We start from the raw sequence: 134,287 nt of genomic DNA on the forward strand, positions 1-134,287 counted from the left end.
AATCTGTAAAAAATATGTGGAATCTCACAAATGAAATAAATAAATTTTTCTTGGTAATTAAAAATATTGTTTTTTTTGAAAAATTTTATTTATTTTGAATTTTTCCCCTAATCTTGCTTCCCTCCCCCCACCCCCCACAGAAGAAAGTCTGTTAGTCTTTATATTGTTTCCATGGTATGCAGTGATCTAAGTTGAATGTGATGAGAGAGAAATCATATCCTTAAGGAAGAAACATAAAATATGAGAGATAGTAGAATTATATAAGATAAAAAACCCAATATTGTTATGTAAAATTGAAAGCTTTATATTATCATAATATTCCATGTCTTTGAGGTTCTTGTTCTCAGTTAGCATTGAGTGTATGTGGGAAGGGAGCTGGCTATTAATACCTATGTGTTCTTGGGTAAACCATCTAAATTTATGTCACTCTGCAAAATGGAACTGTTAACTGACTACTGATCTCTAAACCAATGACAGTAGTATAGATCTCTGAGATCTATGATTACTATGACCTTAGACATCACAGAGATCTGTGATTGCTACTGGAAATTTGTAGGTTGTGACATGGTTGACTCCCTCCTTCCTCCTACCTAGACCCTCTGTTCTTGTTAGGTTTTTCCTGATAACTCCTTCCTAGTTCTCCTCCTTCTTGAATGGACACCCTCATCAGTGTCCTTTGTTGGATCATCCTCCATGTTCCCTAGGCTTTCCTGCCCCGATACTATTCGGTGACTTACTATTGCCTCTAGCATAAAATATAAACTCTTCAGTTTGGTTCATAAAGACCATCATGATTTGCAATTGGGTGACATAGTGGATAGAGAGCTGAGTATGGAGTTAGGAAAACCTGAGCTCAGATCTCATCTCAGACACTTATTATCTGTATGATCAAAACAATAGTAATAATTATCTGTACGATCCTGAACAGCTCATTTAACTTATGTCTGCTTCAGTTCCTCATCTGTAAATGGAGGTAATAATAACAGTCAGGGTTATTGTTAGGACCAAATAAGTTAATATTAGTGAAACTTTTAACATAGGATCTAGGATGTAGTAAATGTTCAGGAATTACTTATTTCCTTCCTTCCTCCCCTTTCCATACTCAGTGATTTAGAACACTAGGTTCCTCACACATGACATTCTATTTCCATCTTTATGCCTTTGCAATGTCCAGCCCCCACACATGGAATGCACTTCTTTCTCAATTGTGCCTCAGAGGATCCCCAATTTCCTTCAAAATATAGATTAAACACAGCTTCCTGGGTGAAGACTTTCCTGGCTCCCCAACTGCTGCTTGCATCTTACCCTGTCTTCCTCATATGTATTTAGCTGAGCTGGAAAAGAAATGGTCATCCATTCTAGTACCGGTCAAGAGAACACCAAATTGGGATGACAGGAAGGGCCAGGCATGACTGGAATGACTGAAGAAAACCAACAAATCTTACATTTATTTTGTTTATCTTCATATGTGGGCTCAGAATCTTCCTAATTGAATATGCACGTTCCAGAGGTTGAATTTGAACCTATGCTCTCCTGATTCCAAGGCCAACACCCCTTACCTCTGTGGTCTGTTTTGTATTTCTTTAAATATGCACAATATACTAATGAATGAAAGCATGTTCAGTTCTCCTCTGAGGAAATTTTTATTATTATTAATGATTTTTATTTCTCTTCTTCCATGTCTACTGGATCCAAAGACTAAACTTGAGAATGTTTTACTGTATCCCATATGGGCAGCTGGGTGGTTCATTGGGTAGAGTGCTAGCCCTAAAGTCAGGAGGATCGGAGCTCAAATCTGTCCTCATATTCTAACTAGTTGTTTGATCTTGGACAAGTCACTTAACCCTGATTGCCTCGCATCCAAGGCTATTTCCAGGCATTTTGATTCATATCTGGTCACTGGATCCACATCCTTCTGGAGGAGAAAGTAAGGCTGGGACTTAGCACAGCCCCTCCCCCCACTCAAATGCAATCCATGTGCTTGTCAAGGCATCACCTCCCCTGATGGCATGGTCTTCTTTCTCTTTTTTTTAAATTAATTTTTATTAAAGATATTATTTGAGTTTTACAATTTTCCCCCCATCTTACTCCCCCCCCCCCCCACGGAAAGCATTCTGTCAGTCTTTACTTTGTTTCCATGTTGTACCTTGATCCAAATGGGTGTGATGAGAGAGAAATCATATCCTTAAGGAACAGACAAGAAGTCTAAGAGATAACAAGATCAGACAGTAAGATATCTGTTTTTTCCTAAATTAAAGGGAATAGTCCTTGAACTTTGTTCAAACTCCACAGCTCCTTATCTGGATACAGTATTCTCCATTGCAGACAGCCCAAAATTGCTCCAGATTGCTGCACTGATGGAATGAGCGAGTCCTTCAAGGTTGATCATCACTCCCATGTTGCTGTTAGGGTGTACAGTGTTTTTCTGGTTCTGCTCATCTCACTCAGCATCAGTTCATGGCATGGTCTTCTTTGAGAATGAAGGAAAAACAACATTATTATTACCCCATGTTGAACAAGCATATCTTTTGTTTATATTTCTCCTTATTTCTTAGGAAAATTCACTCTATTATATTCTGCATTGATCACTTCAGCTGTTTTCTCTCTCTCTCTCTCTCTCTCTCTCTCTCTCTCTGTGTCTGTCTCTTTCTCCTCTAAAATCACAGTGTACTTTGTTCTTTGTACTCAAATTCATATGTACTTTGTATTTTGCATTTATTATATTCTGTATTGATCTCAGCTGTCATTTCTCTCTGTGTCTCTGTCTCTCTCTGTCTCTCTCTATGTCTCTGTGTTTGTGTCTGTTTCTTTCTCCTCTCTCTAAAATTACTTCACATTTACTTTATGTATTTCACATTTATTTTGATCTCTCCAGTATTCAGTTGGATCTCTTTTTTAAAAATCTTTGTATTCACAGTATCCAACACAGTCCATTGCCCATAGGAGGACTGAACAAATCCTTGTTGAATGAAAGAATGCATAAATGAATATTCTAGAGTCTGGAGCTTACTTTTTGCCCAAAACCTGATATTCTCCATAGTAGCTAATCCCAAAGTAAAAACATGCTTTTCTCATTTTTCCATTGCACATTCAAATTGCCAGAGAAGTAGACGAAGGATTGGTTTTTAAATTGGGAATAAATTTTATTTTCATCAACATTAAGACATGGTTGAATTAATTCTATGGCTTAAAGTTGAGGTCATCATTTCAAAAGCATTCAAGATAGTTAAAATGAGTTCATGAGTGTAAGAAATGAGAATAATGCATCTAAGAATAAGATTTTCTTGAGTCTTCAGAGTCTTTGAAATTAATAGAGATGATTCAGGACATATTCACTGAGAAACTTGATGGCCAACAGTGTCTCTTCACAGGTTGGTCTAATTTGAGATTCAGGGAGTACGAAGCCATATCTTCCTTTGTCCCGGAGTTCAAAGGTGAAAGAGTATTTGATACCCTGGTCATAGGCCCAGTCATCAGAACCTCCAGCTGCAGGATCTGAAACATGAGAAGAAATAGACCCAGGTTGATTAAATGAATCAATTAATAAGTATTTATTAAGCTTATTATGTGTGAAGGACCATGCTAGGGGCTGGGTAAACAAATTCAAGGAAGGAAGCACTCCCTTCTTAAAAGAAGCTTATATTCTAGGGAAGGTGAAAATTAGTCCATATGTAAATTTAGACAAAAAATATAAAGTGAATCAATGCAAATATTCATGAGGCAATTAAATATGAGGTAGTATGGGAGGAAGGGAAGTAGTAGCTGGTGACCCAGGATTAGGAAAAACTTGCTGCAGAGGCAGGTTTATTTTAGGCTGAATCTTAAGAGAAGAAAGGAACTCCATGGATTGTAGGTGAGGGGCAGGTGTTTTTCAGCCAGAGTAAGGTCACACGAGTCAGTAGTAAGTGTCTGTGTAAGGCCAAATTTAAACTCAGATTTTTGAACTCCTAGCTCTGAAGCTGATACTGAATCCACTGTTTCACCTCGTTGACCAAACTAGATAAAATTCTAAGATTATAATGAGTTGATTATTATGTCTGAGTTCTCTACAATGGTGAAATCATAGGTTAAAACATACAAACAAAAAATAAAATGTTAAATTCAGCAGGATTTGTCTTGTTAATTATAAATGATTGAATGAACAAATAATATAAGACAGGGATGCTGGTTTTTCTATTTCACTCTAATAGGTGTTGATGACAATAAAAATGTGGGGGTATGCAAGGGACATTTTGAGGGTTTATTGCAGGGTCAGGGATCCTTCAGTCCTTGGATGTTTGGTTTGGTGCCGCTAAGGTAACCACCAGTGGGACTTGAAATTCAGTAAAGCCAGGAATTTTTTAGGGGTGGATTAATTAAATGTATAACCAAATAAAACCCAAGAATGATGCTATAAATAATCAAATGGCCCTTATCAGAAAAGTTTCCCCACCTCTGGTTTGGAGTTGGAATGAACTCTTAAGGTTATCTATTTCAACCCTCTCCTTTCACACAGTCCCAAGGAGTTGAGTGACTTACCCAAGGTCATATAAGTATTATATGTATAATTAAATATAAATAAATATATAAATATAATAAATAATAAATATAATAAAAATAATAAATATAATAAATAATAAATAATTAAATATAAATAAATAATATAAAGCATTTTCAGTCTATATATACAGATATAGAGACTACATTTAAAGTCTCTCTCTCTCTCTCTCTCTCTCTCTCTATATATATATATATATATATATGTAATACATGTATACATTCTGTATATTTTATATATTGCTGGGAAATATCCAGGATTTTCTTTCCCAGAAAGCATAGAATTTTCAATGATAATAGTAGTGTATAAACTGTTACCGTATTTTAGAGAAACTCAGAGGAGCAATTGCTTCTATGGTAAAAGTTAGTTTTTCTAGGGATTCTCTGGATGGGATGATTAAATTTGACTCTTAGTAGTTAAAGTTAAGTGTATAAAACTTAAATCCATTAAAAAGAATCAGAATTCACATTATCTCCCTTGGATGTTTGATATAAAGAAATCTAAAGTATTTCAGGCATCAAGTAATTCAGAATATAAATGAAAACTGAAAATATGATGAGCAGATCATGTCTGTGTTCACCCTCAGAAGATATCTAATCATTTTTATCTAAGGAAAGAGTAAGTAAAATATCTAGGCTTGGCACATGGTTCTGTGGTTTGAAAGGGTCTGCCTTGCCCTACCCACATCCTTCTTGAAACAGAAATCTGATTATAATTTCCATATTTTAGAGAAAAAAACACATTCACAGTTGAGCTAAAGTCACATGCTAAACATTTTGGAAGAGAGGGCTGCATTGCCAGCTGGAAAGGGACCTGGGTATCCTTTATTTACTCTGATTAGTATTTGCTTGTGGGTATAGGGTAAACTGAATACTCACAGATGGTTGAGGCTCCTGGACCGTAGGTATATTCAGTACCATGCAATGTTGCCAGTTCTTTGACTGTCGCCTTGGCCAAGGTGTTCTGTGTGGAGAATCATAATGAAAGAAAATTCAGATACTGAAATGATACCATTCATATTCCAGTCTTACTTCTTATTTCTCTTGTTCCTTTCTTCCAAGTTTTTCAGATCGTCTTCAAGTACCCCAGGGACCTGATCTGATTACACCCTAGATGGAAATAATAACATTACTTTCATCTTAAAGATGGTGAAACTGAGGCTAAGAATTTTGGTGACTGGTTTAAATTTGTTGTAAATTGATTTGGGTGCTTGGTGAGGATTTATATTTTAGTATTCATTAGAATGCTCAAAGTTTGCTCATATTAGCCCTGGAATTATTTATATATTTAAAAAATTTCTTATTAGGCTTGAAAACATGAAACTCTATTAATCAATACTCCTCAAATATTTTGCTTATTGATGATGAAAGGTTAATATATTTAGAAATTATGTTTGCTTTTAGGTTTAATTTGGTACCCATTACTGATGTGTAGAATTGGTAAAGGAAGGCCAGAGCTAGGGAGTTCTCTGTGATTTTGAGGAGTTTTCCACATTCAAGGTCCTCCATCCATTAGCTCTATATACTTTCTCTGACTGTCCTCTATCCTTAGAAGACTCCCTCTTCTCAATTTCACTCACTTGCTTCTTTAGTCCCAACTAAAAGTCTGTCTTTTGTAGAAATCTTTTCCTACTGCCTCTGAATTCGAATTCTAATTCCGTCCCTATGTTATTTCCTATTTAAACTGTGTATAGCTTGCTTTGTTGGAATGTTGTCTTTCTCATTAGATGGTAAGCTCTTTCAGGGTAGGGATTGTCTTTTGCTTTTTGTATCACCAGTGCTTAGCACAGAGTAGTTGATTGCTTAATTTTTATTGGTAGATTGAATTAACTTCAGAAAAAATAACAACTGGGTAGAATTTTTAATGCAATGTAGCCTAACCTACCTTAGAACCTTATGACACATTATTCCCCTTTCCACACTCTGCAATCCAGTCAAACCAGTCATTTTTACTAGCATCATGCATGGTATTCCATTTCCCTTGGAGCTGGCTGTCCTTGCTTGGAATGCCCTCATTCCTCACCTCTACCTCTCAGAATTCCTTATTTCCTTCAAAACTCAGTTTCAGCCCCATCTTCGAAATGAAGTCCTTCCTGATCTCTTTCTATTCCCTTCCAGTCACCAGAATACTCCCAAACAAAATGATTTTGTATTTATTTTGTATATTCCTACATATGTATATGCTAATCTGTCCCCTTTCCCTCCTTAGAATTTAAGCTCCTTGAGGGCCACGGCTATTCCCCTTGGATCTTTAATCTTTGTATTATCAGCTCCTAATATTATGTCTAACATGTAGTTAGGGTTTAATGAATTGATTGATTGAATGGGAGAGAAAACAGTTGAGTTGAATGACAGGAGGTATTTGAAATTTAGTGAGGAGGTGTGGAAACTTTAAGTAGGAAAGAATTGGTAGCCAAAGTGTTCTTCAGGACCAATCTAGAAATACCTAATTAGAGTTGGAGGAATTCTTACATTAGAGTGAGTCAATTCCTTTACTTTACAGATGAGGAAACTGAGAACCCCAGAGAGGGTTGTTATCCTGCTCCAGGTCACACATAGCAGAGCTAAAATGGCATCCAGGTCTTTGGCTCCCAGGCCAATGCTCTTTTCGCCAGATCATGTAGCACATTATTGTATAAGTACTGTAGATTATAGCTCAAAAATTTCAAATCTGGCAATTTTGAGCTTGATTATGCATTATATTTCCAAATGTAGGTCATTTGAAGTTAGTTATAAAATGTTATTAAGAATTTAACTGTATTCTGCTGTTTTAGAAGCAGTATTATACTTTAATAAGACCCAGAACTCTTTGACTTTCTAGTTCCAATTCCAAAGATGATTTCCCCAAGAGAAGCAATACATTAAAATGTTCTCTTACTTCCACTGACATACTGCATATCTGAATGAATCATTTAAACAGTAGAGCCTTAATGGGTCTTCTGGGAAATACAGATTGGAAAAACTGATTGTTTATTGTCAGAGAATTAACTACAATTCATTCTGCTTATAAAACCAGCAACATTTCCTAGAACTGTAACACCATTGTTCCTTATATATATGCTTTGGATAGGCAGGGGGAGTTGGAAATAGTGAAAAAAAAACCCAGAATGATATTAGGAAAAAATAGTAACTGATTTCCTTCCTTGTTCTGAACCCAGAACCAACTGAATGAGATGAAAGGGTTGTGTGAAGCCAGTCAAGGGCTTTGGCAGCTCTGGTATGGAAAGATTTAATATTTCACCTAATGAGTTATTCATTAGAAGGCTTGAAAAGAACTGTGAAATCAGACACATGACTTGTAGGTAAAACCCTTGAAATGACATATTCAAAATTCTAGAGTGAACTCACTGACTGCTTAAATTTTTCATGTTTTGATTTCTCTAATTCGTGGCTGGAGAATTTATAGGGTTAATGGAATCAATTGTGATTATTTTTTTCCAAAATGAACTGTGATTCTTTTTTCCAAAATAGGGTTCATAAGACAGGAGAAGGAAGTAAGCATTTATATAGAGTTTAATATTCCCACATACAGTACTAAGTTCTTTGACTTTATCTCGTTTGATCTCCACAACAGCTATAGGATATAGGTTCTATTATATCTATATATAGGTGAAAAAATTGAGGCAGAGTTAAGCAAATTGTCCATGTTATTGGGGTTCAGTCATGTCCTTTTCATGACCCCATTTGGGGTTCTCTTTTGCAAAGATGCTGGAGAGGTTTGCCATTTCTTTCTCCAGTTCATTTTATAGATAAGGAAACTGAGGCAAACAAGGTTTAGTAACTTACTCATAGTTTTTAAGTGTCTGGGGCTGCATTTGAACTTGAGACTTCTTGATTTCAGATTCAGTGCTTTATATACTGTAATACTATCTGCCTGATTGAATGTTAACTATATAAGTAATGTTTAGTATTATTAATTAGTACATATAGGAGGAGGAAGGAAAAGAGGAAGAGGAGAAGGAATAGTAGTAGCATTAAGACTGACAGATTATATGATGTAGTAGAAAGAAACTATGACTTGAAATGTGGAGCATCTGTATTTGAGTCCCAGCTCTGAAACCTCTTGGTTTTGTGACCGTGGACAAATGTTTTCATCTCTTCTTCCATACCCCAGGTAATTTTCAGAATTATATATTTCAGGGTAATTGCTAGTTTGCATGGGTAAAAAAGTGTCCCCCACTAGGAGTTAGCCCCTCCAAATTATAAATCCAAGTAAAACATTAGACTTTTGATTTTCTCATCACTCATTATTTCATATTCCAGACACACTGAAATTAGGATAGTGTATAAATACTAACTAATTCTCAAAATACTTTAAAAATAATTTCTTAGATGGAGGGGCAGTGTGATATAATGTGAAGAATACTGGAATTGGAGGGCAGAGGTCCTGGATTTAAAACCTAACTCTGGTACGTGAGAGGCAGCTAGATGGCATAGTGGGTAAAACATTAGGACCAGAGTCAGGAAGACCTGAGTTCAAATCCATCTCTGATATTTACTAGCTGTGTTAACTTGGACAAGTCACTTAGTCATTGCTTGCCTCATTTTTCCCAACTATAAAATGGGGATAACAACAGAATCTATTTTGTAAGTTTGTGAAAATTAAAGGAGATAGTATTTGTAAAAGCTCTTAGCCAGTGCCTGGCTCACTAAGTATGTGATTGGTTCTTAGTTTTCTCTTCTGTAAATTAAAAGAGGTAGGATTATATGACATCTGAGGTGTCTTCCACCTCTAATTCTATAACCCTACGTATGAAACCTTAGTGAGGCAATAAGGATTTTTTTTTGTAATTGATGACCTGATTCCCATTAGTCTACAATTTTCTTCTACTTGGCCATCATCAAAATAAGGTTCAGTTATTTTCCTGTGAAGTTAAGCCTCTGATCCTACAGATGAATCTTTAGCCATTTCTAGCCACTTTCCTAAGGCTTTTCTTCTATTCTTTTCTTTCCTTTAAGCTCCTGAATCTTGAATTATATTTTTTATTCATTCCTAGGAATGATATTTTTCTGAGAAACTTCTAAAACTCCTAAAAAAACTCCTTAAATCCAAGATCTATGTCCACTGGACTCTTCTCTTAGCCATACAAAATGAAGGCTTAGTTGTGTATGTATTAGTTTTCAATTTGAACTCATCTATAGCTATTTCATTTTCAGATATATTCTCTCCAAGAGTCACTCGTGATCTTTTATCTCCCTGTTATCTCACTGTTAATCATAATTACAGCTATAGTTTAAAAATATCAGTCATTTTCAGTTTGCCAGTCCTTAAACTGCATCTGAGGTTGCAAAATGGTAACTATTTTCTGATCATTTCTAGGTATCCTTTTGAAGTAGTCAGCTTATTCTTTTGATGAAATATAAACTAAGATGGACATTAATTGGATTGTCCCTCATGTATTATTGGCAGTACCATGTTGTGGGGGTTAGCATTAAGGCATTGGACTTATTAAGGAGACTTCAAGACTTTGAGCAAATCATTAAAAAAAATTCAGCTCATCACCATGCAATTCCCCAGGCTTAGAAGAAAGTTGTTCAAATAGTGCAAGTTCAAGCATCAAAGTATATGGGAAGAGCCAAATTGGAGAAGAAAATGATAAACAACTCCAGTATCTTTGCCAATAAAACCCCAAATAGGGTCACAAAGAGTAGGGTAGGACGTGACTGAAAATGGATAAACAGCAAAAAAGGCCAAAGGGGGTTTGAAAAGATTTCAAAATGCTCTGTTATCTGAATAGAAATGGGTACCATCTTGAATTAAGTATAGTAGATAAAGTTGTGCAGAAATGGTTCATGACTTTAGTTGGTGGTGGGAGATTAGAGTTTTGGGGTCTTTGGTGGATGGTTTGCATGGTGACTGGGATACCACATTCTGACCCAGGATCATAGGGAAGAGTGCTAAGAATGGAGTCCAAGGACCTGCGTCTGAATCCTACCTTTGCTTCTAACTCCCTATGTGATATTCAAATCTTTTTACCTCTCAGTCTAAATATTTTAATCTGTAGACTGGTAGTATTAGATTAGATGATCATGAATCACAGCTATAAATCAAATAAGATATACATATATTATATTATGGTATATAAACATGTGATTTCAATATAAATATGTAATATATTGTATAAAATTATATAATCATTTAAAACACACCTATAAATCTATGTTCCCAAGACCTTGGATTAAGAGTTGGAACTGGTCCCTGAGATTGTCTAGTCCATCTGACACCCTCACTTTACAGATGAGGAAACTGAGTCCTACATATCTAAGGCAAGGCACACATGTAGTAGCAAGAGCAGGATCTGAAACCAAACCCTTTGATTACCTATTCAATGCCCTTTCTATATCATTAGTTCTTTCCATGTTGGCTTCTGTTCTGTGCTTTTCTATTTGCCAATTCCTTAGTAACAATTAGCCAAATAATACTTCAAATGTTCTTCAACTGATACATCTGGATTTGTCCTTTAGAGAAGATAAACGTTCTTCATGAATATTAGCTTCTTTGTAGACCCAACATATCCAAAGTTCTCTGTTTCAGAGACAGTGTGTGAGAGGGACACTCACTAGAGGGCATAACTTTCTACCAATTCCAATGGTGATGCCTTGTGAGGGGTCTTCAAACTGGAGTCTGAGTATTGCTTCCTTGGAATGTTATCTGTAAACTTTCTGGCACTCATTGGAAACTTGGTGTTGATTCATTGACTGAGTCCCTTAGGGCAGCTATTTGCTGACCTAGTTCCATGATCATGGCAAATGGAGATGACAACGGCTAATGGAGTTGAGGCTATGAAGCTAGAGACACTGGAAGGCTCTACCTGCCCCAGAGTATTTCATCAACTGCTATGGTGCCTAAAATTCCACTATTAGAACAAAAGGATTTCCAAGTTAGAGCCAGTTAGAAATAATCATTGCCAGTAGTTTTAGAACCACATGATCATCGATTTAGAATTTGAAAGGACTTCAGAGACTATCTAGCTTAATCTCATTTATAGATCAGGAAACTCGACCCTAGGATTGGTGTTCTTAATTTTATTTTGTGATATGAAGTTCTTTGTGAACTTTTCCTGTAATGATATTTTTAAATGCAAAAAGTAAAATATAAAGGAGTACAAAGTAAACAAACTAAAAAAAAATGAAAGAATTCAACTCAGCCTTCAGAATGGAATACTAAGTGGGTAGCCATCTCATTATGCGTGGTTTACATATGATAAAGCAAAAAAAAATTATCATTAACTGTAGCTTCCTTCTCTCTCTCCAGGAAGCTTCTTCATGTGATAAAAAATGACTAATTTAAAGAGAAAGTAGAGAAAATTTGACTTTTGCACTTCTGGTTGGAAGAGAGAAGCCCTTAAGACCTTACAAACACAAGCCAAGGTCCAAGCAAGAGAGACTTGAGAAAACAAACATGTTTCTGAGAAAAAAAGGGCAGTCAAGGGCTAAGTCTTTTACTGGGAGGCCAGAGAGTAAATGAGGGAAAAGAATGAGGGGAGAGTTTGGCTCATGAGAGGAGGAACTGTCAGTCTTTAAAGGCCTTGTGGGATGTGTGAGAATACTTCCCTTGATTTAAAACAACTTTTTCTTCTTGGCTGATGGATGTACATTTTTTTGCAGCTATGTAACAACTAGGGGGAGGGGGCAAAGAGGGAGAAGGGTGAGTCAGCTGTAGCTACATGGTCCCACTGCATTCATTTACTCTGGTGAACAGCCAGGTTTCTTCCAAATAAACATTTAAAAATACTGTGTAATCGAGATGAGTTAGCTCTCCTGTATTTGAGGCTTATAGTCTGTCTCTAGCCATTTATTAATAAAAGACTAGGATTCTGTGAGAGCCCAAACACCTTTCTCCAAGAATGTTTTGGAGTAGTCTTATCCCTATTTCAAGGAAAACAGAGATAAGAAGCACAAGCATAAACTGTAGTCCATTTCAAGAAAAATCAAAAGAACGTGAATGGAAGAATACATTGGATTTCATACTTCAGATAGATAATGTAGAATCCTTCCTATCTCTGCCCAATTAATCTTCTGAAACACTGCTTTCCTTGTGTGTCACTCCCTTGCTTAAGATTTTGTAATAGCCTCAAAGCATGCATTGCATTGTCTGACTCACCCTTCCAATAAGACCTTATCTCTTATTCCTCCCCAACAGGAACTTTTGAGTCTGGCTGGCATCTTTTGTTCCCCTATGATCTTTTCTTATTCTTCTTTTCCTTTTAACCTGGCTTGGCCCAACATATATTCCTCTTCTCTTCCATTCTAAGACTACTTTCCATGATGTATTCTGCATTTCCACACACACACACACACACACACACACACACACACACACACACGGATATATGTCTCTTCCATTGTAGTATGGTTCTTTAATGGCAGCAGCATTTTTCCCTCTTTCCTTTTTTATCTCTATTTTAAGGGTTTGTCATATAAAAAGTTCTAAATAAATGCTTGTTCATGAATGGATTCTTACCTCTGTATTATTATTCCTACTGTTCTCCTCGTCTGAAGTGCCTTTTTTGTTTGTGCAAATCTTAACCATCCTTTAGGTCCATTTCCTCTATGACTTCTTCAATTGCTTTAGCCCATAATGTCTATCCCTTTTCTAAGCTATTAATTCATAGTCTAGATCTGCTTTCATATTGTTTTCCTTTAGCAGAATAGAATCTTGTAGAACAGGGCAGGAACTATTGGTTATTTCATCATCCTATCTATAGTCTCTTATAACTACTTGACACTTAATGAATACTTGTTGGACTGGATTGATTTATGATGGTCTCATGCAACTACTTCTCTCTCCCTCATATTCCAAAGTCAATTAATTGCCAAGTCTTATCTCTAATACCTCCACACAATCTCTGGCATCCAGATTCTGAGCCTCCCTTAGGCTTCTAGGATAAAATACAAACTCATCCTTTTGGCATTTCACAAATAAGTCTGTAGACTTATTTCACATTAATCTCCCTGATGCACCAGTCAAACTGACTGTTCTCAAGTATAACAGTCCATCTCTGACCTCTGTACCTTTGAACAGATTCTCCTATGGCTGAAAGACTTTTTTTCACTTCCACTTTTTGGAAATCCTGCCTCCTTTTGATGCTCAGCCTAAGTACCAGATCTCCTATAAGAAAGCTCACTTATTTTGCTCTCTTATTAATTCCTGCTTTCCAAAATAAATTTATATTTACTTTGTTTATATTTTATATATCTTACTTAGTTTACTTTGTGTCCACTTATCTATTCTTAATTGTATATTTCTCCCTAGTAAACTCCTTAAGGTAGGACCTTTCATTCATTCATTCATTCATTCATTCATTCATTCATTCATTCATCAATCCATCCATCCATCTATCCATTCATCTAGCTTTATTCTTGTGCCTGTCTGTCTGTCTATCTTTCTATCTATCTCTCTATCTATCTTGGTTTGTCTCCAAGATCTAGTATCATTCTTGACATGTAATCATAAATGCTTAACTGAATTGTAATTTTTTGGAAAATACTTGAAGATAGAATCAAGCTGGCATAATACATGCAGCAATTCTCAATATTCTTCTTTTTAAAATAACTTTAAAATAACTCCTAAAGTAATATTTTGTAGCAGCAGAGTCAATGAAAGGTCAGAGGGAGACTTTTTTCCAGTCTAATAAAACTTATGAGATCAGTAGGTGAGGTCTGTGACTCTGACATGGGAGTCAGAACAAATTCAGGAGAGCAGAGATGACTGCACTGGATCAGGAGCAGGGACCCGAGCACAGACCAGAAGAGTGCTCTGGTCTTCTTGTGTCAGAAGACCTTGGAAGCATGAAGAATTTGCAGAACTCCAGAGCCAGCTCTGAAAACAGTAGCATGAAAAACCCTGAAGAGCTTGGATTGTGCCTCTCCAATCCCAGTTAAGCAGAATATATATATATATATATATATATATATATATATATATATATATATATATGTATATAATGTAAAGTTCAAATTCAATAAATAGGATAGGAAAATGAGGAAATAGTAACAAGAAGAAAAATGACCAAAAAATATTCTTGTGGCAGAATTGACTCAGTCATAAATTTAGAAGCTGACAAGATAGTAAAAACCACTAGAAACAAAATCCCAAAGAAAAATGTTAATTGGATTTAAATTTACTAAGAATTCCTGGAAAAGTGAACAGAAAAGATAATTGTGGTAGAGGAAAAATTGGGAAAAGAAATGAGAATGATGAAAGAAAATTATGAAAAAGAATATTAGCATTTTGGTAAGAAATACAAAAATTCCAAAGAAAATAAGGTCTTAAAAAACAGAATTGATTTACTAATAAAAGAATTGGTTTACTGACAAAATTCAATGGAAAAAAATACTCCTTCAAAAGCAGAATAAACTAAATGGAAAGGAAAATCCAAAAATTCATTGAAGAAAAAAATACCTTTTTAAAAAGCCTAATTGGCTAAATGGTAAAAAGAGGTACAAAAGCTCACTGAAGAAAAAATTCCTTAAAAATTAAAGTTGGAAAGTGGAATCTAATGATTTTATGAGACATCAATAAGCAATAAAACAAAATAAAAAGAATGAAAAATATAAGGCAATTGAAATATCTCATATCAAAAACAACTGACCTGGAAAATAGATAAAAAAGAGATACTTTAAGAATGATTGGACTACCTGAATTTTACTATTGTTGTTGTGGTTGCATATAGAATGACAGATCTGGAGTCAGGAACAGTTATTTTCTTGAGTTCAAATCTGAACTCAGACTCTTATTAGATGTATAACCTTGGACAAGTCATTTAACCCTATCTGTAAAACAAACTGGAGAAAGAAATGGCAAAATAGTCTAGTATATTTCTGAAGAAAAGACTCACAATGAGTCACAAAACTGGCTGAATGAAAATAGATGTCATATTTCAAGAAATTACATAGGAAAATTGCCCTAATACTTTAGATCCAGAAGGTAAAATAGAAATGGAAAGAATCCACTAATCATCTCCTGAGATTTCAAAATGAAAGCTCCAAGGGATATTATAGCCAAAAGAGAAAATATTGCAAACACACATTAAAAATCAGACATAGTGAAGCCATGCTCAGTATGACACAAAATTTACTAGCTTCAACATAAAAGAAGCAGAGGACTTGGCATATGATATTCTGGAAGGCTAAAGAAAAAAACCAAGAATAACCCACCCAACAAAACTGAGTATAATCCATCAGGGATTATTTAAATGGACAGTGAAAGAAATAGAGAAATTTAAACAATTCCTGTGTAAAGAGTGGAGTTGAATAGAAAATTTGACATTTGAACACAGATTCAAGTGAGCATAAAAAGGTAAATATGAAAGAATAATTATAAGAAATCTAAACTGCTTACATTACTATGTAGGAAGATGATACATATAACTCAAAAACTTTATCATAGTTAGGTCAGTTGGAAAGAGTCTATATAGACAGAAGGCATAAGTGTGAGTAGATGGGATGATTTCCCTCCTTGCTGCAACCCTTAAAGAAAGGGGTAAGAATGAGGGATGTAGTGGGAAAAGGGGAAGGGAGAGATAGAATGAGGAAAATATTTTCTCACATAAAAGAGATTTGTAAGAAAGAATTTTAGGCAATGCTTGAATTTTTCTCACATTTGAATGGATTCAAAGAGGGAAGAATATATTTAGGCATTCCATTGAGTAGCAACTTATCTTATTATCTATTCAACAGGGAAATAAGAGGGGAGATAATAAGAGATACGAGGATGGTGATTATAAAAGGTAAGGAGGATTAAAGTCTATGCAATACACTTCAGAAGCAAAACAGACTTTTGAGGAGAAAGAGGGAGAAAAATAAAAGAAAATAGAATAGAAAGAAATACAAAATTAATACTCATAACTGTGAATGTGAATGGGATGAGTTCACCTACAAAATAGAAGAGCAGAATGATTTAGAAATCAGATTCCAAAAATTGTTTACAAGAGACAAACTTGAAACAGGAAGACACACTAAGTTAAAATAAAGGCCTCAAGCAGAATGGAATGTGCTTCTCCCTTGGCAGAATCAGACTCTAATTCTGTGAACTTAAGGGTCAGTTCTTTTGTCTTAAAATAGAGGGCAGTCTGATTTACAAAAAGAGGTAGAAATAGTTCTAGGACAACAAAAATGACTAAGTACACAGATAATGTTTAGTCATTGTTTTGGGATTAGTGTTTGGTTGATTAGTTTTTCATTTAACGGTAAGTTGACTTCTATCTTTTGCTTATCACTGTCATAGCTAGCTGTACCTAGAAGAAGAATATCTTTGACTAATTCGTGCAGAGGTAAACATGGTAATAGAAATCTGACTTCACATTCTGTAAAAGCGATGTGTCCAGCACTGGAATTGGGGCCAGAAACCACATGACCAAGTTTTCTTCTGGGCTAGATTCTCCTAGTTTGGCTTCCCTTATACTATCTGAATTGTTCAGAACAACAATGTACAACAGCTGCAGGAACCCTAACTCTTGGGAGAAAGAAAGAAAGAAAGAAAGAGAAAGAAAGAAAGAAAGAAAGAAAGAAAGAAAGAAAGAAAGAAAGAAAGAAAGAAAGAAAGAAAGAAAGAAAAAGAAAGAAAGAAAGAAAGAAAGAAAGAAAGAAAGAAAATATATTTACTTATCATCACTCAAGTCTTTGCCTGAAACTTCTACATTGGAAAGAAATGTTTCCCATTATTTTACTTCAGCCACTTGTATTAAAGAGGTTTTAAAATATCCCCACTATTCTTCTTCATTCTTTCATCCTCTCTCAGTATTTTGCAAAATTAGATGCTCCATCTTTATCTGACTTATCTTTGAGAGAAGTGATTCTTTCATCTGGCCAAGGGTTGCTGCTTCCTTCCTTCCTTGCTTTTTTGCTTCCTCTCTCCCTTTCCTCCTTCCCTCCTCTTTTTCATTCCTCCCTCCCTTCCTTGATGGAGGCCCTGAATTTGGGCAGAGGTAGAGGGAAAGAGGATGAACATCCTTTGTTATAATTTCAAAACTGACTGCCTTGAAATAATTAATTCAGGAAAGGAAATAAATTTTTTTTTGACAGAGAGCTGATATAAGAACATAGGACTGAGAATCGAAAGGGTTCTTAGTTCTTGTCTAGCTCCTTTATTTAAAAGACAAGGAAATTGAACTTTAATGCCAAACTGTTACAGTTAAGACTGGAATCCAGAGCTTTTGGCTATGTTAAGTGCTCTTTCCATTTCTGTCAATTAGCCCTGTTCTTTGAAGTTTGATATTATGGCTACAAATTCATATTTATAAAATCTGTCATATCATGAACTGCAACTTACAGAAACAAATGAAATGAATTAGGAATTTTGCAAAGGAAGCTATTTTTAAGTTTCATGATTTTACAAAGGAATATCTGTGAGTGTATTCACCTTGAGGGCTATGATGTTAATATTTTGGAAACTTAAATGCTTCCTGTATTGGGATGGGATTTAGCTCAAATTTAGATACTTAAATCAAATTTAGGAAGAGCTCAATCATGCCAACTTTCAGGTTTTGCTTTCACATCCATCTAAGTATCATTTAACAAGAAAAATCAGAAATAGAATCAATCACTTAGAAAGAACTAAATAAAAATTAAGGTAACTTCTGACCTTAATGAATGGAATTGAGGAGTTAATCACTAGAAGGAGGAGTGAAGTTTTCGAGCCACCTGATATAACTCTGGGAAGGAGATAAAAGTGTCTAGCACTTCATTTCTCCCTAGATTTATGAGCTGTGTCTGGGTAAAAATAAATTGTAGGGATAAGATAACAGTCTTGTAGCTTGTGTTTTTTTGGCCTTTAGAGGAAAGGGAGAGGTTGATGGGCATTTTACTTGAGGTTTAATCTAATACCATTATTATAATCAGAAATAGTATTTAGTGCAGTATTATTAATATGGGTATTTAGGAGCCCTGTCTTATTCTGTATTAGCCTGATTATCTTGATTTTTTAAGGGTTTTTTTTGGAAGGAAAATGAGGTTAAGTGGCTTGCCCAAGGCCATACAGCTAGATAATTAATAAGTGTCTGAGGACAGATTTGAACTCAGGTACTCCTGACTCCAGGGCTGGTGCTCTATCCACTGCACCACCTAGCTGCCCCATCTTGATTTTTAAATGAAAAATTCCATCTCTACAAGAAAATCTTTATGTCCCATTTGGTCCTATCATTTATTCATGTTACTTTAGGTACAAAAGGATTGTTTGGCTAAAACCATTTGACCACAAAATTTTAGGTCTTCTCTTGGACCAAATTCTTGCAAGAAATAGTGAATGCATGTGATTCCCAAGTAAGATTTTATTTACTAGATTATTTTTTATTGAAACTTTAGAGGGGTCCAGAATACTAGGTGGCCAGTGGACAGAGCCATTTGGCTGACAATATAACCTCAATCTTAAAAGGTTTTAAGTGTATACTGCCAGAAGTGATTAAACCTATCTGAATCTTCAGTTGGCAGGAAGGGATAGAAGAAATCTCAGAGGAATGTTTTGAGATAAGACTTCCTTCATTAGTATTAATATTAGTTTGTGTACATAGTAAGCTGTCTTTGAGGGGGAAAAACAACTAGATGTGTTGATTCATTTTGAAAAGTAATCATTTTAAGTTTTTCATTTTGCTATCCCACTCATTAACACCTTTAGGTACATAATTGATTTAACTTTATATTTTTCTTTAATATTTTAAAATAAAGTAGCTCATGCTCTCAGCTTTTTAAAAAGTAGCCAACTCATCCGTCTTTTTCCTTGTTCACATATAGTAAGCAGTCCAATCTAATCCATTTCAATCCAAACTCAAAAACCAAATCAAATAAAGCCAAAACAAGCCAAATCAAACCAACAGACTTGTATAAATGACTACAATATGCAAGGAACTGGGGAAATGAAAACAAAACAAAGCAAAAAAATTATTCCTGCTATCAAGGAGTTTACATTCTTCTAGAGAGTGGATACAAGATGTAAATAGGTAGTGAAAGTAGACTTCCTGGATAGAAAGCTGAATGAATACAAGCTGAATCTGAAACTATTCACTTGGTAACACCAAAGTTCTGAGATAATTAGCAAGTTGATATGTTAATGGATTCCTAAGAACATTCCACTGAGAATCAGGACTGGTAGGTTATACCCTAGTCTAGACTAGTTTAGATATATTCCTGACTTTGATGTGATCTTGGAAAAATGAGTTGTGGGCCCCTCTTGGAAAAAATGAGTTGGCCTCTCCTCAGATCTTTTTTGGTCACTTTTGTAATGGGAAGATCAGTCACTGAGGTCTCTTTCAGCCCTAGTATTTATGGTATGCATTCAGAAGATCCAAGGATTTAGATGAGAAAAGGACCTCAGAGATTATTTAGCCCATCATTCTAATTCTGAAGTTGAGGGAGGTGAGGTGAGACCCAGAGAATTTGAATGATTGCCCCACAACACTATAAATGCTAAATTGCAGAGCCAGAATTTTGAAGCAGGATCATTCACTCGAAATTCTGGGTTCTTTTTATACTACTTACTGCATGACTTCTCTTCCATGAGTAGCTTTGAAATGCATCAGAAGAATGTCTTTACCAATTTTGGTTTCCATTTAAAACAACAATTAGAGTGATTCAAAGAGTAATTAGGTTTTTTTTTTCTTTTTGGTACCAAAGAGCAGAACTAGGGGCAATGAGTAGAAGTAGAAAGAGGGGTTGGATAAGAAAGAAAACTCACAAACAATTAAAGCTAGTTAAAGATGGTCTGGTCAGCATTGGGTACTACTGGTTTCCCCAACAGTGGGGTCCTTTAGGTAGAAGCTAGATAACAATTGATATTGGGAATACTGTAGAAAGGATGCTTGGTCAGGTATGGCCAGCCTAGCAAGTCTACTCAATCTGAAATTCTATGATCCTCTATCATCTAGCTACCCTTATTCTTGAAGAATCACATTATCTGTTACTTTTCTTTTTTAAAAAATTTGCTGTTACACAATTTATTTAGTAAAACATAAAACAAATGGCTCCAATGTAAAAGAAAAATTTCCATCTTTTATAGTTGCTAGGTTTATGTATTGACTGTTCCTCAGTATTAGCCAAATGAGTAAACCAAAATATATGTCATTCTTTAAATGATGTAACATTTTGGCTTGGATAAATGAATAAAATCTCACACTGTTTCTCTGTGGAATGAGAGTTTCTACTCCTACAAGCCAAATGTTTCCTTAATTTCTAATTTTTCAGTTTTATTCTTCCTGAATTGGAACTAGACATTTTATCTTAATCTGTTATTTATGTACCACCTTGGGATATTTCTTATATTATTGCATTACATTGTTATTTATCTCTTGTAGAAATTTCATTAGTATAAGAGCACTCCCAAGTGAGGAAATTCCCTCTACTAATATGAGTTGGCACTCTTTTCTCTGTAACATGTGGTCTTAGAGAATTGCCGAGAACATTGAGAAGTTAAGTCACTTGCACTGGTCATACAGACAGTATAATACCCAACGTCAAACAGCTAATCTAATTGCTGGTATTTATGTAATGTTTAAATTTTCTGAGTTCAGATTTGAACTTAGTTCAGTCTTCCTAACTTTAGGCTCATCATTCTTTTCTGTGCCATCTTAACTGCCCAATTGTGGCTCCAAAACCTGGTCTAACTGTGCATTTTGAGTCAGGTCTAACTCTCCATGAACCCATTTGAGGTTTTTTTTTTGGTTAAGATACTGGAGTGGTTTGCTATTTCCTTCTTCTTAGTATTATAGGGTAAACAAATGGAAAGCTTTTTCCAAAAAAACTTGCCCAAGGTGACACATCTAGTAAATGTCTGAGTTGGATTTTAACTCATGCAGATGAATCTTTCTGATTCTAGGTTTGCTGCATTATGCACCATCTAACTGCCAAATTTGAGGATAACTACTGAATTCTACCTTTGTCTACCCTAGTTCTTTTGAAAGGTCAAGTTCCTTAATATACTAGATTCACAAAAGAATTATGATCAATGTGTGTGTGTGTGTGTGTGTGTGTGTGTGTGTGTGTGTGTGTGTGTGATGAAGTAGCCTTGTTGATTGTTTCTTAAACCTCTGCAATTAATCTTGTGAGTTAATTCTTCATTGAAGGAAAAAGTAGTATTGCCATTTTGAAATTTAACTAGTAAACCACTTGTGACATTCTGATCAGTCCAACAAATTCACATCTCTCTTTGCCAGTCTTAGGTCACTCAAGATTACTTGAAAATATGCAACAACTTTTGTTGCATTGTACAAAGAACCAATAATGAAATAATAGATTTGATGGACATGTCATATTTCTTCTCTCTGGAATTTAAAAATGAGAAACCATTGCCTACTTACCAACTCAACATGGTTCTTTGTGAGGGCATAACTCTTGGAGTAAGGGAACAGCATCATCTGGGAATAGGAGTGAACTGTTATATAAGCCTTGATAGAACTCAGGTTTTCCTGGATGAATTTCACCAGAGCTTGAGTTTCTTTTTCAGATTCTACAGAAGGTCCGCAATAGGTTTCAGAACAAGGGTTGTTAGAGGCTCCAATTTCTGTAAGGGAATGTATTATGATTAATGGCAGATAGCTCATGATTGAGGTACCCAGTGGAGCATATTAAGTCTTCAAGCTATAAAATCAAAAGCTAGAGTTAAAAGGGAGTATTAAAAATTATTCTCAAGCATGTGTAATATGGCAGCCTTGGAATCATGAAGATTGGATGCAAGCCTTGTGCTTTGCTCACATGGACTGCACAACCCTGGGAGAATCATGTAATCACTCACCCAGTGCCACAGGTAACTCCCTAAAACTATAAAGTTCAGAATGAGGGTCAATCTGTAATGTTAGAGGAAGTTTCTGCACTTGGATTTTTCCCACTAATACAATCACAGGCCTTGATCCCTGAACCCCAAACAAAAATAATGTGTAAGGCAGTGATGTTAAACTCAAACAGTAAACTGTACATGGAGATCCTTTTGGGTTAGCTATTGACTTAGAAAATCACATGGTAACATGAACTTATTTTGTTAAATGTTTCTTAATTAAATTTTAATCTGGTTCAGAAGCAATTAAGAGCATTGTGGGCTGCATGTGATACAATGACTGAATGTTTGACACCTCTGGTGTAAGGGATATATTTCTAGAAGTCTATATAGGTGCTCTCTGAGATCGAAGGATGATTAATATGAAAATGCCTAAAATTATAATTCTTCATTCTTCTCTCCTCCCTCTCAGAATATGTAAAGCCTGCATAAAACCCTTCGAGGGATTTTTTTTTACTATGATATATAAGGTAAAATATTTTTCAGTTAATATGAAAATGTATAAACCATTCATCTAAAGCTCGTTTCTCCTCAACATTCTTCAGTGGAAAATCTTCATCTGATAATCAAAATTTTGGTAATAAGCTAACTTAGCTAACTGGTTCTTGGATGAAAAAGAAACAAAGAAATAAAACAAAATCCAAACTGCAATTTATGGTCGTAGGGGATAACAGTTGCAATGTGTAGGGTACTGCAGCCATGAACGATGGCAGCAACCTCCCATGTCTCTGCCTGCTATTTGACTCATTTTCTTATTATTTTCCAATATCCTAATGCAATTGAGGAGTATGTTGTGGTTTTTTATTATAAATTACTAAAATTATGTCAATTAGCTCTGAGCCCCCACCTAGTTTGTTAAATATATTTTTATGAAGTAAATCAGGAGAAAACTCTTATCTCAAGACTTCTACTTATCTCTCACTCTATCATGACATTTAAAACAGAATCTATAATGACAGTGAAACTGCCAGTTGTTTCATAGTCTTCACAGATGACAGTTAAACTCTAACTCTGCAAAATTCATTTCTTTTTAAAGATATAATGACAGTATTCATAGTCTCAATGGGAGAGGCAATTAAAATTGGTGCCATACATACTTGAAGCCTTTTGACCTCAGTAGGATCTGTTAGAATATAACTGTGTAGTAAAATAGGAAAGTTGGACTTGGAAGAGGGGTAATATAAGAAAATTTATACTCATGAAACAAGTGAATAGCCATCAAGAGTTCCTATTAACCTCACAATATTTATTGCCTTCTTTTGGAGAAATAAAGAATATTTGTCATCATTAGTAGTCCATAAAAATTAAAAAGTTGAAAGCTAAGTATTTGTAAGCTTTCAAAGCATGTAAACTATATTTTTCTTTAGCGATTTATGCATTTTGAATGTTATGCTTTTGGGTAGAAAATTATCGTATTGTCAGAAAAACACTTACCACACCATCCAGCATCAAAATTTCTGTTGGGATCAGTACCAATGCAAGTGGAACCTGCAATAGTGGATCGAGTCTTTCTCCACATTCGGTTCTGAAGGAAGGTACACAGTAATGCCGTTTTAAAAAAAGAATTCTTATTTTCAGTTTCATCAAATGAAACTCTAGGCAAAAAGAGAGTGTGTATACCTTGGTCCATGTGTAGACATAGCCATCAATGTTGAAAACAGGTAGGATATAAAAGTCCATTTTATCAAGAATATCAGTCATTCGGATCTCAGTTCCATAAGTACGAACAGCCTAAAAGAGTAATTGTAGTATATCACTGAGATGGAAATCATTGTGTATAAAACAGATACAATGTGGGTTTTTTTGAGGTTTTTTGCAAGGCAAATAAGGCTAAGTGGCTTGCCCAAGGCCACCCAGCTAGGTTATTATTAAGTGTCTGAGGCTGGATTTGAATTCAGGTACCCCTGAATACCATATGTTTTAAATGAATAGAATATCTTTGCCTTTGATAAACCCAAAGGTATTGCAGCACTAATCTCTAAGAGATTAAAAAATTATGTAATCATCATTACAAATGACAATTACTATGTCACCTGGGCTTCAAAGTTATTCCCACTTATCTCATAGAAACTTCATAATTTTTTTATTTTAGTCTTTATTTTCCCCCTTAGAGGAGGGGATTAGAGTTACTCTACTTGGACCCCAGAGGGCAGAATTTGGAGCAGTAGTTTGAAGTCGAAAAGAAATAGGGTTTGACTTGACCTAAGGGAAAACTTCCAAGTAATTTAAGCTCTCTCAAAGTGGAATTTGGCAGACTTGGGAAGTAGAAGAATTCTTTTAATTAGAGGTCTTTAGTGTTGGATGACTGATTAGGTTTGTTCTAGAGAGAATTCCTATTTTGCTATGGACCAGATAATATGATGTCTGATGACCTTTCTATTCTGAAATTTTGTATTTCCATTTTAAATCTACCAAAATATGAGGGATTTTTTTTAAAAAAAGGTATATCATTACTCTCACCACATAAATCATTTTCTCCCAATGCTAGAATATGATCTGATCAAAGAAAATACTGATAAAGTGGTGAATGTCATATTTGAGGGGTGGTAATTGTTCTTTATTATATATTTCATATCATTTAGTTTCTGTGGAAAATAGCACTACAGGGTTCATATTCCTATAGACTATGTCTGCAGAATGGATATACAGAGGTGCACTAGGGATTATTTCCCACCATGCCACTATTTGTTTTCTCTGATTGGCCATGCAGAGGGAAATATGGTACTATGGGAAAAAATCTAGCCTCAGATGATCTGAGTTTTAACATCATCTCAATCATTTAATTTAAAAAAGAGCAACTAGTTAGAGTTACAACCCTGAAGAATCTTACTTTCTCATGGGGGAGAGAATATACATAACTCAGTATTATATAAGTAGATATGAGGTAACTTTAGAAGGGGATGAACTAATAGGTAGAAGGAGCGAGAAAGGTGTCCTATAGTAGGTGGTGCTTGAACTGAAACTTGAGGGAAGCCAGGGATTCTAAGAGACAGAAGTATAAAAAAAAAAGTAAAAAAAGTGAAAAGTAAAAAAGGAGACAGTCCAAAGAGTTCGAGACAGAATTCAGGTGGAAGAGGAAAGAGATTTTCTAGTCAAAGGGAGTAATGTGTGCAAGATTTAGAAAGATCAGAAGCTGTCCAGAAGTGAGAAGATTTAAATGCCAATAGAGGTTTTTATATTTGATCATGGAGATTTATAGAGATGAAAGAAAACCACTGGAGTTTACTGAGTAAGGGGAGGGAAGTGATCTGGCCAAACCTTCACTTTAGAACAAACACTTTCATAACTGTTTATAGAATGTTTTGGAGTACAAAAAGATTTAAGGTAGGGAGACAAATTATGAGTCTCTAATAACAGTTCAGAGGAGTTTTAGAATATTAGGAAATTAGGATAATAACCTTATTAAAGGACATATCCTAGAGATGTATGGAGAAAGGAGTTGCAATTTGATCTTTATTAAGTAGAGTGAAGGAGAAAAGAGGTCTCAAGTGTGACCTTGAGGTTATGAAATTGGGTGAATGAAAGGAACAAGGAAGTTTAGAAAAGGAGTTGGTTTAAGGGGAAAGATAAGTCCTTTTATGGACATGTTGAATTTGAGATAACTATAGGACATCAAATTGTAAAGGGTCAATAGGTATTTGTAGTGTGAAACTGATGATGATGTTTGTCCTTCGTTCTTGAGGTGGCCCATGACAGCAGGGAAGTGATGCCATGACATGCACATGAATTGACTTTGAGTGAGATGGGGGTATACCAGCTTCACTTTCTCTTTTGGAGCCATCTGAGTCCAGTGACCAGATATGAATCAGGATGACTGGAGATGGTCCTGGATGTGAGGCAATCAGGATTAAATGACTTGCCCAAGGTCTCACAGCTATTAAGTGTTTGAGGCTGGATTAGAGCTCCTGTTCCCCTGACTTCAAGACCAATGCTCTATCCACTCCACCATCTGGATGCCCTTGGTATTGGACTAGAGCTCAGAGGAAAGACAAGAGGTGGAGAGAGAGATCTAGGAGTGATCTCTGTTCTATGGGAGCCGAAGAAATCCAACTCACAAGTCATCCAACCTATAAGAACTAATGAAATACCAAATGAGTAGAGTAAGGGGGAAAATGTTTAAGGATAGACTTTGGGAACCCTAATTAGTGGGTGTGACACAGATGAAAATTCTTCTAAGGAGACTGAGAAGGAATGATCAGAGAAGTAGGAGAACTAAGAGAGAACAGTGACATGAAAACCAAGAAGAGAGGACTGTGTGACCTTGGAGTAACATTTCTGCCTTTCAGAGCCTGTTTCCTCATCCATGAAATCAAAAGATTGTTCCAGATAACCTCTAATATCTCTTCAAGTTCTAGATCTACGATCCAGTGATCCTAGGAGAATTCATGAATGGTATGAAGATTTTCTTAGTTTCAGACACCATCAGAGTGAAGACCTCTTTGTTTACTCTCTTTCTTCTAATATTAAAAATTAACCAAATACCCTGAGATCCTATTAAGGGATTTATTTGGCAACAAGTGTTCTTCTCTCATAAGGTGGTCATGTAGTCATATCTAAAGAGAATCATGATTTTTTTTGACACATTCCATTCTCCAAAGCACCATGTATTCTGTGATAACACTAAATCATTGAATGACTAGAATTCTTGGCATTCCTAGGCTTCTTTGTGTGAATATTAATGTAGTTGATAATAAATTTCTTTGTGTTTTTTGTCATCAATTTTCTAGCATATGAAAGTCTGCTGTGCCAAATTGGTGAGACTATCTATCTATCTATCTATCTATCTATCTTTTCATCATGAGCTATAACAATACATATTGCTTTCTGTTTCTTTGGAACTATCCAGTCAAATTCCATTATTGTCTCCATGTTTAAAACAAAAGGATGAAAAAAACATGCTTTCTTATTATATAAAGAATTATTTACTTTTTCACTGGTGCAGTTAATTTTCCTAAGTGGTTCAGCATTATCATGAGTGCTACCTGTATGCCATTGGGCAAATTACCTAACATTTCTTAGCCTCAGTTTCTACATCTATAAAAATGCAGTGATCGGACCAGATGGCCTTCAAGGTCTCTTTCAACTCTATGAGCCTAAGTAGAAGTCATTCTAACCATAAACTAACCCTAGAATAGAACTAAATTGAGATTCCTAAGATAATATTTCTTAGGGGTCTCAATTTACATCTATTGAAGTTCAATTTATTATGGGTCACTGCTTCATTTATGTCATTATGGTATAGAGATGACTTAGATTCTTGAAGGTTCTAATCTCTAAGTTGTCCTATCAGCAGGTTGGAAAGGTTTCAAATACAGTCTTTGTAGCAGATAGCACATTTGTTGTCTAAGGACCATGCTAAGATTAAAGAGACTCATTCCTTTGTTGGCAAGGGAGTGATGGATTTTTAGCCATTTAAGCTATAGGCAGGTATAAAACATAATCCCTAGAAGTAGACAAAAAGGTAAAGTGAGATAATTGAGTATTAAGATCAATCATATAATAATTCCTTCTATTTTCATGTGTTTGTAGTTTTCAAAGTGGTTTTACATATACTATCTCATGATTAAAACTGACTATTAGAGTCATTTGAAAATCATTATGAAACTTGGTCTATTCCAAAAGCCAGGGGCTGTTAAGCACTTACAATTCTCATGTTCCTTTTCCCATTTGTTCACCTTCCATCAGAGTTTGGGGAAGAAAGTCAGAATAAAGAGTGAAGAAATCAATACTGTTCAGCATTTGCTGCAGAAGTGGGCAGCTAGGTGGCACAGTGGATAGTGCACCAGCCCTGGAGTCAGGAGGACCTGAGTTCAAATCCAGCCTCAGACATTTAATAATTGCCTAGCTGTGTGACATATGGCAATTCACTTAGCCCCATTGCCTTAAATAAATAAAATTAAAAAAGTATTTACTGAAGGAACTTAACTTGTGAAAGGTCTAATAGGGGCAAGTTTAAATCACTTACTAGCAAGAGATGTTGGGATTGTTAAAATGATCATTCTTTCTCATTACAGAATTGAACTGACCTTATAAGAATTTAAAAAAAACCTATAGTATTTCCTATGAGAGACTGACCTCTCTCACAAACCATTGGCAAAATGCAGGTGAAATCCATTCTCTAGCATGGAAACCGCAGTCCATAAAGATGGCGGGCTTATTTGCTCCGTGTTTCCCAACCTATTGCAAACAGAAGAAAAAGGAAACAATAACTCATCTGCCATACAGTGGCAAGCATTCCATCACCAGACTGGGCTTGAGAACTCAACAGGTGAAACTTGACAGCAGCTAGAGATATATTCCATGATTAAATTAAAACATGATATGAGCACAGAATGTTCTTGCCTCTAGACAATCACAATGCTGGAAGTAAAGGCTTACATGGCTGTTTATTATTTTTATTAAGGTTGACAAGCTCATATTTTCAGAGGACACTTGATTACCCTTGCTTCATTCACTTGAATATTTTCAGATATTATTAAATGATTTGACTGAGAGAACTATAAAAATCCTTGTGATTGCTGTGACCTTTGCCATTTTCCTGCTGCTTATTTCCCTTGATTCTAGTAATTTTATTTGTTTGTCAGATTTAAATGATAAGAATGACATTTGAAGAAGACACAAACAAATTGTTGGTACATTTTGTAATGTTGTCTGATAGACTGAAGTTTATGGATCTCTTTAGCAAATGGGGTTTGCAAACAACAGATGGGAGCGAACAATTTCATCAAGGTAGATGATCATTTACATTGCTTACAGGAATGTGGTTAAATTTATAGGTCAGAATTTCTCCTGTTTATTGCATTTTTCCTTTTGAGTAAATCAAAATAATGATTTAAAAAAATCCACATATGATAAAAGTAGCCAAGGAATCTGTTTGATTCCCCAGGGGGTAGTAAAGAAGGATGGTGTAGAAGGTGGGAACAGGAAGAATTATGGCATAATTCTTGGGATAAGCAAGACAATGAACCAGATGTTAATAGATTAGAATTCAATGTTTTCTAACACTTCAGGAAGCCTGGGTCATTGTTAAAAATTATTACCTTGAGAAGATACATAGGACGCCCTTCAAATGTGGTTCCAATCACACTTCGAGTGACAAGGGCTGGATTCTCTTCTGCAATTTGTTTAGTCCAAGCCTCGATCTGAAAAGCAAGACCATGGGAGGACAATGACATGGTTGATCCGACTTCCAGAATAACTCAAAAATTTGACATGGGCAGTTGTTACAATTCATACCTTCTCCCAGCTGTTGTACTTTTCATAACTGTGTCCACTAGCACGAACGAGGCTATCAAACTGAGCTGAAATCATTTTGTTCAGGTCATCAATTAAAACCCTGCAACAAAGAGGTAGGAAACCCCACATGAAAAGGGAATATTCTTTCCTCAATAAAGAACTGTGGCTTGCCACTAAGATAAAGGCTATTGCTACCTCATTGTAAGACTCTACTGGGTCCAAGTCCTTGGGCCACTATCATTTGGTCATTTAGTTTTTTTTGAATTTTTCCTTTTTTGGCATAGGCAAAGAGTAAGTTCTGGCCATAAACAAAACTTGCAATAGGAGCACATCTAAGACTCAGACCCCTTTGTTCCGGAACTCCTAATTCTAATTATGTAATCTTGTAATTCTGACTATTGAAAACAGTCAGTATCTATAAATAGTTCAAGAATTTTTTTTTTTAGAGTGGGATTTTCATTTTTTTCCCCAAATGGGCTTGTTCCTATAACCTATAGCCATAGACTACAAGAATACCGTCAGCTATCATTGTTGACACTTAAAACCTGACAGTTAAACATGCATTTATCCTCCAAGTCGGATGACTTAAAGGTAAAAAAATGAATATTTTCATATTAAATTCTAGTTTTGTGATTTTTTTAAATAAACGAAATCTAAAGTCTCTATTTCATAGCTTATGTTTTAAAGGGACATGACAAACAACACAGTAGTTTCAAATCTGCTCAGCTCATGCAGAAATTTCTGAATTTTCTCCATTCTCTTCTATATGTTAAAATAAAATCACAGATGGTCTTTTCTTTTTTCCTCTTTTTGTCATTATCACTTATTTCTTCTCCTTAAACCAGTTCTATAGACCAAAAAAAACCTCTTTTTTATTAAAAAAGTAGACAAGCAAAAAAAATCCATCTATTGGCCATACTTGAACTGTAATTCCTTAATTTTAGACAAACTTCCATGCTAAGGAAACTCCTTTACCAAACTATGTAGATGGGCAGCTGTTTTGTCCATTTCTAGCTACCTTAAGGTATTGATAGATAGATAGATGCTTTTTTACAATGAACTGGCCTCATACTAGGAAGGTTCTTCCTCTTCATTTCTTCCTCGTGGTTTCCTTAAGTCTCACCTGCAAGGGAGTTTTTCTCAATAACCCTCTCCCTTTCCCTCAAGTGTTTCCTTTCTGAGACTTCCTTCCATTTACACTGTGTTTATCTTGTATGTCAATGGTTATTGCTGGAGGCGGCTAGGTGGCGTAGTGGATAAAGCACCGGCCATGGAGTCAGTAGTTCCTGGGTTCAAATCCAGTCTCAGACACCTAATAATTACCTAGCTGTGTGGCCTTGGGCAAGCCATTTAACCCTGCTTGCCTTACAAAAAATGGTTATTGCTGTTTGTCCTTCATTCTCGAAGAAGACCATGACATCAGGGAGGTGATGCCATGAACTGGATTTAAGTGGACAGATGCTGTGTTAAGTCACTAGTCTCATTTTCTTCTTCAGAGTCATCTGGGTCAAGTGGCCAGATATGAATCAGGATGCCTGGAGATGGCCCTGGAGATGACATCACCAGTGTTAAGTGACTTGCCCAAGGTCACACAGCTAGAAAGTGTCTAAGACTAGATTTGTCTTTCTGACTCCAGAGCTGGTGCTCTAGGCTCAGTACCACCAAGCTACACCTAGGTGAATGGTTATTTTAACATTGCCTATACCATTAGAATGTGAACTTCTTGAGGGCAAAACTATTTTTGCCTTGTTAGTATTTTTGGAATATAGCTCAGTATGCAGCTCATAGTAAGCCCATTAGTATTGACTGATTGATGAACTGTTATATTTGGTGACTATTTAATAAATGTGCATTCTTCCCCTCTGCCCTCCATTCCTTTACTTTTATTTTTAATCCCTAGAACTTATTACAGGATCTGGTACTTTACAAGCATTTAATCAGTGTTTTGGTGAATGAGTCCTGAGAATAATAGCAAAAGTCTCAGGGTCATTGACTGAAAAGGGACCTAGCCATGACTGCTTCCCTTTGGATTCATTTTATGCTAAAGAATCTTTCAGGTGAGTTTTTTCATATCATAGACACCTTACTGGAAAAGTAACTGTTTCCTCTCATTACTTGTATGGGAAAATATTTCCCAAAGGGACGGGTCCATGTGAGGACTTTGTCCTTGATGAGCACTACAGAGAGAAGCCAGTTTGAGGGGTATTGCCAAGAAACATCCTTAACCCTGGAAATGGTTTCATGTGACAAAAGTAGAGAATTGTGGCTGCACATCAAAGGCCAGTAACTGGCCTGGATGTCCCAAGGACATGTCAATGAAGTATGCCAGGGACATCCTCTGAGCCTCGAGGCCCCCCTTTCCGTCTGTGAACTTTTTGCTCCGGAGGTTGGAACACAGCTAATAGTAGAATTGCTCAGAGAAGTAGCTCTGCATAGAATATTAGGACTATAAACAACTCCTCATTTCAAACACCATTCAAATTGGAAAGGTTGGACGTTGAGTCAGAGAAGAGAAAGAAGAAGGGGAAAGAATAAAGAGCAGGGAATAAAGAAATGGAAACCCTTTATCTCATTGTTCTAGGATTTTGGACAATATTGCTTTCTCTAGGCTTCAGTTTCCTCACTTATAAAAGTTAATGAGAGCTAAAGGCCCATCCAGCTTTAACATTCCACAATTCTATTCACAGATGTAATTCCTCCAATGGACCTGAATAAATAGACCCCAGGTGGCAAAATAATTGATCAGATCAAGGCAGCTGTAAGATTTATAAATTTTGGAAAGCTGGGGTTAGGAAGAAGTCTGGTCTATGTGGTGGAATGTCTTGGAGACCATTTACCATCCATGGTGAGCTTGTTGTTTGGAAGTAAAATTCTATTAAAAGTGTCACCTCAAAATGAATATGCAAACCATATTAGGCAATGCAAGTGGGAGACAGAGGAGAGAGACAGACAGAGAGAGACAGAGAGACAGAGAACGACAGACAGAAGCAGAGATACACACACACACACACACACACACACACACACACACACACACACACAAACACACCCCTAGACAGAGAGACAGATTAAGAGTAAGATGAGGGACAGAGACAGACAGTGTGTGTGTGTGTGTGTGTGTGTGTGTGTGTGTGTGTGTGTGTGAGAGAGAGAGAGAGAGAGAGAGAGAGACAGAGACAGAGAAACAGAAGACAGACTGAGAGAAAGAGAAAGAAAGAGTGAGAGATGGACAGACAGACAGAGACAGACAGACTGAGGGAGAATAAAGGCAGAAAGACAGAGACAGAGATAGATTGATAGAGATAGAGACAGACAGGCAGAGAGAAAGGCAGAGAAATAGAGAGAGAGACAGACAGAATTAGAGTGAGAAAAAGCCAGAAAACCAGTCAGAGAGAAATAGAGACAGAGACAGATAGGCAGAAAGACAGAGAAACAGAGAAAGTGAGAGACAGTAAAGCAAAAGATAGAAAGAGAGAGAGAGAGAAACACACTCACACACACACAGAGTGATTTGCTTAGACTTTCATAGCTAATAAACGAATGAGACTGAATCTGAACTTGGGTCTTCCAGGTCCAGCCTTCTATCTACTGGCCCACCTAATTGCTTCTGCAGAAGGAAGTTGATACCAGTGCCAACTTCCTAGGAAATTGTGGGGCTCAAATAAAATACTGCTTATAAAGCCTTAGCATCTGGCCTGCAATGGTCAGTTATTATTTGCAGAGTTGGCTCCTAGTCTGGCACACAGACACAAATTCTTATGGACAAAAACTCGTCGAGGCACTAATTTAGTATTGCCGTTTGGGGCTATCATGGAATGCACCGGGGTGCCTTATAATACTTGCAGACATATTGCAGGCCTGCTTCTTGGGGATTTTCAAGGGACTTAATTATTATTTAATACTTCCAATGCCATATACAGAAAATCCACTAAGCATGAGCACATGGAAATTGAACTTAACAAGGTCTTCCCTCTTGGGGGATCTCATTGAGGTTGAGCAGAGATAACGTAACGACAGCCTCCCAGGAAAGGTTGCCACTAAAAGATGGTGATGTGCCCAGCTCATAAAGGGAGATTGATGGGAGAATCCAGACACTTGGTCCTCTTACTAGTTGAGTAATAAAAATAGAACTAGGCCATGAGCCAGGCTGCTGAAATGATTCTGTGGTCATTAATTTTCTTCTGCTTTCCTTAAACAATTATCATAATTCACCAACAGGACTGTTGGATTTTTAATAATGGCATCGAGGCCCAGAAGTTTAGCTTCATGGTCCACAGTGTAGATCAGGGGGTTCTTGACCTGGACTCAGGGAATCCAGGGAAGAACATTAGGGAGTCTGAACTTGGAAAGAAAAAAAGGATCACTACTTTATTTTCCTGAACCTCTAACTGAATTTTAGCATTTCCTTCAATTATTTAAAAGCCCTATTCCGAGAAGGGACCCATGGGCTTCCCCAGATGTCCAGAGGGTGATTGAGGTCAAGGCTAAGGTTAAGGTTAAGATGCCTTAATGCAGATGGTCAACATCAGATTATACAACATTTTCAACACAGTCATATTTTTTGGCTTAAAAAAACAAGACTTAAAATGTCCTTTTAAATACTTCCCTCAGGCAGATGCAGAAATTTAAGCTATGTGGAACATAGTACTAGAGATAAACGATTTATAGTCTCAATTGTACCCCATAAAACATGTATTTGGAGTAATTATGCTATAATATAGCTACAGAATATTTTATAATATAGTTAAAATATCATTAAACAGATGTGATAAGGAGGCAATTCTAATATTTCACACTAGTAGAAATACTATTAGACTTAATTTTCTTTGCTCATGTCTGGGGTGGGTGTTGTTAAATGTTTAACAACTGACTTTCCACACAAAAAAATATGTGTGCATACTTTTGAGTTTATTTTGCCTTCAACATTTTCTTCACTTAAGTCTACACAATTAAGAAAACAATGAATTATAGTACTTACTGGTTTCCAGGGTATAATTTGTTCACTCTGAAAATTTAACTTTTGGCTCTTGTGAGCTGGGATGAACTGCCCCCAGCACAGCCAAAGAAACAACCCTTCTGGAGAAAGAACCTGCAAGGGTTTCTCTGCAGGTCTGTGTCCATTTCTCCCTCTGTTGCCCCCCCCACTATTAAATTTCTTTTAAAAGTTGCTACCGCTAATATCCTTGGCACTCTCAGATAGTGGATATGGTTTGACTTATTGAAATAACCCTTACATAGACACATCACCATCTGATTTGATGCTGTACCTGAAGGACTCAGTGGTCCTTAAAGTATTTGCAGTTGAAATTTTCTATGTTTTGCTTTACCCCATTAGATTGTGAGAGCTATGTGAGATGGGCCTGTCTGATTTTTTATTTGTATCCAAAATACTTAGCACAATGATTGAAGCATAGTAAATGCTTACTTTTCAATTGAGTAAAGACTACAGTGAATTAGGGAGAAAATAAAATCTCTAAGTTATGTCTGACTTTATTATTCCCTCATTCAATAATCTTCCATGGCTCCTTGCTCCTTTATAATGAAATGCCAATCCTCAAGCTGGTTTTTAAACCTCTTTGAGTTATATCTCAACCTATCTTTCTTAGCCATATTTCACATTTCTCTCTGTGTATTCTACATTCTTGTAGACTGAACAAGCAAACTTTCTCAGATCTTACCCTTTGTCACCTCCTCCCCAACCTCCATATAGTTGTGAATTTGTTGATGTCAAGAGACTAGGTCATTTTTCAACTTACATTCCCAGTCCCTTGATGAATTATAAAAGTTTGTCAAAGTGAAATGGAATTCTTTCATATGATATTGCTGTATGATAGTTTTCTCAAAGCATTATAAAGTCAGGCATCAACAGGAACTTTGTTGCAGTATGTTATCATTGAAAACAGCTATTCTCAACCTATGGGAGATGGACTTCTGAGTCTATTAATCCCTAAAGAAGCAAATACAAATTTTATAGACAATCAATAATGTCTCACACACACATGTGAAGCCCCTCCTAGTCTCCAACTGCTAATGCCTTCTTTCTCAAAGTGGGTTAAATTTATTTGTCTGTATTTGAATATGCCTAAATACAGTAGCATAGTGAATCAACCACTGAATTTGGAGACATAATGATCAGAATTAAAATCTTGCCTTAGAGATCAGTTATATAATACTGGCAAATCATTTAACCTAAGACTTTGTTTCCTTATCTGTAAAGTGGGGTTAATAAAGGCGCCTATATTCACAGGGCTGCTATAAGGAATAGCTGAGATTTTATATATTTTGTATATATATATATGCACATATATGAATGTTACTTTCAAAAACTTAACAATTTAATACATTATTTGTTATTATTATTATTATTATTATCTGATAGAAGGTAAGATCCTTGAGATTGGGTTCCATTTCACTTTGGATTTTGTGTCTCAGGGGTATTAAGCACAATATATAATATAGGACTATTTTAAATAAATGCTTATTAATGACTTTTTCAAATATAATAATCAAATATAAAAAATATCAAATAGAAACCTGGTGATTCAAAGACAAAATGGCCCAAATTAACCCTGCCACAGAGAACCTGGTTTCAATTTCCATTTCTGATTTTAATTAGTTGTATTGTCTGCCTAGTAATTGCTCTGGAAAGGCAGACAACAGTATGAATTTGGGCAAGTCAGCTAAAATCCTTGAGCCTCAGTTTCTTGATTTGCAGAATGAGGAAGGTTGGAAGGGGTGAGGAGAGGCTTCCTAAAGAAGGTAATTCTTAAGCAGATATAAAGGCAAATAAGACACAATCCTTGCCCTTAGGAAGTTGATAGTTTATTATTGATGAGACCATGTCTGTGAATCAATTTTTATAAATTTTAAAATGTAATCAAAAATTTATTCATTTTGAAAAATGAACTCACTCATAAGGTAGTCCGCTCTCCTCCAGGAAACGTTCAACTTCCACAACTTGGTCAGCGGTAACACGGAAGTCGGTTGTGGTTTCTGGTCTGATTTGTGAGACTGAATCCGGTTTCCAGAAATCAACCTGCAAAAAAGAGTTAAAATATAGAAAATGTATTGAAAATGTCTAATTTGTGGCTAGAGCTGCTATAATTGGTGAAGATCAGTCCTACGATTGGGGATACAACAGATATCAGTGAATAGTTTGCCAGGGCTACCAGAAAAAGTTAATGTAATTGAAATCCCATTTCTAAAAAGAGGGAGCTAGTAGTCCTCTCATTTTCAGTATTGATTAGACACTGTTGATTTGTGAGTAATTTAGGAATTTCTGTCTGATTTGCAGCTGGAATCTTCTATATGTGTCATCTCCTTCATTCAAATGTGATGTCTTCAAGAACATAGACTGCATTACTTTTATTTTGATATTGTGCTTAGCACAGAAAAGGTGAAGGAAAGATTTGGGAATCATGCCATGAGGAATTATTTAAAGAGTCTTCAACTTGAATTGGATGTCCTAAAGACATCTTAAACTCAATACTGTTAAGGGTACCCCCATCTTTATAGTCCCTAAGGCTGGTAAACCTAAATGTCATCTTTGATTCCTCTCTATTGCTCACCCCACAATATGTTGCTGAGGATCATCTATTTTGCCAATGCCCTCCCTCCTTTGGTACTGTCACCACTCTGGTTAGATCTCCCTTCACGAAGGGATCTAAAGTATTAGAAGGTTGGAAAGGTGGAGGGTGAAGACAGCTAGGTTATGAAGGGCTTTGGATACCAAACAGGATGGGGCTAAGGGTACATTTGATCCTGAAATTAATAAGAAAGCCACTTGTATTTTTGAATGGGAAATAATTATTGGAAGCAGGGGGTGGTGGCATAGACAGATCTGAGTTTTAGGATAAATAAACAGAGAGAGGATGGACTGGAGCAGGGAGAGACTTGTGACAGGGAGATCCAATCAGCAGGTTATTACAATAGTTCAGATATGAAGAAATAAGGTCCTGTACCAGAGAGATGACAGTACCAAAAGCTAGGAAAGTCAAGAAAAGAATGAAGAAGCACATTTCAAGGAAAAGAGAATAGTTGGTGAAAATGATTGGAGCATCTAATTCAATGACTAGACACTTGAGACATTTTCACTGACTATTCCCTTTACCTTGGAATGTGCTTCTTTTTCATCCCTTCCTTAGCTTTTTTTTTCAGTCTCAGCTACAATCTCACCTACTACAGGAACTTTTCTCAATCCCTCTTAAATCTAATACTGTTCTTTTAATAATTACTTTTTGTTTGTGTTATATGTTTGCTTTTATGTAGGCATTAACTTGTCATTTCCCCCATTAGACTGTGACTTTCTTGAGAGAAGACTGAGGGAAAGATGAACATAAGATCATAGATTTGGTGCTAGAATGAGACTCAAAGATACTTTCATCCAGTCCCCTCATTTTACAGATGAGGAAACAGACCAAAGAGGTTAAACAATATCCTTAGAATGAGACCTGGTTTCAAATATTTGGAAGAGCTAACACATGGAAGGAATATTCAATTTATTTTATGTAGTTGGACAGAGAATAACTAGGACTAATGGCTAGAAAGAAAAGGAAGCAAATGTAAGTTCTTTGTAAGGAAGGATTGTTCTAAGATTAGAAATATTTAAAAATATATTTGATTCTGTGGAAGAGTGAGCTTCCGTTTCTGGAAGTATATAAGGAGAGGCTGGATGGTCATTGGTCAGGAATCTTGCAGAAAAGATCCAAGTTTTAGAAGAGAGGTGAGAATTAATGAGATCTAAGGTCCCTTCCAAAGCTGTTTCAATCACTTTAAAGTTCCCATAACTTTGCTCTAACCCATATTGAGTTGGTGAATAACCAATGGATCAATTGCAAAACATTTATGAGACACATTATATGACATTACTGTGGGCATCATCAATACAAATATAAAAGAAACAGTTCTTGCCTCAGAGAAGTTTGTATTTCATAATGTAATAATAATATAAAGTAATGATGATGACTGTGTCAGTGAGTAGACAAAGCCCTAGAATTGGTGGCAGGAAAACTCAAATTCAAACCTTTCTTCAGGTGACCCTGGGAAAGTGATTTAACCTCAGTTCCCTGATCTGTAAGATGGAGACAATAATAGAACCTACCTCTCAAGATTAGTGTGGGGAATTAAATGAAGTAATGGATGTAAATTCATTTTTAAATCAAATAACACTATATGAGTTTTAGCTATTAGTATCATAATCCTATATCAAACCCCCATGACTCAGGCATGATATGTGCATATCATGCACAAAGTTTTAGTAGCAAATTATTTTAGAGGCTGAAAAGATGCAATTTTGCTCTTAAGCCACATTGAAGAATTGTTGGAATATTTTGATTTGGGTATTCATCATAAAGGGGCACAGTGACAGCTCTTTGGGGGCTTGGACTGTACCACCTTATGTTCTCATATAACCCCATGATACCATCAATATAATTAAAAATGTCAGTTCACATTCCATGGAAGAGGCTTTTTTTTTTAAAAAGCTAGTCCAGGAATTTGGGCAACAGCAAAACCAAAGGGGAGTATTACAAACACCCTCCCTCTGTCATTGCTGCTTTGTCTCCTTTTGTGTCTTTCAGAGTGGGTCCAAATCAAGGCCACAAAATTTCATATAGTTTGCTTTGCAATGAAAGAAACTCAGAGACAAGTGATGACATGGCAGATGAAGCTCATGTTTAAGCTGGCCAAAAGCCCAGGTTGTTTTCCAGGTTACTTCTAAGCAGATCATTTTACTCCTTTGAGGGAGAAGGATGGTTATTTTGCATTAAAAATCTCTCATGGTTGTCACCAATTCTGAAGCAGGTAGACAGCCTCTGTCAACTGTTTTAAAGATTACTAAAAATCTGTTTTATGATGGCAAGTAATGAGAGGCCACATGGATCAGTAAAGACATGGCTGACTCTTGGATTCAAAAAAACCAGAGTGCCTCTGCTTCCTGACCATAGGCAAGTCAAGCAACCTTCCCATATCCCAGGCTTCTCTCTAAGACTCTAAGTTAAAGAGAGTTCTTGGTCTGCATCAGATGAAGGAAATCTCCATTTAAAAGATGAAATCAAAGATCAAAACCAAACCCCTTCCTAATATAATAATGAAATTAGATAAAGCATAATGACTGTGTCATTGAAACACATCACAAGGAAAGTCAGACAAGATTTGTGAACAATAACAGTTTGAAAACAGACTGTTTTCAGTGTTTTCATTGCCTGTTCCAATATGTGATCATTTGTGTTTCATTTTTATTTTTTCTTGGAAGGACGCATAGGGAAGATTTAAAATTTGAAAGAAAGATCCACAAAACCCCATCAGTGGTCACCCTTTGTCCATTTACCTGAACTTTGTTGGCCAAAAGATGCATCAGATCAACCTGCTTTTCATCTTGGATGTTTACTCGGAACACCTTCTCCCTGGGAGGTGAGGTAAAGAAGGAAATATAGAGGAGCAAAAAAGAGAAAATTTCAAATGGGAAACTTCCCTAAATTGGACAGAACAAAGAAGAAGGACCTCTTTATAGTAGATATTCAGGCTTACCCCTCAAAGTGCTCCCCAGAAGGGTGAGCAGAGGCCAGGCCCACACTAATGAGAATCAATAAGGCCAACATGGTGCTTCAACCAACACTAATGAATGGGTCTCTGTTGCTTTTATATCCAGTCTATTGCTTCCCTTCTTGCCTTGGCAGGAGATTGGAACACTGGAATCATGATTAATGGACTTACTGGCCTTGCTGCAGCAGTAAACTGTGTAATCCAGTTGGATATCTCTCTTAACACCTGTGGTCACAGAACAAATAGTCTCAGGTTCAACCCAGATATTCTATTAGGGATCCAGGACTTAAATGTTTTAGAGTTAGAAATCAATGAATTTTGAGGTAGGAGGATTCTTTCCAAATAGCAACATTTTTCATTTTTAAAAACAAGTTTCAGTTCTGCCAATACAATTAGACATTATTTAAATTAAAAATAAATTGGAGTCCCAATGTCCAACAGAAAGCTTTCCAAATTCTGCCATTTTATGCTTGTTTTTGTGAGGATGGTGCTATCCCCTATGGAGCTAAATGAATTGTAATGGAATGAGATGTATTTTTCAGAAATGAACTGATAAAGTGAAATAGGTTTTTCTCTTTTAATTTTCATGGATAAAATCTAAAGTTAAGTGATTGTTTTCAGTTTTATTATTTTAATCTATATATTTTGATTCTTTTTGTTATGAATTTTCCACCACATTTCTCATTAATTGTTTCACCATGGCAAGAAGAGGGACCAAATTTTCTATGGCTCTGCCAGTGTGATGAACTTCTGGAGTAAAACCTATAGAACTGATAGGACTGCTATGATGGACTAGATGGCTTTAGACTGAGGTCCATGCTGGCTAAAACTGGAGAAACTCATCAGGTGTTGACTGCAGGAAAAAATTATTTTTTCATCTGAAAGACCAACTACGAGGTTTCAGATGATAGAGATTTGCAGCACCGGGGGGGGGGGGACTACTGAGGAAATCAGAGATCCGTGAAGTACTTAAATGAATTATCCTTAAGCATGGCAATTTATAGGATAGCACTTGAAATGGAGAGATAGAAAGGTCTTGAGTTGCTAGGGAGAGTACTTTATGAAAATGTTTTTCTGAAATTTGTATTCCATCAAGTAGAAAGACAAGAGACAAACTCTCCCCTTTATGTCTGGGAGGACAATAGCAATACATTTTTTATATGGGAATCTGCCTAACTCTTCCCTTGTCATCCCCAAACCATCACTTTAAGTCTTTCCTGGCGAAGAATGCCTTTCTATAGCAGTGCTCTCTTTTCCTCCTCCAAGTTCACTTCCAATACTTAGTTGCCTACTTAGGGACTGCCTTCTGTCAAGTTTAAATTGAATAAAAAACACTCAAGATATTGGTGGTCAAAGAGTTGTCTATCATGCTCTCTCACTTCGTAGCCACTCTGAGATTTAATATAGTTTTACCTTGATTCCTACTGAGATAGAGGGTTTGGGGGCTACAAAAGCCAGCATAAAATTAGGCAGATTTGCTCTCTTTATCTCTTTAAGACTATTAAGACATTCAGAGAGTAGAGGTTTATAAGAATACTATGTTCCAGAATTGTGATATATAATAGATTTCAATATTCTTTGATTTGTAGATATTAAAAAATCACTGGACACTTGATTTACTATGTTAGATGTAGTAGAATTGGTAGTTGGTAGAATTGGTGCTAAGTACTGACTAGATTTTTTTGATGATAAATGTTCAACAAATCTATCTTTTATATTTGCTTTCCAGTTCATGGAAATAGGAATCAATGAACTATTTGTCAAGAAATATTATTTCACTTTGTTAATGAGGCCAATGGTAAGGATTTAATCTCACTCTAGGACAGTTGGTCCATGACCAAACTTCAGCAGCCATTTTACAAGTTTTTGATGATTCAAAGGAGAACCAGTGATAATAGTGAACATTTACAAAGTATTTCAAGGTTACAAAGTATTTTACCTGTCATCTCTATTTTTACTTTTCACAGCAACCTTATGAGGTAGAAGGTATTATTATCCCCATTTTAATGATGAGGAAACTGAGGCAACAGAGGTTAAATGCCTTGCTGAAGGTCCCACAATTAGTTTTTGAGATATGATTTATATGTAATTAGGCAAATATTATATGGGCAGTTAAGTGGTGCAGTGGAGAGAACACTGGATCTGAAGTCAGAAAGATCTTAGTTTGAATTTATCCTTGGACAATTATTAGCCATGGACAAAGTCTTTAATCCTGTTTGCCTCAGTTTCTTATCTGTAAAATGACATGGGGGAAAGAAATGGCAAACCATTCTGATATCTTTCCTAAGAAATTCCCAAATGTAGTCACAAAGAGTTGGGGAAGAATAAAATGACTGTATAGCAACAACAACACCAAATATATTTCTAAAAGAATAGAAATGATCTCTCTTGGACTTTTGTTATCCTTTTCTGCTTTGTTCTGAGAGTGAATCTATTATCAAAATAGACTGCTGGCCATAGTAGGGTGATTTTTTTTTCAAACTGAGTGTTCTGTATCTAGACCAGATCTCATTCTATCTAGATGTTCCTCTTGGCCATTTTGCCATATGCTCTACTATTCCATTTGTGTATTCTTTCCTTCTTTCTACTCTTTGACTTGGACACTGTAATTAAATCAATAGTACTATTGTTTCTATATCAATTGCATGCCCTATTAATCAATTCATTATCCATTTTTCTCCTAACATCAGATCCCTCTTGACTGACCATTCTTCCTATGTATGTGTCACCTTGTATTATTAGAGTACGTTGCTTCAGGACTGACTGATTTTTGTATTTGGAAACCTAGCTGCCAGTCTGATGTATAAAGTAAGTGTTTAAGAAATGTTTTTTCATTCATTCATTCATTCATTCACTCATTCATTCGTTCATTGTCACTCTTTAGGTACATAACTAATAATATGATTACTATCTCTGAGTGTGAATGATTCAGTGACTTTTCTTGCATAATGAAATTGTTTTTCGTAATGGCTGAATCATTTCACAATTCCATCAATTCCACTATAGTCTACCTAATAGAAACTATTCCAGCATTTTTACCATTTTTTTGTGTAAGAGGTGAACTATCAGATTTTAATTTGCATTCTTTATTATTGGTGAGTTCTAGCATTTTTCATTTAGTTGTTGATAGTTTTAATTTCTTCCCTTAAAAAAACTATTTGTTCATATCTTGCATGCTTATTTATTGGGAAATGACTTAGTTATATTTTTGTGTCAGTTTCCCATAGATCTTGGATATCAGTTGTTTAGCTTGCCTTTTCAGGGAAAATGTCCTATTCAGATCAGTTGAAGAGACAAATTTTTAAGTGGTGAATCATTTCTGAGAGAAATTTGACTTTGGCCATGTATATACCATGACAGCTAAAATGAGCATGGTTAATTTAGATCATTGGTGTAGAGCTTAGCAGGAATCTAGCTGAACCCCCCCCCATCCCACCCCCACCCCCATTTTATTTCACTTTATTGAATCACTCAGTCTCCTGCCTGAGCCAGCATCAATGAGATCCCTTTGAATGACTGCCCAGTCCTCTGACATTCCTCTCCAGCAAAACAAGTCTGGTAAATGTCATCATAATGTACCTATATAGTGTTATGGTGAACATGTCTAACAGCCTTGGATGTTCTTTCCTTCTTTTTATGGGCACAAGAAGGAGGCTGGAAACAGATCCTTGGTTCTTTTCACATTTAAGGGTTTCAGCATGTTTTTTAAAATCTTCATCATCATTAGTGGTGATGGCCCACATATCTCTGGGAATGGTAGGAATTCTGTTCATTACTGGACTGAGACATTATTTCTGAAAGCCAAGAGATAAACATGACTACTCTTTCTCATAAATCTCAACTTCTGACTCAGCAATTTGAGGTTCCTTATTGAAACCAGGAAAGTATCTTTAATCACGAAAATATCTGGAAATTGTGAGTGTATATCTTTTTGGAGCTTGCAAGATAATTAAAACAGACAAGCTGTGATTGATGAACTTGAGAAGAATGGGTGAACTTAATGGCAATTGGTTCTTTTTCTGTCCTTATAACAACAGTCTCCCAACAAACATGAAGGAAATGGTAACAGTGGTCTTATAAGACAGGACAAAAAAGAGTGAAGGCAGTGTTGGAATCATGTCAAGTGAATATATAAGCACATCCACATTTGTATCAGGTATTTTTCGTAGGTTTTTCATCCATTGCCTTATGTCTTCCTCACTCTCTCCCCACCATTCCTCCCTTCCTCTCTTCCCTTCCTTCCTTCCTTCCTTCCTTCCTTCCTTCCTTCCTTCCTTCCTTCCTTCCTTCCTTCCTTCCTTCCTTCCTTCCTTCCTTTCTGCAGCTAGATGGCACAGTGGACAGAGCACTAACCTTGGAGTCAGGAGGATGGGAGTTTGAATCCAGCCTCAGACAGTTGATACTCACTAGCTATGTGACCTTGGACAAGTCACTTAATCCTGATTGCCTCACATCCAGGGCCATCGTTAGTCTTCCTGATTCAAAGCTGGCCACTGGATCCAGATGACTCTGGAGGAGAAAGTGAGGCTGGTGACAGCACAGGATATCCTCACTCAGATCTGAATTCATGGGCTTGTCATGGCATCACCTCCCTGATGTTATGATCGTCTTTGAGAATGAAGGACAAAAACAAAACAAAACTAAACATCATTCTTCTTTCTTCATTGCCTTTTCTTCCTTCTTTCTTTCCTTCCTCTATCTTCCTTTTCTCTTTCCTTTCCTTCCTGCCCTCTTTATTTTTCTCTCCCCCTCCTTTCCTTTCCTCTCTCTTCTTTATTGTCCTTTTTCCTTCTTTCCTTCCCTTAGCTTCCTTCCTTTTATCCCAGTCTCCTTTCTTTCTTTCCCTTCATCCCTTTCCCCTTCCCTATTTCCTCCTTTCTTTTTCTTTCTTTCTTCCTTCCTTCCTTTCTTTCTTTCTTTCTTTCTTTCTTTCTTTCTTTCTTTCTTTCTTTCTTTCTTTCTTTCTTTCTTTCTTTCTTTCCTTCCTTCCTTCTTTTCTTTCTTTCTCTCTTTCCTTCTTCCTTCCTTTCTTCCTTTTCCATTTTTGATATCTTTTATTTTTATACTACCTAAATTTCTTACTGTCTCTTTCAAACCCCAGCTACCACATATAACAGATGATATTTTTAAAAGAAAAAGAGAAGCAAAAATAAGAAAAGCTGATCAATAAGTCAAAAAATCTGAAAACATGCTCCATATTCCACATTCATGGACTTTTCACCTCTGCAGAAGGATCTGGGAGAAGTGGCCTCTCATATCTCTTCTCAGGATTTATGTTTGTTCTTTGTATTGTGTTTTTCTAATCTTTTGTTGAAAAGTCATGTTTTTCCAATTGTGTCCATCTCTTTCGGGGATTTCTTATCAGAAATACTGGTGTTGCTTACTATTTCCTCCTACAGCTCATTTGACATATGAGGAAACTGAGGCAACCAGGGTGAATTGCCCAGTTGGTAAGTGTCTGAGGCCAACTTTGAACTTTTAATGGTGAATCTTCCTGACCTTAGACCCTGAGATCTAAGCATTGAACCATTGTTTCAATAAATATTTTTTTAATTCCTTTTGAAATGAAGCACAGTAGGAGTAATGGACTCTGAGTCATGAAGACCAGGGTCCAGTTATCTACTCTTGCCATTTACTTGCAGTGAAACTTAGGGAAAATTTCTACACCTTATGGTACCTCAAACAACAGCTTGGAACTTAAGCACTAAGTCATAGATGCGTCACTCTATTCATAGAAAGTTTCCATACTGGGAAATCCTTCTGTGTATTTTGAAATGTTAAATAAACAAATAAGCAATATACTGTCCACATATTAATTACTATATTCATAGTAAATATTGAGATATCAAAGAGAAATTAAAATCTCAGCTAGAAGTTTGCTGATGTTTGGAATGGGGTGTGGGTAGCAGCAGTCCTGCTATTTCACATTATTTGGATTGTCTCAGCCCTGGTCAGAAGGGAGGTGGTGGCTGAGGTGGACATCATCTGGCAGCTTTGCTGCTTTTACTTGAGGCTGAGAGTCCAATTAGGGACCTACTGCCTCTTCAAATAATAGCCTAGGTGAGAAAGTATGAGCACTTGAACCAGGGTGATCACTATGAGTTGTTAGGGAAGGGTGGATGTGAGAGAAGTGGTAGTAGAAGTCAAATTTGATAGCTGATTAGATATTAAAGCGATAGAAGGATGAGCGATTCAGGATAATGCTGAGGTTATAAGCAAAGAATAATATTGGGGACCTCAGAAATCACTTCACCTTTTTTATTATACCTGACAAGTAGGTAGCCAGCCTTTGCTTGAAAACTTCTAGGAAAGGAGAATCCATTATCTTCTGAGGCAGCTCATCCAACTTCCAGATTGGTGCCATTTTCAGGAAACTTTCCCTTCTACGTAATCTCAATTTACCATCTGTCAGGTTCTACTAATTTCTCTCCTTTTCTTCTCTGGAGTCAAGCAGAACCAATGTATTCACTATTATACACGTACAATCCTTTAGATTCTTGAAGAGAGCTGCCATATTTCCCTTAAGTCTTTGCTTCTCCACACTAAATGTCTCCATCTCTTTTAATAAATTTTTATATAGACTGGATGCTTTCATTGGCCTGGTTGCCCTCCTCTTGATACTTTACAGTATATCAATGAACCTGAACCCAGACCCAAACTCAATACTTAAGGTTACAATGAGATTATCATTTTCTTATCATTTCCTTCTTCCAGGATGCTCCTATTAGCCTTATGGGCTTTTTTGGTCTCCTTCAGAACTTGTTGCCTACTAAAGCCTCCAGATGAACTTCTATCTTCTCTCATTTCTTCCATTTCGAGTTATTAATCTGGATTTTGAAACCCAAGATTTTCTATTTACCTCTTGAATTCCATGTTTTATCTGGATCCCAATTCTGTCTTTCATTGTGATAGCTATCCTTCTTAACATTGAATCCTCTGGAAAATTTGATAGGTATGGTATACTCTTACCTTGGTCTAATCATTCCAGCCAATTACTAATTATGTGGCACCTTAGAAGCCACTTATTATAAGTACCATACTTCTTGTAATCATTAGCTCATTGTGGGATGATGCCTCTGGGTTGATGTTTAACTACATAGAAAAGGATGAAATCCAACATGGTAAGAGGAAAAGAGAATTGAATTTGGAGTCAGACAAACTGGGTTTGAACCTCAGCTTGGTTATTGATATGACCTGTGGGAAATGATTTCACTTTCTTGGGCCTCAATTTCCCCATCTGTAAAATAAAACTACTGAATTAGATAATCTCCAAGGTCCCTTCCACTCTAAATCCCAGAATCTTCAACCACAATGAGTCAGATTCCAAAACTCACAAAAAAAACACCTCAGTGTTTTGTTTTCCCCCAGTGCAAGGAGGTTCAAACTTCTCTTGCAATTAATGACCTAATTTAGCAGCGCTGCATGTTGCTACCCCACACTAATCTGGCTTGGAGGCAAGTCGGCTATGGAGGATGACAGCAGGAATTATTCCGACAGCTGCCAGGAAAGTGAACACAGGACTTCAGAAGTTCCATGTTCCAAGTATGAGATCTACATGACTGGCCTCAGCAAAGATATTAGCATGGGACGATGATGCTCTGGCTCCACAATGAATAAATCATCACAAGAAATAATTAAACAAAAGACAGATGTCATCTTTTTCCCCATGAAACACTGGAAAGCAAGTCAGGAATAGAGAATGCAAGTTTTGAACCTTGAGAGTTCTTTAATTTCTTGTGCTTTCTATTACCATAAATTTTATTGCTATCTCAAAACTGACCCTCACAGACCTGAGGCTATTAGATCCTTAGTCCCCCACCTTCATGAACTATCAGCACCAGAGCATGATGGGCCTGGCCATTGATGGCACAGATTCAATGGAACCAAGCATCCGCCATAATCTAGGGATGGGCTTCCTTTTGCCTGGCAGAATTGATGGCCAGGTGTCAAATGTGCTGATGAAGTGCTCCAAGCCTGGTTTTGTGTTTTCAAACAGCAGTACACAAAACATTCAATATCTACATTACAAAGTGGCAACACAAGGATAAATCAAATAGCAAATTAAATTTAGGTGGGCCATCTGCTGCTTTGATTTTATGAATAGCAGCCCAGAGGACATCAACTGGGCTTGAATGTGTAAACCATTGCCTTTTATTGTGGGTATCTACTACCGTAGCTGGACAAATGATTCATCCATGCTGTCTGTCTTCTTGGAAAGGGTAGCTTTTAGTGAAGGAGAATTTGTTGTTGCTGTTTGTTAGTTTTTTTTAAAAAAAATAAAAATAAAATGCAACAGAAGAAAAACCAGCATGTACTTATTTCTCCAACTGCAACAACTCAGCATGGTTTAGTTGCTCATCAACAAGGGGTAAATTGTTTAATGCATAATTGTAAGTCGAACTGTAAAAAGCCATATAGACCTCCCCAATTTTATTCTCTTCTTCTGGCAAAAGATCATTACCTCTCCCAGGGCCCCTAATGGTGAAGCCTGTTACAGCTTTACCATTTGCAAGAAAATGCTTGTCTTCATTTGGCAGTGTGACTCCTAGACAGAATTTTGTCTCAGAGCCTTTAAGGTATCATGCTTCACCACAATTTCAGATCTCCTTTGGCCTTTAAGACACAAAACAAACCTCTTGGGGGATGTTTTCTTTCAATAAATTGAGATGTCTTATGAGCTCACTGAAATTTCCTTATGTTTTGGTGCTACCATTTGGAGGCGCCTTCTCCTCCTCCTCTTCCCCTATAGCTGCAGAGCAAACCTCTTTATTGAGTAGATTTTGCTCAACATCAGTGGTTGCCAAGGTCAGTGAGAGCTGCTTTTTTATTGACTGGAGCTTTTTAGCTAACACCATAAAACAAGTTCCCCATTTCTGAGGATAATAAAAGCCTGAATGTTATATGCAGTCAACAGATGGGACATAGGACCATTTTGGCAGTGGACAGTTGAAATCTGCCCTTCAGTTGTTTGCAGAAGGTACCCACAAAAGTCAACAAAAAGTCATTTTCACACACAATTTAGTTCAGAGAGAAATGTGAAGAGAATGATTGGTCTAAATCCAATGTGTGTAAGGTTTAGCAGTTGGGAAGTTCTGTTGGACAGTAAGTTGTGAGAGAGTGTTAGATTGATAAAAAGTATGAGATTTGAGGACAATTCAGTTAGAAAGAATGACTTGGTCTCTGAGGCAAGTGGATAGCTAAGGCAGGGACTATAATGAATTTTGGGAAAAGGCCTGTTTTTTTTTTAAGGAAAAAAATGTTAGTGTGGCCAGAATTCTCTTGGAAACAACTCAATAATTCAACTTTCTAGCTAGATTTGCTTAGATAGACCACACATTCAGCCTCATTGTTAGACTTGTGCTGTTGAACCATCATGATGGGGATTTGTTATTCGAGCCCTAAAGTACTCCTGATTTGGTGTGAGACTAATATTGTTTGCAGTGCCTAGAGATTTTGATTTTCAGTGTTTGTTGAAAAATGCAAACCATATGAACTGGATTTGCAATTAGTATTATTACCATTTAACACTTGTGTAGTGACCAGGGCTAAGTCATTTTTCTTCTTTGGGACTTGGATTCCTCATGTGTGAAATGTGGCACTTGGCCTTGATGATCATTGAAATTCCTTCCAATCATGGTCCCATGTGGGCAGTTGTAGTGGACAACATATCCACCCTTTGCTTACAGCAGGGTGGGGCAAGGAAGCAGTTATCTCTTTTCTGTATCTCCCTCAGTAATTACGAACTCCTTGAGCTCAAGTTGGGCTTCTTTCTTCAGTGTTGAGCATAGAAACAACTCAGACCATACTGTGCTTAATAAGTGTTTGTGGAATCACACTTTGGATTACATAACAGCAGTGGCTTATATTTATATAGCAATTAAAGCCTTGCAAGGCATTTTAGCTACATGACCAATTCTTATTACAACAGTCCAGTTAGCTAGAGCGTTGTTTTTGTTGTTGCTGCTTTTGGTGGTGGTGGTAGCTGGATGGTGTGGTGGATAGAACACTTGGCCTGGAATCAGGAAGACCTAAATTCAAATCTGAACTCAGACTCTTACTAATTGTGTGACCCTGGAAAAGTCACTTGACCTGTGTTTGCGGCAATTTCCCCATCTATGGCGTAATGGATAACAATAGCACCTACGTCCCAGGATTGTTGTGAGGATCAAATGAGACAATATCTACTAAAACTCTTAGGACACTGCTTGGCAGGCAGTAGATATTATATACATTCTTCCTTTCTCCCTTCCCTTCCTTTTGTTGTTTGCTTGGGTCCATTATTTCTTTGGGGTAATGACCTCATAAGGAAAGAATTTCCTTTTTCAAATGCAAACCAATGATCTCTCTGCTATGGTCCTCCATAGTGTTCGAAAGTTGCCTGGGATACGGGAAGATTACTGACTTTTTCAGGATCCCACAGTTAATGTGTGGCAAAGGTGGGGGATCTTGCCAATTCTGAGATCAACTCTCCATCCACCATGTTGCACTGTAATGAGAGATAGCATCTCTCTTGTGGAAAGAGTCCTGAATCTATTTTGTCCTCCCTCAGATAATAACTGTTTCATCTTGGGCAAATAATTTAATCTCTACAGGCAACAGATTTCTTATACCTAAACAAGGGTGGATTTAGTGAGTTATTGTGAACCTTAAATTAAGTGATGTATAGAAAAATAATGGGTCCACTATACTAACATTCTATGAAAAAATCTAAAATATTACATTGAATATTTTGAAACATCAGGAGAAAGACATATGCAAGTAGTGTAAAAAACATTTGAAAAGTGGCTTTTTATACATGTGGTGAGAGGTGGCATGGATAGATCATAGAGGGCCAACTCTGAAGTCAGGTTGACTCAGGTTAGAATCTTGTCCCTGGAACATTCTGTGTGACCCTGTGTGGGCCAATCAACATCTCGATGCCTGAGGAAAATTGCTGATTCTATAAATTTCCAGTTTTCATTTTTGGAAGAACTCTTTGTACTAGAAACTATCTGCTCTATTGAAATGACAGGTCAAGATTAAAAACAAACAAACAAACAATATACTTGTATAATGAATTATCACAAAGCACAATTCATTGCATCAATATTTGTCACTAACATTTTTCCTTGTGTGTATCTTGCTTCTTTTTAGATGAAGTCCGAGAGGGCAGATGCTATAACTTTCTGTATATTCTGGATGTATGATGAGCACAAAATTATATTGCATTAACAGAGCTTTTCTATTTTGGGGAAAATTACATTCTACATACAAGAATAGGTAAGAAGCTTCTTAATTGAGCAGGCCTTTGATTGAACAATAAATATGATGTGTGTTTAGACTGTGGTGAAAGTGTCTGGGACTTGGAAGCAGGAAAATTTGAGTTCTGACTTGCCTTCAGATACTCCCTAGTTGCATTACTCTGGTCAAGTCACTTAACCTTGGTCTCAGTTTTGTCATCTGTAAAATGGGGATACTTCCCAGGATTGTTGGGAGCAACAGTGAAATGTAGTGAAATGTAATATATGTTTGAAGAACATTTAGAAATTCTACATTCTATTAAGGGAGTCATGTTGAAAACAGTTACATAAATACAAGATAATTTGAAGAAGGAGAGAACACTAGAAGCTAGCAAGAACAGGGCAAATATCCCAGAGGTGGTATAATACCTGAGCTGAACCTTGAAGGTAGGGTCATATTTACTTCTCTCTTTGTTCCAGAACATTCTGGTGTAGTTTAGTGGCTTGTTATTTTTAGATGAGCTCCAACGTTGTCTCTCTATATGACCTCTGCCTTTGCTGCACATAAACCTTCAAACTGGCCCTACTTCTACATTGACTTTTTTTCATACCTCCCAAAGCCCAACTTATTTCTTTGTTATACTTTTATCCTTGCCCTAATTCTCTCCTAGATCAACTAGACACATCTTCAGGGTTCCATATTTCAACACAATCAGCTGGATCTTCAAGGGTGAAATTGAGAGTTCAGTATAGGATACCAGCCATGATGACACCTGCCTCAACTCTTAAACCCAGTGGTCCAAGCTCTGGACAAAAAGCTAAGTGAGGATGTCTAAAGGTGCTACTAGTTAGAAGGTATCTTGATCTAAAGTTCAAGACACACAATATAGGAAGAAACTGTTTTAAGGGACTGTACATATCCTTTCTAGGTGTTTATGTAGAATTTATTTGGACTGAGGATGTCATGATATGACCACCATATTGATTCTTTTGTCTTTTCCTTTTTCCATTTCATACATTTTTTCATCATTCTCACATGAGTTTCCTCTTCTTGTATAATATGGTATCAATCCAGTTAATGATTCATACATAAACCTGTATTTTCCTGAGGGAAGTTGGAGGGAAATCTGAATCTTTCTAGAAATAAAAGTAAATAGGGTTTGTGGGAGAACCACATGAAACTTGAATCAACATACGTTGTAGAGATAGAATTGTAGAATCTCAGAAGTTGGAAGCTGAAAATCCATCTAGTCCAACATTACTTACCCAAAAAGCATCCTGTTTCACAAGCTTGACATATGACCTACCAGATTTTGCTCAAGGACCTCTGGTAAGGTAGAAACCCTCTGCCTACTGAATCTAGAAACAGAAAGAACTGAATTTAGAAGCAAATTAATAAGAGTTAGTAAATTAGTAAAACAGAAAAGGTCCTCCCTGGCAAGACCTGGACCTAAAGCTCTTCTCCTTCCCTCCCAATAACTTCTCCTGTGCTGGTCTCATGCTGATCCAGGGCAATAATGTTAAACTCATAGAGTTTTTATCCTTTTTGTTGCTCAACATTTTTCGGTTGTGTTCAACTCTTCATGACCCCTTTTGAGGGTTTTATTGGTAACAAAACTACAATGATTTGCTATTTTCTTCTCCAGTTCATTTTACAGATCAGGAAACTGAAGCAAACAATGTTAAGTGACTTGCTAGTATGCATTTGAGGCTGAATTTGAACTCAGGTTTTTCCTGACTCCAGAACTGATGTTCTTTCCAGTACCATTTAGCTTCCCTGCAGGCTTTGTATTGACATGGAAACTATCTATTTATATTAAGTATATTTATTGTATTTCATTTATTTTTTTTAACATTTTCTGATCACATTTTGATTTGGTTTGGGCCACACTTGGGAGCTTTGTTGATGCCCTGTGAACAGTTTATTTGACATTTCTGCTTTAAACAGTTCTTTAAGAATAACTATAAATCGCAGAGAAGAAGCAAACATATATTGTTAGATGAAGTTTCTTTACTTGCAAGTTTCCAATCCCAGGCTAATCACAGGTTCAGTTCCTAATCTCAATCTCTAATAGTGTTAAATACAGAATAAATGTAAATGAATGGAAAAGATGGGGATTGAGGAGTATAATTTCCCATATTGGTCAAATCACAGATCAATCTTACATCTATCCTTAAATAACAATAGTAAAATTGAAGAGAATAAGCATTTCTATAGCATTTGCTATTTGATAGACAGTCTGCTAAGTATTTTACAATTATCCTTTCATTTGATCCTCATAACAAACCTGCCAGGTAGGAGTCATTATTATCTCTATTTGATAGTTGATGAAACTGAGGCAAATAGAGTTCAAATGACTTACCTAGAGTCTCACAGCTAGTACATGTCCAAGGCAGGATTGAATTCAGGTCTTCCAACTTCTAAGTTTAGTGGTCTATCCACTATGCCATAGCTGCTCCATAAAGTACAGAATTAATGTGAATGCAAAGAAAAGAAAGGCGGGTGAGGGGAGAGAGGAACTATTGGTTATCTTTAAATATTTGAGTCTTGTTGAAAAGGAATTTAGATTTTGCTTAATTCAGAAAGAAAAACAAAGACAAATAGATGGATGTTGTATAGGAAGAGTTTTGGTTTGACATTAGGAAAGTCACCCTAATAACAATCTATATGAAAGTGGATGATCTACGTTAGGGGGTGATGAGATCTCCTTTCCAGCAAGTTTTCAAGCACAAGCTTTGAGATATTCTAAGAAAGAATCATGACCAGGTGCCTTTCAATATGGAGATTCTTTTATTCTAAACTATACAGGGATGTATAAATACAAATTGTTAACATCAAGAAAGTTGATACACAAAGTCAGGATGCCAAGAGATAAACCTATAAACAAAACTTCTTAAAGTTATAACATGAAAACAAAGGATAGTCTTTGAGATGCATAGAATCATGGAATTTTGGAATTGGAATAGATAATCAAGTTCAGGCATCCTTTTATTATAGATGAAAACTATAGATGTGGGTATGCCATTTTAATTGGCTTACTCAAGTAGATAGTGCTTAGAAATAGAAATACTGAACAAGACAAGACCAAGGATTGATTAACTTGAGGATGCGTTAGGTTAATGGCAACTGGTTCTTTTTCTGTCTTTAATTTCAGTCCCCCAAACATGAAGAAAATGGCATCAGTGGTCATATAAGACAGGACAAAAAAGAGTGAAAGCAATGTTGGAATCACACAAGTGAATCTATAAGCACATCCAGATATTTTTTATAGGCTGGTTTATTTTTTCATTCATGCCTTATGTCTTCCTCCTTCCCTTCCCACCATTCCTTCCTCTCTTTCTCCTTTCCTCCCTCCCTCCCTCCCTTCCTTCCTTCCTTCCTTCCTTCCTTCCTTCCTTCCTTCCTTCCTTCCTTCCTTCATATCAGAGAGAATCAGTGTTCAATTTACTGGCCTAAGTTTTTTCCAGAATCTATCGCCTCTACTTTAGAAAATCAATCATTGTTTCCATATCTATATCTTCATTATTTCTTCAGCTAAACTTTTCTTTTTCCTAGATCATAGGGCTTAGCAAATTAATGTGCAAGTTTCTAATGTTTCTTCCTTCTCAATCTAGATTTTATAACCCTACAAAGTGTTAAAAAATGTTTCCTGATCAAATTAGAGGGCAGCTAACTACTGGCTGGCAAAATTTTGTTGATACATCCTGTGGCCCTTTAAAAGATCAAAAGATCTTCTCTACTCAGTAGTCAAGGCTGTTAGTAATAGAAACAAAGAGAACCATTTAGAGAGGAAGAAATTAGCCCTTGAAAGAGGATTTTTTTTGCTTTTTTCTTTGTCTCTGCCCAAGGATTGTGTACCTGTGTGCGCCTGTGTGTATATGCCTGTGTGGCGTGCGCATGTGTGTATGTGTGTTTTGTCCAGTAGGAGATGCTTCACTCATCAGAGAGTTGATCATATAGTGGAAGGCTGTCAGAAGAAAGTCTTGGGTAGTTCATCCTTGTGAGTTGGGAAGAAAGTCAACCTTAACCATCAGAAGTTGAGCCAGGAATATGGCAGGAAGGTCAGCTAGGTGATTTGTTCAGCAGGAAGACACCATAAGGGAAGGACATTGTGTCCTACAGTAGTAGGGATGTGACTTGAGGTCCCGTGTATTTGTTTCCCAAATGTTTGCTTGTCTACTAGTATACTCTGAAGTGTGTGCTCATTCCTTCCCACCAATGCTGTTTGTAGTTGTTGGAGACCAAGGCTGATGAGCAGAATGCTTTGCTAATATTATTCTTACAGTGACGTCTTAATGTAGGATTTGTTTTGATCTCATTGTGTCTTCTGTCTATAAGCACTTTAGAAAGGTCCTGGTGACCCTTCAGGAATGGTGACCCACAGAGTTCCTTGTACTTTGGATGGTCACCCATCACCCACCTATAATCTGCAAGTTTAAGTTGGGGTACTTACCATAGGGATGCTTCCAACGTCTAATCATTTCTTCTAGCTTTAGCTTCAAGACCAAAGAGAGCAAGCCTTCTTCCCTAGGAAATTCTTCAAATACCCCCAAATAGCTAACATATCTCTTTCCTCAAATTTTTTCTTTTCCACATTAAACACTCCCAGTTCCTTCAATCAATTCTCATTTGACATGAACTCAAGACCTTTTATCATTCTGGTTGCCCTCCTTTTATTGACCTGGATTAAAAAAGTCAATTTCCTTGTTGACATGTGGTGTGGAGGAATGAGCACACTATTTCCTATGAGATCTAAACAGTGCAGATTATCACAGCACAATCTCATTCCTCATTTTGAACACCATGTATTTCTTAATACACACAGTTTAAGAGCACATTAACTTTGACCCATGTCAAGTTTGCAGTTAACAAAATCCCCTAGGCATTTCTTTTCCCCCCCGACAACATGCTGCCGAGCTACACACCTTCCCATTCTGCAGTTGTTAAATTCTGAAGTTTTGATTTATGTGTATTAAATGTAGAACTGAGCAAATGTTAGAGCATCTTTTATATCTAGTTTTTTTATCTGAAGAATACTTTCCTTGACTGAAAAAATTGAAACAAAAGAGCTAACTTCTCCATGGTGTGAAAAAAAGGCATATAGTAAATAGAGTACCAGTAAGATGTAGGTTTATATTTTATTTCTGAATCACATCTGAATCATGACTCTTGTTGTCACCTGATTTCTGGCAAATTCTGCAACTAAATTGTACAAAAACTGCCATTCTATCAACATTAGTAGCGGGCTTTTCCTCTCCCAGAATTCTCTAGAACAATACAACTAATGTAAAATAATATTATTTCCCTTGGACATTTGTAGTAAAGAGACCAAAGGTCCCTTGTTCTTATTATTCTGACTACATCTTTAAAAATCCCTCTGCTATGGGCTTGATGCTCTCTGAATCAAACCAGCACCTGCAAGTTCCCTTAAATACCTTTATTTATGGCATTTTTTTGCTGTCACCATTATTTTCCTAGTCTTGGGTGATGCACAGCATATTCTCTTCTATAAGGACAAACCAATTTCCAATTACTCCTTCATATCCATCTCCTGGATTCTTTGACTTCAAGACTCACCTGTTTTCTGACTTTGCCCTGGTCACTACCTTTTGAGATCACATTCCATCTACTGTATACATCTTATATGTGGGTAGTTGTATACATGTTTTCTCTAGATTCCTGAGTGAAGGGAATGTAAATTTTTTGTCCTCTGCCTCTCAGAAGTTAATAAAATAGCTGGCAGATAATAAAAAACTTAATAATGATACCAACTAGTTGTGAGACCCTGGACAAATCACTTAATCTCTGCCTCAGTTTCTTCAACTGTAAAATGGGGACAATAATAGTACCTCTCTCTCGGGGCTGCTGGGAGGATAAAATGTTCCGAAAGTCCTCAACACATTGCCGAGTATATGGTCGGTTGGTTGGTTGGTTCTTGTTCTTCATTGAAGAAAACCAAAATGACACCACTGCCTTAGAAATAAGTTGCAGTGGTCTGATTGTGTCTGATCAGACCAATTGGAACCTGGGCACAAATAGTCTATGTGAACACTCAGAGTAGTTTCTCTGAACTTGAGCATCTCATGTTTCCTTGGAGTTGCTTCTAACCTAGTCATACAGCACAGCATCATCTCTGATGAGGGCACACTATATTGGGTGGTCCTGTGCCAGTGTCTCCCATGCTTTACAATTATTTTCACATTTCTTCAGAGAGACTTTGAGAGTATTTCTGTGGTAGGCATTCATTCTTTAAATACTTAGTTCCTTCTTCCTCCATTTACTGAATGCCTTAAATAATTTAAATTAAATATAAAAGTTAAGATATTTTTATTGCCAAATTACATGTAAACTTTTACTAATTTTTAGTTCCAAATTCTCTCCCTCTTTCATGCCCTCCCCTACCCATTGAGAAGGCAAGTAATATATTTCCTAAACTGGTGAAGTCTTGTAAAATATATTTCTATATTAGCCATGTTGCAAAAGAAAACATATGACAAAAGCAAGAAAAATAGAGTAAGAACTATGTTTCAATCAACACTCAGAATTGATCAGTTCTTTATGGAGGTGGATAGTATTTTTTTCATTATGGGTCCTTTAGAATTAGCATGAATCATGTACTGAGCAGAGTAGCTAAATCTTTCACAGTTGGTTACCATTATAATATTGCTGTTACTCTGTACAATGTTCTCCTAGTTCAGCTCACTTTACTTTTGCATGAGATCACAAATCTTCTCAGTTTTTTTCTGATACAACTCATCATTTCTTATGGCACAATAGTTCATCACACTTAAATACTACAAGCTTACTCAGCCATCCCCCAATTGATGGCATTCCCTCAATTTCTAATTCTGCTAAAATATTTTTTCATCTTTTCTTTGATCTCTTTGGGATACAGATTTAGCAGTAATATTGCTGGGTCAAAGGGTATGCACAGTTTTGGGATTAGTTCCAGTTCGTTCTCTGGAATGGCTGGACCAGTTTACAACTGCACCAACAGTGTATTAGTGTCCAATTTTCCAACAGTGTATTGGTGTCCCATTTTTTTCCTCATTCCTTCCTGCACTTGTTTTCCTTTTCTGCCATATCAGTCAAACTGAAAGGTGTGAGGCAGTATTTCAGAGCTGCTTTTAATTTCCATTTCTTTAATTCATAGTGATTTAGAGCATTTTTATGTGACTATTGACAGATTTGATTTCTCCATCTTCTGAAAATTACCCATTCACACCCATTGACTATTTAATAATTGGAGAATGGATTTTATTTTTATGAATTTGACTCAGTTCCTTATATAATTGAGAAATGAAGTCTTCATCAGAAAAATTTGCTGTGAACTCCCCTCCCCCAGTTTCTTATTTTTTTCTAAATTTTCTCTATTAGTTTTGTATGTGCAAAATCTTTTTAATTTCATAATTCAAAATGATCGATTTTGCTTCCCATGATCTTTTCCTTGTTTTTTTGTTATAAACTCATCCCTATTGATTAGACAGATATATTTTCCCATGCTTCCCTAATTTACTTATATCACTTTTTATGTCTAAATCTTTATCCAGTTTGACTGTAATATGCTATGAGAGGTTGGATGCCTAGTTTCTGTCAAGATGTTTTATATATTTTTTTAATTTTTACAAGGCAATGGGACTGAGTGACTTGCCCAAGGTCACTTGGCTAAGTAAGTATTAAGTGTCTGAGACTGAATTTGAACTCAGGTCCTCCTGCTCTATCCACTCTGCCACCTAATCACATCATTGCTTTCTAATTTTTCTAGCAAATTTTTGTCAGTTGGTGAGTTCTTAATCCCCCCCCAAGTTTGTATCTTTGGGTTAATCAAATATTAGGTTATTATAGTAACTTACTATTGATAGTCTTGTCTTTTGTCCTTCTGGATGAATTTTGCTATAATTTTTCAAGTTCCATAAAATAATTATTTGGTAGTTTGTTTGGCATGGTACTGAATAACTAAATTAGTTTAGATGGTATTGTCATTTTAATTATGTTGGTTCAGAATATTCACAATATTTCTCCAATTGATTAAATGTCTTCCTGTGTGTGAGAAAAAAATGCTTGTGTTCAATATGTTCCTTGAATTAATTTTTGTCACAAGGATGCCCAAGTATTTAATATAGTCTGTAGTTATTTTCAGTGGAATTTCTCTATCTCTTTCTGCTAAAAAGTTTTTTGTTGGTAGAACATTGATAGAAATGCTGATGATTTAAGTGGGTTTAAATTAATTACACAAGGAAATAAATAGTAAAACTATACCAGTGGGGGACCTCAGCTTCTCCCTTTCAAAACTAGATAAATTTAGCCATAAAAGATAAGAGAGAAATTAAGAAGCCTTATAGAAATTTTAGAAAAAGTTAGATATGCTAGACCACTATTGAAGGAAATAGAAAAGAGTTTATATTTTTCTCAGCTTTACATGGTACCTGCAAAAAATATGACCGGGTATTAGGGCATAAAACCTCACAAACAAATGCAGAAAAGTAGAAATATTAAATGCACTCTTTTTAGATTATAAAGAAATAAAAACATTCAATAAAGGACTATGGAAGCATAGATTAAAAATTAATTGGAAATGAAATAATCTAATTCTAAAGAATGAGTGGATCAAAGAATAAATTATAAAGACAATAATTTCATCAAAAAGAATGACAACAATGAGATATTCAATAAAGGAACATGGAAGCATAGATTAAAAAATAATTAGACATGAAATAATCTAATCCTAAAGAATGAGTGAATCAAAGAATAAATTATAAAAACAATTTCATCAAAAAGAGTGACAACAATGAGATGCTAATGCAGTCAAAGCAAGATTTAGGGGAAGGTATATATCATTAAAGTACACATCAATATAAAGAAAATGAGAAGATCAATTAAATAAGCATGGACATAAAAAAGTCTAGAGAAAGAAAAAATTAAAATTTTCTACTTAAAAATTCTACCAAAAGGGAAATACTGATAAACAAAGGAAGTATTAATAAAACTGAAAGCTAAGAAAAAAGTATTATTATTGTCCTATTAGCTTTGAATTTTTATTAAAGTTGGGTTCTATTCTTCTCCTGGGAACTTGGGCACCATCCCAACTTTAGGACTTTTTTTGCATTGATGTTTTCAGAGCCAGTTCTAGGGGTTTGGAAATTTATAGTGCTTTCAAGGTGATGTAATTGTGGGGAGAGGTATGTTCACTGCTCTTCATATGTTCCTTACACAGGAAAGACCCTTGATGCCTTGAACTTAATAATCAATACTTTTCTTCAGGACCTGCTCCGTTGGGACCAGAAGATATATTGCTCCTCAGGGCTTTTCCATCCACTTGACCAAAAGCACTTTTCTTTGCCATTGAGCTGTGACCTCCAAAAGAGTAGAAGCGATAAGGTTGTGAAATATAATCTGGTCATGTTTCCACCACTACCACAAGGATGCCCTGTAATCTCTTTTGGACCACTTGTCAGTTCTTATTACTGTTTCTGTCTTGAGAACTCTGGAAGCTGCTGCTACCTATGTCTCCACCACCATAACCCACCTTATATGTGAATCAGCCTCCATTTCCATGTCTTAGAGCTCTCTTCACATTTCCTAAGTTGTCAAAGTCAAGAGGAATGTCTTACCCTTAATTTTTATTGCCTCTCACTCTCCAGAATTTGAAAAAAGCATGATTTTAAAGTTGTTTGGAGTGGAATCCTGATATATCTCACCTGAGTGCTCCCTTTATTCCATCATTGACTCCCTCCCCAGAAGTCCCTAAATATTATTTAAAGTGAAAATTTAGCAAAACAAAATTAAATTAAAAATTTAAAACAAAGCTTATCCTGGACTTTCATTTAAATATAGATAGAAAAAGCCTTAGTTTTTCCATTTCACCTTTTTTCCTTTCCTTCTTTTCTTTCTTTCTTTCTTTCTTTCTTTCTTTCTTTCTTTCTTTCTTTCTTTCTTTCTTTCTTTCTTTCTTTCTTTCTTTCTTTCTTTCTTTCTTTCTTTCTTTTTTCTTCCTTTCCTTTTTTTCTTTCCTTCTTTTCTTTGTACCCAGGCTGCTAGCCTGAAGTAGACTTTGTTTGATATGGGTAAATCTCAACCAGTCTAGGACTCAGTAAATAAATTCTAGTTCATGCAAGCTAAATAGCTTGAAGTTTAGGGGCAAAATTGGGAAAAAATTCCCCATACATGCAAATATTATTTTGAACTTTCATCCTCTTGTAAACTTTTGAGTTCCACATTTTCTTACCATTCTTTCCCCCCCTCTTCCTCCCTCTCCACCTCCACTGTGACAGTTAGCAAAGGTTGTACATGTACAATCAAGTTTAACATATTTTCATATTAGTTGTGTTGTGAAAGAAGAATTAGAATTAAGGGAAAAATACAAGAAAGAAAGAAAAATATAAAAGAAGTTTGAAAAAAAGCGAATATAGTAAGTTTTGCTCTGCATTCAGAGTCTTTTTTTGGATATATATATATATATATATATATATATATATATATATATATATATATATATATAAAACAGGTCTCTCAGGACTGTCCTTGATCTCTGATCTGCTGAGAACAGCTGTGTCCATCAAAATTGATCTTTTGACAATGGTACTGTTAATGTATACAATGATCTCTTGGTTCTTCTCACTTCACTCAGTATCAGTTCATTCAAGTCTTTTCAATGCTTTTCTGGTCAGGTCACTTATGATTTCTTGCAGAACACCATATTCATACACCATAATTTGTTCAGTCATTTCCCAATTACTGGATATTCTCTCAATTTCCAATTCTTTGACACTACAAAAATAGCTGCTATAAACATTTTGTACATGTGGGTCTTTTCCCTTATTTTAAATGATCTCTTTGGGATGTAGACATAGTTGTAGCATTGTTGGATCACAGGTTTTATTACCATTTGAGCACAGTTCCAAATTCCTCTGCAGAATGGTTCTGTCAATTCACAAATCAAGTAACAATGAATTAATGTCCCATTTTTCCCACATCTTGTCCAACATTGATCATTTTCCTTTTTTATTATTTTATCTGATCTGATAGGTGTGAGGTGATGCCTCAGAATTGTTTTAATTTGCATTTTTCTGATCAATAATGATTTGGAGCATTTTTTTCATGTGACTATAGATAACTTTAATTTATTCATCTGAAAACTGCCTGTTCATATCCTTTGACCATTTATCAACTAACGAATGACTTGTTTTCAACAAGTCTTTATGACCTTCAAGACAAACACTGTAACCATTTTTCTTTGGTGCTTATAATATAAAACTTGTATACACACACACATATATCAATGTGTGAAATAAAGCAATATCTACACAGATTTGCTGTCAATTCTATGTTAAGGGAAATTTTGACATATAAAGTAGCTATTAGATTACTTACTTGTCTAAGGTGCCTGAGTTTTTCATTCTTAGGAGCTGCCTCCTAATTTTTGTCTCTGAATGTAGAGTCCCTTGGATGCAGAAGCTACTTTTATACCTGTTTCCTTATAGATATCATACAGAATGAGAGTAAGAGGAATTGTAGGCAAGATCTCAGGCCCTCAGCTGAAAAAAATGACTTTTGCACCAAGTCCAGCAAGAGTTCATTCAATCTCTACTTGAATATTTTCAGGGATGGAGACTACTGTGTTCCATAGCAGTGTTTGTGAGGTGTTTGTAAGGTGTTTTTTTCCCCTGAATCTTTATCCAGGTTATACCAGAGGCTCTGTCCTGGACTTTCTCTTTCACCATCTCTACTGTCTCATGGGGTGATCTCATCAGCTCCCTTGCATTCAATTTTCATCCCTCTGTTGATGATTTTCAGATCTATTTCTAGACTCTTAATCTGTCTCCTGAGATTAAGTCTCAGAAGGCCAATTGTCTTTTGGAAACTTTGAACTGGATTTCCTCCAAATATCTCAAACACAACAGTTTCAAAACAAAACTCATTTAATTTTCTCCCCAAACTCTCCCTACTCCTGAACATCTCTATTATTATTAAGGGTACCCTTATCCTTTTAATAACCAGGATATGAAACCTTAGAGTCATTCTTAGCTCCTTTCTTTCACTTATCCCACCACACATCCAATCAGTTGTAAAATCTCATATTCTCTTTGGCATCTCTTACATATGTTTACTTCTGTTCACTCATAGAGCCACCACCAGCATAATTCAGGTCCTCATCACTTCTCATCTATGCTACTGTAACAAACTTCTTTTTTTTAGGTTTTTTTTTGGTAAGGCAAATGGGGCTAAGTGGCTTGCCCAAGGCCACACAGCTAGGTAATAAGTGTCTGAGACCAGATTTGAACCCAGGTACTCCTGACTCCAGGGCCAGTGCTTTATGCAATATGCCACCTAGCCGCTCCTGTAATAAACTTCTAATTATTCTCCTTGCCTTAAAATTCTCCCCACACTCATTCTTCATCTGCTCAGTTGTCAATGTTTTCATACTCCCCTACTCAGTAAAAGCCAGTGTCTATTACCTTCAGGAACAAATACAGAATTCTTTTTTGGCACTTAAAACTTTTTCCACATCTGGCTTCTTCTTACCTTTCTAGTATTCTTTTTTTTTTATTTTTTTAACAAGGCAATGGGGTTAAGTGGCTTGCCCAAGCCCACACAGCTAGGTAATTATTAAGTGTCTGAGGTCAGATTTGAACTCGGGTACTTCCTGACTCCAGGGTCAGTGCTCTATCCACTGTGCAACCTAGCCACCCCTCTTTTCAGTATTCTTTTATTCTTTTCTCCTCTCTCTGTCTTTCCCCTCCGTGTATTTTATTATCCTACTCAATATTTTTTTCACACCTGAAATTCTGTCTCCTATTTTGATGCCTTTGTACTGGTTGGATCAGAATTTTTGTAGCTATTGTCTACCAACCTCCAAATCACTCCCTTTTCTTCTTCAGTGAGTTAAGTTTTGATTCAAGTCTTTTTCTTCTCTTTCATGCCTGCTCACAAACTAGGGAGCTATAGCATACATGTTGTTACTCCCTCAAACATCCTGATCTACCATTTCCTCATTTCAATCCTTTCCCATGATTTTACTCTTCCAGAGATCATCATAACTCTTGATCTTGCCATTACCCACAGCACTCTTATATCAACATTCATGCCATTCCTTCACTGGATCACAATCTGTTGGCACTTTCCTTTTCTCTCTGCTTGCAAACCTAAGGTCTGTTTTTTTGTACTTTAAACCCTATATCCCTCAATTCTTTTTTAATTTTTTTTTAAATTTTGTATTATTACAATAATCTTGTTATAAGATTAAACATACCCTCCCCGCAAGAAGATGAGAAATCTCCAGCATAGTGCGAGAGAAAAAAAAGACTTCAGTCTGTGTTGAGATTCCATTGGCTCTGTCTCTGGGGTTAGTTGCCTTCTTTATCATATGTCCACCAGAGAAGTTGCTTCAATATTTCTCCCACAGTTGCTATTACAAGTTGTATTTCCCTCCACTCTATTCCTTCCCACTCTTATTTATTCTATTTTCTCTCCTTTCATCCTGTCCCTGTTCAAAAGTGTATTGTTTCTGAGTACCCTCTCTCACAATCTTGCCTCTCTTCTATAACCTATTCCCTGCCTTCCTTCCCCCTATTCCCCCTTATCATACCCCCCTTCTTCTCATTTTTCTCTAGGGTAAGATAGATTTCTATACCCTATTAAGTGTGTATGTTATTTCCTCTTGGAGCCATTTCTGATGAGAATGAAGGCTCACTCATTCCCCCTTGCCTTCCCCCATTCCACTCCATTGGAAAAGGTTGTTTTTTAGGTTTTTGCAAGGCAAATGGGGTTAAGTGGCTTGCCCAAGGCCACACAGCTAGGTAATTTATTAAGTGTTGCCACCTAGCCTCCCCAGAAAAGTTTTTTCTTACCTCTTATGTGAAATTTCTTAGCTTCTTCTTCATCTCCTTTCCCTTCCTCCCATTACTTTCTTTTATTACCCATTGCCTCCATCTTTTTACTATATTCTGCTATTATATTCTGCTCCTTCCTGTGCCCTGTCTATATATGCTCCCTCTAACAGCTCTTATAAATGAGAAAATTCATATGTGTTATCAATATCTGCTTCCCATGCAGGAATACAAAACAAATCACTAAGTTCCTCATAGTTTGTCCATTTCATCCACCCCTTCTATGGTTCACCAGAGTCCTGTACTTGGAGATCAAACTTTCTGTTCAGCTCTGGTTGTTTCAATAGGAAAGTTTGAAAGTCCTCTGTTTCATTGAAAGTTCATCTCTTCCCCTGAAAGAGGATGTTCAATTTTGCTGAACAGTTGATTCTTGGTTATAAAACAAGATCTTTTGCCTTCCAGAATATCATATTCCAATCCCTATGAGCCCTTAATGTAGATTGATGCCAAATCCTGTGTAATCCTGACTATGGAGTCTTAGTAGTTTCTGAGGTCTGTACTCCTGCTCTCTGGTGCAGCAGAGTTCTCTCACCATCTATTCAAGCTGTTCGTGGTGATCCCTGGACTGTGCTGTGGTGCTGCAGCTTTTTTCTAACCCCTGTTCCCAGTGAAACACACATTTCTGGTGGAACTTCTAAGTTATCTTGAACTGGAAAATTGTACCACTCAGTCTTTATGTGGGTTCTGCCTCTCTAAATTTTGGCTAGAGTCATAATTTGATGACTTTTGGAGTTTTTGGGGGAACATGTTTCAGGGAAATCCTGCCTTCATGCTGCCATCTTGGCTCCGCCCTCTATCCCTCAATTCTTTACCCTATTCTGGTCAAACTCTTTCTCTTCCCTATTCTGAAGCCTTGGTAAACCAGTTTCAATCAAGCAAAGCTGTTTTATTCCTTAGAGTGCCTTGTCCTGTTATCCTATAGAAGACCTTACCCTGTCAGACCCCAGCATTTGGATCATCCCCAATATCTATTGCCTTTGTAATATTAGCATTCAAGTGCTACTGAAGAAAATTGGAGAAAAGCAGGAAATCATGTCAAGTAGGTCCACTATAAATTTATGTTATAAAAATCTCAATTGGACCCGAATTTTAACAAGACAATTCTTCAACACCTTCCTAATCCATTTACCTTTCCACTCACTGTGTCAGCTTTTCCAAACCTTTCCCTTCTTCATAACCTCTTCATAATATTTCTTTCCCAACACTCTCAGTTGAGAAACTTACATTATTTTGTACTGAAAAACTTACGTATCATTCTACCCCTCTCATTTTGTACCCTCAATTGTCTCCTATCACTATCTCATCACCCCTGAATCACATGAAGAGGTAACCTTACACCTTGGTGTGTCAAACCTTTCTACATGCACAAGGGACCCCATTCAATCCTGTCTTCTCCAGAAGTTTGTTTCCTTTTATCATCCCGACCTTCTAATCTTTCATCTTTGATTGTCTAGTGACTGCTTTCCTACTATCTCTAAATATGACAGTATCTCCTCCATTCTCAAAAAAATTATTCCATTAATTTTAACCATCATCCTATCTCTCTCCTCTCTTTAATGGATAAACTCCTATTTATGAAAAGGCTGTCTACAATATTTGTCTCTGTTTCCTTTCCTCTCCTCTTACCTTTCTGCAGTATGACTTCTGATCTCATCATTCAACTGAAAGTTTCCCTTTCCAAGGCTATCAGGTATAGAGGGAGGCTTGAAGTAGGAAGGCTTTTTGGTACCAGAGGTTCTCCTCACTCCATTTGGAATATTGGACTGGTAGGAGGAGGTAAGAAGATAAGTTGTGTTAGTACAGATGCTTTGGGGGTAGAAGGAAGAACTATTCTGGACCTCTTTGATCAGGGAACACATTGAGCTAAGCAGGGATTTGCCACTGTAAAATGAAGTGCCTAGAATGTCACTTGGATTCCTTGGAGCCCTTGGTGTCTTTTCAAGTTTATATTTTCCCTAATGTCCTGAAAGAGGAAGGTATTTCCTTTTATGGGTCAGAGTCATTTCATGGGTATCCTCACAGCACGGAACCCACAGTTATGTCTTTCACCCTGTAGAAGTCTTGAATCCTCCTCTTTCTTGAGAGCCCTATCTCACCATAGGTGAGTAAATAGTCCAACTAAAATAAATTCAAAAGACCATTAAGACTAATTTTACCATTTAAGGGAAACTTCACTTCTTCCACCTATGTTCCAACATTTGAGTCAAGGTCTCTCCAAAGGTTGCTTGGTCTGATGACCACCACTGCTTTAAAGCCTTGCTTCTCACTTTTTGTACAGGCTATTTACAGAAAACATTTAACTCTTGGCTCACTTCCAGAGCTTTTCCTCTCTTACCCTAGTGGTTAGAGAAATAATTGGAAGTTATGGAGAGGTAAATTTGGATGGTCAAGAAAAATTTCCTGATCAATCCATCATCATGGCAATGGGGGTGGGGGTGGGGGCTAGAAGGAACCCCAGATACAGCAGATCTAGGGAAAACTTCCTTTTCTCTGACAAAGTGGTTAATTTCTTTTCATTCTCTTCTACTTCACTCACTCCATATCACAAACATTCCTAGGAATAGATAGTATTATCATTTCAAATGCTGACTTCCTATCAATAACATAAAAGGAATATAGATTCTTGCATGACCCTGGGGGGTAATTAATAATGCCAACATCTGTCAAGGTCCCTGGGCAATTAGCTGTCTGCCTTTTGCCTAGCATTTTCAATATTGTAAAAATTTGGAGTGTTTTGGTTGGCACCCTTTCTTAACCTTTCATGATTTTATTTTTATGTGACCTAGGCCAGCACCCTGAATTGTTGCTACCTATTTCTAGTGATAATTCTTGTATTTAGTAATAGAAGGGGAAGGCTTCAACCTCATAATTGCCAGAATGATTTCTGGAAACTTTGTCCTGTATATCACCTTTACCCTCCCTACATCACTAGGTTGCTAAGGAGACACTTTTCCATTTGTCGTTTTCCTAGATGTTTTATTGAAAACCCTGAGCCATATACCTAAAAATTAAAATACTAATGAGTATGTGAATATGAAAAGTGCAGCTAAAAGGCTGTTAAAATTTACTTGGAATTTGGTACAATTTACTGTCATTCATAAGTAACTGCCTTCAGTCTTCCTGTCTGGAATAAAAATGACATATACATTATATTTACTCCTGGGTTAGTACTCCTATAAAGCTGACGATTGTCATTTAAAGGCTGTTGGTGGCAAGGTGATGCAAAATATATCCTTGCGTGTATGATTTTTTACACCTCCTTTATGGTTAGAGTACAAGATAGATTTGAAATCTGGAATTTAGGTAAGTTCCTTAAGGAACCACAGGAAAAAATACAGTTTAAGACCAGTAACTCTACTCAGTTTGGGATTTTCTGAAATCTACAAAAACAGTGCAAAGAGATAAATCAATTTTTAGCTAAAAAGAGAGAAACTGGCTGGGGCTCCCCTTGTTCTACTCCTTCTCTAGTTCCCTCCATTGCCATGGTAATTGAGAACTCAATTCTAAGGGGTGACAGTTTCTGAATATGGCAGACAAGCTATGCTTGAAGTCGAAAATAGGTAAAAAACTGATGGTCCACAGGACACTTTCTGTTTAGTTGTGAAGGATGGCATGAGACCTTAAGTTAGACCAGTAATGTAAACTTCATTTCTGGGTCCTGGTCTATTAATCACAAATATCAACTGACCTTAGAGGACCTGAGCTTAAGTCCTTCTTCTGATACCTAATTCCTACACAATCTTGGGCAACTCACTTTACTGTTTATTTTTGTGTTGCACATATCTGTGTGTGTGTGTGTGCATAAATTTATGAATATAGCCTAAAATGGACATGAACATAACATTGTTTTATAAGATTGTCAAATAGAACAATTAAATTATCAATAGCATGAAGAATAGAGCTCTGTGAAATTTCAATAGAGTTCTTTAATTTGACACCAATTCATTAGTCAATACTCTTTGGACATGACGAATCAGCTACCATTATTTTTTCTCTCTCTCTCTTTTGGTTCATTTGCCAGAATTAAATTACTTGGAACCTCACCACATTACTTCATGTTGTCCACAAGAATATTATGAGGGATTCTGTCAATATGTCTTAATGATCCAAAAGGGATTGTCTTTGGAAATCAATCAATCAATCAATCAATCAATCAGACTTTTATCAAGTGTTGACTGTATTTCTGGCACTATACTTGGGGTTAAGGATATAAAGGCTACCAAGAGGGAAACAATCCCTTTTTAATAGCTAACATTTATATGGAACCAACAATGCAATTTTGCAATCTTATTTGCAAATTCTTTCTGACACGGGTATTATTCAATCTTCTGGGCTTTTTTTTTTCAGTTTGAAGGACATTCTCTTTGATAGAGAAAAAAGAATCAAAGTAGGGGTTAAATAATCATTCTCTCTATAAACTTTATACCCGCTTTCCCGATCAGTGAGTTTATGTCTTCCTTGTACTTTAAAAAAGTGTATCCTATTACCCTTAGTTTTGTGTTTATTCTTTAGTCTTGATTTTCTTCCTCCTCTCCCTCCTTCCTTTTCTCCTTCCTTCCTTCCTTCTTTCCTTCCTCCCTTCCTCCCTCCTTCCTTATTTCCTTCCTTCTATTCTTCCTCCCTCTTTCCCCTCTTTTTCCTTCAATTTTCTTTCCTTCTTCACTTCCCTCCTGCCATGTCTCCCTTCCTCCCTTTCTCACTCACTCCCTCTTTCCCTTCTTTTCCCATCTTCTTTTCTTCTTCCTTCCTTCCTTCTTTCCATCCTTCTTTTTTTCCTTTTTTATACAGATGAAAAAACTTAGTTCCAGACAGTCTGAGTCTATAAGTGACTTATTCAAGGTTGCACAGGCATTAAGTGCAGGCAGACTCATCTTTCTATTTGTATTGCCAGTGATTAGTGCATATATATATATATGTATATATATATATATATACATATATATATATATACACATACATATATACTTACTAACTTGTTTTTAATGCATTCATTAATTCATTCAAAATGAGCTCTTTGGAATCTAACAATATAGTAAAGTTCTCTCTTTCAATATCATTTCTTTTTCTCCCTCTTTGGGGTCATTTGCAATTTTACCATTAGAATTTTCTTAGAGTTTCTACTCTTGTGCTTTCTTAATTTGTTACAATCTTGCACTTTTCACTTTTCCAAACAACTTTGAAATCATCTTTCCTCCTTTGTATAGAGGATAAGCCTGACATTGCATCTCTTTCCTTTGTGATAATGACTTACTTACTTTCTCCAAGCTTCCCACAGCTTTTACTTCATTAATCAATTCTTCCTGAGTCTAAGATAACAGATTTTGTTGCTTCTTCTATCCTCACAAGGGATGAGGAAAGAGAAGTCAAAATATTATTAGCTTATCTCATAGTAGCAGCCTTCCTCCAGAGAAATTCCTTGGGAGGATGAGTTGGGGGAGCAGCCAAAATGGGGTGCTACATATGCCTATAGTAGAATGAAAAAAAAAGAATTGGAATTACTCATCATTATGATGTTTTGCCAGTTTCATGATTTATATAAAAATAAACCATTTTAACAATTTGGTTAAAAAGCCTATAGGAGACTTCTACTAATTTATTTTTTCTTATCCAAATGGTTTCCACCATGTTTTCAATTTTGAGGGTGGGGACAGACAATTTCCAAGGTCTCCAAAGGTCATTGGAAGAGTCCCTTTAGTTTTTGTTGTTAAAATAAATGCTTTCCTAAGTATGATGACCCCAGATGAAATGAAAAATGTTTTTGTTATAGAATTCATTAGGAAGTTGTTGAAGTTTATGATGAGAATACTTTCAGCTGACCAAGAGCATCAAAGGGATAGCTAAGTTTAGGGAAGGACGACCAAGTCCCAGTGAACAAAAGTCATCTGGAGGCCACATGTTTAAAAAAGTACAGTCATATTTTTTACAATATGTAAACATAATAGATAAGCCAAGGAGTAAGTGCATCAGGAAATGTTAAAGAAAAAGTCCCTTACTTCTAAACAGGCAGAACAGATCTTTCTCCCCAACAACAACAAAATATCAGTGTAAAAATAGTATTTATTCTTGCTTCACTCCCCTTGGAGGCAGTGTCAGAATCAAAGGTAAGATCTATTTGCAACAGTGCACTCCCCCACTGCGGGAGACCCACTGCAGGGAGTCAAGACTTGGAATGCTAAAAGGAACAGACCCAAAGGGACTCTTAACTTCTTTTCTCCCTCTTGGTGACTAGATATTGCTGAAGGTGGCCAGGTGGAGAATTTGGCTATACTATCTAATTGCTCATAATATGAGAAATAAGTGTATCACATGGTAACTCTGAGCTACCCCCAGATACAAATTAGGGAGAACCAAAGTACACTTAGAAGAAATTAAGAATGCTCCACAATGGCAAGTGACTTTAAAAAATTCATTCTCTTTCCATTTTCATTTTACAATTAATGGGAAATGAATAAATGAGAAGACAGAGGTGGGGGTAATAGGGAGGGATGCTTACTTTAGCACGAAGCTTTTATAGATATTATAGACTAAATGGTCTGAGTGAATAGATGTAGTTTCAATCATTCCCCCCTCCCCCCAGTTATAGAGAACACTATTAAAAAAATTAAGAAAAACCCCCCAACTTTTAAGTTTATTCAATGTGTTGGAATTTTAGCAGAAATCTCAGAAATCACAGAAGTTTAAGTTACACCTTCTGGCAGAAGTGACGTTATGGTCTTGTCATTGTGGGTAGATGGCTAAATTCCACTTATGGGTAGAATTTGTTTTCCTTGATGATATATTAATTCAGATAATTCAAGGATGAAAGGTACCTGAAATAGAGAACTTGCCTTAGAATACAGAAGACCTAGGTTTGAATCTTACCTCTGATACATTTTGGTCTTGTGCCCAGGGATCCTCTCACTGCCCCTGGTGCTTCTTTTAGATTAAAATTGTGGGGCAGCAGCTGATATACTTCAGTAGAAAGAACTTTCTCACTGAGAGTTCACTATCAATGAACTCACAGATCTGAACCCCTCCCTATTTCCAGTCCTAGGTATAATACAAGATATTTAGAAATGCTAGGAAAACACAAATTTATTAACTTTTAGTTTATACCAATAACCTCCATAGTGGAGCATACAAAGGAGCATAAAACCAATAATCATTTTTATTAATTGCATGAAGTCCAACTAAAATTAAGTAAATAATGTCAGATCTTGTCATTTAATATAATTTATTTAACTGAATAGTTGAAAATCTCTCTACTTATATGATACTTTAAGTTTAATAAAGTGTTGGAGAGAAGTCTAATAGAAACTAGTCATAGAACAACAATTCAACTCATGCCACATAGCAAGGCAAGCTCAAAATGAGTACATGGTTAAGTCACAGAGGGTAATATCAAGTAAACTAGGGGAGCTTAGAAAAATTAATTATCAGATATATGCATAAACTCTTATGAACAAAGACCAGAGAGGATCATGGGAGGTAAAATGAATAATGTTGATTACATTAAATTTAAAAGGCTTAGCACAAACAAAATTAATTCAGCCAGATTTAAAGTAAAGAAAGAAACTGAAAACATTTTTTCCCCAGAGTTCCTTTCTGATAAAGACCTCATTTCTCAAACATATAGGATATGGAATAAAATTTATGAAAATAAGCATTATGCCTCAATTGATAAATGATCAAAGTATATGAACAGGTAGTTTTCAAAAAAAAGGAAATCAAAGTTTTCAATAGTCACATGAAACATTGTCTAAAATCATTATTAAAGAAATGAAATTTAAAATGACTCTGAGGTACCAAATCACACTCAATCTGATGGATTAACATGACAGAAAAGAAAAGTAACAAATAGTGGAATGGAAGTGGGAAAAATAGTTTCTCTGATGCACTGTTAATGAAGTCTTAGTTTGAAACTATGTCTTGAGGTCTATAAAAGTATATATATATACATATATATATTATAATATATATTACCCTTTGACCCATTAATACCACTAATTGGTCTATACCCTAAAGAAATCAAAGAAAAAGGGAAAGGTCTTATTATATACAAAAATATTTATAGCAGCTCTTTTTGTGCTGGAAAAGAATTGGAAATTGAGGGAATACATCTCAATTAGAGAATGGTTGAACAAGTTGTGGTATATCATTGTGATGGAATACTATTGTGCTTTAAGAAACATTGAAAGTCAGAGCAGCTAGGTGGCAGAGTGGATAGAATATCAGCCCTGAAGTCAGGAGAGCCTGAGTTCAAATCTGACCTCAAACATTTAATAATTGCCTATGTGACCTTGGGTTAGTCACTTAACCCCATTGCCTTAAATAAATTTTAAAAAAGAAGAAATGATGAAAGTTTCCAAAAAATCTGGGAAGACTTAAATTAACTGATATAAAATGAATCCTGTACACAGTAGCAACAATATTATAATGATAATTATTGTGAAATACTTGACTACTCTGAATACAATTATTCACATTTCCAAAAGACTCATAAATAATAAAAATATGTTCTACTTCAGAGAGAGAACTGATAAACTATGAATTTAGATAGAAGCATATTTTTTTCACTTTATTTTTCTTGCCTTTTTATTTTGCAACATGGTTAATATGAAAATGTTTTCATGAATTCTTATGTAGAATGGATATTGTATTTCTTAACTTCTCAATGGATGAGGGGTCGTAGGTAAGAAGAGAATTTGGAACTTAAAAATATTAAAATAGATTTTGATATCATAAAAAGTTTAAAAATGTCATAAGCCTATTATCTCATGTTACCCTTACTACATTTGTAGGAGATTACTAAAGATATCAATTTCTCTGTTTCACAGATGAGAAAACTGAGTCTCAGGTGCAAAGTGAAAGTCACTCAGTATAAATATATAAGGGAGAATTAGAACTAGGTTCTTTTCTGGCTTCCAGTTAGTTTACTTTCCACTACATTGCATGGTTGCTACAGGGACAAAGGAGAAAGGAAGGAAAAAAGAAAGATATAGGAAAATGAAGTGAAGAAGGAAGAAAGGAGGGGGGAGAGAGAAGAAGAAAAGGAAAACATGAGGGAAAAAAAGAAAGAAAAGAAGGAAGCCAAAAGGAAGAGAAAGAAAAAGGAAAAAGGAAGAAAGATCAAGGCATTCATTACTTATTATTTTTACTATTACTATTATTAAAATATGACTATAAAAGCTTGATATTATAGCAATCATCCCTCACTACCTTACTAGTTGGAGAGATTGGGTTAAGACTTAAAATTGACAAATGAGTTTGTGCTGGTTCTGAAACAGCAACGATGGGCAGACCTTGGTAATCTGGTAATGAATTTGGGTCTCCTGAAAAATGAGAGAGGATAAAAGGGGATTGCTGTTCTATTTTTCTACATATACTGTTAAGATTAGATATAGATTAGTAATCTTTCAGCTGCATATCTTCATGAAGAAATATATCATAATTCAAAAAGCTTTCCATTGGATTTAAAAGTATTGGAATATATTTCATTTTCCTCTGTAAGACAGAACAAACCAAATGCCTTTTCCCAACTGGTTACTCTTATAATTTATCCTTCCTTTTTCCAATGGTTTTCTACCCAGGTGGCTATGTTTTCACTTGGAAAATTAGTTCATATGGTCCTGAACAAAATTCCATCACATGCTTTATGTAAATGAAATATTTAACAGGTAATGAATTCCCTTCCCTCATTGCAAAGTCTAATCTGGCTCAATTTAAAAATAAATTTTTTTATGAGTCTCCTGTCTTCTCATTGTTTCAATATTTATACAGTATTTTTCTTTAAATGCTTATTGAGAGATGTAACAATCCTTCAGAGGATTTAGCTCTAGCCTAGATGCCCATCTGGAGAATTTAGTGACCTCTAGAGAATTCGTTTGTCAGAGAAGGATCATTTCAAATAGTTATAGGGTAGTGTTATTTAGGAGCTCTAGCAGGTGTGTGTGTGTGTGTGTGTGTGTGTGTGTGTGTGTTTAGGGGGTTCCATAAATAATAGTATTCCTTTCTACTAATGATTTAAGATGAAATGGATTCCAAAACCATTGCTTATTTAATGGTTATAGTGTTTAAACTTAAAATTATTAAAATTATTGAAGGATATCAGAAGTGGAAAAATCTGCCCCATCTCTTATTCCCTTAGATTCCTTTCTTCAAAGTAATGATAATGGTTTTAATTTACCTCCCCCCCATCCCCACTATCAAGATCTAAAAACTGAGTATGAGTAGATCATGATGATCATTTTTAGAGAGAAAAATTGAGACCCAGAGATTAGAATTCTATGACTTCACATTGAAAAGAGCCTACCTCAAAGGTTAATTCCATCCCCTACTCAAATCAGGGAACCTTTCTGTCATATATCCAACAAGTGAGATTCTCTCTCTCTCTCTCTCTCTCTCTCTCTCTCTCTCTCTCTCTCTCTCTCTCTCTCTCTCTCTCTCTCTCTCTCCTGTCTCTATCTGTCTATGTCTGTCTCTGTTTCTCAGCATCTCCAGGGACAGGGAACTTGAAGTTCTAACTACTGAGGGCAGCTCAGCTGATTTTAACTTTAGTTAAAATTTTTTTCCTATTACATGTAGAAACTTTTAATATTTTAAAAAAATATTTTGAGTTCCAAATCCCTCCCTCCACTCATCCCTCCCAATATTATTGAAAAGCCAAATAATTTCATATAGCTTATGTATGTGCTATGATGCAAATCATATTTCCATATTAATCATGTTGTAAAACAAAATGCAAAAAATCCACAAAAAAATGAAGAAAAATAAAGGATGTTTAAAAGTTATGCTTCAGTTACAATCAGAGTTTATCAGTTGCCTTTCCAGAGGGGGATAGCATTTTTCATCATAAATACTTCAGAATTGTCTTGGTTCATCATATTGCTGAGAATGGGTCATTCACAGCTGATTATTATATAGCATTATTGGTATGATTTACATTGTTCTCCTGGTTCAGCTCACTTTCTTTTGCATCAAGTCAGATAAGCCTCTTCAGGTTTCTCTGAAAGCATTCTGCTCATCATTTCTTATAACACAATAGTATTTTTCCCCATCATTTACCACAATGTTTTTGGTCATTCCCCAATTGATGGGCATTTTCTCAGTTTCCGATTCTTGGCCACCACAAAAAGAATTACTATAAATATGTTTGTACATATAGATCATTTCCTTTTTTGAGTATCTCTTTGAGATATAGACTTTTAATTATATTGCTAGAACAAAGTGTAAATTTTATAACCTTTAGGCATAGTTCCAAATTGTTCTCTAGAATGGTTGGATCAGTTCACAACTCTACCAACAATACATTAATGTCCTGTCCTAATTTTCCCACATCTCCTCTAGCATTTGTCATTATTCTTTTCTGTCACATCAACCAATTTGATAGGTGTGAGTGGCACCTCAGAATTGTTTTAATTTGCCTTTCTTTAATCATTAATGATTTACAACTTTTTTAATATGACAATAATTAGCTTTGAATTTTATACCCATTTGACTGTTATTCACTCTTTTAACCAATTCCAATGAGAACAAGTTTCAAGCATTATCCACTCCTCTCATTTCCCCTCCACTAGAAAAGCTTTCATGCTTATAATTTATCCCATTCTACCTCTCCCTTCACGCTTCTACATCCCTTTTTCTTACCCTTTAATTTTATTTTATTTTAGATTTCATCACATTAGACTCAACTCACAACCATGCCCTCTGTCTACAAATATACCTTCTAACTTTTCTAATAATGACATATAAAATTTAAGGCATTATAAGTAAACTCTTTCCATGTAGGCATGTAAAAGTTCAACCTTATTGAACTTCTTATAATTTGTCTTTCTCATTTACATTTTATGCTTTTATTTTGTATTTGAAAGTAAAATTTTCTATTCACATGTGTCATTAAGAAATACTTACAAATTCTCTATTTTATTAAATGCTCACTTCCTCTCTTCCCCCACTCCCCCAGAAGGATTATACTCAGTTTTGATGGCCAGGTGATTATTTTATCATGGAGTCATTAACTTCCATTTGCCCAAATCTATTTTTTAAAGAATTATTTTCTTTTTTTAATTTGTTTATTTTTATACAAATGATTTTTATACATTATTAAAGTATTCTTGTTTAAGAGTAAACATAGTACCCCCTCACCCCCAAATATGGACCCTTATGAGGGAATTATTTTCTTCAGTGAGTTTCTGTTACCTAAGGAGTTTTGCTCTTCAGTAAATTTGGTACATTTTTTTCCATTTGGCAAATTCTGCTTTTAAAAGAGTTCTCCACTTTAGTGAAATTCTTGCCATTTCTGTTGTTTAATGTTATTTTCTTCAGTATTTTTTGTGAATTCTTTAACCTAGCTGTTGATGCTTTTTCATTTTCCTGCCTCACTCTCATTTTTCCTAATTTTTGCTCTACTCTTATTTTTCAAATCTTTTTGAAATCTTCCAAGAATATTTTCTGTACCTGAGATCAGTTCACGTTTTACTTTGAGTTTATGAATGCAGTTGTTTTGACTTGTCTTCTGAGTTTGTGCCTTGATTTTCCCTGTCTCCACATTAACTTTCTATAGTCCGATTCTTTTTCATTGTTTGCTCATTTTTTCCAGCCTATTTCTTGATTTTTCACTTTATGTTTAAATTGGAGTCTGTTCCCAGGTGGAGGGGACACTTTTCCAAGCTTCAGGTTTCTTGTGCTGCTGTTTTCAAAACTAGTTTTGGGGACCTGTTAGTTTTGAGTTCAACCAGCATAGTATGATTTAAGAAAAGATGAGGTCCATTCTCCTGGTCAATGTACAACCACAAGCACTCTTCATACTGGAAGTATAATTGGAGAACCCCCTCCCCTGTTGCCATAGGATCATCTGGGGTCTTTGACCTGGAGTATGATCAATGTATCAGAGTCCTATATCCAGTACCAGTAAAGGGTTCCTTGTAAACTTCTGATCAGTTGTCAGATCCCCTTATAATCTGTTGGTTTGAGGGTTCTAGTAGCTGCAACTTTTGATTCAGTTGCCCCCAAGGTCTGCTGCTGCCTTACTGGAGCTCAGTCTAAGCTGGTTTGCACTCTACCTTAACCCCTATGAGACAGTCTTTTCCTGCCAACCTACTAAGCAGTCTTGGACTGGAAAATTGTTTCTCCCCCCCATCCTTTTTTTTGGTTCTGCCACTCTAGAATTCATTCTGTAGCATGATTTTAAAAGTATTTGTAGGTCAATTTGGGGGACATTAGGCAATTCCCTGCCTTTACTCTTTCTTGGTTCTAATTCTTTCTCGTTTCTACCTATATTTTTTAAGGTGATGTTACTTATATCAACTTGGAATTTTCTGGTAACTTCCATCCATTTACCAAGATACTCCATTCTCATGCAAAATAGAACAAATATATTTAATCCTTTTCCTCTAAGACAATCCTTCAATTATTTGAAGACAGTGATAAGTACATCCCTTAAGTTTTATTTTCTCCAGGCTACATGCCTTCAGTTCTGTAAACTGAGCCTTAGATGGTGATGTTTTTGTTTCCTGCACTAATTTTGATCAGGTTCATCTAGCACATTCTAGTTTGCCAGTGTCCTTTCTAAAATATGGTATCCAGAAAGCATGACTCCAGATGTATTTTTATTGCAAGAGGCTGATGAAATCAACACCTCCATTATTTTTATTTCTTTTCCCAAAGTCTGATGTTACTTAGCTTTTGTGATTTCCGTACCACTCTGCTTGTTTCTCTTATTTGTAGTCCACTAGAATACCTATGCTTTTTCCAAAGGAATTATTTTTGCCATCTTTATTTTCTACTTGCATAAGTAATTTGAAACCAAGAAGAGAACTTTAATTTGTCCCTATCAGTTTTCTTCTTGCTACCTGCTATATGCTTCAGTAGTACAGTCTTTATAGACTTTATAAAATACAGTGGGGGGATTGATGAGGTTGTGTCCTCAGATTTCACATTGCTGTTTTCTACTTCTATGATCTTGAGCATGTTTTTCAACAACCTCTGTGGATATGAGGTTACTCACCTGTACATTAGGGGATTGCACTAAATAACCTCTAAGGTTCTTCCATCTCTAAATATATGATACTATGATCTTCAGCTATGCAATGTTAGGATATTTTTAATCCAAATTTTGTCTTTGAATCTATTAACTGTCACAATCTTTTGGATAAATTGGATAAGTTTGTCTTCTATGTTTTTATCCAAATCATTGATATGACATGTTCATTAGAATTTGAGAGCAGGTAGAAGGTAGAAGTGAGTAGAGCACTGACCCTGAAGTCGGGAAGACGAGTTCAAATTGGGCCTCAGATATTTATTAGTTGTATAAACTTGGGCAAGTCACTTAACCCTGATGCCTCACACCTGGAACCATTTCCAGTTGTCCTGGCCCATATCTGATCACTGGACCCAGATGACTCCAGAAGAAAGGGTGAGGCTGGTGACTTAGCACAGCACTCCCCTCACTCAAATCCAATTCATGGGTTTGTCATGGCATCACCTCCCTGATGTCATGGTTTTCTTTGGGAATCAAGGACAAACATCATCATCATCATCAGAATTAGAGCACTGACAAGAACTCTACTAGAGATATCCTTCTAGGATGGAATTGATTTGTCACCACTTTTTTCAGTCAATTCATTCACTTCTGTACCCACCTAACTCTACCATCATTTACCTTATATCTTTTAATCTTGTTTAAAAGGGTATCATGAAATCTTTCTGACTGAAAACATTTCTCTGGTTTACTAATCAGGTGTTCTGTTGAACAAAGCAATCAGATTGGCTTAGTGTGACTTATTTTTTTGATTTAATTTTATTTTTCCAGTTACATGCAGGTAGTTTACAACATTTATCCAAGTTTATGCGTTCTACAGTTTTTCTATCATCGTCCCTTCCCTCCCCTCTTCTCATGGTGGCAAATAATCTGGTAAAAGTTTGTCTGACTTATTCTGAATGAACTCATGCTGATTCAAGTGGTTCAGCTCTTTCCCTAAGTTTGTAAACTGTGTTTTTAATAATTCATCCTAAAATGTTACCAGAAATTGACAGTACAGTCAATGATCCATATTTCATAGCTTGAGTATGCACCTTCCACTCTCATTCTTTAAATATTAGATTCACCTATAACATCTCTCACAATCATCACAATACTCTTAACTTACCAATATATAATGGACTCCCAACCTTACTTTCTTGCATGACCCTCAGACCTATTTCATTTATAGCAAGTGACTTAAAACTATTTGAAGTGATCTCCTAACATTCCTTATTTGCTAGAAACACAGTTTTCTATTAACCATTCCTTTCTCAATGTGAAGACCCTTTCCCTTGGTACAGAAATAGAGTAAAATAGGGCTATGAGTAGATCTACCTTGTCATTTGTAATCAAATCCACTCTTCAGGTAGAATACATCTCCCTTCCTTGGTCTTCCTTAAATTGAATATAACTTTTATAAAGCCATTTTTGGTTGTCTTGAGTGCTCATCTTAATACTCAGATTATAATGAGTTTTAGACTTCCTGACATTATTTTTAATTTTTATTTAAAAATATAAAATACTCTGACATTCTGCTCTCCCTTCTGTCTCTTATATGTATTTTTTTTAAAAACCTGAGCTCATTGGTGAGCATCTAATGTGTCTCCTTTGGGCATCTTAAGAGATCCTTCCTCCGTTTCTTTCTCACTGTTATCAATTGTGACTGCACTCGCTTAAAGGAACTCAATTTCCTTTACTTCATAGGCTGATTTCCCTTTTAGAGGTTCAGGTTAAGGACTTTAGCTATTCTATTTTTGAACTCTTTGAGCTCAAGTCTAAGATACAAATCAGACTTAGTGCTCCCTCCTAAATATCTGGGATTTAAAATAATATATCCTTAGACCCCTGCAGGGTTTCTACTATTTTCACTTCAGTCGGTTCAGGTCCAAAATTGTCATTCAACTTCTGAAGGATGAAATGATCAACAATGCACATCAGGAATTTATCACCTGCTCTGTTTTTATTTTTATTTTTCTTGTTGGTGTTAAATAGTTGTTTACTGATGAAGGTGGGTTGCAAAGGAATCCCTAGGTTCACGCAGGGCTATGACAAAGCACAAGTTAGAGTGAAGGGGGGGAGCAACACAAAGGTTTGGATCCCAGTCTCAGCTCAAGGTGGAGGTGTGTTGGGTAGTCTTCCCTTCCTGGGGTCACAAATGGAAGGTTCTGACTTAGGAATTCGCATAGGGATTTTTAGAAATGTAGACAGCAATAAAGAGTGACTCATTGCCGTGTGACATTCCCCTTACACCAGTGCCTGGACAATACTTGCCTTCACTAGCCAAGCTGATGGCCCTGGCCCGTTTGATGTACTCTTGCTGGGCCTGCTTGACATTTTCTGGCTTCCCTCCCCAGATTTTGGCAGCAGCTGATTGTAGAGTTCGGCCATAAGAAAAGGTCAGATTCCATGACTTGGGCAGGGGACATTTATTGATGGCATTGAGGAACAAAGTGGAATCCTCCTCGGTCTGGCCTCCCGACATGAAGGCCACACCAGGGACTGCAGGGGGCACGGTGTTACGCAGAGCTTTGATAGTCGCTGAGGCGATGTCATCACTGCTATACTTCTGGGAACAGTCATGACCTGCTATTACCATGTTGGGTTGAAGCACAGTCCCTTCAAGGAAGACATTGTGGTCATTCAGAGACTTGAATACAGAAGCCAGAACATTCTCCAGGATATATTGAGACTGAAGAAGGTTATGGTTTCCTTCAGAGAGGATGTCCGGCACAATGAGGGGAACCAGGCCATTCTGCTGGCAAATACTGGCATACCGACCCATCACATTGGAATTTTCCCAGATGGCAAGAGGAGAGGGTGTATCATCCCCAATCCTCAATACACAACGCCACTTGGCAAAATCAGCTCCATCCTTCTTGTACTGGGTACAGCGTTCAGCCAGGCCATCCAGGCCTTGGGTGGTGGTTTCATTATTGGTCCCTGCCAAGGCTACCACACCCCTGTCCACCTTGATGCCCACCAGAGTATCCCTGGACTTGATGTACTCTGGGAAGGTTCGGCCATCATCACACTTTTGATAGAATGTCTCATGGGAAAGTAGGATCCCTCCGATGTAGTTGCATATTTCATCCTCGGCGGTCACAAATAGCTGGCGATAGGCGCGTCGGTTCTTGTCTGAGTTCTCAAGGCCAAGACTTGTAAACCGCTTACTCAAAGTACAGAGGGACTCATCCAAGCTCAGAATGCCCTTGTTGGGAGTCACCAGTCGGTCAGCAATCTCACTTAGCTCCTTTTTCTGATCCGGTGTCAGGGCTGGGGAAGTAGCCATACTCGCTTGGCAGTTGTACCTTTCTGTTGGGAACCTTGACCTCGTGAGATGGAATTAGACTGAGAACCAGTGGGAACTAACAAAACTATGTTCAATCAGAATGTGAACCTCATCACATTCCATGGCCCAATAGGGACTATTGAACTCCAGAGGGGGCGGAGTTTGGCCATTTAAAGGGACCTCCCCTGCAAGGTGGGTTTATTTCCTTTGTTTCTTTTCTTTTGGAAGGTTGCCTTTCATTCAACTAAGACTGGTAGTGGGTGTGTGAGGGTCTGAATGTAGATCTTCCCTAGATATTAGGGAAAGTGCACTTGCTCCTCTTAGGGAATCATTTTTCCATCCCCTTCCTCACCTGTTCATTAACTAGAATGCAAACTCCTAATAGGTAGGGAGGGTCTCCATTGTAGCTCACAATGCTTAACACATCGTAAAGGCTTAACAATTCATTGAGAGAACATAGACAAGGCAGCTGAGAGACCGAGAGAATATTATTTTCATTTATTTGAATATATAATTTACTTGAATATATAATACAGTTGTAGTAGCCTGGTCTTGGGTGAGAACCTCCCTGTTTAAAAAAACAGAGCTCAAAGCTTCTTCAGAAGTCCTTCATTTTCTAGATGAGGAAAGAGGTTGAGAAGTAGTGTGACTTCTTCAGGGTCACAGAAATAGTCAGCATTTTGATTCCAGATCCGGTTTTCTTCCTTCTGCACTAAGGTTAAAAACAAGGAGAAAATTAGTAATGGGGAAGAGGGAGAGAGTACTTTTAAAATGCACTTTCTTTTGGAATGTTCACTGTGAATTCTTCCTATTTATTTTCTATGGTGGGAGAAATAAAAGATTTTTGAATATCCAACCCAAAGCAGGTGGGAGGGAGTAATCGATGAGATTTGATTTGGCCTAAGGAAGAAGTTAGGAAGAAAAAGAAAATGAATGCTGAAAAGGTGACTTTAGGTAAAGAGAGATTTAGGTACAATAAGTCTATATCTAAGATTTCTTCTTGGCAATAAGAATTGATTCATGGACCAATGTGTTTACCCTCTTTCAGCTCTTCCAAATATTTTTTACCTCTACTCTAGGGTTTTATATCTATAAATGGAAATATTTACTATATTCATATATATAAATTTATTTATGTAATACACATATATTTAGGAAATGAGGTTAAGTAATTTGCCCAAGGTCACACAGCTAAGGGTCAGTGCTCTGTCCACTGTGCCACTTAGTTGCCCCTCTAGAGTTATATTCTTGGCTGCAAGGATCTTTCCTAATGATACACCCCTTACTCTCAATATCACTGAAAAGTCAAATTTTCCACGTTTATAAGCAGAGACCTTCATCCTTGAATTCAATTTAACAAGCATCTGCTAGATGGTGTGGTAGAGATAGCACCCACCCCGGAGTCATTTAACTTGAAGTCAAATCCTACCTCAGAAACTTACTAACTGGGCTAACTGGGATCCTGGGCTAATAAATCAACCCAATCATCTCAAAAAGCATCTATTAGATCTTTACCATGCCAGACACTGTGAAAGACCCTGAGGTTATGGAAGTCCAGAGTCCCTGTCCCTCAAACAACTTGCATACTGTTATACTCTATCACATATCCAGATATTTGATTATAGCCCATTATAGCTATCCACTTGGAGATTTGTCTTTCTAAATTAGCACATACCCTTCAGGTGACTTGGTGATTTGTAGTTTTAATGCACCACCCTATCTCTTCTATCCCCTCCCCCTTTAAACTTTAGGCACATTTTTAACATTATATTTCTTCCTTCAGGAACATGAAGTATATTAGTGATCAAAGGATACCACTGAACAATTGGAGGAATCCCACAGCCAACTTGATTTTGCAGGTTCTTGGTCCCTTGGAGGAGGATATCACCTATATAGGCAGATATGTCAAATGTTGAGTCAATAAGTTTTTATTAAGCATCTACCATGAGTCCAACACTGTGCTGGGAATATTCTGGGAATATAAAGAAGGACCAACCCTCCCTCCTCCCCAACAGCTAATGAAAACAAATAGTTACTGTTTTTTTAATTTAATTTAATTTTTTTTGAGTTCCAAACTTTCTCCTTCCTTTCCCTCTGAAACTCATTGAGGAGGCAAAGGTTTTGATATAGGTTATCCATGCATGGTCATTAAAAATATATTTTCATGTTAGTCATGTTATGATAGAAAACACAGAAAAAATCCAAGAAAAATAAGGTGAAAAGGTTAGGCTTCAATCTGCTTTCAGATTCCATCAGTTTTTCCCCTCTGGAGATGGCTGACGTTTTTCATTATAAGCTCTTCAGAATTGTCTTCCATCATTGCATTGCTGAGAATAGCCAAGTCATTCATAGTTAATCATCATACAATATTGCTGACATTGTATGCAATGTTCTTCTGGTTCTGCTCCTTTCACAGAGGTCCTTATTTCAAGGGTCTTACAGTCTGATGATGGAGACATTATGGGAAGAACTCTGTGTCAACAGGTCATATAGGAGATAAATTGGGCATGATCTCAGCTGCAAGGGACTGTGGGTAAGATGGACTAGAAAAGGTTTCTTGCAGAAAGTGAGACTTTAACCGAGACTGGAAAGAAGATATGTTTTCTTATATCTACTGAGAACACAGGGAACACCTCTGATTGTTCTCTAGTGCCTGGGACTGCCTTCTAGATAATTGACAACAGGGAATTAAGAAAGGCAGACTCTACTTAATTGAACTGCCCTTTCCTCCCTGGTCTAAAAACATGATCAAGGAAATAATTTGACTTTTTTCCCCCTTTTAATTCAATTTCTCTTCCTTGGACTTCTAGTTCAGTAAAGGACAGTAGGAAGGATTTATCCCTTCTTCTTTCTTCCAGGAAGAAAAATGTCTACAGAAGAAACACATAATGAGCATCGTATACTTGTCAGAGACCCAAGGAATGAGTTTTTATAACCCCAGCTCCTTGTTTGCTACTGTTTTTCAATTTCCTTTTCAGAATACAGATCATAGACTGACTCTTGTGAATACTTTGTGTCCATATTGTGTATTTTTTGTGGTGGTAGAATTAACAGCTGTCCTATACTTATTTTTAAACAGGGTGGAGGAATTAAGTTTCAGGAACAACAGTTCCTGAAAATGGGACTTGAGAATAAGTGATTCCAGAAAGTTAATACAAAATTTCCCAGGGAAAGGAGATTACCTCACAGCATATTCCTTTAGTCAATAGAGGCTACCCTGTGGGGCAGGGTATATCTGAACCTTCCCAATGCTTCTTTTTGACCAGGGTTACTTGGTCCAGGCAGGTTCTAGGTAAATGAGATGTATTTGTTCAGCATTCTTGTGACTTTCTTTATTTAAATAAACCTTTCTGAAGGCCTTCATTGGTTCTTGGGGATCTCATTCATTTTCTGCACTGGCAACAATAAACATTGTTCCAAATGCAATTACCTTATTGTGGGAACTGACGACTCAGTTATCTACTTTGGGAGAAACCTAGATGCAAGCCATCACTAAAATTTTTCAGAAAATTATTCCCAGAATAATCTGGGATCAGGGCCTAAATCAAAGAAAATTAACACTTTGAGTGTCAGACTCCAAGAATTGGACCTCACAACACCAGCCCAGAATTTTTTTGGGCACCATTGGGTAACAGGAGATGGTGCAGAAGTACATATATTGAGCTACAAAGCTATTCTTCTACTCATCTCATCTCTTCCTTTTAGATATATACTTTTCCATTGCTATTTTCCAATAATGAGTCAAAGTGTGTGAAAAATATAGTCATGGGATGTCTTTAGGAGTTTCAGATGCTGTGGAATTTTTTTTTAAGACTTGACAAGACATGACTATGAGTCAAAGTTTAAAAGTAGTGGATCTTAATCACTTAATCCCACCCTTATAATTGACTACTTATGTGATGTCTTGGGCATATTATTAATCAACCAATGTTTATTAAGTCCCTGTTATGTGGTAGGCAGTATCCTATCCTTCATGTGAGGGATACAGCTACAGGTACAGGAATGAAATAATACTTAACTCTTGCATTCTAATAGAGGATTAAAAAGTGCACAAAAATATAAGACACATAAATCTCCTTCTCCTCTTTCTCCTCCTCCTCTTCCTTCTTCTTCTTCTTCTTCTTTTTCTTCTCCACCTTCTTTCTCCTTCTTCCTCCTCCTCTTCTTTTTTCCATTTTTTCTTTTTCTTACCCTTTTTTACTTCTTCCTCCTCTCCTCCTCCCCTTTCCTCTTTCCTTCCTCCCTCCCTCTCTCCCCACTCTCTGAATTGAAAAAGCATATAGGCAAATAAGAGGTGATGATCAAGTAAATGAACCATTCCTAGCACCTCATATATCAATGAGTCTTATACAGATCTCCTGGTTGGTAGAAGAAAGTATCTCCAGAAGATTCATCATGTCAGGTTCGGTGGGCAGTTGCCTCATATTACAGCTGCAAGCTCTGCCTTCATAAATCCACATGACTGTCTCCTCCAGGACTTGGGAAAAGACCTAGGAGGGAGCTGTCCGGATCAAGGCTAGGACAGTTTCTTGCTCTGCTTCCTGCCATAGTTGTCCTCTACTGAAGTTGTACTCTCTCTGTCCTTATTCTTCTGGGTTTCAGAGTTGCAATCCACCAAAGTTTGGTCCCTTGCCCTATCTAGCTCTCTGTTTCTCTCTGTCACTCCTCTCCAGTCTGAGCTCCATTCCAATGCATTGTTGTATTTCCCCTAAGTGTCTTATTCTTCAAATGGAAATACAAAAGGTGAATAAATTGCAGGGCATTATGGAAAAAGTGCTAGACTGAGGTAAGAAAACCTCAGTTGAAGTTCCTTTCAGTTCTGAATTTATGAACCTATCACCCTAAATTTTTAATATGTTCATCACTTCTTGTGAGGGTTAGTTAGGAAGAACTTTGACCAATGACTATATTTTCTTATAAGTGTTAAATATTTATCTGTGGCTAATACTCTTTTATCACTCAAATTCCTTCTGTATAATTTGTTCAGTTATGTCCAGCTCTTGGTGATCCTTTTTGAGGTTTTCTTAGCAGAGTATTGGAGTGATTTGTCATTTCCTTCTCTGGCTCATTTTACAGATGAGGAAACTGAGGCAATCAGTGAAGTGAATTGCTCAAAGTCACCCAAATAATAAGTACCTGAAGCCAGATTTGAACTTAGGAAGATGTCTTCCCGACTTTAGGCTGATACTTTATCACTGTACCACAGTCAAAAAACTATTTGGTGGTTTCCAGTCTATTATAATCTTTCAATGTCTTTTTAGTTCTTGAACAGTAAGAATTATAAAAGAGAAAGGTTACGTTGATTTAATCTTTAGTCTTTTCCCAGGTTCCAAAAGTTGCCTTTGATTGTGTTTATGCTTTCTCTGGCTAATGACATGTGTCCTTGTGTGACTTATACGAGTCTCTTACTTTTCAGATATAGACCTGTAGGGTAAATTTGAACTCTTTCTCATGAAACTGGTGCAAACAAAGCTATCCTATTAACTTTAATGAGAGCATCACGCACAGAAGCTTAGCACAGGCTCACTAACTGACCATCTATGGCCTCTCCTGTTTTTTTTTTGGTATCCAGGAAACTGAAAACAATCCTGTTCTCTTTATCCAGGCCACAGCTGTCTTGGGCCAGGTTCCAATCATTTTGATCTGGTGAGGATTCTTGTTGGCAAAATAAGCCAGCCGTGAATGGGCTCTAATAACAGTGGTGACAGCTGAAATACATTTCATCATTTTGATCTAGGTGAATGTTCTCAGTAGTATTGCTTGAAGACCATATGTTTTCTCCTCCTACTCTTACTGCATAAGGGATTTCTGAAAACATCAGAAAGACATTTTCTTTTTCTTCATTAAACTTTTGAAAACTGGAAATTATGAGATAGTGTTGGCTAACACATCATTTTGTTAAACATGGAAATCGATAACTTGAAAAATGGAAAATATCTCCTCCCCCAAACCTCTGAGGAATCAATCTGTCAAACAGCGCAAGAAATTTGTTACCTCTAATTATGATATATCTCATTTTAAACATTCTGTATACAGTAATTGATCAAAAGTCTTCCCAAAGCAATTCATTAGTCCAGTAAAAAATCATGAGAACCAAAATTGGAATATACTCATTTCTAAATCCTTGCATTAGAGAGAAGCTTAGCAGCTGCAAGTTGGCATAGGGAGAGATCAGATACAGCTGATTTATCAAAATGGATCGATCTTGCCAGTTTATATATTCTGCGGTTCTGAGTAAGGGACACCATGGACATGAGTAGAGCTTCCCTAGCTGGACCAAAATAAAGTTGGTCCAGTTTCTAGTCACATTATATATTCTACCATATGGAGCTGTCAAATTTAGAATATATTCAGCAGAAAAGTCTTTTTTATTCATTTAAATGATCAATAAAAAGGAAAAAAAACATGCTTTTTTTCTTCCTAAAACAACAGTAACAGTTTTTTTTTATAAATCTTTCAAGCTAGAGTCTTATCCCCAACAATGAGAACCTATTGACTATTATAAGTTTTGGCCAACAAGCCAAACAATGGAGAGAGAAAGACAACCAAAGAACTTCTAAGATACAGTAGAGATTCCAAGCTCATCCTTATAACCCATTACGTGTATCCCTTTGGAGAGAACTTATTGCCTACTATATTTACCTCCATTCAGATTCTATTCTCTCTCTTTTCACCCTGTTCTTTTTCAAAAGCATTTTGCTTCTCATTACCTCTTACCTCAGGCAGTTCATTCTTCTATCACCTTCCTACTTTTTTGTAGGGTAAGATAGATTTCTATACCCAATTAAGTGTGTATGATATTCCCATTTTGAGTAAATTCTGATGAAAATAACATTCATTCACTTCCCCTCATATCCCTCTTCTTCTCCTTATTGTAAAAGGTTTTGCTTGCTTATTTTTTTTGTGAGAAAATTCATCCCATTTTACCTCTCCCTTTTCCCTTGTCCCCCTACCTCTCACCCCTTAGTTTTATTATTTTAATTATCATCCCTTCATAGTCAACTCATATCTTCTGCCCTCTGCCTATAATCTATTTATGTATAATCTACCTATCTATCTATCTATCTATCATCTATCTATTTCTACATAGAAATGTGAACAGTTTAACCTTATTAAATTTCTTATCATTTCCTCTCTGTTTACCTTTTAATGTTTCTCTTGAATCTTGTATTTGAAAGTCAGATTTTCCATTTACCTCTGGTCTTTTCATCAAGAATACTTAAAAGTCCTATATTTCATTGTTCCTTTCCCCCAAGAATATTATATTCGAAACCATCTAATCCTTTTATTTAAAGTTGCTAAATCTTGTATTATCTTGGGTGTGGCCCAAAAATATTTAAATTATTTCTTTCTGGCTGTTTTCAATATTTTCTCCTTGTCCTGGAAGCCCTGGAATTTGAATATAATATTATTGGGAGTTTTCATTTGGGGATCTCTTTCAGCAGATTCTTACACTTTCTATTTTACTCTCTGATTGCATAATAGCAAGTCAGTTTCCCTTAATAATTTCTTGAAAGATGATATCTAGGCCCCTTTTTTGATCATGGTTTTTAGATTGTCCTATAATTTTAAAATGATCTCTCCTGCATCTATTATTCAGGTCAATTGTTTTTCTAATGAAATATTTCACAGTCTTCTATTTTTTTCATTCTTTTGGTTTCTTTCATTGTTTCTTGATTTCTCATAAAATCATTAGCTTTCATTTGCTCAATTCTATTTTTTAAGGAATTATTTTCTTCCTTTTTTTAAGGATTTTTCAAGGCAAATGGGGTTAAGTGGCTTACCCAAGGCCACACAGGTAGGTAATAATTAAATGTCTGAGGCTGGATTTGAACTCAGGTACTCCTGACTCTAGGGCTGGTGCTCTATCCACTGCTTTTGAACCTCCTTTTCCATTTGACCAATTCTGTTTTTTAGGATATTCTTTTCCTCATTGCCCTTTTGTACCTCTTATTATTTAGCTGCCTTTTTTAAAATGCTAATTTTATCAGTATTTTTTGTGTCTCTTTTATCAAGCTTTTGACTTGTTTTTCATGATTTTCTTGCATCACTCTCATTTCTTTTTCAATCTGTCCTTTACCTCCCTTATTTAATTTTCAAAATCCTTTTTGAGCTCTTCCATGAACTGAGACCAATTCCTATTGTTCTTGAAGTCTCTGGATGGAGAAGTTTTGACTTTATCTTTTTTGAATGTGTGTTTTGATCTATCCTGTTACCAAAGTAACTTTCTGTGGTCACAATTAGTAAATTTTTCTGTTGTTTGCTATTTCCCCAACCTGTTACTTGACTTTTACCTCTTTGTAAAAGTAGAACTCTGTGTCCAGGGTGGAAGTGCTCTCTCCCAGGCTTTAGGGGTTTTGTGCAGGAGTTTTCAGAAATACCTCTAGGGACCTGTAAGTTCCAAAATAATATGATCTAAAAGGAGAAGTGTTTGCTACTCTCCTGGTCTGTGCTCTGGTCTGTGAGTGACCATAAGCTTTTCTTCCCTTTAACTACGATGAGGGTCCCTGTTTCACTGAATCTGCAAGTTCTGGCGTTACCTTGGAATTGCCCTCCAGGATTGTGACCTGGGTCCAAGTATGGACAAAGCAACAGAGTCCTGCCTCAGTGCTAGCAAAGGGAACCCTGTAATCTTCTTCTGATTAGTTCATAGACTGATTAATTCATACCCTGATTAGTTCATACCCCTTCTCAGTGTATTGAGAACTCCAGAAGCTACTAATTCAGTGGCTCCCAAGACCTGCTCCTACTTTGCTGGACCCTGTCCTGGCTGGCGTGGTTTGTATTGGACTGTGCTCTACTCTCACCCTGATGTGACAGGCCTTTTCTGTTTTTGGTGTCTGTAGGTTGAGAAACTACCACTACTGCCAATGATTTACTTGCCCTAAGAGGCTGCTCTGGGTCTGCTTGGTCTGGGTCTGTTACTGGGCTGCCCTCCTCTCTCACCCTGATGCCACTGACCTTTGATACCCATCTTCTAACTTGTCTTGGGCTGGAGAATTGTTTCGCTACTACTTTTGGGGGGGGTCCTGCTCTAAAATTTGTTTAAAACCATTATTTAAAGGTATAGGCTAGTCTTTACCTTTACCCTGCCATCTTGGTTCTGCTTCCCCATAAGCTTTGTTATTAAAGGACATCTGGGAAAATTGATAGTAGTTCTTAACCTGGTGTCTTTGAACTAAAAATGCTCTTTTCAATATAAGGAACATCTTTTATAAACTTATGTATTTTGGATTTTTTTGCATTATTTATTATTATATCATTTATATTGTATAGATGTAGAGAAGGGGTCCATAAACTTCACCAGACTGGAATAAGGAGTTGAGAATGCTTGAAAATTTGTTGAGAATAATTGGGTTAAAGAAAGCTTTTTAAACTTTTCTTATCCTTTTTGAAGACCCACTCTGATCTGGGGTCAAGAGCTCTATGGTGGTATCTCTTTAGCCATCTTTTCAATATTTGTCATGGGAAACTGTCCATTATTTTCAATGTGTGAGCAAATGAACCACACTCTCATAGAAATAAATGAGTGTCTGAAATAAACAAGGGGAGCTGATGGCAGATCCAATTTGTATGAGGATGCTAAATATTAATTTGCTTTCCAAGTGAGAAAGAACTACTCTTGTGCCCTTTTATACATGTCATACTGCAAGGAGCAGTCTGTTTAACCATATCATCATATGGTTTTAGAGGCTTCCAGTAGAGGAGAGAGTCCAGCCCCCTGCCTCCACTTCTCATCTGCTCTCACAAATTGCCATTTGCTCACTTCTATAGTGTTGGGAAGAATTTTTGCTGGGTGAGTAGGAAGAAATTTTGAGTTTACAATGGCTAGTTTTTTGGTGCCTATTTTCAAGCTTAATCTCAGTCATCCTCTAAAAATGGAAACCTATTTGATTCTTACACATGAGAGACTGTGCTCTAGAGAGACTAAGTGATTTGTTCAAGATCATACAGGTGTGAATAACAGAATCAAATCCCGATTTGAACAAAGGTCCTCTGAATTAAAATTCATTATTTTCCCCACTGCACCTCAGGATCTCCAGAGGAAGTGAATTTTAGGTCATGTTCCTGAATCCCATTCAGCACTTAACAAAAAGATTGTTATGGATATTGCTTTATGATTCTGACTTCCCCCTCTCAAAACTGTAGTTTAAGCAGGATGTGGTGGCACTGGGCTATTATCCTCACCAATGGAAAGACTGAAGCTGGTCAGTTCTGAGTTTCAATGGACAAAAAAACCCCAAATTATCAGAGGAAACAGTTTCCATACAAGGAATTTCTTATCTCTCCTAAATCCATCCAGATTGAAAGAAAAGATTAATCCATTATAGTGAATGCATTGGCACAAGATAGTTTTAATGAGGCTGCTTCTTGATTCAGTTGTACCCAACTCTCCTTGACCCTATTTGAGGTTTTCTTGGCAATGATACTAGAGAGGTTTGTCATTTCTTTCTCCATTTAGTTTTACAAATGAGGAAACTGAGGCATACAGGGTTAAGTGGCTTACCCAGGAAGGTCAGATTTAAACTCAGAAAGATGAGTCTTCCTAACTTTAGACCCTGCTCTCTATCCACTGCATTCCCTAGCTACCTAGAGCACTAGAATGGTAGGCAGAAGTTTTGGCTTCTGGTTTCATCACGCTGTGAGACACAGGTCAATCTACTTTTTGGTGGACCTTGTGTTTCCAATCTGAGAAAAAAAGAGGATTAGGTTAGGCAACTTTTAAAAACTATCCTATCAAGTTTATAGTTCTATGTTAGCTCTATGATCTATAGACAAGTCAAAGAATGGCTAAAAGACCTTCATATTACTAATGACAAATGCATTTATATAGAGTTTTGAGACTTGTATGGTGATCTTTCCTCACAACCATTCTTGGAAAAGATTGTGCAAATGTTATTAAACCCCATTTCATAGAAATGAAAATTAGGGCTCAGATGGAGCAAAGGATTCCCTAGTTGATTACTAGGCAGGACACAAGAAATTAGTGAGGATGGAGGGAAAGATGACTGTTTTTGGAATCAGATGGTCTGTTTCAAATACCCTTTTACCAATTAGTAAATACACATTCTCAACCAAGTTAGTTCATGTGCCAAGCTTTTCAATTTGCTTGCCAGGTAGGTGAGGGATGGACAGTGAGGTCCTTCCTATCCCAAACATGATTTTCTGATTCTATGTTCAATCTCTATTCTTTATTGTTGGCCCTCTTTATTTAGGAGTAAAACTAGTTAATTTTAATATAACACTTTTTTGATTTGTAAATTTCTATAGAAGTAATCTCTCTGATAATACTTTAATTATTTTGAGTTACAATATCCGGAAGGGGCTTCATTATTTGAATATATACCCAATAATTCCAGTGGACTGGCACTAATTACCACATTTTACTTAACTATAACTCTAAATCTGTAGATTTAAATACATTTTATTACTTCAGAAACATTGCTATTCAACTAAGGGTCTAGAAGTATTAAAGATCTACAAAGATTGTTAACTTGATTCTTTCTTTTAAATAGACTAGACATGAAGTTTTATTCTCTGGGATTTAGCAAACCACCAGGAGGTAATTGGAGACCATCTAAAAATGAACTCTGTTAACTTTTTTTTTTTTTTAGTTTTTGCAAGCCAATGGGGTTAAGTGGCTTGCCCAAGGTCACACAGCTTGATAATTATTAAGTGTCTGAGGCCACATTTGAACTCAGGGACTCCTGACTCCAGGGCCGGTGCTCTACTCACTGTACCATCTAGCCACCCTGTTTAACTTTGTTTTATAGATAAATAAGCAGTCATTTGATAAGCATTTATTAAGCACCAATTATATTCAAGGCCACTGAGCAAGGTGCTAGAGATATCTCTGTATGGTATCTATCTGGCCAGATTTGGAAGTTGAAAGGGTAAAGCAAAAACAAAGGGGAAAACCCACCCCCGATGAGCCCATCTTTGGAATTTTGATTTGACCGCTCTTCTCAAAGGCAATAACTTTCTTTGCTCCCAAAGAAGGGTTACTCCTCAGTTATTTCCTCATTTGCTTGGGTGGAAACAATGGGTACATACACCATGGTTTACACATGCCTATTTTCCTCTCACCAGGATTCTTGGCTCAGGATTTTAATTGGAGGGTCACAAGAAAAACCCACAAACTAGCTTAAATTCTACTTTTGGGAAGTTTATAAACAGAAATGGCAAAGTAATGATTGTGAGAGTTTCCAAGCTAGAATTGAAAACAAACAAACACATAAACCTAGCTATTTTAGGCAGAGGGTTTTGACCTCTGTCTTTTCTTCTAAGCCATTCATTGAACTGTTCTGTTCTAGATCCCCTATTCCCAATTAAATATAAACACAGATCACCAAAAATGTTAGGACCAGTCAGATCTTTTTATTTGAAAAATCAAAAATTAGGAATATCTTAACTTAGAGAAATGAAGAAGTAAATCTCTACCAGATGTAGTTAGAGAGGGGTCAGAGAAGGGTGTTGTTTTGGGGTGGTGGTGGTAATTGCAGGTCACTTCACACGATTTTTTTGAGTCTGAGAGAGGCTATAGCTCATCAAGTTTCAGTTCATTTCTTTAGAGTTTTTCCCAAATGGAGACTGTGGCCTTTGGAGCCAAATCTGCACTGTGTACATTCTAGTCTATGGCTTCAAATTGCATAAAGTCTAGCAAAACTTTTCTTTCTTTCTTTCCATATGTGATACTACAATTCCTTAGTCTTTGAAATTGCTGAGTTTCTCCTTGCCCAGTGCAGTTTCCTAGAAGTCCATGCATCTCAGGACCTTTTCCCACCTAAAGGGAAATTGGTCTCAACAATCGGTTAAATATAGACTAAGAAAATTAAGGAACTTATATTTCATGACTGTAAACAACATGTGTACAAGTTCCAAAGCCTCTCATGAATTTGTAGTCATATATTCTGTCTGGTTTAATGCCCGAGTCCATGACCAGGTAAATAAGACTTCTCTAGAAAACTCTCAGAAATATCTTGGTTGTAGCTCATGTTGAGGTTCCCCTCAAATCTGGGTAACAACACTCCCTATGTAACATGGACATTGGCTAGAAGACAAAGTTTACTTCACCTATGGCAGGAAATGAAGATGACGAAGAATCACAGGCGCCATGAACAAATATGAAATCATAAGCATGCAGATAAATCATTAGCTTCCCTCTGAAAAGGACCTTAATTTGGACATTATTACTTATTTTGGGGAGTCCCTCTTCCCTTTAGCATTCTACAAAGTCTCTCCAAGACTTGAATCACCCTGAGGTTTACACGATCCCCTAAACCCCAAATAGAGGCATATTTTGAGAGGTGCCAAAAAAAATCAGACCATTGATATTGGTTCTGTACTGTCTGTTTTACTTGCAAGCTCTGTTCTGTAAGTTAGAACTGCATATCAGGATCACAAGAATTTTTCCCTTTGTAACCTGAGTTTTCTGCCAACCCTGGAACACTTTTCATGAGGCTCTTCTAATTGCTGGCGAGAACACCGGCTTAGCACGGTGTGTCTGTTTGAGGGATGCTATTACTTTGGGAGCTTTTTCTCCACTAATTAAGAGTTCCATGAAAAATGACCAGGGTTGGTTGAAAATCTGAGTTGTACCAGGGATAAGCCAGAGACAAAAAAGGGAGTTGGTTGCTAAATTTTCAATATGAGTATTTACATCTCAGAAATGTTCTAGAACTACAAATGAGGGCTTGATTTTTTTGTTTTATTGTTTCCTTGGGTTTAAGAAGGAATGGAAAATACCAACAATGCAGATTAAATTTAAAAGTGGCCTCTCTATGGGAATAGGTAGTATATGCACACATATTTATATGTTAATAATTTATATATTTTATATATAATGTGATGAATAAATATATTCATATACATAGATGTAAATAAAGTATATAAAATGTATAATATAAAATTATATTGATATACATAAATATGTATGGTATATTTATATAGATATATAATTTATAAATAGAATCATAAAATATATTTATATAAATGTAATATGTGTGTATATCTATACAAATATAGGAGAATAGAAGAGCTAGATGTTAATTATTTACCAGCACACTCCTAATTATATTTTATTTCTCCAAGGAGTGGGGCATTTAAGTGGTGCAGTAGTTAGAGCACTGGCCTTGGGGTCAGGAGGATGGGAGTTCAAATCTAGCCTCAGATGCTTGCCACTTACTATGTGACTTTGGGCAAGTCACTTTACTCTGATTGCTTTGCATCCAGTTGACCTGATTCCTATCTGACCACTGGACCCAGGTGGCTCTGGAGGAGAAAGTGAGGCTGGTGACTTAGCACAACCCCCTCACTCAAATCCAGTTCATTTACTAGTCATGGCATCACCTCCCTGATGCCATGGTCTTCTTGGAAAATGAAGGAGAAACATTATTGTCCCAAGGAGCAAGCTGCTTTGAGAGTCCTTTTTTAATTCTCTCCCTAGAAGATCTGGAACTCTTGGAATCTAGAACTCTCAAACTTGGGGTTACTATGAGTCAAGTCTCAAAGCTGGTGCCACCCAGAAAATTTCCCTTTGGAGACCAGAAGGCTAAATTTCAGGAGCATGGTACTGCTGAGTAGGAGTTTGTATTCAGGAATTGTGAACCTGAAGGTCTCATCTAAGACAGTGCAAGTATACATCTACCACTTGCCATATGCTTCTGCTGCTCATCTTAATCGTGGTTGAGGGAGAAATTCCCTTTCCCATTATGGCCCCTCCATTGCTGCTTCACCGCCCCCCCCCCCAAAGGAAGTCATTGGGGAGTAGATGAAGAGGTAGTTCTATAGATCATGGATTAATGAGATTAAGTAACCAATCTAAAGTCACATTGCTAGTAAGTATCAGGGTCAGAAATGGAGCCCAACTTTTCTATCCCAAATCCAGGGATCTTTCCCACCTCATCACATAACATATAGAAAGATTATTGTCATACTGGTGTGCCATAAAGTCCATATATCAGAGCAGAATCAGCCTGTGGAGTCAGAGAACCTGGACTCAAATCTCATCTGTCACTTAATGTGTTAACTTGGCCTCTTTAGGGATCTCTGTGTCTGGTCAAATGTAAAATGATCATCTCCAAGGGTCCCTTCTAGCTCTAAATCTCATTATTGTCAATTGTGTCCAGTTCTTTGTGATACCATTTGGGGTTTTCTTGGCAAAGAAAATGGAATAGTTTGGCTTTTTGTTCTCCAGATCATTTTACAAGCAAGAAAACTGAGTTTGTAAGTTGAAGTGACTTTCCCAAGATTATAGAATTCTAGAAAATAGATAAGAAATATTGACTGGAGGTAATATAGGGAATATTGCAGAAGGTATTATATTTTCTTCCAACCATTTGGGCTTCACTTTCCATTCTTCCACCCCTTTCATTACCACAGAAATAAATATGAAGGGAATGGTGTAGCATTTCTAATGTAGAGGCAAATGCACCAAACCTACAGATTTAGTAAAATGATTTATAGCAGGGTTTGGTTTTCAGATAGCTTGAGTTGCTTTTATTTAACTTGATATACTGTATTTTCAAAATTTTTTCCCTCATTTTTCTTGAACCCCAGGTTATGACTCAGGAGCTGAACTTTCATGAACATTCAGTATGATCTTGGAAATGCTATTTTACCTTTTTAACAGATCAGCTTCCAAATTTCAAAATGAAGATTACAGTAACCATCCCCTTGGTAGGATTGTGACTCAAAGGAGAAAATGATGTAGACATCACAGTAGGGGTCCTGTCACAGCTCATACATAACCATCATCACCAGGGACTTCTAAGAGATAGCCCAGGGAAGATGTCTTTGGGGCCGACTGAAAAGAAATTACAAATCTGTTCAGTTTCCCCATGGGGAATTTGTCATATGACAATTGGGGCAAAACAAGAGGGTAAAATTGGCAGCTGACTATGCAGGGCTTTACTTAAGGTTTCCAAAGCAGGGAGAGAGAGAGAGAGAGAGAGAGAGAGAGAGAGAGAGAGACAGAGAGAGACAGAGACAGAGACAGAGACATATCTCTCTCTCTCTATCTATCTATCTCTGTCTCTGTCTCTATCTGTATCTCTCTCTATATATATATACAGAGAGGAAGAGAGAGACATATATATATATATTTAATATATGAGAGAGGGATAGAGAGACTGAGATAGATGGATAGATAGATAGACAGACATAGACAGAGAGACAGAGACAAAAAGATAGAGACAGAGAAAGAGAGAGAGAGAAGGCAAGTGATCTGCTTCTTCACTTCCAAAGTTATCCAGGAGGGTCCTGGCCCTTTACAAGTTTTACAGCTACCATTTCAGCAGGATCTGAAGTCCAGCCTCCAAGGTCAAAGCTGACCCTTTCCTGCCTCCTGGCCTCTGTCCTCCAGCCTGGGAGGGAGGGCCTGGCTGTCCTGGGTCAGCAACCCAAGAGAGTGTTCCTTCTGTGGTTATGCAGAGGTCATGTGAGTTGTCACCGGGGTACCTTTCATTTTTCTCAAAATCTAGAGAACAAAGATTTTTCACCCCCAAAAGCAAGGCAAAGAGACTTAGCCTAAGTTATGGGACAGTTCCAGGGAGAGTTTTCCCCACCTTGGATAAAAGATGTTTACAATCAGCCTCAAGGGGCCCATGGAATCTGAGAATATTGCTTTCAAATCATATTTCGGGTGGCAGAGCTTCAGATGACTATTGGAGGCCCTTTCCCTTTTTTGCTCCCTGCTTTTTTAGCACTTAGAAGCTTGATGTACACGAGGAAAACTAGAAGATGGTTTGTTAGAAAAGAAAGCAGATGCTCTCAAAAGGAACCTGAGAATAATGAACTTCGTCACCCAGAAATTTTGTGGGAGGAATTTTCAAGATTAAGCCAGTGCATATTTGACATTGATCATGGTTTCTCATTTCCTGGCAAGGTCATCTCCCAGTCATGATTCCTTTAGCAAATTCTCAGCCCCCCCCAAGAACTCTCAAAAGACTTTATTTTAGTTCACTGTACCTTGCCTTTTCTTTTGGAATTCAGACACTAATTGGTATGGCTCCTGCCTGAAATATGTGGAGTTAAAAAAGTGAAATCTGGACATGTCCTAAAAGCAAATTTTTTTTCATCATTTAATTACAAAAACCAAAACAACCACAGCAACCAGGGCCACCTCACATTTTGCACTTCGGTTAGCCAGACAGGGCCACCCATAGACTCAAGGTACTTTATGGGTCACTCTGCCCTAAAAAACCAGTTTGAGTACCCATTAATGTGTTTACTTATTCTGGGTAGTCAGAGGAATTGCCAAGAGCCCTCTGGGTTTGAAGTTCCCCAGTTTCTCAATTTAAAAAATTTTGCAGATGAATGGAAAGAGGAAAAGACACAGTCATTCAGTCAATCAATAAGTCAATCGGGGAGCAGCTAAGTGGAACAGTGGAGCACAAATCCTGGAATCAAATCTGACCTCAGACACTTAATTATGTAGCTGTGTGACCTTGGGCAAGTCACTTAACCCTATTGCCTTGAAAAAAACAAAAAACAAAAAAAAGTTATTCAGTCAACAAACTTAGAGCTTACTAAATGCTAAGTTCTAGGGAGCCAAAGGAAAAAAAAAAAAGGTCCTGCCTTCTAGGATCTCACATTCTAATGAAAGCAACGGCATGCAAAAAAGCCCCTAAACTATGAATAGAAGATATATAGGGGTTGGAAAAGATTTTCCTACAGACACCAGGATTTAATTTTATGCTAGGAAAAAAGGCAAGAAAACTAAAAAAGAAATAAAACTGAGCTCAGGGGACAAGATTATTGTCTGTCTTCAGCTTAAGGTCTTTCATATGCAAAATGTGGCCAGAAGATATTTTAAACCTTAAATTGACTTTATGAAACAAGAAAATTTTAATGAACACCTGATACTGGAAAAGGCTCTTAGGATAGAACTCCTATCCCTGAACTTGGAGAAATGAACGTAGGATCATGGTAAAATTCAACTAAAGATGAATATTTGCCCTCACCTTTGCTATCACTCTAGATTGTTGTGTTCCTTTAATTCTTATTTGGTTGACCTTTTATCTTTCTTTCATCCTTTCTCTTTCTTTTCCTTCCTTCCTTCCTCCCTCCCTCCCTCCCTCCTTCCCTCCCTCCCTCCTTCCCTCCTTCCCTCCTTCCCTCCTTCCTTCCTTCCTTCCTTCCTTCCTTCCTTCCTTCCTTCCTTCCTTCCTTCCTTCCTTCCTTCCTTCCTTCCTTCCTTCTTTCCTCCCTCCCTCCCTTCCTTCCACCTTCCTCCCTCCCTCCCTCCTTCCCTATATGTCTTTAGGTAAGACTGACTTGCCCTCTGTAATATGGACCGAAGGTGGTGAATAGAACTGACTTTGAAGTCTGAAATTCTTGTGTTTAAGTCCTACTTCTGATCCATAACCACCAAATCACAAGCCATTTTGGTCCCCCAAGCAATTCTCTAAGACTAGAAGTGACTGACAAAAGCATATATAATCCTCATCTATAGAGGTAAGAATTCCCTACACCAGTAAATTCACAGGTTGAACTAATAAAATAAAATGAGGGAATTGGACTAGATAAATTAAGTCCATTTCAGCCATAAACTTCTGTAATTCTTTCGTGATGGTAAAATCAAATAACTTAGAAAACACAAAGTTTTTTTAGTATCCATTATCTCATGAAAGAAACTGTGATATAATTGGAGGCTAATGTCATTGCTTGAGGCAAGAGGAGCTAATGTCTCTCTGAAAAATCACCTCACCCCCCCCCAATTCTTTGATGCCAGGAATCTATAGCCCTCTCACCTAGGAGATTGGTGGGGGTCCTGGAAAACCTTACATTTGAGTAAGTTCATTGAAGATGAATAAATGTATGTATATGAAAGTAAGGACACTCTTGAATCTTTCCCTCATTACTTTTTGGCATCAAATCCATCCCAATTTTTTTTTAGTTTTTCAAACAAAAATCTATGCCTGAGTACATTATATGCAATCTTACTGGAAGAGAAGATGAAGGAGGAGAGGTAGAGATGGGAGAATAAGGAATCACAGAGGGAAAGAGTTTTGCTTGGCTAGTATGCCCATTAATAATTCAAGTGAGATGATTTAGAACCCTTGCCAATAGCAAGGGACTAGGGAGACTGGATGAGTAAGCACCCCCTTGTGTTTTTAGAAATCTTATTAGCATCAATAGAAGAGGAGATAGTTGGAAAATCATCAGTCTTTGAGATTGTTTAGCTAATTGCATAGTTTTGGGGTATATACATATATATATATGCATATAATACATCTTACAATAATAAGACCAATATATATGAGATAGTAAAAGATATATAGCTATTGAAGAATGAAGGTTATCGTTTTTTTTTAAATGGACATTTTTCATAGTATCAGTGATAGAAAGAGAGGAAAATGGATGGATTCATAGATCTTTGGGGATAAGGTAACCTAACAGGGCTTGTTATTCAGTTGTTTTCAGTCATGTCCAATGTTTTTATGAACCCATTTGGAGTTTTCTTGGCAAAGTCACTGGAATGGTTTGCCATTTCCCTCTTCAGTTCATTTTACTGATGAGGAAATTGAGGCAAACAGGGTTAAGTATCTTGCTGGATGTTATATAGTTAGTGTCTGAGACCAGATTTAAATTCAGGTCTTCCTGATCCCAGGACCAGAGCTCTATCATACTGAGTCACTTGACTGCCTAGAAAAAGGGCAAACCAAAGGGGCTAACCAATGTTATCAGTAGAAATGCCAAGAGGAAAACCAGGATCTCCTAATTCCTGTTCTCTTGGTTTGATTTTCATATCAAATATACTGCCTTGTCATTTTGGAGCTTATCTCAGAAACATTTCATATAAATTAACCCATCTTTAAATTCAGAAAAGTATTCTATTAGTTTCTAGCTGAAGGAATTGGAGGAGGATTTCTCTCCTAGCCAGTGAAGACATTGAGCCAAGGCAAAAGACTTGACCTTTGGTGTTCATGAGCTTTGTATTTGACCCTATATATGTCTGATGAAGAGAGATGAACTTGACTAAAATTTCATCTATGGAATATCTACTAGTTCCCTCCCAAGTAAAACAATAAAATTCTGACAGGAGAGTGGGGTAAAGGAAGAAAGAAAGATGACTAAAGCGGGGAGGGGGGAATTATTTGTTTGAAGACATGAGACATGTTGGCATGAAATGGTTCATACCCTTTGACTCAAAATTTGATTTCTGGAAAGATATCTCAAGATAATGTTTTTTAAGATAATGATTTAAGGGAAAAAATAAACCTATTTCAACAAATATATTCATAGATGCTCTATTTAGAATAATTAAAAACTGAAACAAGTCAAGTGACCAGTAGTTTGGAAAAAGTTAAATTACATAAAGGTAATGATATTTTTATTGCCATAAGGGGTACCAAATTTAGGGACTATTTAGAAATATGAAAATCTGTATATGAGATAATATAAAGTAAAAAAATAGAGAATTGAGAAATATGTATAACAATATTTAACATATACATTGATTATGACTATGAAAATCCATAAAGGATTTATAAATTGATCAGCATAGGTAACTACCAATTATGAGTTCCTTCTCCAAATATTTATTTCAATCTGTCTATGACTTAGTAGAAAAACTTAGAAGTTTCCTGAACTATCCCTAAAGATAATCTTACTCCTGTCCCTTTGTAAGGTACTATTACCTTTCTGATTGAATCAAGAAAGGAGTAAAGTCATTGACTGAGGAAACAAATGAGCCATAGCTCTGAGGGCTTTAAAATAACTAAGCTATGGATGGAATTAAAGCAGTTTTAGGGTAAAAGAGATTGCAAATCAAGAGTTGCTGGTGGAGGAGACATTGCAATGCAGGGTTGGGAGGGGTAGGGAAATAAGGGGTTTTCTTTCTTTCCCCAGCCTCTACCAGTAAAATATCTTTGAGCAGATACTGCATCCAGTCAGGAACAAATATATATACTTCAGCTTGATCAGGATACAGGAGCTAATCATCTAAGAGAGGAAGAGTATGACTCTGAATCAGAGAAGACAGTTAGATTATGGAGAACAGATTTGGGAAACCTGCCAAATAACTGACCACATTCTAATTCTGGTTGAAGTCAGAAGTAGAGCAATATGGAATATTATTTTAAAACTATGAAAAATCTCTAGACCTTGTAATACCATGAGTTTTAAGCTTTCTTTGTCATGTGGTATTATACTCATTTTCATCACTACCCTTCTACCTTTTTTCTCATGAGCGCAGTGCAGATTTGTGAAATAATAAACTGTCATTTTATGGGAGAAATGTTTTGTAACTATTTTTCTCCTTCACCCTTTTAGTAAATACTAGAATATTGTTAAAGGTAAACACACTAGTGGGGTCTCATGAGTTTGTAATTTTAGAAATAGACACCCATGGGCTAGCCTGTATATCTGCCTTCCAGGGACCCAACCCTGGTGCAAGCTGGGCTTATAAACCAGAGTGGATGCTACAATTTTGTCAGACTCTGTATTACAATCAAACTGAACTTCTTCCTAGTCTTCTTATCTTTATGACTTGCTCCTATCTCTTGGAGCACTCCCTCCTTACACCTCTTATTTTAAATTCCAGTTTGTTTTCTACATGAAATTTTTTCCTCCCCACTCTTAGTTATAAGAATCCTAAATCATACCATTTTATTATCTTTGTATATTTTGTATTTCATTATATATGAATGTAGAGTATATATGAACTTCATTAGAACATAAGCTCCTTTAGGATTGTTGTATTTTTGTCTTTATTGGCCAGCATCTAGCAGCTGGCACAGAGCCACCACTGAAGAGATGCTTGCTGATTGATTGACTCATTCCTTCCTTCTTCAAATGAGATAATATTTACAAAGGTTGAGTATAATGCTTAGAACAGAGCTAACAAATGCTTACTCCCTTCCTTCCTTCCTTCCTTCCTTCCTTCCTTCCTTCCTTCCTTCCTTCCATATAGTTGATAAATAATTTAAAAAAAAATTTTAAAATTAATTTGAAAATCAAAATTATGCCAATTTAAAAACAACTTATGTGGGTCGATTTAGTACAGAATCACCCACACTGAGGATTGTCTGGTAAATGACAAGACTTTCTTCTACCTGGAATGATTCTTTCAAGTTCCAATAAGCTGTATGTGATTCTGCTACTACTTCCATACTGAAAAACCTGTATTTGTGCATGGAAATTGGGTAATTGAATGCTTATATGTCAGATTTTCATGACAAAAGCATACTGACATTTTTAATGTCTTAGACAAATGGCAGTCATTCTCAGGGGATTGATATACTTTTAGAACATGCCTTTAAAATAATATTCCATGTTGCTCTATTTTGGCTGCAACCAGAATTAGAGTGTGGTCAGAATCAGGGTTTTTAGTGATATTTGAAAGTAATCAGGGGGATACTTGGGAACCTTTCATTTCAATATAAGAGGAATTTGTTTCTCTCCTGGTGTAAAGTGATTTTTGCTTTTTAATAAATGTGGTTGTTTTTACAATCTTTCCTAAAGGCTCCTTGACCTGAATACCTCCAAAGAAAAAAAAAGTAAAAGTAAACCATTTGATATTGTCTTGTATTTAAATTAGACCTGGTGTTCACAAAGCAGAAATGCATGTCATAATGAATTATTCTTTCAGGAATTAAATTAAATTAAGAAACCATTGTCAAATGTTTTCTAGTATTTTTCATTTATAGAACATTTCTAATATTTGCATATGAAGCTTTCCTATCAGTTGGATTACACTTATAAAATATAAAATATTAATGAGTTCTTCTTGGAATCTTAATTGGATATCATTTTTATAGAGTTATTTTACTCTAAAGAATTAATTATTTATTAATAAGCCAATAGGTGGTAAGTCATGCTATCCTTAGGTAGCTTAATCCTTGGAAGTCATCATGGTCTATCATCCTTACTGTACTAAAAACCTTGGTAGGATCTTCCAAAAGCTTTTGCTCCATTGGCAAAGCCAACAAGAACCTTCATACTACTGTTGGATTAGGACTTCTGTGGAGGACTCCTAAATGACACAATACTACAGGATTTCCATTTGTTAACACAGTAGTGGTGGGATCCTTTTCATTGGAAGTCTTTAAGCAAACACTGGATTTTCATTTGTGAGTTGTTCCAAAGTGGTGATTTTTTTGGAGGGAGGATATGCATTTGATTCTATTACTGAGATCCCTACCAACTCTGAAATTCTGTGATTTACACATTAAATTTTACATTGAAACTCCATGCCCTTAAATTTGTTGTTATATTTGACAGTTGTTCCAAAGCTGTGATTTTTTTGGGGGGGGGTATGTATTTGATTCTGAGCCTGAGATCTCTTCCAACTCTGAAATTCTATTATTTACACATTAAATTATAAATGAAAACTCCATGTCTTTATATTTGTTGTTGAGTCACTTGCAACTTTGTGATCCATTTTTGTAGATTTTTAAAGCAAAGATCCTGGAGTGGCTTCCCATTTCACATGAGTAACTGAGGGAGAGTTAGTAAATGTCGAAGACCAGATTTGAACTAATGAGGGTGAGTCTGCCTGATTCCAAGTCCAGTGTACTGAATACTTGGTAATTATATTCTGGTCATTGGATGAGTATATTAGTTGAGTTTGGGAATAGAATTTCCTCCATTATACTTGACCAAAAAAATAAATAAATCATCCCAGAAGCATACTTGTGCCATAGCAAATTAGAACACTAGAAAAATAATTTCAGAGTTAGAAGGGATCTTGGAGATCAACCCAATTCATAAAGTAATTCCCATGCTAACACAATTGAAAATTGGTTATTTAGCTTCTTCTGGAAAACTTCTAAGGAGAGGAGATTGTCAGAAATATCTCTTATACATGGGTCACAAAGCTAATTCCTAGTTTGTTTCCCATTTTTCCATTCTTGTTCCCATTTTTTGACTTGAATCAATATTTTTTAGCTCTATTGAGACAGGGAAAAATTAAGTATTAAGAAATAATAGGTGGCATAGTGAATAGAACACTGACCCAGAAGTCAGAAGGACCTGAATTCAAATCCAGTCTCCAAAATTTGACAGTTAGCAGCTGTGTGATCTTGGGCAAATCACTTAACCCCATTGACTTGAAAAACAAAAAAAATACTTTTTAAAAAATTTTTTTTCTTTTAATATAAATTCATGGTTCAGTGCCAGAAAGAGACTATCTTAAAATTCCAGTTTTATGAATGTATGAATGTTTTCCAGAGATAGACAAAACATGTATAAATCACTTTAATTCTGTATACTCTTCCCTATTTCTTACTGTGTCCCTTGCCAGATTCTCTCTATGCTGATTGCATGAATGAAACATTTTACCACATACCAATCATTGAGTACACAATTATAACCATGGAACAATCTCTGAATTCATGAAACTTGCATTCTATTGGTAGGAGACTAAATACTCATATGCTTATAAATATATCCACCGTCTCTGTATAATACACACACAAATGTCCATATTTATATATATGTCATTTATACATAACTTTGTGTATATATGTATTTTATACAATATATAAATATATGTATATTTGATATACTGTGACTGTATCATGGCTAAGGTTGGATGCTTTGTTCTGAAAGTCTCAAGATAATGAGTGGAGTCATAGAGAGTCCACTGAAGCAGTTTATGGACATTCTCTTTCTGTAGGTAAAGGGAAACTTGATTTGGCAATTCTGCCTTATGGTGGTCCACACAGTAGCAGAGGAGACAGTGACTAGAGTGTCATGGGGCTATAGGGTCTCAGAGTATTCTGTATTAGTCAAGTTTAAAGGGTGGATCAATGAGAAGGGGAGAAAGAGGTGGAAGATGAAGACATGAACTGTCAAATTTACCATATGTTGGGACTTAGAATTAGAAGGGATGTCAGAGACCATTTTTGCCCAGACCCTCCCTCTTCCTCATTGAATTGGGCAGTTGATTTATTTGCCTGGGTCACATGAAAATAAATAAACATAACGTGTAAAATATTAGTGGTAAATTTGAACCTAGAACCTTTGACTCCAGACCCAATAGATTTGTAGCAGGCAGCAGGAGACAGAGCAGGGAGTTCTAAATGCTTAGAGCTTTCCATCTGAAAAAAGAGGCTGTCAGGTATAAAACTGAGAAACTTAGGCTTGGCATTAGGAAGAATTCAGATAAAATCTTGATTTAGATAATAGTTATATGACACTGGGCAAGTCAACTAACCTGTTTGACGCAGTTTCCTCATCTGTAGAAAGGATGATGATAATAACGCCTACCTTCTCATTTGAGATAATTGTAAAATACTTAGAACAATCATAGGAGCAATAAGAATGCTAGGGATCATCATCATCATCATTAGAGATACACAATTAGAGAAAATCAATTTCAAATTAAAAATATGGACTGGTCTTTTGATTTCACTGGCATAAATAATTTCAAGATAAAAAACACCTAATAGGTTGGCATCGTCTCTGAAACTAAGCTGACTACAACATTGAAAGCTCAATGATATGTCCAGGATCACAAAGCAAGAGATGTATTAGAGCTAGAATTTAGAACCTAGATCTTTCTGCTTAAGAGGCCAGCTCCCTGTTGACTGTAAGGCTGCCTTAAAGGTGAGGAAGTCAAAAGATAAGCATGCCAAAACTTAGAGGGGCTAAACATCTTACCTGAGCTCACACAACTACAAATGATTTTGACTCCAAGATCTGCCCACTTTATCTTCCAGTATGATACCTGTCATGAGACAGTTTTATTTAGGCTTGTAAAATAATTGACCTATAGTATCATGAGGGACCTAGCTAGAGCCTTCATGTCAAAACATAGCACATAGAAACAGAAATATGTCTTTTCTCATCAAAAATCACCAATCCCAAAATAGGTGTTTGTCTTGTTTTTGTGTTTTGCAAGGCAATGGGATTAAGTGACTTGTCCAAGGTCACACAACTAGGTAATTATTGTGTCTGAAGTCAGATTTTAACTCAAGTCTTCCTGACTACAGTGCTTTATCCACTGTGTAACTTAGCTGCCTCCTAGATAGGTTTTTGTTTGTTGCTGAGGTTGTTTTGGTACATTTAATGAATCTTCCCTGGTCTTTTTCTTCTGAAGAAAGTGTGGGGAACCTTTGTTTCTACCTGGAATCATTTGGATACCATCACTTGAGGACTACATTTGATCCAAGATTTATTTAATTTGACAGCATAAAGTTATTAGATTTATTGAATTTTGAATCCTACCCTTGCTTGCCTTGGCAATACAAGACCAATACGACTCACCCTTGTAGGATCAAGGGAGACCCTGATGAGTTTGAGGATTCTTCTTTACCAAACTGGACTCAAGGTCCTGCTGATTGTTCTCTTCCCTTGGTGTTAGTTCCATAACTTCTTAATATCAATGAGTTTTTACAAAGGGATAAACTAAAGATTTTCCTCTCCAAAACTTTGGAGGTATACTCTCTTTTATCTCATCTTGGTCTCTGGGAAGAGTGGGCTCATTTGACTCCATTTCAAAGTGATGGCACTGTCAGTTAAATCCTGATCTCAGTTCCAAAGAGAATGAGTTCCAGTGGTCATTCCCAAAGGTTATGCCTTTTATCTTGAGGCATTGATGCTGAACTACCTAGAAACCCAGTAGTTCAAATGCCAGAGATTTGTTCTCCTTACCTTTTGAAACTCAAAAGTCTAAATCTCCATGGCCTTGCCCCAACAAGGAAAAGAAGAAACACAGAGACCAGGGTTCATTTCACAAGGCCGCACATTCTCCCAGGAAGATAGAATGGCCATTACCCTTTTGTTATAGTATTGTCTTTCACTGAACATTGTCAATGGAAGAGTCAAACTAAGAGAAGGCCATCAAAAAGAATGGTGGAGGCTGCCTAAGGTCTTTTAAAAGACACTTCCACATCTGGCTAGGTAATCAATCAAAGAGGCATGTGTCTAACAGATGGCAATTCAAAGTCTTTCCAATGTATGTGCCTCATGTGTCATCTTGGCCTTCCCAGAAGTAAGATCTCCAGGCTCTCCACTAAGGAGACACTATTAGAGCATCCAGTTCATGTGCTGGTCCCTGTTACCTAAGATATATTTTAGGGTTCAATTATTTTTCCTCAATGTATGTGCCAAAATGTGAAACTAGAAGAATTGAACTCTTTTGTAGAGCATTGCCTTACTGTGGAGGCAATGTAACATTTCCTTCAGGGCATGAATTATTGAATATATTTAGGGTCCAATAATCATTTTTGATATTTCTCCTTATTACAAATTTTCATTGATATGAATGGAAGCTCCTTGCATAGAGAAAGGGACACAAAAATGGAGGACTTGAATTTCTGTTTTGATCATTTGACTTCCATTTGAATTAAACATGAACCATTCCCAGGACATTCATTTCAAAGCAGGATTATCCTATTTTTTCAAATTCCCACTCATTGAATGAAATGAGAAAACTTCATTAAAAACAACACCAAGGCATGTTCTTTTAAGAGGTCTCAGTTTTGTAGCTATAATTAAATCCTGGGACATGTCTTGTTGTACACTCATGCTTTATGCAGTAGAAAAGAGGAGGTAGATAAATTAACTTTAAAATAAGATAAATTATAATATTTAGAATTCAAGAGACTTATAAAGTTTGCCAGGTACCTCCTATCTATCATAAAATTTGATCTTCACTGCAATCCTATGCAGCAGATGCAAATTTTATAGTTGAGGAAATTAAGGATAAGAGAAGTTTGATTACTTTTTAATGGTCATACAGCTTGTAAAATTCCTGAAGTTTCCAGACAGTCTTTTGATAGATCCAGGGGAATTTATTAACAGTAATAATCATAATAATAATAACTAGTGTTTAAATTCCATTTATTAGGTTCCAGGCTCCTGGAGAGCAGAGGCTGATATGATTGGAACATAGCAAGCCCGTAATAAATGCTTACTTGTAGATAGGTGGTGCATAGTGGGGAGTGAACTAGTCCTGGAGTCAGAAGGACCTGAGTTCAAATTGGACCTCATTTAATAGTTGTGTGACCTTGGGCAAGTCAATTCTTCTAGTTGGCCTGTTTCCTTATCTGTAAAATGAGTTAGAGAAAGGAATGATGAACCTGTATTTTTGTCAAGAAATCCCCGAAGAAGATCAAAGTGTTTTGGATATGAGTGAAATGACTTCAAAACAACAACAAAAACCTGCTTGTTGATTAATTCGCTGCTAAGCACATCCCCAAATAGGCAACAGATGTTACATATTACCTATAAGCTAAATCTATTGTGATGTGTGTATGTATGAATGTGTATATGTTTATGTGTGCATGCATATCTCTATGTATGCCTGGCATAGGAACTAGTGGGCTGGCTAGCCTTGCAGTCAGGAAGACTAAGGTTTATATTACTTCTGACAATATTATATTATTTTATATATTATAATCAATATGTTTCTTATATTAACCACTCCTATAGACTTTTGAGGGTTACAAAACACTTTAAGGTTGTGACCATTTCATGAAAAACCCTTTGATGTAGAAATTATTAAAATGCCCTTTTTATAACCCTGGAAACTATGGCTGGAAATGGTTAAGACACCTGCCCTGGGTGACACAGTTACGAAAGATTGAAAATAAGATTTGAACCCAGAGCTTCCTGCTTTCACATGCATTTACCTATCCATTAGGTCAGGTTGTAACATTCAAGCTTTTTACCCAAGGGCTACTTGCTTTAACTCCCAGAGTCCCTCTAAGAGTTCAGGTTTAAGATGACTTGTTGATTGACAGAAGTGGAAGAAATTTCCACACCAGGAATTCTTAATACAGAAGAAATCATCACTCTGGTTCTATCATCTATCTATCATCCATCCATTGATCATCTATCTATCTATCTATCTATCTATCATCCATCTATCATCTATCTTATTTATCTTATCTATCTCCATCTTTGTCTATATATCTATCTAGTTACCTATCTGCTTGTTTGTCTTTGTCCATCTGTCTACTTATCTATCTATCTGTCCATCTGTTCATCTCTCTACTTATTCATCCATCTCTCTCTCTCTCTCTCTCTCTCTCTCTCTCTCTCCTCTCTGTCTATCCATGTCACTATATCTATCTATTTATCCATCTTCTATGTCTATCTACCTATCATCAATTTCTCAAATATCTATCTATATTTAGCTACTTATCATCTATCAACCTCTCTTTCTATATATACCCCCATATGTATGTCTTTGTACATATAAAATCGTTTATCTACAGTCACACACATTACATATATAGGAACATAGATATATGCAGCTAGCATGTCAATATGCAATGTTAAGTAGGTATTAGGGACGGCAATGGGATTCGCCTAGATAATCTAATCCATTTGAATATTCCCCAGCTCATCGTGTTGCTCTTTTAATCCAAGCTTTTTCTTAAATACTGTATTTGCAATTTAAGCACTGCCACATGCTGCCACGGCTGTTACAAAGATACATTAGATTGATAGAATGATGCTGCATTCTTTATGACTGAAGAAAATAATGACTTCCTTTTCTCTCCCTAATCATGTTTTTATGGTTTGTTTTCCAAAATACTGCATACTTGACCTTAAAAGGGGAAAAAGACTGCACATTTCATTTAACTAGCAATAAAAAGTTAGGTTCTCATTTTGCATTTAAACCTATAGGGAATACATTTTACTATAAGTTATTTCCATTATGATCCCCCAGGTCTCAGATCATTCTGGCTGACTTTGGCGGCCTCAGTATGGCATGTCTCAATAACTGAAAATAGATGTAGAGTACTTTGGCCTTTTTACTCTCTGTATCTTCAAGTTGAAAATCACTTTAGAGCCTTCCATGAGATTTTAAGAAACAACTATTTCAAATAAAAGGGGGGGAGGGGAAAAAGATCACTTCCTCTTCTCCCCCTGTTCTCTGAAGTTACCTGTTAATGCTTCTTCCATTATAAACCCTAGAACAATCTGATTTAATGACTCTGTCTGCTGCATCTTGCTTAAAAGGTAGGAACCTTCTAATGCACTTCTTATAAAGAGTCATTTAAAGCATAAATTGAAGAAGGTTGGCTTGTTTCCAATGTCCCAATTCTCTACAATGCACAGAAATGGCCCTGACACATTCATATGAATTGGAAAGCAAGGAATTAAGCTTCCCCAAAACCAATAATAGGGAGGAAATACTTTTAAAAGCCATAGAAAGATAAAGGATCTTCATCTTGAAAATGAAAGTACAGAATGGCTGACCCTTTCCTAGTTCCCCAGATGAATTCGTTGGGCACTGTGTCAGATGAGACAAGCTGAGCTTTTCAGAATTGGATTGTAAAAATTCTTTTAGAATCCAAGTCTGCTAAGTTATTCCCCCCCCTTAAAATCTGTAATACTCTTAGTTACATATCAGTTCAGCCTGGTGACTTACTTTTCTAATGTTACTAAGTGTTAAACCTCATATCACTATTATTTCATTAATGCATGTTAACCTACCCATCATTGTTAAAAGTCAATTTATTATAATTTCTTGAGCAAATGTTAGCTTGTCCATCATTGCAAAATCAATATATTTCCTAGGCAGCATTTTCATATTGATATGTATTTATCTCTCTCTCTCTCTCTCTCTCTCTCTCTCTCTCTCTCTCTCATCTCTATCTCTATCTCTATCTCTATCTCATTTCTCTCTCTCTGTCTCTGTCTCTATCATCTCTATCTCTATCATCTTTATCTCTATCTCTGTCTCTGTCTCTGCCTCTGTCTCTATCTCTATCTCTATTTCTATCTCTATCTCAATCTACCTCTATCTCTATCTCTAGTGCTATTCCTGTCTCTATCTCTGTCTCTGTCTCTGTCTCTGTCTCTGTCTCTCTCTCTGTCTTTGTCTCTATGTCTCTATTTCTATCTCTGTATCTGTATCTATCTATCTCTAATCTATCATCTATCTATACATATATACTGATGTGTGTATAAATAGATCAATAGAAAGAAAGATAGTTGGACAGAGGGATGTATATATATATATATATATATATATATATATGTATATATACTGATGTATATGTGTATATATAACAGAGATCTGGGTAGTTTGATAGAGAGATGCATATGCATCTACTGATGTGTGTGTGTATATATATATATATGTGTGTGTGTGTGTGTGCATATATAGAAAGATGAGTATATGTAAATATATGTGTATACACACACACACACACACACACACACACACACACACATATATATATATATATATATACATATATATGTATGTATGTAGACATACAGGCATCCTTGCCCAATTAGATAATTATCTATTTAGAGGAGGGAGGGAGGGACTTAAAGGCTGTCTAATCCCACCTCTTCCTTTAACAGTTGAATGATCTGTAGCCAGAGACATCAAGTGATTTGCCCAAGTTCACACTAAGAAGCAGAGCTGAGATCCAGGTCAGGCTTTCCTTTCACTGTTCCATGAAGCCTTATTTATTACTAGAATGCACATATTTAATGTAACTTTTGAGAGTTCTCTTGCCCTCTTAAACATGTTAGATGATTTTTTTTAATGTATTTAAGCTATTCTTAAAAAAATTCCAGTGAGCAAAAAATAAAATATCATTTAAAAAAAACAGATTCTTTTACACACACACACACACACACACACACACACACACACACACATACACAGTATTGTTAGGAAAATCTCCTATGAATTACTGCCGTCTCCATTGAGTTTTGTTGTTTTCTTCAAAAGAGTAGCTTAATAAAGGAGGCTTTCCTTCTAGAACTTCAGCATCCTTTCAAAATTAATTATTGTTTTTATGTATGTATGCATGTGGTAGTCAGAGTCATGCTCAAAACCTTTGGCAATCTTGAAAAAAATGAGATACTTTCATTGTTACGTAAGATAGCATTCAGTTCAATTCAACAACTGTTTGTTAAATATGGACTATGTACCAGCAGGTGCTAGGGGTACAAAAATGGGAACCTTCCCTTCCCTCAGTCAGCTTATTTTCTACTAAGAAGATACAACACATAGACAAGTGGGGATAGTGAAAGGATCTGGGAATTTACTGGTGGAGTCTGGTACTCTTTTTCTGCTAATTCAAGTCTCTGCTTCTTGGAGAGCTGTCCAAAACACCGGAGAAGTTAAGTGATTTGCCCAGGGTCATGCAGCTGGTATGTGATCGAGCGAGGTTTCTAAAACTGGGCACAAAATTGGTTTATTTTATCTCCTTATATAATCTTTTTTTACATCATTCCAAGGAGAATATAAGAAAACAGATAACCAAGTAACACTGTCCTGAAATATCCTGCAATCTGCCTTCATAGGACTTTACTGGTTGCAAGGATTTAGGGTTGGAGGGTATCAAAGTGAGGAGCACTTTCAGAGCTCATGTTATCCAGCATCTTCATTTAATAATGAGGAACTTGAAAGTGAAATGACTTGTTCAAGGTCACGCAGATCATTAAATGTGACATCACTAACCATTAGATTTCGAAACTACATATCAGTGAAACAATTAATAGTTTCCCCTGGATCTAGGGACTTTATTAGGAGATAAACTTTCTTACCTGGATTTACTGCATTTGAAAACAGGTCTACTACTACTACTACTACTACTACTACTACTACTACTACTACTACTACTATTATTATTATTATTATTATTTTGTATTTTGTCCAGTTTCATCCTGTCTTGAAGCCATCAGATCTCTGCAGGGTTACTGTAGGCTGCCATACTAGTCTGAGAAAGCAAACCAAGCAAGAGATTGACTGAATGATATAGAAGGGAGAAGGGAGAATCAATTATGACTTACTTCATCCCATTCCAGGAAATTCAGCAACAAAATAATTAGATCCATAGGTCAAGACTTGGTAGAGCAGATTTTCTAGTGGATTCTAGAATGTTCTGTTACAAGAAAATAATCTAAAAACCCTCAAAGTTTGTGATTTCTTATACTATCCATGTAAAGTTTCCTTATCTGTAAAATGATCTCCAAAGTCTCCTCTACCTGAAAGAAGTATTCAGTTCATTTTGATGTAGTTATATAAACAATTTTTTTCATTCAAGGTAGAACCTGAGAAGGAAAAGCTGGGAAAGGATGAAAGCATTTGTTCTTTGGTTTCCTTTGTGATAGGAATCCCTCATAATTCAGCCACAGCTTATGTTAATCAGAATATATGGTCCAGTAGCTAGAAATTAAGGAGATAGTGATAATTATGATGTGTGTGTGTGTGTGTGTTTGTGTGTGTATGTGCATCAAAAGAGGTTTGAATCAGTATGTGACAAGTCCAAATCTCCACTGGGTAGCCTAAGACATTTTTCTATGATGATGGATAAACCACAGTTGAGGATAACTCAGTTTCAATGGTCCTGATATATTTCAGATTAATTATTATCATGAATGATGACACAAGCTCATAAGATCATAGCTTTAGCAAAGGAAAGGACTTTAGAGGTCATCTTGTCCAACTCATTTTACAGATAAAGAAACTGAGGCCCAGGGAGGTTGAGTGACTTGTATAGATATTAAGCATAAAAAATAAGATTTGAGCCCAGTCACAAGCTCTGTTTTTTATATTTTTTGCTTGCATCAGTGATTTGATTATTTTAGGTTGGCTCTCTAGTGAGGAAACTCCCTCTAACAATGCATTTGGACAATTATTATGTATCAGTGCTAGAGTATTGAGAAGTCATGTGATTTATCCAGAATTATCTAGTTGGTTGCAAAATACTAGAAATGAGAGTTTATAAAGTTTTATGAAGTTTGCAAAGTACCTTCTATTCATTTTCTTATTTGAGTCATAGAAAAATATTTTGTAGTAAACATTTATTCCATTTTACAAACATCACAGTTGAGGAGAATGGGTGTGAAGTGATTAACTGGGATCACAAAACCAATATGTAGTAGGGAGTGAACCCAGATTTTTTTGACTTCAGTACTATTTCACTCTTCTGCACTGCTTTTTATCTTATAGCTCTCTTAAGAGGAATATGGTGGATGGAGTGCCTTAGACCTGGAATCAGTGCTATTTGGGAAAGATTCTGGCCTCAGGACCCTAGTAAGTGACTTTGCCCTTTTAATCCTCACCTTTTCCATCTGTGAAATGGGACTAAGAATTCCACCAAGATAGATCATTTTAGATAGTGTATGTAAAAATAATCTACAGACTAACAGTCCAAAAATGTTAACAGTTACCATTCTTGTCATTCTTTAAAATTCCAAACTGAAGAGACACCAAAATCACCAGCACCACCAATGAGAAAATTCCAGACATTTTCCTATAAAGAGTGGAATAGAAAAAAGAGAAAAATTCTGCACACAAAACTGCAGATATTTACGATGTATCATTTGCTTTTCTTTGAAAGTGGAGACTGTTCAGCTTATAGGTTACTTGCTAATATTGAGTTAACAGTGAAAAGAGCATCCACTGGGCTCTGGGAGAAGAGAATTTTGTATTGTTGGCAGAGAGAGCTAAGAAGTCTTCATGAAAGCATTTGTTAGAGCAAATGAAAATTACCTTCCTGCCTTCTTACTTTTATCTTTTGGGGGCTAGCTGCACAGAGCATGTCCTCCAGGATGCCCCCCCTCCCCATTCCCAGTTTGCCACCTTTGTGTGACATAATAGGAGGGGCAGGGCTCTCAAGGATGTATTGCTACTTTTAAAACAACTGCTTTGGCTTGACAGGAATTAATTAGGATTGTAAATTATTACATAAGTCCTCAATTCTTTAGCAGGCGCTTTATGCTGACACTGGCTAATTACCAGGCTCTATTCTGCCTTGGCAGTGTGGATAGTCCATAAAGGATTTGATTCTTGCCTTCCCGAAACAAACAAAAACAGCTCGGGAACTGTCAGCCACTAACAGCAGCTCTTGAAGCCTAATCATTACCAGCCTTTGTCGGGGCTTTTGTAATTGTTGCATGAATTCTGCCTCAATCAGGGAAAAAATATGCTTAAGTGCCAGTAAAAGTTTTTATGTTTCTATGAAATTTTGCAATTTATGGCTTTATCCATCAGCTCGGGTTACTAAGCAACGGTGGATGTGTCGTTAACTCAAATTATTCCTCACTCCCGGATGCTGCTTGTAGCCTAGTACAAAAATGAAATAAAAGAAAAGCAAAGAAAATGCCTAATCCTAACAGATAGGGTTAATTTTTGATGATGAAAGTGAAATGGAGGTTGCAAAGCTGAGAAAGGCAGCAAGCATCATAATGTGAAAGCTGGAAGATGGGGGGGTGAAGATCATTTAAAGCCCAATTGTAGTCACCTTAGGAAAAAAAATGCTTGGAAATTGATTTAATGATCTTGTAGGATGCTGATTGGCCATTAAACAGGCCAGGTTTTTGGCACTTAAGTAATCATATTTTGGGAAGCTGGTTTTAATTAAGAAGTATACTGCAGGATAGTCAATGACCGTTTAAGTGCGGTATTGCCGGGTGCTTGCTGTGAGTCCATATGCATTGGAGGGGAGATAAAACCCTGGAATTGATAGAAAGCCACTTTGCCACCATCTCTAAAGACCCAGCCATCATATGATAGTGCATTGCCTCCCAGACTGAGTCTTCCAGGCTGCACGTTCTCAGATTGTTCTCATTTAGCAGACAAGAAATTACTAGTGGTTCCTTGAAGCAATGCCATTTAAGATGGCAAGAATGGAGGTTGAGGCTCTTCAGAGATGCTTGATGACTCAGAACGATATTACAGACACCCTAGAAGCTGTGTCGGGGAAGCAGCTGCCTCTGGTATTGGAGCTTGGTGTTCAGGTTTAAATATTCTGAATATTTAGTGTTATAAGATCTACCATCTCCATTTTTTTTAGGCAGCCTATTTAACAAGTTAGAAACAACTGAGTCCATCCAAGGTGGGGGTGGGGCATAATCTTATTCAAAAGTGTAGACTATTTGTCTAATAGTCAAATTGCACCTTTAAATGACCATTGATGGAATTATTCGATTAAATTCAACAAACATTTCTTAAACCCCCTACTATGTGTCTGATTCTAGAGTAGGCGGGAAGTCTTAGGAACAAAAATGAAATGTCTCTGCCCTCTGGGAGATTGTATTGGAAAAAGGACCCTATATAAATCAAAAGGACCCTATGTAAGTTATCTGAGCATCATCTCAAAATGCTCATTGATAGACAATGAACAAAAGTTTATAAAACCCCTACTATGTATCAAACACTGAAATGATTACTGGGGATTCAAGATTCCCCTTTAGGAACTCACATTTGGCAAAAATGTAAAAGGAAAATTTCTATCAAAATATTCCTTGATAAAAATTGAAGAAAAAGGTTGTAAAACCCCTACTATGAATCAAACACTGAATTGGTTATTGGGAATTCAAGGATAATCTCTCCCCTTTAGGAACTCACATTTGGCAAAAATGTAAAATGAAAACAGGAGGGGACTTAAGGGAACTTAGATCTGATAATGACAAGGGGAAGACATCATAGCCTAGATAAGCTAAAATACAAGAAATGTCAATGAAAGTTCCATCTCCATTTTTTTAGGTGCTGACATTTTCTCTTCCTTGTGATTGTGCCTGACATTAGTTCTCAATTTTCTGACCACAGAGATCCCTTTATAAATGAGAAAAAAAATTTCACAGACCTCCACAAGATGGTAGTTGTACTATTGGTATCATTGTTTAAGAAAATATATGAGGACAAAAAGCTACTCTGAAATCTGTAATGCTTAAAATAGAAGTTGTATTTTATTAGTCACAAAATCATCTAAAGGCATTTGAAAAATAGTAGTTTCTATCACTCAGCTTATATTAGATGTGTTTGCATATTCATTATGCTACACACATCTCATGTTTTATTGGGATTAAATAAAAATAAAAAGGATGGTGCTTGGTGAGATCCAAATTTGTGAAATCATCTCATGTAAGGAATTATAATTCTTTCAAGGGGTTGATTATATTAATTAGGAACCTTGGTTTTATAACATTTTGAGATCCCTCTCTGCCTCTGGCTCTTCCTATCAAGGATTTCTCTGTCGAAGGTCACAACCATTCAGTTCACACATCCAGATCAGTGGCCAAATCTCAGAAATTGAATGAAAGTTTGTAAAACCTCTTCTATGTATCAAACACTGAATTGGTTAATGGGAATTCAAAAATAATCTCTCCCCTTTAGGAGCTTATATTTGATAAAAATGGAAAGTGAAAACAGGAGGGGATTTCAGGGAACTTACATTTGACAATGACAAATGAGGGGGAGATCATAGCCTGGATACCTAAAATACAAGAAAAGTCGAATAAGGTTACACCTTCATAATTCTATCTCCATAAGTACTTTTTCTTCAGTACTCTTCTCTCTACCCCCCATAGCCACTAATTTAATTCAGCCTCTAATCCCTCTCACTTAGACTATTGTAATGGCCTTCCTTTTTTTTTTTGAATTATATCCTAATTGGTCTTCCTGCCTCAAGTCTCTTCCTATTCCACTCTGACCTTGTTGTGTGATGATTTTTCCTTAAGCACATATTTGACTGTAACTTCATAAAAACCGAACAGTTCCCTATTGATTTTTGGATCAAAAATAAATTCTTTTAACTTTTAAAGAATTTTGCAAACTGACCTCTCTAGTCTTATTATACATAACTCCCCTTCTTGCATTCTTTGATCTAGCCAAACTGGACTCATTACATTGCCACCCAATTTTCTGACTTTGGGCCAAGTATACCATCCATTTTTGGAGTTCTCACCCTCCTCACCTCCTCCTCAAAGATCCAGTCCACCATCTTCTATAGGAAGCCTTACCACACTCCTCCCAAATGTTAGTACCCTTCCTCCCTAAACTATTTTATTTATTTTGTATTGGTGCTGTGTATACTTAGGCTCATTCATGGGGGTCCTCCCCATAGAGTTTAAGCCCCTTGAGGTCAAGTTAAATTTCACTTTTATCTTTGTGTAGTTGCACCAGGAAGAGTACATAACACATAGCAGCCTTTTAATAACTGCTATTTGATGGATTGGTGTTATTGTAGAGTATTACTGTTACTCCCGAGGTAAACGGAATTATTAGCAATTAGGTGTTTCTTAATGTTGATCTCATCCTTAAGTAGAGCCAGAAGCTATTCAGTGAAACCTTTGGCTTAAACCCAAGGTGCTTTTTCTCCTTTGCACCTACCTACTTTACCTCATTCAATTCCTGCCAGATTTTTTTTTCCCACACAAAACCAGAAGAGAACATTGGAGAGTAGCTCTGTTCATACAATGGGATAGGAATAGGGGGAAAGGATAATGCTCGGGTCCAGCAAGTGTTTACGGACATTTTGATTTATTTTAAAGATAAAATCCTTAGGATGTGATTTTTCCCCTGTTAATTTTGGCTGAAGGTGCTATTGCTGCTGAAATGATGGAAAGATGAATAGTGCATGTATTTATATGTGCATGTATGTAGTGTATGTGTATGAGAGAGAGAGATGGTAAATGAGAGGGAAAGATGGAAAGTGGTTAGTTAAATGGATGACTTGACAAATAAGAGAAGGAAAGTTCCTAGTTCCTCTTCTCTGTTGTATTGAAGCAGGTTCAGAGGTAGGTTATAGATTGAAAAGTTTGGGAAACATTCTGTTTCAGACAAATTGAGGAGCAAGTCCCCTTTGAGTATAGAATTTTAGAGCTGAAAGGACCTTAGAGATGATCTAGTCCAGGGGTTCTTAGTGTCTGTGAACTTCAAAAGTTTTTTTTAATAACTGCATTTTTATGCAATTGATTTTCCTTGTATTCCTATGGATTTTATTTTATGCATTTTTTAAAAAACACATTATTGTGAGATGGAATCCATAGGTTTTACTAGCATGCCAAGGGAGTCTGTGGGAAAAAATGTTAAAAAATATGAAGAATTTCTGATCTAGTCCAACTCCCTTACTTTATGATTTAGGAAACTAAGTCCAAAGCAGCTAACCATGGATCAGAGAGCCTGTACAAGAACATCTAAATCTTGGTCATGGCCCTGGGCTCACTTCACTATGTGTTGTCACTGCTTCAGAAAATGCAGCTGGGCTCCCAATTTAGTTTTCTCCAAGTTAAAAATATGTATAGATATTTCAGGAATATCTAGAACTGTCCATCCAGATTTTGGTAAATCCAACAAATCAACCACAACAAAAAGAACACAAATATTTTTAAGAATTATATATTATGTAATTCTGAGAACTAGAAATTATGGAATTGAATAACTCTAGATAAAGTTACCTTGAAAAATATTTAGGAAATTTTTTAAATATAAAACATTATCCAAAATTTATATATTTTAAGGACTGGGGAAAAATTGAAATTGTTTCATTTCATTAAGTAGATAAGCAAAGATATTTACCTAAAAAATCAGACTCATGAATACAAAATGAAAATCTGCAGCTATGAAAATGTTAGGTTGGTCTAAAGTGACATCAACAGTTGACATTATTTTTAATTATTTATTCAAATTGACAAATATTTACTGAGCCTACTATATGTGTGTCTATGATTTATAATTTTGTTCATTTTTCAATCATCTTCAACTCTTTGTGGCCCAATTTGGAGTTTTCTGGGCAAAGATACTAGAATGGCTTGCCATTTCCTTCTGTAGCTCATTTTACAGATGAGGAAACTGAGGTAATAGGATTAAATAGTTTTCACAGATCACACAGCTAAGAAGTGGCCAGTTGAACTGATTCCAGGGCCAAAAGTCTATCCATTGCACCACATAGCCACTTCTTTGTTCTGTAAAACATATATGTCTGTGTTCATACTTATATATGTATATATGAATATATAAATACACATATTTGTTTTGATAAATTCATAGTATCATATAGATTTAGAACTCTAAATGTTTTATTTCACAGTTGCAAATGAACCTAGTCTGCCTCCCTATTTTTTGTAAGAGATTTCTAAGCATTCCTATAATATACCAAATAGTTGGGGGGTCCTACTTTACTTAAATATATTAGCTGAACTTCCTGTCTTTTAAAGTAGACCATCCTGTGTATCTTTGAATCTTAAATGACTAAAGCTCTTGCAGTATGTTGGGATTGCTGTGAAAAAGCTCAATAATCCTTACATAGAACATAGAAAGAAAAAATATAGGAATGAATTTAAGAGTATTTATTAGCTGCCTGTGATTTTCTAAGCTGTGTTTATTGTAGATACAAATATAAAAAGTGAGTTAATTCCTGCCCTCATATAGCTCATAATCTAAACAGTGGAGGATAACACAGATGGATGAATTTGGTGACCGGAAAGATGGAAAGACCCAGACCCCTAACTATTTAATAGCATTATAGGTAGCAAAATTCAGGGATAGTGAGCCATATGAAGACTGACCTCAAAACATTCTCTAGAGTTGGGCTTTTATTTATTTATTTATTTATTTATTTTTGTTGGTCTTTTTTAGGTTTTTCAAAGCAAATGGGGTTAAGTGGATTGCCCAAGGCCACACAGCTAGGTAATTATTAACTGTCTGAGGCCAGATTTGAACCCAGGTACTCCTGACTCCAAGGCCAGTGCTCTATCCACTGTGCCACCTAGCTGCCCGAGTTGGGCTTTTATGAAGAAAATTCTTGTGATTTCTTTTTCTCCTCAAAGTACCAAGGATTCTGATGAGGCTAACTTATAGCCTATAGCACTCAAAGTCCATTTTTGCAACATTATTACATTTTATTATTATAATCATTAGTTATATGAGTTCCATTGTAGTCATGAATAAATATTCAATTCTATATGAGGCCCTTTATAAATTTTTGTTGAGTGATGTGACACAGCAGACCATGGATTCAATGACTTAAGTTCATTTATGAACTATGACCTAAATTTATGACCCTATCTTCTGTAAAACAATTGGACTGGACACAGTGACTTCTAAAGGACTAGAAAATATCCCCTTTCCCCTTTCTTTTTCCCTAACCCATCTGCCATCACGTAGCCCCTGTATGTTTTCTTTTCTTTTGGCTAAATTTCACAGATTCTGAAGACCAGCCCAAGTTCAGAGAGGTTCATTGCCAGAGTGTTGAGGAGGATGCATGTTTTGCCTCTCAAAGATCATTCATTACATTATGGTGGGGCTAGGCTCTGGGTTCAGGGAGGCAGATCTCCCATTGGTGGAATCACAGATCTAGAAAATGAAGGGAGACAGTCAGCTTCCCTTTTGTAGGACAACTTTGGATCCCAACATTGGGATCTTTCTCCAGTGAGTGGTACTAGCCTGTTAAACTTTCTTTCATTGCTTGAGACAGTGTCCCTAGAGTTGAATGCCAATGGAAGGACAGAGTCACCTAGGAGATGGAGGGCTGGACCTAGACTCAGAAAGACCTGCATTAAAATCTTGCTTCTAATATGAATCCGGGCAAGTCATTTAACTTTAATTTCCTATCTATAAAATGGGGGTGTGTGATAATTCTGTCTCTCCCAATTATTTCCTATATGTCTTTTATTAAACGAGAGCTTAACACAGTACATTATAGAGGCTTAATAATATTTATTGGATTGGATTGGCAAGTCATTTTAATTCCCTTGGCTTAGTGTCTTCATCTATACAATAAAGGGATTGGACTAGATCAGACCACCTTTTTTTAGGAGTCATGTTCCCTTTGGTAGTCTGAAAAAGTCTATGGGCCTCATTTCAGAATAATTCTTTTAAGTGTATACAATAAAATGTAAAGTTTACCAAAGAGACCAATTCTATTGAATTCCCCCTCTCTTTCTACCATCCATCCATCCATCCATCCATCCATCCATCCATCCATCCATCCATCCATTAGATTAATCTAGATCCTAGATTAAGAATCTTTGTATTAGATGGCCTATTATAGGTCTTTCCTGCTCTAAATCTTTGATCCTAACAAAGATATACTTGACAACATAATAGAAGATGTCTTTTCTGAGGAGTAAAACAAAGTCCTTTAATCTTCCTCAGAATATTAAAAATTGTTATTTAATTCATATATTTAAGCAAATTTCAAAAGCCCAAAATGTTATTTAGAAGAAAGCATAGGCACCCTAACTACTTGTTTTGATCTGATAGTCACACAATAGGAGGAATTGACTTAACCCTTTGTGATCTCCCTTTCTTGTTTTTATGGGAGCAACCAACAAAAGAAAAGTGAATCCAGCACAATCTGAAGAAATGAGAAATTGCATCCTTGATCCTTCAATTCAACACACTGTCTAGATATGGTACTATTTGAAGACTAAACAAGAACACAATAGTACATGGAAAACCTGATAATGGATTCTGGCTCTGACACATTGGTCACTCTGTGACCTTGGGCAAGTTACTCACTGGGTTTCAATTTCCTCAAATATATAATGAAAAAGCTGACTGTTCCATAAGCAAGATACTCTTTTTGGATCTGAGGATTTTCTCATATTGGTAATCTTTTCCCTCTTCCATTTCAGCTACTAACCTTCCGGGCTCCTTTAGTTCCTAATCCAAATTCCATCTTTTGCTCAAAGCCTTTCTCAAGCATCCCCTCTTAATTCTAGCACATTCTCTCTGAGAATTATTTCCTTTTTATTCTGTACATAACTTCCTTTGTATATATTTATTTATCCATTGTTTCTTCTATTAGATTGTAACTTCCTTGAAGGCAGCATTTTATTTTGGTATTCTCAGCACTTAGGTTTATTGATTGATGGATTAAATTATCTCTAGGTCTCCTTTGAAATAGATTTTAATTTATGATTCATTGTACCTCAGTTTACAGAAATAATTTCAGAACTCAAGAAAACAACAGCAAATATTCCTTGGAATAGAATCTTTTTAAGGATAGGCAAATAATCAAAACTTGAAAATGACTTGAATACTGATCTGAGGGGAAGCACTGGCAGAGAAGTCAGAGGAGAAGACAGTGTGGTACAGTGAAGAGTATGCTGGCTCTGACAACAAAGGATCTGGTTTGAAATCTCAGCTCTACCATTTTTGACCCATGTGACTCCTTGTGTAAGGCAATTTATCTCTATGGACTTTGATTTCTCATCTGTAAAAGGAGGCAGACTTCTAAGATCCCTTGAAATTTATGGTCCTAAGAATAAGTTCTGTCTTGTGTACTTAGATTAGGTAGAGGGAGTAAAACTCTGATTTTCTCATTCAATGGAGTAATTTGCAATAATGTGTGATGGTGGGGTGGCTAGGTGGCACAGTGGATAGAGCACCCGCTCTAGAGTCAGGAGGACCTGAGTTCAAACGTGATCTCAGACACTTAATAATTACCTAGCTGTGTGGCCTTCAGCAAGCCACTTAACTCCATTGCCTTTTTAAAAAAAAACCTAAAAAAATAATATGTGATGGTGGGATTAAAGTCCATGATGTCTGATATGAGGAACTGGTTAACACCAAGTTGACTAGAAATGATGCGTTAATAGGTACTCCTTAACAATTTTCTATGCTTAATCATCATTATTACCAAATGAAAACCACCTACAAATTTGGAGACCTAAAATGTGTACTCTCATCAGAACAGGGGCCTAATTAAGAAGAAAAATAAAAACCTGTCAACAGCTCAAAATAAACAGGCTTAAATAGAATACAGTAATGGTGTCATTGTACATTCATGTGTCTGCTACTTAAAAAGGAACATTGAGTCAAGGACAGTGTAAATAGTACCTTAATGATCCAAAACACTTCTGCTCATTGACTTTTTATAGTTCATTTTTCAATGTCCATCAAAGTCCTCCTCCAAAACCTTGAATTATAAGATCCTTATAGCAGTTTAGATACTCTGGCACAGCCCCCCATGAAGGAAAACATTCCAGGTGGCTTCACCTATAGTTTATATATTTGTCATCTGAGAACCTGGAGGAGTTTGGAAGAGGTTCATCACCAAGACTGACTGTAGGGTGTTGGCATTTTTCAGATATGACAACTCTAAAAGTCCATCTGCTAAATTGCTAAACTGTTCTTTCAGACATTCAGAACTGGAAGAGATTTTGGAGGTCATATAATCAATAAATCCAATAATTATGTTTATTAAATATTTATTGTGTGCCAGACACTGTCATGGGTGCTAGGGATACAAAAGGAGGTAAAAGATAGCCCCTGTCCTCAAGAAGCTTACATTCTAATGGAAGAAACAACATGAAAATAAATGTATACAAAGCAGTCCTTAAGTATGTATCAGTTATTGTGCTGAACATTCTGATTATAACTTTGGAGGTAGATGCTATTATATTTTTCCATTTTATAATTGACAAAACTAAGACAAACAGAGGTCTGTTTTTTTTACTTGCCCAAGGTCATATGAGTAGTAAATAGCATGATTGGAATTCAATATCAAATCCTCCACCTGCTAATCTAGCCTTTAACATCATGACATGATATTATAGTCATTAAATATATACAAATCACTATCTATTGATAATTCTTTACATGAGAATGTACATTTTCTGACAGGTGTCAGTGTTTTAAAATATTTATATGTACACTAACCAGAATCAATGATTTTTAACGTGTTTATAAATTTTTACAAGTGAAAACAATTTTTTGTGTGTATTATAAAGTCATTTGAACTCATATGCTCCAAGTTCCAGAGCCTGTAGTCATTCTTCTGCAGTAAATTGGCTTCTGTTCCGTTATACGAATGAATATTCAAATCAATGAAATCACAACTTTATGAAGACTCAAAACATTTCAAAATGGAAGATTTCATAATGGAAATTGGGCTTAGTCTCTTACCTTTCCATCATGACTCTTCCTGTCTACCTAGGTCTCCTTTCTTTCAGGAGTAATGCCTTGATGGAACAACTTATTAAACTGTTCTCTTTGCTCTGATAATCAAATTTCTTCTCAGAGGCTTCTTTTTTGAGACATTTGTGTTCATTTATTTTAAATCTTTATTCTTGATTGTGAGGGTAAAAACATAATCATGGATCTCACAAAAAATGCAACATCTCCTCTGTGAACTTACTGGAATATCACTCCATTTTGCTTCAAGAAGGTAAAAATATGACTCTAAAAATTCTTTTAGACATTTTTCCCCCTTTAACATTGAGTAAATGCCATATAAATTCTTGGCCACATGATGGACTAAAACATTTAACTAATTACTGTAACAGTTGTAGTCTTGTTTATTTGCTAGACATAATATGAGCTCATCCAAAATCAAATTACAATAAATGTAAATTTGGTACAATACTGTGAAGGGTCAATTAGGGGTTTCCATTAAGGACCCCAACTTTCAAGGACAGAAACAATTTGAATTTTCTATTGGGAACACAGTCCATATGCATTTAAGATAATGTGAAAATGACTTGTACTCAGTTTTGAACAAAGGATCATGTACAACACTTTGTATGTCTTCATAATATGCTGATTTTATTAGGATGTAGTGTTAGTCTCAGTAATTGGGAACTCCTAATGAAGAAATCTACCCTATAACATTCATTTATAATTTATTAAAAACCACATACACAGCAGTTATGTGTAAATTGAGACTCACTTATATAGAAGAAAGAAATCAAGTAGCTGAAGCTTTGAGGTTTTGTTATTACTTCATAGCCTTGTGTCATTGATGCTTGCCAATTTATGTGATAAATGAAAAAATACTACAACATTTTTGCATGTGCACTTCTGGAAAATAGCTATATATATGTGTGTGTGTGTGTGTATATATATGTCTATCTACATATCTTTCTCTATTTCTATCCATATTCTCTCTCAAGTCCTTCTCCTTTCTATTATGCCATAATAACATTCATACATACATATGCACATACACAAGTGCATAATATTCACTTATACACACTAAAATGTATGTATGCATCTTGAAGATAGCAATAAATAAACATATATTTGATAAATATATTTGAATATTATCATAGCATAATGGAAGAGACTGGATTAAGGTTTTTTTTTTTTTTTTTAGGTTTTTTGCAAGGCAACTGGGCTTAAGTGGCTTGCCTAAGGCCACACAGCTAGGTAATTATTGTCTGAGACAGGATTTGAACCCAGGTACTCCTGACTCCAGGGCCGGTGCTTTATCCACTAGGCCACCTAGCCGCCCTAGATTAAGTTTTGAAAAACCTGATACTGAGTTTTGTTTCTGTCACTAAGTACTTTATGAGGTCTTAGGAAATTCTGCTAACTTTTCTTGCCTCAGTTGCCTCATGTATAAAAGTGAAGGAGCTGAATTGGCCGTCCAACTCTCTAAGATTGCTCTGAAGCAATTTGCAAGTTATGATATTGAAAGTCACTGCAGATTCAAACAATGGCAAAACTTATTTGAAATGAATTTTGTAAGATGCGTGAATGATTAGAACAGGGACATGACTTAGACTGAAGGAGTGCAGGACAGGTAATTCATCAAGAGCACTGACTCTGAAAACAGAGGAATACATAAGGGGTTTCAAAACTCCGTGCATTTTGAAGCTATTCAACCTAAAATTTTCAAATTTAATATTGTTGAATTTGGGGGGCTTTCTTTTTCTTCCTAGGATGTGTTATCAGCTCACCCCAACCTGTCACTTCCAAATGAAGTTACCTTTCATAACACTTGCCCAGGTTCACCTTGAGATGCGTGTCCCCGGTGCACAAATTTCTAGGACACTTATATGAACTTAGATATAGCCCAAAGAATTGATTATCTCCACTGTCTCTAACTCATAGACTTTGTGATGTAACTTTTTGCAGCTATTTAGAAATTCTTTTAAATGTGTCCATTGGGAGGGGAGGCTGTGTTAATTTATGCCTCAAATTAGGAGAGATGACTTTTTCCATTGTTTGCACGAAGGTTACAAGATTCCCTCCACGAGTGGATAGCAACCTGCTCTCCTACTGTAAATGGAAAACAAAGCTTGATGTCGAAAAAGAATCACTGGGGAAGCTAGGTGGGGTAGTGGATAAAGTACCAGCCATGAAGTCAAGAGGACTTGAGTTCACATATGACCTCAGATACTTGATACTTACTTGCTGTGTGATCCTGGGCAAGACATTTAGTTCCAATTACCTTGCCAAAAAAGAGAACAAAAGAATCACTAAACACATCATCAGATATCCGCATCAGAACTGCAAGGAATCTTGAAAGTCATAGAGTCTGACCTCCTCATTGTAATCGTGTGAAAAGTGAAGACTAGGGCAATATTATACAGGGTTTGATTCAAGTAAGTTATTCAATCAGCAGACTTTAGTTTCTTCATCTGTAAAATGGGATTGATAATCCTTGTAATATTTACTTCACAGGCTTGTTGAAGAAAAAGCTGTAGTTAGAATACTGGGTTTAGAGCAAAGGAGATTCATCTTCCTGAGTTCAAATCTGGCCCTTAGACACGTACCAGCTATATATCTCTAGGCAAGTCATTTAATCTTGTTTGCCTCAGTTTCCTCATATGAAAAATGAGCTGGAGAAGGAAACAACAAACCACTCCAGTATCTTTGCCAAGAAAACCCCCAGTGGGGTCACTGAGTCAGACATGACTAGAATGACTGAACAACAGTATCTTTGGTAGAAATGTGAGTTATTATGATATCTGTGTGTATACAAATATATTCCTTATATATAAGAGATGGGTAATGCTTGTCCAATTTCATAAAAGTCTTGTCCGATTTCAGGAAAAATGGAGTTATTTAAATGGAATAATAATAGTTCACCCTTATGTATGCAAAGCATTTCCTTCACATTGATCCTATAATTTAGGTAGTATATTAACCCCTTTGCAGGCATGAGAAAACTGAACCTCAGTGAGACTATATATGACTTTTCCAAGTGCTCAGTAAATCTCAAAGCCAAAATTTTAACCAATATGTATGATCCTGAGAAGGGAGTTAGGACAAAGGACATTTTTTTTTGTTATTTCATGGACTATGCTTTTGGCAAAAGGTCTTTTATCTCTGAAATGCTGTGCAAAACAATGTTCGTTATTTGTTAGAAATTCCTGGAAGATTATCTCCCTCCTATCCCCTTCACAATCTTATTAAAACTACAGAACTCAAATAAATGGATTCCTTTTCTTATGTTCTTTTCTAAATTCACAGTCCTAGGGATTCAGACTAGTCATTTGGTTTTATAAGAACTTTCCTTTGTTAAGTTCTAAAGGAAAGGCAAGTGAGTAGATCCAAATTCATGCTTGAATAGTGTTTGGCTTGTTCTGTTCCCTCAAAGCAGAGCCAAGACTCTTGAGGGGTTTGAAAGGTCCCATATCTTCCCCAGCACTTGGCAGGATGACTCATCTGTAGGGAGATGGGCGCTCCCTTTGACAAAATGGCCATTTTCCTCAAATCAAGCACAATGCATGCATTATTGAAAACAATGGAAGGTTAAGTCAAGAAGATATGTTTTATTTTACCCTTAATGTGCTTTCAAAATAGTTATCTTCTGAATTTTTAAAGAATCAAACTTTATTTTTTCATTTATTATTAAAAAACTTTTCTCTGTTTATTTTGGCTAAAAACAAGTAAAATAATTTTGGGCTAAATACAAAATCCTTTTTGGGGAATTAATAATGAATTCACCTATTATATAATTTGAAGATTACAAAGTTGTTACTCCCACTTGAACACCTTATTCCCCAAACCCAAAGATATTTATACAAATGGACTTCTCTAGAGAGATTTTATTTTTGGAAATTCAGTGCATACTTCCTAGATGTAAGCAAGCTATTTATGCCACTTTGACATGCATTAACTGTGAGCCTTATTTCTCTCTGAGTCTGTTTACTTATCTGTAAAACAGTCATATTTCCATTAGTACCTACCTCATAGGGTTGTTGTGAGGTTCCTGTGAAAAGATGGCAAATCACATTAAGGCACTAAATAAACTATTATTATTATTATTATTTCATAAAAGAATTGCCATCATTTAATGGAATTCAGATAAAAAAGAGCTATTGTCCTGGTGGATAAAATTATTGCCTTTTGTATTTATTGTATAAAAGTTTTAGGTTGTAAACTCATCCTTTATAGGCTCACTGAAAGCTCTTATAACAACTCTGATAACAAACCAGCCAATGGGAGAAATGTATTCCTTGTCCTTTTCTCATAGGATTTTAGGAATCCCCACACATAGTAGAAATTATGAAAATTTGATAAATTAAAAGTTCTGTCCTTATATTTTTATGGTTTGATGTTATATAAATGCGGACACAAAAAGTCAAAGATGATTAACTGATTCAAATGACAAATGGCCAGTGGTGGGTACAGTTGTATCTGTATTACTCCTCTGATTCTATTAGTTTAGTGGTTGAGTTGATGGGTTATCTCTTAGTCCAGGAAAGGAAACTTTATATAAATATATATATATATATATATATATATATATATATATATATGTATATATATATATATATATATATATATATATATATATACATATATATATATATATATAAAATTCTAGTTCTTATCTGGTCAGTTGCCTAATTTTAGTAGCTTCCAGTGGTACATATCCAGCCATTCCTTTGCATCATCAATATCAATCACTAACTTGGGAGACTGCATTGATTTGGATTTCTTAAGGATAACTCCTTTGAAATATTCAGTGGCAATAATTTTGGCACCATAAAGCTGCCTTCTTCTGTAATCAAATCTGTTTTTTCAAATATATATTTCACTTCTCTGTCAGCCTGGTTGAATTCATGAGACTATTTCTTATTCTGATCTTTTTTCTAATAGTTCCTTCTTGAAAACTTAGTATCTGGACAACCAGCCTATGGAGGACACAACTTTTCCTTTTGATACTTAGCAAGTCTTTCAGTAGATGGCATTCCAATAGAGTTACATAGATGAATATCTCATCCTCTCTGAATTTAGATTGTTTATGCTTTCATTCTTAAATAGACACTTCAAATAAGTCTCTTGCCTAAAATAAAGTGGAGATGGAGGATTTAATGTTTGAGTCTTAAGTGATGGACTATGAATACAAATCCCAAGGTTTCACAGAATATTAAGAAATATTTAGTGAAATCTGGAATTCCCAGTTTTTACCATGAGTTCCCAAACTTTTTGGTCTCAGGAGAATTTTTAACTCTAGATAAAATTATTGAGGGCTCCCCAAGAAAGACTTTTTTGATGTGGGTTACATTGATAATTATCAGATTAAAGATTTAAACATAATTTTTGGAAAAATGGGTACATACTAGTACAATTTATAATTGGAACCATACAACTTTGAGTCTTGCCTCTATCATATCTTGGCTATGTGACCACAGAGAAGCCACTTTACCCTGCATTTCTTTTAAAAGATCCTTTGATACAAAGGGGAATTGGTAATAAATAATAAACAAAATAAATAAAATCATAAATAAATTGAATACATGATCTATTTCTGAAAAGTTGAGAAATGCACTATGAGAAGAAAAACACTCAAGCTCTCTGGATGAAATTAAAGAATTCATGTAAAATAAGAAGAGATGATGCCTTTTTTCTAGGAGAGATTTTTTTTCCACTAGGACTTGAGTGAATGCACAGAATCCAGGAGGTTGAAAGGAAGAGGGAGAGAATTTTAGGGAGGACAAATAGACAGAGAAAATACTCTGGAGTTAGGAGATAGAGGGAGTGAGAGGACTAATAAGGAGGATAGTGTCATTGGATTGCAGAATGTAGGAAGGGGGCAGTTGATGAAGGATTCTGAATACTAAATATCTATTCTGTTAATATTCACTAAGTAATAATGTCTTTGCTATGAAGTTATTTACTGGTCAGTGACATATTTTAGTGAAAATCGCCAAAGTTTCATATACTTTTTGTGTCAATGGACTTTTCCCATTATTAGCACAAAAGAAATATCCAGATCATTAACATAGAGGACATATCCAAACACAGCTGTTGAGCTTGTTGGTTGTTACAATATTAACACAGTTTTCCTAGTTTCATAATTATTCTGTGTTTCTTATTTACTGTGAAATCTATAGTCCTATTTTAAAAATTATAGGTATATGGGAAGTGTTGAGGGACTTCAGAGGCTGCCATCTACTCTAACATGTACCTGAATAGAAATCATTCCTATATCATCCCCTCCAAGACCCAGCTTTATGTGAAAACTTCTTTGGGGAGTCTTTCCTCCACTCCCCCACCCCAATGCCATAACATAAATTATATGTTACCCTTATATGGCAATTATCCATTTCTTGTGGTTCTATCTTTTTTTCAGTCATGTCTAACTCCTTACCGGAATGGTTTGCCATTTCCTTTTCTAGCTCATTTTACAGATGAGGAAGCTGATGCAAATAGGGTTAAGTGACTTGACCAGTTTCACACAGCTAGTTAGTGTCTGAGGCCATATTTGAACTAGGAAGATGAATCTCCTTGACTCTTGGTCCGATACTCTATCCACACTGCTACCTAGTTACCTCAAGATATCTTTTATGAGAGTTATTTATGTATCTGTCAGGATAGCCCAGAAGGCTACATTGGTATCCATATAATGAAAAGACATGCATCTTGACTTTCATTTGAGGTTATAATGTTCACTTCTTTTAAAGCTTCCATTCATGTCACAGAAACTTTTAAGTATTCCAAGAAAAAAGGAAAAACAAAAAAGACTGGTTTTACAGTTCATAAGATACAACTTTGAGTCTTGCCTCTATCATATCTTGGCTATGTGACCACAGAGAAGCCACTTTACCCTGCAGTTTTCTCAGGCAGCTTCTCTATGGCTCAGACACAGATGAATTTTCCCTCTTGCATTGGTAGAGTGAGTCTCTACACTGGGAGTTACCTACTCACACAGAAAATCACAGATCCTTATTCCCATTCTCCCTCCCTCATCCCACTAAAGAAGAAATAATGCCAATTATTCAGTTAATTCAAATAGAAAAGTGCTTTTATAATAGAAGAGAACATTTCAATGATTTTAGAAATTGATAGATTATGGGACCTCATAATGATTCAATAAACCATTTTGGTAAATCCGGTGGAATTTGAATATTAGGACAATCTTGGAATTTTACTGTGAAGAAGGAATATTTAAAATTTAATAAATACCATTTTCCCC

General features: G+C 36.2%; 1 protein-coding gene, 2 long non-coding RNA genes and 1 pseudogene across 5 annotated transcripts; 2 read left to right on the forward strand and 2 right to left on the reverse strand.

Annotated features, from left to right (window-relative positions):
* Positions 1-3,142: 3,142 nt before the first annotated feature.
* CPB1 (carboxypeptidase B1) lies at positions 3,143-40,131 on the reverse strand. The gene is made up of 11 exons (XM_074192530.1): positions 40,061-40,131; positions 39,861-39,936; positions 36,445-36,569; positions 29,534-29,633; positions 29,338-29,439; positions 28,373-28,474; positions 23,918-24,028; positions 23,732-23,822; positions 21,825-22,027; positions 5,416-5,500; positions 3,143-3,495 (listed from the first exon to the last, which is right to left on the reverse strand). Exons 1-11 carry the CDS (start codon positions 40,129-40,131, stop codon positions 3,308-3,310), a joined length of 1,254 nt encoding a protein of 417 aa, XP_074048631.1. The 3' UTR covers positions 3,143-3,307.
* An 11,117-nt stretch (positions 40,132-51,248) lies between these two features.
* Positions 51,249-119,309, forward strand: LOC141491636 (uncharacterized). Of its 3 annotated transcripts, none has more exons than XR_012469681.1 (4): positions 51,249-51,334; positions 105,864-105,959; positions 116,353-116,436; positions 118,891-119,309. It is a non-coding gene; the product is annotated as an uncharacterized LOC141491636 (long non-coding RNA). The 3 variants fall into 3 exon arrangements; XR_012469679.1 differs by lacking the exon at positions 51,249-51,334 and adding an exon at positions 100,108-100,397; XR_012469680.1 differs by lacking the exon at positions 51,249-51,334 and adding an exon at positions 100,741-100,925.
* LOC141490817 (fructose-bisphosphate aldolase A pseudogene) lies at positions 81,122-82,808 on the reverse strand (annotated as a pseudogene).
* LOC141491635 (uncharacterized) lies at positions 83,193-85,381 on the forward strand. The gene is made up of 3 exons (XR_012469678.1): positions 83,193-83,423; positions 84,253-84,380; positions 85,328-85,381. It is a non-coding gene; the product is annotated as an uncharacterized LOC141491635 (long non-coding RNA).
* Positions 119,310-134,287: the final 14,978 nt, after the last annotated feature.

The sequence above is a fragment of the Macrotis lagotis genome, chromosome 6, assembly GCF_037893015.1.
Source record: "Macrotis lagotis isolate mMagLag1 chromosome 6, bilby.v1.9.chrom.fasta, whole genome shotgun sequence".
In the NCBI taxonomy this organism is placed as follows: Eukaryota; Metazoa; Chordata; class Mammalia; order Peramelemorphia; family Peramelidae; genus Macrotis; species Macrotis lagotis.

Coding starts and splice junctions, on each gene's coding strand:
- CPB1 (XM_074192530.1), bottom strand. CDS start 40,131: ATGTTGGCCTTATTGATTCTCATTAGTGTGGGCCTGGCCTCTGCTCAC. Junction 22,028..23,731: donor TTTTGATGCTGGATGGTGTG/GTAAGTGTTTTT, acceptor ATTCCCTTACAG/AAATTGGAGCCTCTAACAAC. Junction 5,501..21,824: donor CAAAGAACCATGTTGAGTTG/GTAAGTAGGCAA, acceptor TTCTCCACACAG/AACACCTTGGCCAAGGCGAC.